At 37.9% G+C, this 127093-nt stretch overlaps 2 protein-coding genes across 2 annotated transcripts; one reads left to right on the top strand and one right to left on the bottom strand.

Annotated features, from left to right (window-relative positions):
* Positions 1-10471: 10471 nt before the first annotated feature.
* On the bottom strand, positions 10472-27296 carry LOC135479213 (H/ACA ribonucleoprotein complex subunit DKC1-like). The gene is made up of 13 exons (XM_064759005.1): positions 27260-27296; positions 25978-26033; positions 25602-25688; positions 24354-24445; positions 23027-23276; positions 19593-19719; positions 18311-18441; positions 16786-16929; positions 15706-15826; positions 15310-15428; positions 14173-14302; positions 13687-13721; positions 10472-11159 (listed from the first exon to the last, which is right to left on the bottom strand). The coding sequence occupies exons 1-13, from the start codon at positions 27273-27275 to the stop codon at positions 10977-10979; spliced, it is 1491 nt and encodes a 496-aa protein (XP_064615075.1). The 5' UTR covers positions 27276-27296; the 3' UTR covers positions 10472-10976.
* A 5661-nt stretch (positions 27297-32957) lies between these two features.
* Positions 32958-98347, top strand: LOC135478981 (probable Na(+)/H(+) antiporter nhx-9). The gene is made up of 25 exons (XM_064758671.1): positions 32958-33006; positions 43692-43937; positions 56045-56327; positions 58083-58128; positions 59010-59051; positions 60324-60395; positions 61520-61600; positions 63010-63038; positions 64719-64834; positions 67607-67682; positions 68526-68596; positions 70277-70388; positions 72146-72227; positions 73399-73494; positions 74746-74867; positions 76284-76366; positions 77727-77855; positions 78736-78825; positions 79376-79441; positions 80535-80641; positions 81343-81414; positions 86981-87037; positions 94073-94164; positions 95968-96083; positions 96602-98347. The coding sequence occupies exons 3-25, from the start codon at positions 56087-56089 to the stop codon at positions 97085-97087; spliced, it is 2484 nt and encodes an 827-aa protein (XP_064614741.1). The 5' UTR covers positions 32958-33006; positions 43692-43937; positions 56045-56086; the 3' UTR covers positions 97088-98347.
* Positions 98348-127093: the final 28746 nt, after the last annotated feature.

Below are 127093 nucleotides of genomic sequence, written 5' to 3'. Positions count from 1 at the left end.
CGTCGTTCTGCATAAAATCACATCGAATTTGACACCATCCAGAAATAGGATCACCCTTATCATGACTGAAAAAAGTTGTCTTGTTTGTCCATATAAGGAGTTTCATTGACGACTCACACCATACACTCAGTAGGTTCAAATTTGAATTTACCGGCCCGGATAGCACAGTTGGTAGAGCGTCCGCTTCGGGACCGGTAGATCCAGGATCAATCCTTGGTCGAGTCACACCTAAGACTTTAAAAGAGGAAGTTGTAACTTCCTCGCTTGGCCTTCGGCATGAAGGGGATAGTGCAACGACTGGTTGACCCGTATCAGTATAATGGCTCGGGCGGGGCGGCTTACTTGCCTTCGGTAAGTCGTCTCAGTGATGCAGCACTAAATAAAAGACCGGTGGAAATCCGTCCTGCAACAAGGAGGCACATTACACGTGCATGCACCCTAATGATTCCTTCGTCGTCATATGACGTCATATGTCGTACTCAAATTGTTGAGTACGACGTTAAACCCCAAGCACTCACTCACTCACTCAAATTTGAATTACGCGGGCCTAAGTTTATATGGGCTTGAAACCCTGGACCATCTCACCAATGCGGTCGCTGTGAGTTCAAGCCCAGCTCATGCTGGCTTCCTCTCCGGCCTTAGGTGGGAAGATCTGTCAACAACCTGCGGATGGTCATGAGTTTCCCCGGGCTCTACCCGGTTTCCTCCCACCATAATGCTGGCCGCCGTCGTATAAGTGAAATACTCTTTAGTACGGCGTAAAACACCAATCAAATAAAATAAATAAATAAAATATGGGCTTGAAAGTTCCTAAAAGTACCAAGAAAAAACATGTACCCCAGGTATTAAAATTGTAGTGATCAGATAACATTTGATTACTGAGCGGAGCAAATTTCCTCCCACCATTATGCTAGTCGTCGTCGTATAAGTGAAATATTCTTGAGTACGGCGTAAAGCAACAATCAAATGAATAAATAAATAATTACTCCTATGGAAGCTTGTCACGTATAGTACAGAATTTGTGTAACAATCAATATAATAGGCATCAGTCAACGTCGGCCTTGCAGAGAGAATTTGACATCACCGCTCTGCAGTTTTCGGTATAACTTACAGGCAATTACTAAATCTTTTTACACGATATTCACTTTCTGTTTGCTTATAAATGTACAAGTGTAATACGCCTATGACTGATACATTGTGTATATGTGGCTTTCGTGGTGTAGAAATGTACACTGGGAGTGTTGTGTGAAATCAATGCATGCTATACCAGGAAGGATATTTACATGTGCCTTTCCTTGTCCTTGCTATAGATATGGATAATCTGTTCATATTACATTGCATAATATCTAGTTGAACGTGACGCACGAATCAGAGGCTGAAATGTAAATATAGTGTATCCATTTATAATAGACGAAACTAATATCTATCTAATAGGCTAGATCGCTATTTTCAAATATGAAACATTTTGTGCTATTATAGAAATAACGTGAAGAAGAAAGATTATGTTAAACATCGGTACCCATGCCTCCAATAAAACCTTTAACACAAATAAGCCTTTTCCACCACTGGCATGTAAGTAAACGGTTTCTGAAGGTCATGTGTTCGAATCCATTTCTGAAAGGTTGCTCAGAAAGTTATCCCTATAGAACTTGAAATGAAAGACTTAGACCTACAGCACAGAGAATAAAATCAGAGCAGCGACGACAGTGAGATAGTCCACAAATGGTAACTCCTACGTAACCGGTGAAATACGACTTATTATCAGTCCACCTCAGTTAGGTTTTATTTTAACTGGTCATGTCAATGCTTAAAGGAGACCCCCAACGACTTCATGTTCACACTAAATGTTCCGGAGACACCATATTTATGGTATGTTAGTCTGTAAACTGCATTTTAAAACATGTTATGTCAGCAAGCTCAATTTAAAAAAAGACACATTAAAGTTGGACATTCTGACTATCTTGTTGACCGGGGAGCCCTGGCCGGGTGACGTCACACCACTAAGACCTGCCTGGATTATGTATTGAAAAACCCTGCAAAGCATTACCGAATCCATGCGTATTAGGCCTACCCAATGTGTACTTTTTCAGAAGCCGTCGAGTGACTTAATCTATAATTACCCCTACGTATGCACCTCTTGATTAGCACCCTGCAAATCATATAAGTAAAACAGTTTTATAACAAATATTTTGAAAGATAGACTACCGGAGTTGTAGGGCCTAATAGATCTTGGAATAGCGTGCACAACATAGCGACTGGGAGATACGATGACCGACTTTCGCTGGCATACTGACCATGTAGATGACACAATCGCGCTCCCGTCTAGTTTGTCTGGCACGAATTGGACATCCGTGGAAGTATGTTTGTATCTGTGTAGAATTTGGCACGGTTTCGTACTCCACAGACTATAAATTTTGATGGACAAGTCAAGCGAGACCGGCGAGTCAAGCACCCATCAGTCCGGCCTGCCGTTTGTGACAGTGGAAGTAACAATGGAGCGAGTCTTTTTATGTTTTAAAAAAGTATCACCGGCTTGAATTTTATTGAATAGAAACAGCGATTGGTAAGACATAGAAATGTCAGATTAAATTTTTGCCTAGGTTCAAGGTACGGCATGCTGCGGGATACCACACACGCACAGCGGCCTGGAGGCGAGGTGTGAATTGAGCTGGAGGGCCGCCCTGTAGCGTCGTGGCCGTTGTAGGACAAAGGCTAGCGCCTATACAGTCCATCATGTCACTGACTGCCTTTTCAATCAAGCAAGTAGTTGCGTTCCTGCATTCAGGAAGTGAAAATCTGTTCGTCTTTTCTTTTTCCTTTATCTTTTTGGGGGGATATTATAAGGCCCGTCCTTCGGCCTTTTCTTTTCGAAGGTAAGGCACATGTGACTCCGATTGAATCCCCCGTAAATGGATGGGCGTTTTTGATGCGATCTGGTGCATATTTTTTCAATCTGTGGCATTTTTGGGCCATGTATGTAACTTTACAGTATCCTGTCCTGTATTGTTGCAGTCTCAAAGTCACACTTGTGCATGGAATAATCTAGAAATTAGCTGTAAAAGTATAGCGATCGTCTTATGTTCTCTGTGTTGTACACATAGCGAACCCTCAGATGCCTTTAGCCAATGTACCGCTAGATTTTCGGATGTTTGATCACCAAATTCTGCAGATTTACGTTTTTTTTTATATAGTCTTTATTTTGTAATCTTTGGGGCTACAATAAACCGTGACTTATACTGTGACCCATTTGGCGGATACAGATGAATAACTGTATGTGTGTGTGTGTGTGTGTGTGTGTGTATATATATATATATATATATATATATATATATATATATATATATATATATATATGTAATCAGACTAGCGGATTACCACAGCACGTTCCCATATGCAAGAGAAAGTGCTTTTGGTGGGAACGTGCGGTGCTTCGACGTTTTAAGTAATAGGAATCGATTTAGGGGACATCAAAGCAAAGCGCAGCACTGTGGACCTACTTTAAATGGTAGCACAATACGCGCCCTCTAGCACCATAGCTTATTGGGTATTTGAATTAGGTAAGAATTGGGTAAGAACAGAATTCAGTTAAGTTAGTTGCAGTTCATTTGACGTTACTGATCTAGAATTAATCAAAATGCTGTGTCGACAACACATTTAACATTGACGCTGTCATCGACTGCTTAATTGTATTAGACCTATTCTTCAGGAGGCGACATGAGACATATTACCAGACCTACCGAGAAAAGACAACCTTAGACAACCGCACCTTTACTGACAGAGGCGACACGATACATATCACCGGGCCTACCGAGAAAAGGCAATTTAAGATATCCGGACCTATACTGACAAGAGGCGATAGGATACATATCAACGGGCCTACCTAGAAAGGGCAATCAGAGATAACCGGGTCAATACTGACAGGAGATGACATAAAACATAAACACATTCCTGTCGGGAAAAGGCAATTTAAGATAACCGGACCTACACTAACAAGAGGCGACCCGTTACATATCACCAGACCTACCGAGAAAGGCAATCTGAGATAACCGGGCCGATACTGACAAGAGGCGATAGGATACATATCAACGGGCCTACCGAGAAAGGCAATCTGAGATAACCGGACTATACTGATAGGAGGCAGACTGATTTCGTCCCAAGTGGACTTGCACAGCTTAGTACCATGTCGTGGGTCGTTTGACGACATATCTTTCACGCCGTTTAATGATGCTTGGGTCAGTTCCGGTAAAAGGATAGGGAATTCCCCTTCCCATTTACGTAAATTAATACGTGTGATGAAGCCCCTATAAAGCAAAGAAAACCTGTATTTCCCGTAATCGTCACCAGACAGACAATTAAAGCTGTGTAAGGAAATACTTTCATATTTTAAAACATACTTTTCTTAAAAAAACAACAAAGGAACAAAAAACCCCATAATAATTGAAAAGCTAAATGCACTCAAACACCCCGATCGTGGACCACGTTTGCAGATCAAGCGTCGTTGATGTCAAAGGTATTTTGTCAGCTTAAGTTGTGATTGAGTGAGTGAGTGCTTGGGGTTTAACGTCGTACTCAACAATTTTTCAGTAATATGACGACGAAGGAATCCTTAGGGTGCATGTAGTGTAATGTGCCTTCTTGTAGCAGGACGGATTTCCACCGCTCTTTTATCTAGTGCTGCTTCACTGAGACGACATACCGAAGGCAAGTAAGAAGCACCGCCCGAGCCATTATATTGATACGGGTCAACCAGTCGTTGCACTATCCCCTTCATGTTGAACGTCAAGCGAGGAAGTTACAACTTCCTCTTTTAAAGTCTTAGATGTGACTCGATCAAGGATTGATCCTGGATCTACCGGTCCCGAAGCGGGGCTTAAATTGTGCATGTGCATGCTGTATAATAGCTGTGTAACATCAATGGGAGACTAAAACTATGCCAAATTCTATTGAAAATGAAAACAAATGGAGGAAAAAAAGTTAATGTCATGCTATAGGCCATTATACCAGATCAATACGGCAGCAGAAGCAGCAATTTTGCAATTCACGCAACACACTGGTGCATGTTTTCCTCCACTCATAAAATTGACCGTCGACCATGTTTTCAAAAAGAGAAGTATTCTTACTTGTGCGAGGGTTAAAGACCTTATGGCGACGGACATACGATAGTGAGATGTTTATGTGGGTTAAATTGCATGTGGGCTTTGGATTTCACATCGCTTCACGGCGTTTGCTTATAACAGGCTTAATCCCTATGCCGACACATACGATGTCGAATGCGTTACTGAAATTCCATATGCATGTATATTTACGTTACATCACACCCACACTTCCAAGAAATCCTCACCCAATATGGCAACCCACGTAGTTACGGTAACCTAATGAAGTGCCAGTTATAGGACGTGACAGCCTTTCAGTGTTGGACCCAGGAGTCCTGTATGTCACATTTAGAAGATTTTATTTTTCAAAATGACAGTTGAAGAAAAAAAGAAAAGAAATTGTATTATTCACAGAAAATACGCCAACAAAATCTTAAATCACATTTCATGGGGTTCTTTCAGAATTAATCACTTTGAAAGTGCAATACCGGAACCTTCAATATTTTTTTTTTCAACATGCAGACTGAACATTATTATTAGATGTATGAAGTGTCATGTACCCTGAATATACAAATGTATTGGCAACCATAATTGGAGATTTTAAAGTCTAATGCATGACTAGACTTGCGTGGGATTGATGATAACCTTTGGGTGAAATTAACGACCCTGGCGTGAGACAATAAAGCCTATCTTTAGGAGTTTCCTTTCGGCGTTCACGACGCATCGTCTTGAATTTCAACCTCTCAATCTAGAGTCACGATCATATGCGGCAGACTTTGGTCGTACAGACCAATATAAATGGCGATATCTATGGGTGTGCACGTGTCCTAGGCCTATGATTGTCAATAGATTATGTTTCATGTTTATCAGCAATGTCCGGCGGAAACCTTCGCTCTGATCCGGCTGGTACTAGCGGTGTGCATGCAGAAAACGACATGAGTAATCTCACCATGTATATTAAATCCACAATGACTGAGTGAAAAGGAGGTAAAGTCCTTCGGTAAATAGAGTACGGATTACAGGCACGTGGGACGGCTTCGATCCCGGACGTGGCAGCGAGATGAGCGGGGGGCGATCCTGACGGCCTGCACCGTGCTAACCTTCCGTCTTGACGGCTTGGTCATCTGGGGGTTTTGAGGTGTTGCCATAATTAAGCATACATCACCAGATATTACACCATCCGCTTGCGTGGTGTCGTGCAAATGTATGGGCGATGACCAAACAAAAAGGCGACGATGTTGCAGCAAGCAGAAGTAAAATAACATCATTGTTTTTTCAGTTGTTAATTTTTAGTCCAATTCATAGGCTTACGGCTACGCCTCTCCTCTTTCGAATCGTCCCTTATAGAAGTTCTCCTTCGTCTTAACATAGCGAACTCATTCGCTTAGTACATGTCCGTATTTATGCGGATTTACCAACAAATCAGTTTATCCAAATTAGTTTTAGATGTGTACGTCCCACTCTATGGACATGCGCATAGCTTGATATTTTTATACAATATATATTGCAATACTCCAGTGAACGTGTATACAGTGTAGGCCTATACGCTCCCCTCACTTCTGCTCATTGGCCATGTCTGAAAAACTGCACGGCGTAAAATATGCTGTGCGTAAGGGAACAAGCAATATTTCTCATGTCGCGTGAGAAGGGGGGAGGACAACTAAGGTTTGGAAGTTCTTTCCCTTTCTTTCTGAACAAATAGTCAAAACATTCATTTTTTCGGACTTTTTATGTAGGCTATATAGGACAGCGATTCATTTACCGCCCCACAGGAGTGTTGATGAAATATTATTTCCAATATCTGAATCTCATAAGATGTCTTGTAGGCCCATCATTGTTTGAACAAAACAATTTAAATGACAAACTGAACAAACATCGTTCAAAACAAGATTTTTTCCGTTCAAAGCAAAAGTTGAAAGTTAAAAACAAACCTAAAATAAACACGAATTCTAATGATTATGAAAATGATAAGTGTAGAAAACGTGCAATGGAACTCTTGTAGTGAATTTCATGCCATATAGGTCCATGATTTTTTCCGGAAATATTCGTAGGAATGGATTCTGTTTTTGAGAAAAATATTGCTCGGTTCCTAAGTAACCGACTTACATGTATGTATGGACACTGTTAGCGCAAATTTTTGTCCAACTTTTAGCATTTATGTACAGTCCTTATAACAAAGCCTGGCTTCAAACGTGTAGAAACGTTTATATAATGATTACATAATTTAAAATACCTTCTTAATATTATTTTGGTCACTTTAAAAACATTACTGTTGAATTGTTAAAAATGATGTTTCTCCCATCTTTAGCCTCTTCATGCGTACAATAAATTTCGATCAATGTGAATTTGAATTCCTCAGCTGAGTTGATTCACAAAAGGTCGGTCTAAATGTGGATATTTTATTTACTCCACTTTCCTTCAAGCATTAACATGGTCACATATAAAAAATAATGTAAGCAACGGCCTCCAGCACCAACCAAATAAATATAGCAATTTATTCAATATCTGATTGTCCTTCAGTAACAAAATGCTCAAAAAGTTTTCGCAGATATATTGTTAGGTTTTAATATAGGCAGACTAATTTAATAACAGAATTTGCCCACAAAAGCTTGATGAGTCCGCTTTTTCTAGTTTTGATATGTCACCTGGCAAAGTCACTAAACGACACCTTGTACTGCAAGGATTCGGAAAAGCGACCTAGTTAATTTCTCAAAGGATTTTTTTTTCTCCACTCTGACTGAGAAGCGGACTTCAACAATCTAGGGTTTACACAGCGAGGGGTTCCAACCACACTGACCAAGCGGTGTACAATCATTATACCTTAGGTTAAACCAATCAGTGCGCTTGTTTGAATGTAGCTCACAGAAGCTCTCTCGGCTGCGGTTTCTGGGTAAGGTTTGTCACCTGTTGAAGTGGAATGACTTCCCCTTGGGCCATGCCACGTTTCCGCCACATGTAAACCTAACCGCTGTTTGCTAGAAAAGATTTTTAAAAAAATATCTAGACAATCTAGTTAACAATATACGGTATGTTACAGGCATCTCATTGGAGAGCCACTAGACTCTGCAGGGTTTGATGTGGGTGTTCCCCAATCCAGTGATTTAATTATAGGCCTAATTCTTACAGCGCATGCCCCGTGCTCTGCAATCGCTTTACATCACTGCCACCGCTAGAAATGCTTGACCTTTGGTGCCTGCGACGCACGTGGGCACGCGAGCTCGTGGGACGCTTCGCCTCACCACTGATGTCCTTGTGCGCACCTATAGTCAGCATTCATCAATAAAACTATTTCAGGTGTCATTTGGATAACGTCAAGCAATAAATTCTCCAATACACGATAAAGTATCGGTACCATTTGAATAACAAACGGAGAGACGTCAGTTCACATCGTACCATTCTATCAGGAATTCACAGAACTTTCTTTCTTATTACTGAATGCATTCAGTCTTACTGAGAAGCCATTTTGCTTGATTCCGGTACTCGCACGATTGCGTCATATTTACAGAACTGTTACAATCCGGCGAGGACGTAACCAAAGATGTTGACGAAGGAAGAACCAGCTAATGCACTTGTGCACATCAGTTGTAACAGTTTTGAGTCCAATAACATCCACCCAGATACCACAGGGCCAAACGTTCTATAGCTATACCTATAGATAAGCTATATCTATACCTACGGTTCCAACGTACGTAATATATACATTTTAGGTCAGCTGGCACCTTGCCAACCACAGTCATTTTTTTTTTAATAAGTTGCCAAGAAACTTGAAATTTTTTTCCCTGAGAATGTTTAGGGTGAAACCTTTCTTTGTTAGAAGTAGTAATTGTAAATACATGTTATTTTCTTACAAACTGACTATGATATATGCCACACTTTTCACAGAAAAAAAATCAAACCTTCAATTCTAAGATGGTTAGATTGAGCTATTCACGTAAAAACTCAGCAATGGTTGGGATCGGAATAGAACCCTCCACTTGGGCAGTGAAAGACTGCTTGGGAGTGAAATAGTTTTCAGGCTTTGGCGGCCACTCTGGTTTTCTCAATAAAAACAAGTCTGACAACAAATACTCTTACTATAGATGCCTGATCTTTATTTACATCTGTACATGATCAGCATCAGGGCTGATTTCACCAAGGGAATATCTTGCTTAAGTCAACTTTAGTTTATGGCCATGAATGTTTATGGCCCTGGAAAGTTATGGTCATGGAAAGTTATGGCCATGGAAAACAATGTTGTGATGCATTTGCCTGAAACTAAAACTCACACAATGTCACAAATTTAATTTCCACTGACCCCCATAAAAAATAGGCTTTTTACATTTCTCATTCCAAAAATGGTGAATGCTGAAACATGCCAAAGACAAGTTATTACCTGCGATTGGATTTATAGTTAAATCACAAATGTTTTCAAAAACCAAAACTTTGTGGTGCTATGCTGAATTGTTCTCCATGGGTAAGCACTGTGATGTATGAGTACTGTACACATTCCAGGATTGTGCACAAGCAGTTTTGGTTCATGTAAAATGCAAGCAACATGAATGAATGATTGATTTAATGTATGGATATTCATGGCTTTTCCAGCAGTTAATATTAACATATCATATATTAAAAATTCTCTACATGACAACTGCAGCTCTGGAGTTGAAAACCCCCGTTCTCCCAAAAACGGTTAATACGAAAGTTTCCAAAAATTAAGCAAAATAAATGAAATGTACGAAAAATGTTCACTTGGCACTAAGATCTTTAAACAAACTCAACATCAACTGTTTTTGTTTTGCCATTCCAACAAACTCGTGCAACAGTTTTACTCGCAAATATCTTTCAGCAAATAAAGCATGTTGTTTAAAGACTCTTGTTTCAGAATGTAAAAAATTTTCACGTCCTGTCAAAAACTAAACTAAAAGCATAACTTTGGTTTTAACCCAAACAAACATAGCTTGTCCTGAGACACTTAACATTTATGTAAAAACATGTAACAATATTAAGGATACAAAACAAGAAGATTAACTATCGTCTGGATTAATAAAATTCTATCCAGTGACGTAAAATATTTTGAATCCAGATAACAGGCATACCTTGTCAGTGCTTCAACCTATTCGTTTGAATCAGTCATTCACATTTTCCAACAAAAAATTTCATTTTGCAGCAAAATATCCACTTTCCAACATGTGCCTGACACGAAATGGAAATGATCACTGTAGAAATAAATGAAGAGCTTGTGATATTCTGATGCCTAAAAACTAAAATGTGGTATTTACATTGAAGTATGCAATGTTAAAAAATGGCGTTCGGGGTTGTCTCCCCTGAATTTCCCCCCCCTCTTCAGTCACTGTCTTCGTCTTGCGTCTTCTGTTTCTTGTGTTTCTTCTTCTTTTTCTTTTTTTCTGATGAAACCTTGAGACACAAACAAAAGAAATGAAATTTATGAGTAAAAGATCTGGTAAGCGACATTTGCCCCAATATTACTGTAATTCTTCAACCTTTTGCCATGTTTGTGACGTTTTTATTCAAACATATTCTAAAGGCATTATTCTGTGTTGACGGATAAAATCACACTTTTTGTGATGCCAGAGACCAGACAACCGACCCAGTGTAGTTTTGTCTCCAACATCAAATTAAAAATGTGCATAAATTGCACTGAAAGCTGCCCTTTCACAAACGAAAGGGTCAAGGAATTACGACAGTCTGGTTTTTAGGCATGAAATTCTACATGATTAATGTATACTTTTCATCGCTCAATTAATGTATATGCACACACTGCAGGAAAGGGGTTTTATTGGCTTTTGTACACGTGTATGTGATTGGTTAAATGACTAATATAATCAGAACTTGAACTATTCGACACAGTCAGGCCCCACGGACTCAAATCTTTCTGAGAAGACTTCAAGCAGCAAATTTGTTACAGCTCACCTCTGCCTCCTCTCCCTCAGACTGCTGCTCCTTTTTCTTCTTTTTCTTCTTCTTTTTCTCAGAAGTTGATGTATCAGGACCAGGATCGGGGGTGGGGGTGGCACTTGGGGCAGCATCGGCTTCATCACTGCTTGAGGATTCAGTGGCATGTTTCCTCTACAAATATATTTTTATTCACCTGGTATATTTATTGAAAGTCCTTATAAGTGAAGTATTTACTTAACACAATAACGGTTCAATTTAAGTATAAAAGAAAACTGGGCAGAGATTCTTGCTCTGAAGTGTGAACAGAGTGAAACAATGACTACTGATTTACTGGTTCTTCAAGACTCTATCCACAACAAACAGTAATGGTGTGAGAACACGTTAGTACTAGCCGCAAAGTCTAGCTGTTCACAGGCAATGGTACCAATGATTTCTCTTCTGTAAAACTTTCAGACCATTCCTAATACTTGCAGCGTTAAGTAGCAAGCGAATGGTACTGTGTGAGTGACCATGTGGTACTGTGTGGTGACCATGTGGTACTGTGTGAGTGACCATGTGGTACTGTGTGAGTGACCATGTGGTACTGTGTGAGTGACCATGTGGTACTGTGTGGTGACCATGTGGTACTGTGTGGTGATTTTCAGCACTATTTTATCTAGTGCTGTTTCGCTTAGACGCCTTACCGAAGGCAAGTAAGCCGCCCCGCCCGAGCCATTATACTGATACAGGTCAACCAGCCAATGAACTATCCCCTTCATGCTGAACGGCAAGCGAGGAAGTGACAACTTCCTCTTTTAAAGCCTTAGGTGTGACTCCACCAAGGATTGACCCTGGATCTACCATTCCCGAAGCGAACGCTCTACACACTGCGCTATCCGGGCTGGTTGTGATAAAGTGTGGTTATCGTATGGCCTGTGTGTTAACCATATATTACAGTGTGGTAATTGTACAGGACTGTGTGGTAACCATATGGTAGTGTGGTAATTGTACAGGACTGTGTGTTAACCATATGGTACAGTGTGGTAATTGTACAAGACTATGTTAACCATATGGTACAGTGTGGTAATTGTACAGGACTGTGTGTTAACCATATGGTACAGTGTGGTAATTGTACAGGACTGTGTGTTAACCATATGATACAGTGTGGTAATTGTACAGGACTGTGTGGTAACCGTATCGTACAGTGTGGTAATTGTACAAGACTATGTTAACCATATGGTACAGTGTGGTAATTGTACAGGACTGTGTGTTAACCATATGGTACAGTGTGGTAATTGTACAGGACTGTGTGTTAACCATATGGTACAGTGTAGTAATTGTACAGGACTGTGTGGTAACCATATGGTACAGTGTGGTAATTGTACAGGACTGTGTGTTAACCATATGGTAGTGTGGTAATTGTACAAGACTATGTTAACCATATGGTACAGTGTGGTAATTGTACAGGACCGTGTGGTAACCATATGGTACAGTTTGGTAATTGTACAGGACTGTGTGGTAACCATATGGTATACAGTGTGGTAATTGTACAAGACTATGTTAACCATATGGTACAGTGTGGTAATTGTACAGGACTGTGTGGTAACCGTGTGGTTATTGTACAGGACTGTGTGGTAACCATCTGGTACAGTGTGGTAATTGTACAGGACGGTGTGTTAACCATATTGTACAGTGTGGTAATTGTACAGGACGGTGTGGTAACCATATGGTACTTTGTAGTAACTGTATGGTACTGTGTGGTAACCATGTGAGTGAGTGAGTGAGTACTTGGGGTTTAACGTCATACTTAACTGGTAACCATGTGACAAACTGTGGTAATCGTACAGGACTGTGTTGTAGCCATATGGTATAGTGTGGTCATCGTATGGTAGTGTGTGGTAACCGTAGAGGACTGTGGTACATATATGGTACAGTGTGGTAACTGTAGAGGACTGTGGTAACTGCATGGTACTGTGTGGTAACAATGTGGTACTGTGTGGTAACAATGTGGTACTGTGTGGTAATCATACAGGGCTATGTGGTAACCATATGGTACAGTGTGGTCATCGTAAATGACTGTGTGGTAACATTATGATAACCATATAGTACTTGTAGTAATCCTACAGGAATGAATAGTAACCATGTGGTATAGTGTGGTAATTGTACAGGACTATGTGGTCCTCATATGGTGCAGTTGGTGATCGTATAAGACTGTGTGGTAACCATATGGCACTATATGGTAACCACACGGTTCACAATCGCAAAGATTTGAATAGCAGCCACACAGTTCATAATTGCATTCTACGATGTGCCGATCAAATGTGGTAATCGTATAGCACTGTGTGGTAACCGTATGGTACTATATGGTAACCACACGGTTCACAATCGCAAAGACCTGAATAGCAGCCACACAGTTCATAATTGCATTCTAAGATGTGCCGATCAAATGTGGTAATCGTATAGGTCTGTGTGGTAACCGTATGGTACAATATGGTAACCACATGGTTCACAATCGCAAATACCTGAATAGCAGCCACAAAGTTGAAAATTGCATTCTACGATGGAGCGATTAATGGTGCGGCACCGACATGAAACTAGTACATTTCTGAACCACGCAGCACTACTCATTCTTGTTGCCATTTTCTATTGCACTGCACAGAATACAGCCATACAATAAATACATACAAGTCACAAAATAAGGTCAAAGAGTAACACTGACCTTGGCAGCTGGGGTTGAAGGGGTGTCACCACTTGCTGATACCACGGATGTGTCTTCTTTCTTTCCACTGCAAAAAACAGCAAACAAACAACGTGTAGATGCTGTGTGAGGTGTTAACAAAAAACACATGTCTCCCACCCCCCCCCCCCCCCCAATATTTTAAAATTCAAACAAAAGGAAAACTGACAATGCAATACCATTAAAGGTGTAAAAAGTCAAAAAAGAAAAAATTCAGGCCAGACTAAGTTATCAAAACCGTGTTGACAAAATCTGTTCCAAATCGCACAATCGTACGATTAACGTCATTAAGACAAAGATATGTACATCTATAGATCTACCCAAAAAAAGTCAAGATATCATTCAAAATTCACTTGAGGTGGGGTGGGTGCGGGTGAAAGTATAATATATAATGTGTTAGAAAAGTTGCTCTGGGTGCATTTACCTGTAACTACACGCAGATAAAACACTTAAATTATTATATGCAACAAAACGGAAATATTTTTTTCACATACCTGTAATCTATGTATGAAGTGAGCCAGTCCTTAGGAGTTTTCTCGTTTGGTTTGCCATATTTATCTAATTTACCTTCTGCGATCATCTTCTTCTTGATTGATGCCTGCATAGAAGACAACACAAAATATTATTAAAAACACTGTCAGTGTTTTACTCCACTAACTCAAACGTATAATAAACATTTGGACAAAATGACGAATAATTTGTTGTAAACAGAAAGCTACAGGTCAATGTGAATGTTCGAAGAGGAAGGCATGGTTAAGACTGACTGATAACTATATGGACAGAGAAGCAAAACCCAGTATAATCTCAGTACAACAAATCAATATGGGTGTGTGGTTTGTCCTGCACTGAAAATTCACAAATGCAGTAAAGGTTATGTGTGGAGGGAATGAAAACAACACTAATACGCCAATGACAAATCACATCGATATGAAGAAAGTAGTTCCATTAGGCACTCTGGAGAGATGATGAAAACGCAACTCGAGCGTACAGAACATAGTAGGTAATGGCAAGCTCTACATGTCTCATCTTACTCATACAAATTGAAGTTACTGTTCATGACTATTGTAACACATTCTTTATTTTAGATTTCATGTGGAAAAGAAAATTTGCAGGTACTGGTAGACCTAATAGACAAACATGTATGAATTTACCTGTACAGGCTTATTTGAAGTTTTTAATGCACCTCAAAATCATGACATATGTGTCAAACTTTAAACCCCTTGTGGTGAAATAAACATCTTCTAGGTACTACACCACATGAAATGCCCACAGCACAGGGGCTACTGTATATGGGCCATTCTGACTTTTTCCATTGGCTAAGAATCCCAAGAGAACTGCAGGTACAATCAGCGTCTTGTGGCACAGGCAGTGGAGAAAATCACTTCACACATGAACCTGTGTTATGTGGTCAATTTATTACTGCTCAGGTAACACGTGCACCTGTCACAGCTTCGCCTGACATGAGGCACCTATCGTCAGAGTGCCTATCAAAACAATCATCAGGCCCTCATCTCACCAGCGACAATGTCACACCTGACAGTCACTTGGCTGATCTCTACGCACTGGGCTGATCCCTATACCCACTGGTTACGTGGGGAGACCTACCTTTGGTCCTAAGCCCCACTTCCTGGGATATGTATCTCTCTCCATGATCACTCGTTTAATCTTAGCAGCAATGCCATGATCACAGGTTGCCATGACAGCCGTTGTCATTTGAGCAATTCCTGGTAAAGAAATTACAAAGAAAGGAAGAAAAATAGAATGAGAAAAAACAGACAAGTTTTATTCCCCAGGAAATTAAAAGAGAAAACAACAAAAAAGTAAAAGTTTATTGATGAAATTTTCGCAAGGCTTAAACACTCGTTAAGAAACCTTGTAAAGCCAATCCTTGATAATTGATTTTCGAAAATACACGAAGGTGAGGAGATTTGGGAAAGAAGATACGATAAAACTGTATTTACTTTAGTCCTGCCAGCACAGGTGAAAATTCTCACGACTCACCTAAAGCTATGGCTTCCCCTTTCGTCGTAACTATGACGATTTCATCGTTGACCTCTATTCCGTCCTCGTACCTCAGGACTCCTGGCAACATGATTTTGGCACCATAACACACCGCATTCACCTGACAAAAGGGAGATAATTCTGTCATTCTAACCAAGAGCTACAAATCTTCCTAAAAAGTGAAGTTATTTTATTTTGCCCCTTTACATATAAATGTAATATTCCTGAGTACATCATAAAACACCAACCACATAAATAAATACCATACATCAAAATGTAAATCTAAATAATTTATGTCAGCCTGTTACAATTTATATGACACCCGCTGTAACAGTAATCAAATGTACACAGCTTCTGCAGTTCTCGGACATTATTTAATCCCTAAAAGTGCCCACTAAGTGTACACGTTTTCAATTCAGAGCACAAAGATAAAGTTTACACTCTATCATGAAGCATTCCTACAAATTTCAAAAGTTGTGAGTTGTGAAATGTGGACATACTGCTGTATCTTTCATGAGGAGATGTTTGTGGGAGGTAAGCAGAGCCTCCAGGGGTTTGTGTGTGTTGTGGTTGTGGTGGGAGGACAGAGAGTTGTAAAATGTGGACATACTGCTGTATCTTTGATGATGAGACGTTTGTGGGAGGTAAGCAGAGCCTTCAGGGATTTGTGTGTGTTGTGGTTTGGGGAGGGGTTGGGAGTGGAGGACAGAGAGTTGTAAAATGTGGACATACTGCTGTATCTTTGATGATAAGACGTTTGTGGGAGGTAAGCAGAGCCTCCAGGGGTTTGTGTGTTTGGGGGTAGGGTTCGGGGGTGGAGGACAGAAAGTTGTAAAATCTGGACATACTGCTGTATCTTTCATGATGAGACGATTGTGGGAGGTAAGCAGGGCCTCCACGTGTTTGTGTGTTGGGGGGTAGGGTTCGGGGGTGGAGGACAGAAAGTTGTAAAATCTGGACATACTGCTGTATCTTTCATGATGAGACGTTTGTGGGAGGTAAGCAGAGCCTCCACGTGTTTGTGTGTTGAGGGGTAGGGGTCAGGGGTGGAGGACAGAAAGTTGTAAAATGTTGACTTACTGCTGTATCTTTCATGATGAGACGTTTGTGGGAGGTAAGCAGAGCCTCCAGGGGTTTGATTGCCCGCCTCAGATACGACTCATCTTTGTGATTGTCGTATGTCCATTGGGCATCCAGTACATCATGCATTGTCACACAACCTTCCTGAAAACACACAAGGCAATGAACTTTGTGAAGAAGTAACCAATAAACTAGTTTTTCTTGTGTCTGGCTTGTCTTAATTTATAAGTTGGCAGTTTCAAATTCCAACATGGAGTGTTTCTTGACAAAACGTAAGTCAAACACTTCCTAAGTATCGATTGTTGCTTAGGTAAGCTTAAAATTGCTTAAGGAAAAGAAATTATGAAGTTTTGTGAAACCCTTATATTTAGCGTACTGAAGTAAAATAAGCCGGGAAGTAACTAGTAAGTTGGAGCGGGATATTTACAACTGGCAAACGTTAGTGTTGTTTACAGGACAGTTTTGTCCTGGAGAAAACAGAAGACAACTGTCAAAATGCTCCATGTTTTTGGTTCAGAACGTTGTCCTAGCACTGCTCCCTATTTCCAGTCTTTACAATACACAACTATATTTCTGTACTTCTCTAATTACAGAGATTATACCTGTTTTTTGCAATATTCAGTAGTTTTGAACAGGTGGATAATGGTAATGAGAGACTGTTTTGTGAATTTACCTAATCTAATTCATACTAAGTGGTCCTCTTTTATAAAAGCCTTACTGAACAGAAAACTGTTAACAGGTGGTTTGACTATATTAGCAATGTGACAACCTCAAAAGAACTAAGGTATTCATGCTAATCGAAATCTCAAAACCAACTTATAAGCTCTTTTAGGTTTATAAGCCTGCATTTACTAGTAAGTCTAATACTGAGGAGGTCATCATTCATCATCTCAGGATTGTGTTACAGTTGTGTCCAGATGGTTTACATAATATTTATCTTACTATTGGCCACTTTCACGAAACTTTGTTAATCAAATTTCTCCTTATGTCTTTCATAAATCATGTTGTCTGAACTTAAATTTATTTAAGTATTTATGACTGGTGTTTTATGCCGTACTCAACAATATTTCACTTGTACGACGGCGGCCAGCATTATGGTGGTTGGAAACCGGGCAGAGCCCGGGGGAAACCCACGACCATCCGCATGTTGCTGGAAGGCCTTCCCATTTACAGCCGGAGAGGAAGCCAGCATGAGCTGGACTTGAACTCACAGCGACCGCATTGGTGAGAGGCTTCTGGGTCATTACGCTGTGCTAACGCGCTCTCCACAGAGGCCCCATCTGAACTTAAAAGTGATTTACAAAAAAATATATGAAAACATGGTACCAGACTATAATCAAGGTTTTTGTGACTTTTCTTGTAATCAAGTCGCTTTTGGCACTATAACCTGTCTTTTATGGAAAAAAAAAAAAAAATCTTCTAAGTAATGTGAAAATGTCCCTGATTTGCTAAGGTTTGTGAAAGTGGCTCAGGTGTAATGAGCCTCTGAACGTTCCCTACACCCCTCAAGGCGAAGAAACCTTACCTTTTCTGACTGTATCCCTGAGCGTACCCGCCTTAGTTCCTGCATCTGTCCCCCGACCCCCAACAAGAGGCCCAGGTGGACACACATGGTACGGATGTATGTGCCCGCCTCGCAACTCACCCAGAATATACCTAGGTAAATCACAGAGTGCACAAGTTTAATGAGATACACGCCAGTCAGGCAGCCGAATGACGGGTGTTGGTGATGTTGACTGACAGGTGTAGGCACTGCCAATTTAACAACTGAGCATAACGCTGGTAGACATGTGTTCAAATAACAAGCTACTTGTAGAGGTACAGCTTGGGAACAGCAAGCACCTGGTGGTTAGTGGTTTCAGTGGGAAATGCGTGTTTGTTAATCTTCAGGGGCCGATTCCAGAAAGCTATTTCTGACTTATGTCAAAATGTAGAACTGGTTAGTTTTTGGCAATGAAAGTTAAGATTTTGACACACTTGTCTCATATTGACACTGATACGGATGCCCAAATTTTCATTTCTACAGCCTAAAAAATAAGATCGGAAATAGTATTTCAGATTTTTACTTAAGTCAGAAATAGTTTTGTGGATTCGGCCCCAGGTATTACTGTGACATACTGAACTTGTTTAACTCCCATATGTGTCAAGTACTTAACTCTTACGCAAGCACATTTACAACTGTCCTAAGTAGATATACAGGCATTGTGAACTGTAAAATGACCTTACATTTCTCAGGTACTTTTTAACACCAAAGCAGAGTCAACATTTATAAAATGTCCTTGGAGGGTGTGTTTGTAATCAAAACTGGAGGGAGTGTTTGTTCTGAAAAACCAGAGGGTGTGTTTGTGATGAAAATGGGAGGGTGTGTTTGTGATGAAAATGGGAGGGTGTGTTTGTGATGAAAACTGGAGGGTGTGTTTGTAATGAAAACTGGAGGGTTTGTTTGTAAACAAAGGTGGAGGATGTGTTTGTAATGAAAACTGGAGGGTTTGTTTGTAATCAAAACAGGAGGCTGTGTTTGCAATCAAAACTGGAGGGTGTGTTTGTAATTAAAACTGTAGGGTGTGTTTGTGATCAAAACTAAGGGGTTTATTTACAAATCTTCATAGACCTGTAAAATCACAAACAACCTTATAACCAAGTCATTAAACAGTAATTCATATATTTGACTTGTTTGTTCTACCAAGAGTACTCTAAGGGCAGCCAGTTTGGAGGCTGGGTAAGTGCACCATGCTTACAACTTGTGCCCTGGTGAATTTAAGCGTCTATTATCTATGCAGATCAGTCACTGGTCACCCTCAACTCACCCATGGTTTTCTCGGCGTCATACTCGATCAGCTTACACTCATACACAGTCCTAATACGGAGCTGTCGCTTCACTGCGGAGATCAGCGGAGGTCTTTGAAATAGTGCGCCGGTCAACGACTCCAGGCTCTGTCAAAGAAGAGTAAAGTGATGTTACATGTGACATGATTGTGATCTGCAGACGCCAACAACACCAGGCTCGGTCAGAGAAGAGTAAAGTGATGCTACATGTGACATGATTGTGATCTGCAGACGTGAAACAACACCAGGCTCTGTTAGAGAAGAGTAAAGTGATGCTACATGTGACATGATTGTGACCCACACAGACCAACAACTCCAGGCTCTGTCAGAGAAGAGTAAAGCAATGTTACATGTGACATGATTGTGACCCATAGAGGCCAACAACACCCGGCTCTGTCAGAGAAGAGTAAAGTGATGTTACATGTGACATAATTGTGACCCATAGAGGCCAACAACACCAGGCTCTGTCAGAGAAGAGTAAAGTGATGCTACATGTGACACGATTGTGACCCATAGAGGCCAAAAACACCAGGCTCTGTCAGAGAAGAGTAAAGTGATGTTACATGTGACATGATTGTGACCCATAGAGGCCAAAAACACCAGGCTCTGTCAGAGAAGAGAAAAGTGATGTTACATGTGACACGATTGTGACCCATAGAGGTCGACTCCAGGCTCTGTCAGAGAAGAGTAAAGTGATGTTACATGTGACATGATTGTGACCCATAGAGGCCAACGACACCAGACTTTGTCAGAGAAGAGTAAAGTGATGTTACATGTGACACGATTGTGACCCATAGAGGCCAAAAACACCAGGCTCTGTCAGAGAAGAGTAAAGTGATGTTACATGTGACACGATTGTGACCCATAGAGGCCAACAACACCAGGCTCTGTCAGAGAAGAGTAAAGTGATGCTACATGTGACACGATTGTGACCCATAGAGGCCAACAACACCAGGCTCTGTCAGAGAAGAGTAAAGTGATGCTACATGTGACATGATTGTGACCCATAGAGGCCAACGACTCCGGGCTCTGTCAGAGAAGAGTAAAGTGATGCTACATGTGACATGATTGTGACCCATAGAGGCCAACAACACCAGGCTCTGTCAGAGAAGAGTAAAGTGATGTTACATGTGACACGATTGTGACCCATAGAGGCCAACGACACCAGGCTCTGTCAGAGAAAAGTAAAGTGATGTTACATGTGACACGATTGTGACGTATAGAGGCCAACGACACCAGGCTCTGTCAGAGAAGAGTAAAGTGATGTTACATGTGACACGATTGTGACCCATAGAGGCCAACGACTCCAGGCTCTGTCAGAGAAGAGTAAAGTGATGTTACATGTGACACGATTGTGACCCATAGAGGCCAACGACTCCTGGCTCTGTCAGAGAAGAGTAAAGTGATGTTACATGTGACACGATTGTGACCCATAGAGGCCAACGACACCTGGCTCTGTCAGAGAAGAGTAAAGTGATGTTACATGTGACATGATTGTGACCCATAGAGACCAACAACACCTGGCTCTGTCAGAGAAGAGTAAAGTGATGTTACATGTGGTATGATTGTGACCCATGGAGGCCAACGACACCAGGCTCTGTCAGAGAAAAGTGATGTTACATGTGACACGATTGTGACCCATAGAGGCCAACGACTCCGGGCTTTGTCAGAGAAGAGTAAAGTGATGCTACATGTGACACGATTGTGACCCATAGAGGCCAACGACACCAGGCTCTGTCAGAGAAGAGTAAAGTGATGTTACATGTGACACGATTGTGACCCATAGAGGCCAACAACACCAGGCTCTGTCAGAGAAGAGTAAAGTGATGCTACATGTGACACGATTGTGACCCATAGAGGCCAACAACACCAGGCTCTGTCAGAGAAGAGTAAAGTGATGTTACATGTGACATGATTGTGAACCATAGAGGCCAACAACACCAGGCTCTGTCAGAGAAGAGTAAAGTGATGCTACATGTGACACGATTGTGACCCATAGAGGCCAACAAAACCAGGCTCTGTCAGAGAAGAGTAAAGTGATGCTACATGTGACACGATTGTGACCCATAGAGGTCAACAACCCCAGGCTCTGTCAGAGAAGAGTAAAGTGATGTTACATGTGACATGATTGTGACCCATAGAGGCCAACGACTCCAGGCTCTGTCAGAGAAGAGTAGTGATGTTACATGTGACATGATTGTGACCCATAGAGGCCAACGACTCCAGGCTCTGTCAGAGAAGAGTAAAGTGATGCTACATGTGACACGATTGTGACCCATAGAGGCCAACAACACCAGGCTCTGTTAGAGAAGAGTAAAGTGATGCTACATGTGACATGATTGTGACCCACACAGACCAAGGACACCAGGCTCTGTCAGAGAAGAGTAAAGTGATGTTACATGTGACATGATTGTGACCCATAGAGGCCAACGACACCAGGCTCTGTCAGAGAAGAGTAAAGTGATGTTACATGTGACATGATTGTGACCCACACAGACCAAGGACTCCAGGCTCTGTCAGAGAAGAGTAAAGTGATGTTACATGTGACATGATTGTGACCCATAGAGGCCAACGACTCCAGGCTCTGTCAGAGAAGAGTAAAGTGATGTTACATGTGACATGACTGTGACCCATAGAGGCCAACAACACCAGGCTCTGTCAGAGAAAAGTGATGCTACATGTGACCAGATTGTGACCCATAGAGGCCAACGACTCCTGGCTCTGTCAGAGAAGAGTAAAGTGATGCTACATGTGACATGATTGTGACCCATAGAGGCCAACGACTCCAGGCTCTGTCAGAGAAGAGTAAAGTGATGTTACATGTGACCAGATTGTGACCCACAGACGTAAACAATCTACAAACATCTCAAAAATCATGCCATCACAATGATCAGGGCATATTCCATTGTTACCTTACAGCGCAAACTCCTCTCGCTACGTTCGGTTTACATCAGTGCCACCTCTGGCAAAATTTGTCCAGAAATCTTGCACAACGACAAAGTCAATGGGGTCACGATGATGAGATAGGAAGTGATGTCAGAAGACAAAAATTTTCTCAACCATTTGTTTCTAATAATACTTCATTCACTTGCATTCCTCTTTTTATAAAGACTTCACAACATGATTCTAAGCAACACTTAACACAATTTCATTGCTGAATGCTCATTAAAAAGCTAATCTGTGCCACTAAACTTTGCATCAACTGACCAAGGAGGGCAATTCTTTGCGTTATGAAAGTTCTCATACTTCAGAGGCACACGGAATTTTCTCTCAAGTCACTTTCTCACAACTTCTGTGGCTGACTGCCTCCCTTTACGGAGATGAATATTTACAATAAAAAAAGCTATGGTACATTTGTTAAAAATAAAAAACACCACATTTCTTCATCGCACACTAACTAGTTCTTTTATCCTACCTGTCGAACTCTTCGTTCTTCTGGGACTTGACTGTGAAGTTTGAAAATGCAGACATATTCTTTGCCAGCCCCTTGCTGAGATTTGACCAATCGTGTGGCTCGTTCTATACAGACGATGAGACATCCTGTGACTTTGGGGTCAAGTGTTCCACTGTGACCTGTTTTCTCTACCCGTAATATCCTTTTAATCCATGCGACGACTTCATGTGAAGATGGATTAGCTGGCTTGTCTAGGTTAATAAATCCACTCCTGTAACAGAATATCAGAACAGCTTCTTTTGAAATATAAATGCAACTTTAATTATGAAAATCTTTTGCATTAAACTGCAAAAAAAAAAAAAAAAAAAAAAAAAAAAAAAAAAAAACACACACCTGTGACAATCTAGGTGTAGGTATTAAAGAGAAGAAATTTCTAGTAGCTTTGGAAAAAGTCCAGATATTAAAAGGTCAAGCATGACTACTACAACCCGAATTCTTCAATCTTTTCAACCGCCTCTGCAACCCATATTTTGAAACAGTCTGAGTGAACTATTGAGTGTACAGAAATAATTTGTATAGTTTTACCAAGCTTGCATCTTTAAAGACATAAATTATTTTCAGCATCATTTTCATAAAAATAATTTAATTTTATGTATAATAATTATTTATGCATAATGATTTATATGCATAAATTCCACTGTAAAAAAAGTGTTTCAGTGGTTGAAAACGTTGACAATTTACAGAAATTTAAAACTTGCAAAAGAAATAACCAGTAGAAAAGGCTATACTTATTTATTTGATTGGTTTGTCACATTTATAAATATTTCATTTATACGACAATGGCCAACATTATGGTGGGAGGAAACCAGGCAGATCCTGTTGGAAACACACAACCATTCGCAGGCTTCTGCAAACCTTCCCACGTAGGATTAGAGGGAGCAAAGGCTGTAGAAAAATTATCCAAAAATACCTTTAATAATTTCACTTCTTTCTCACTGAACAAAAAGGTGTAGAAATAGTTGTGTGTTGTCACTGGCGGCATGCATTGTCACCAATGTCAAAAAAATCTCATTAACAATTCAAACATTTGACTACATTTAATTCCTTGAATTTCACTAAGCCTTTTCCTTTAAATTTATTTAGTTGATTGGTGTTTTACGCCGTACTTAAGAGTATTTCACTTATACGATGGCGACCAGCATTATAGTGGGTGGAAACCGGGCAGAGCCCAGGGGAAATCCACGATCATCCGCAGGTTGCTGACAGACCTTTCCACGTATGACAGGAGAGGAAGCCAGAATGCCTTTTCCTTTAAAACTCCAGTAGACATATCAACTCCTGCTCTTACCGGACATACTCCTGAATGGGTCGTTTGAGCGGTGAGCAGCCTGACGGGATGGGTGTGTAATGGGTTGTGCGAATGTTTAACTTGTCAAAATTCTGAAATAGAGAGAAGAACCGGTATAACACATGTACACCAAGGGCAGATCCATTGTCTTTAGTTTATAGTGTATTTTTTAAAATGTGGCATCAACAGTGTAACATGCACTGGGGTTTAATGTCATACTCAACAATTTTTCAGTCATATGACGAAAATCAATGAAAGATAGTTGTACAAAAATATTCAAGTTTAGTATCTCAAACAGTCTGTTGAAACAAAAAAACCAAAACTGATTGAAAAACTCAATTTCGCCCACAAACTGGTGGTCGGTACAATGGAAAAATGAGCTCCTGCAGTCACAATTTACATAACCAGTTACAACTCCTCTTACAAGCAAAGAGTGAGTGTTAACGTCATACGTAACAATTTTTCAGTCCTGTGACAACAAAGGAATCCTTAGAGTGTATGTAATGTACCACCTTGGTGCAGGACGGATTTCCACCAGTTTTTTATCTAGTACTGCTTCAGCGAGACAACTTACCGAAGGCAAGTAAGCTACCCCGCCCAAGCCATTATACTGATAGGGGTCAACCAGTCTTTGCACCATTCCCTTAATGTACAACCCAAGATGTAGCAGAGATAAATTGCATTTTGAGCTAACAGATGACAAGTTGTACACAATATTGAGCCAGGCTATACATCAGTGTCATCATACTCAAGAATATTTCACTTACACAACAGTGCTCAGCATTAAGTTTTGTGGGAGAAAAATGGGAACAGCCCGGAGGAAAATGGCAACTATCTGCAGGTTGCTCGCAGACTTTCCCTTGAATGATCAGAGAGGAAGCGTTAAGCTAGACTCGAACTCACAGCGACGGCAATGGTGAGAGGCTCCTGGGTCCTTACAACTAGGCCACAGAGGCCCCTTTTCAAAAGTAAGATTTGTGAGAATGTATACATATTTAACAAAAGACAAGATGCGAGTTACATTTATTTGATTGGTGTTTTACACTGTACTCAAGACTATTTCACTTATTCGACGACAGCCAGCATTATTGTTGGAGGAAAACGTGCAAAGCCCAGGGGAAACCCACGAACATCTGCAGGTTGCTGGCAGACCTTACGGAGAGGAAGCCAGCATGATCTGGACTTGAACTCACAGCGACCACATTGGTGCAATGCGAGTTACAGAATTCCAATTTGAGGAAACCTCACCTTGAGTAACAGAGGCCATTGGCTGGTGTCCAATTGCTTCACTTTATCCGACGGCTGCACCTGAAAGTTCTCAGACTGTTGGATCTCCTAAAAATAGAAAAAAGTTTCATATTTTTGAACGGTTTGAAATGATAAAAAAAGACACATTCTTGAATCTCCAAAAATTTTCCAAAAAAAAAAGATTATTATTGTTAACACTATACTGGAAAACTTTTTCACTTCAACTTTATTGTAAAACTGAACTGATAGACATAAAAAATTTTCTTTCCCGCAGAACTCCAGGAATGGTGAAATTCCCTGTCTTGATGTCAATGTTCTTTGAACGGAATCTGATTATGAATGAACGGAAATATCATAAGAACAGACCAGCTCTTACCCCAACATCCAAACTCTCAGAACTCTTCCTCTTTTTTTTCTCCTTCTTTTTAGCTTCTAAAAAAAGACAGATTGTTCATTTTAATTTCTATAAAGCAAGTAATTGGTCTACAACACTACTTTGATATATTCAATTTGATAAATTACTAGATTCAGAGAGCTTTGAAAACTATCTAAGTAAAAGCTCTTGCACACAGGTGGCGACATCATTGTTTACGATCACCATGGCCACCAAAACAGAGAGGTTTCGTTTTAATGTGAGGCGATGATCTTTGTGACCGGCAGGCTGACAAGGCATGGAGGCAAGGTCACCAAAATTCAAGTTTGCAGACATGTACTGTAAATCTCTTTGTTTTTTTTTTACCTGTATAGCACTTTTTCCAGTGTAATTTATGCATACAAATTTTTGGAAAATGACACCAAAAACTGACATGCTTGTGGGTATGTATGTATGTATGTCAGTACGCATGCTTGGTATTTTATGTCGTACTTGGCAAATTTACAGTCATATGATGACATGGAGTCATTAGGTGTGTGCACTTACTGCCATCATGGTGCAGAAATGAAGTTCCATTCACTGTAACGTATGTGAAGGCAGCAAAGCAACATTTATTTATTTATTTGATTGGTGTTTTATGCCGTAATCAAGAATATTTCACTGGTACCATGGAGGAAACCAGGCACAGCCTGAGGGAACCAATGATTATCCGCAGGTTGCTTCCAGACCTTCCCACATACGGCCAGAGAGGAAGCCAGCAAGAGCTGGACTTCTACTTCTACAGTTGTAGCAAGGCTTGGCCAATATTGAAAGTCTGATGACTAACTTCCAGCTTTCACCCAGGTGACATCTGCGACAATGGTACATCAGCAGCCCAAGGTGGCTATTTCAACTTCTCCATTTAATTTTATACTGTGCTGGCAGGGTATTATAACCACAAGGGCAACCAACGGTAAACCATACACCGTTTCACAACCGAAAGAAGTCAATAGTTAAACTAAACTGTTATAATCCAAGCCAATCTGCACGGTTTCTTATTTCGCTCAACCTTTAATTAACGACATTGGTACGTATTTTGATCCGCAGTGCAGCGTGTGTTGTTGTTGTAGTTGGTGCACGTGGTCTTCATTCCTGTATGTTGCATCCAGATTTCGACCACCATACGATGTAACTACGTGCATCTAGCGCGTTATGGCAAGTATAACTGTCTAAAAACTTGTTCATACGCCAAGGCATCAACTTGATATCATTACCAAGTGAGAAATTAAATGCTACACATGCTTACCCGGAGAGAGCGCCATTTTTCCCACGTGGTTGACGCTGTTTTGAATACGTCATTACTTTCCGTGTGTCTCTTATGCATATTCAGTGTCACGGAAGGCCAAGCCTCCAGCGGAGAAATGACAATGCACATACGATAATCAAACCCGTGCACGTGTAAGCGCAATACAGGCATATTTACTCTATAAAATTTGCTATAATGAAAATCTGAAGCAAGAAGTTAGGAGAAAATTTGAGGTTTGCTTTAACGTACCATCTAGGACTAATATTATTATAATAGCCCCAGATCATTCACCACATACCTACTAATCATGATAGCGTTTTTTTTTGTGTTTTTTTATTTTCCGGCGGGACTTTTAATTTGTCCCCCAAAGTTTCACATCATTACACCCCGTTCCAAAAACCTATAACGGATGTGAATGTCATTATTCACTCAACCCTAAACCCGCTGTTCTGTATTCTTAATCTATTTTGCTATACGAGGTATGCTGATGACTGTGACTTGTAAAACATATTTTTCTTTTTAGTTCTTTGATATAGTTAGTGTGGAACATTGTTATGCTGCTGCGATTATTGATCCCGGACGTCCTTTATGATCGACAAACACAAATGTTTGTTGTATCGCCGCCTATAGATTCAATGTATTTTCATAAAAACAGCCTGGTTATATAGACGAGCAGGAGGCAATATATATGGATATGCCTGACTATATTTCGTTTTAATTTCATAAATCTTTTTTCCAATTAAATAATTGCGTTTTGAGGATAAAATGCGAAAGAGAGTGTGTGAATGCAATTCTGTAGACGGTTTAGATTTAACTGTACAGATGTGTTGACTACAAATATGTAGATGTGCGCCTTTTTGATAGCATTTCATCAATAGTTTTCCAAGTTAGAGTTGTTTGAAGATGGGCTCTTGGCTTAAAAGGGCTTGGTGCAAGGCTTCATACATTTTTAAAAGAATTTACATGAGGCTTTGATTTTATTTATTCATTTGTCTGATTGGTGTTTTACGCCGTGTATACACAAGACTATTTCACTTATATTACGGCGGCCAGGATTATGGTGGAATGTAACCGGGCAGAGGGCAAGGGACACCCACGACCATCCGCAAGTTGCTGGTAGACCTTCTCACGTACGGCCATATAGGATCTATGCATCGAAACATTCGTATACCAGCCGTCAACCAGTAAGGACGTTCCGGGTCAATGACCGGAAGGTCAACTCCCAAACGACGTTTAAAATAAACAACCAAAGAACTAAGAAAGTATATAAAGTACGAAAATAGGACGGAATCACACAAAGAGAAGCAGTCAACACTTTTCAGTGATGTTGGAAAAACACAAGGTATATTCTACGCGATTGAGTGAAATCAGTATTCACATCGTGTACCATACTATGCGATGTAAGTTGTCGATAACAAAATATGTATCTCAGCTGCGCTTTGATTCCAACTGTTCATATATCCAATTAACGTGGCGACCTAATTGAACACGGTGAATATACCGCCCCTTGCCCTGGGTTGAGCGGAATTACGACACAATCGTGAAGCAGAGCGCCACAGAGTCTGGACACTGTCTACACTTACTTACAAGAGAACTATACTCATTGTAAAACTTAAGAAACTTGGAGTGAACGCGTTTGATGAAATAACCTTGACACACTAGTTTTTGCAGTAACATGTTGTGACGTTGATTGAAATCGTCACACATCACGTAGGATCTAACAAATCCTACAAGGCGAGATATGTACACGCCAGGACCTTTCGGTATATTGCTGTCCAAGTAGGATAATATACAATGTATGTAATATGTACAACAACCAAAAAAAAACTGTACAAATATAGGTCCAGATAACATGTACCATCTGGAGAGTCTGTGGTTTCCTTTAAATGCAACAAAGGTGGGTAATTATCTTTCACAGCCATTGCTATTTATGGATTGTTTAAATCCAGCAGATCATCAATATGTCGTTTAGTGAATGAGAAAGATCGGGCCTGGAGAGGACTACTTCTTAATAGTTTCTGCATATAGTCATATTCATATGATAACAGGTATAGGTCAGCAAAAAGGGGTTGGATGGGGGTGGGAGTGAGGGGTGGGGGGTGCACAATTTGTACTCATCATGATACCCATGCAATGTTGATTTATGGTTTCCTCGAATTTCACATGGATGAGAAATTCAAGAAATTCAATGAAGATGGAAACATCCCATGAATGGTTACTTTCGTGTGTAGTGGAACTGAAGAAAGCTTTGTTGCCTCTGACGTTAGTATAGCGGTAACCTGATTTATTGAAGGATCAGTTTCCAGATTTAGCCACTGGTCCCAATTATAAAGATTATAACCTGTTTAATTTTTTAAACTACCCAACATTCTCTTTAAGAATTGTGATGCCATGTAAACAGAAGGTTGGGTGGGATAAAATTTTCGCAGCCCATCACCCTGCCCATAGACAGGAAAAAAGAATTCCAAACATGGTAGACGTTGATTTGAGTTGTCAGATTCGAAAGTTTAAACGGCTGGGTTACTGTACAAGGATGGTTTACCAATGCTCGCTTTGACATATTACATTTCGGGCGTTTTAGGGAATCGGTGGATAGCTAAAATAAGGTAAGGTTCGAGCCGGCTTTTTTTAGTGAAATTCTCCGCGTGGAAGTGTATATGACCGAGTGAGTGCTAGGAGTTTATCGTCGTACTGAAAAGTTTTTCAAGTGTAATGTGCCTCCTTGTTGCAGGACGGATTTCCACCGCCCCTTTATGTAGTGCTGCTTCACTCAGACGACTTACCAAAGGCAAGTAAGGCGCTCCGCCCGAGTCATTTTAGTGATACGTGTGAAAGAGTTGTTGCACTGTCCCTTGATAATGCTGAACGCCAAGAGAGGGAGTTACAACTTGCTCGTTTAAAGTCTTAGGTGTGACCCGACCCAGGACTGACCCTGGATCTACTGCTCCCGAAACGGACGGCTCTACCAACTATGCTATCGGGTCGGTTATTGCGAATAGAGTTATGTGCAATATAAATACAGGTAGGATGTTGAAGTCGGCGTTAGAATGAACAGAGATTTATCACCTATCAGTTTCCAGTTCAATTAATAGTATTTTGTAAGTACGCCGTGTGCAGGTGCCGTTGTGGAAATTCAGCTAGATTCTTGTTACAGCTTGGATAAAAAGAGCGGTGGAAATCCGTCCTGCAACAAAGAGGCACATTACATACACCCTTCTTAGAGGATTTCTTCGTCGTCATATGACCCAAAAATTGTTAAGTACAACGTTAAACCTCAAGCACTCACTCACTCACTCTGTCTCAGCCTCGAGAGGGACACCCATAAGCATTCGGTCACCGAGGCGATGCCTTTAATTTTACACATAGCATGTAAGTTTTTGTAAACCAAGGCCGTGGTGTTTTATTTTATATATACGGTTTCCACTAACTTGGAGGATTAACTACCTGAAGAAATGCACGAAAAACGCCACTTCGCCAATATTTCAGCCGTATATGTTTTGGGGGGAAAATGTTCAGATTAGGTGTAAATATTATTAGCCCCTGTTAATGTTGTCTGTACAACAATTTTTGTTTGCTGGAGATCGCACAGTCCCTCCAGGCAAACTGGAGTAGCATGTTTTATAAGCCCAAGGCGAAATTTCGAATTGGAAATCCAAAAAATCGTTAGTTAACCATGCACTTACAAACACAAAGGAGAGTGGGTATACCAAAAAGTTGACTCATTTTTTTTTTCTCAATTCAGTACGACCAAGACTACTTAAAAGCCGATTGGTGAAGTAACAAACAATAAACAAGCTATGCTGAGGAATGTTTAGGGGAATATTTTGTGGAGATATCATAATTCCATCTATACTTTTATCCGATTTATATCTAATACGTAATAATTGTAGATATTCATTGATAAAATCTACAGTTTGTGATCATACTCCAAAACTGGGTAGTTCCTGCAACATGAACACTGGGCTACATACATATATACATATTGACATACATACATACATACAGACAGACAGACAGACACACATACACACACACGCACGCACACTCGCCCGCAGGCACACACTCATAGATAGGTTTCTGTTAGCGCCTCGAAGACAGGTAATGTAGCCCGAGAGTATTCCATCCGATACAACATAATAAATTATCTATAACGACTTTAGAGGACAAACTGCAAACACCAAAAAATTCTGTATATTATTTATTTATTAATTTAATTGGTGTTTTACGCCGTATTCTAAAGAATATTTCACTTATACGACGGTTCCAGTAATATTGTGGTATAAAACCGCGCACGGACCGGGGGAAACCCACGACCATCCGCAGGTTCCTGCCACCCTGAATACGGTTTAGACATTCATCAGTCAAAGTAGACAAAGGCATGACGGTATCCAATTAATAATGCGTGACAACTTTTTAATTTAAAAAGCCCAAATTAACAAAATGCATTTTGTTTGGTAGAGTGTTGTCCATAACCTGTATCTCATAAAGGGCTGTGGCAAATCTCTGCAAGAGCAGCATTAACCATATATACATAGGCCTACATGTATTAAACAAAGAACACAGAATTCCACCCTACCTCAAGGGGTGTTCTAAAGTCGACAATCGCAAGATTCATTTCTAAAAACAACCCTTAAAGCCAGTCAAGTCTTGATTGCAACTGTTCATAATATTTACATTCCAACCATTTTTGTTTTCAAAACTGTGATGACAAAACGCAGATTGATATACGCTTTTATGCAGTATAACACTTTTTTTTATTGTTTTATTTATTTTTTTTCAAAAATGTCAAGATAAAACGCCAATTGATTAAGGCTTTCATGTAGTATTACACTTTTTTTATTGTTTTATGAGTTTTTTTTTATTTCAGAACTGTCAAGATAAAACGCCGATTGATTTACGCTTTCATGCAGTATTACACTTTTTATAGTGTTTTATACAAATGGGTTGATCCATTCATATTTTGACCGAGGTGGAACACTTCTCATATAGGATTAATTTACAAAGGAATTATTAACGAAATTTGTCACACATGGTGGTAAAATCATAATTCGTCTTACATTTTGTTCATTTTCTCCCTGTCTGTTTGTGGACAGTCGTATATACTTTTGTTTCTGGCTTGTTTTTTGCAAACACAATACTTCGAAATTTTATACATTTGTAACTAAATATTTAAAATAATAATAATAATTAAAAAACCTTACAGAAATGTTCGATATGTTGTTTTTCGGTACCGGTACATGAAGGCCTATTAGTGCAGATAAAACGGCAAAATTTTTGGGTTTTTGGAAATCAAAGACGGATATTAAAATATGTTGGGCTGCTTTTTTACTTTAAATATTTGCCCTCAACTCTCAATAAGAATTTTAAGATGTTGATAATTTGCAAAACCATAGGATTGTGAAAATAATTACGTTTTCGGACATTTTTTCTCTTTCGTTGTTTTCACTAAAGTAAAAGTTATCGTATGTAAAATGTGAAAGTGGTTTTGAAATCAGCAGTCTTTAGATTTCACAACATATATCCATATCACTGTCCGATACAAATTTTTGGCCATCCAAGGCAAAATAAAGAATTTCGGAAGAGATGTTCTAAAAGGATGAAAAGAGCTCTTAATTTGCCTTACAATAGATCAGTAGCAGCCTCTGAACCTCAACAGAGCTCTTCGGTGCGCAGAGGTAAAAAAGTCAACAACATATGTTGACAAGTTAGGAACGTTGGTGTGGGAGCTTTCGGATCCAAAACGGCCTGTAAGTTTTGTTTTCTTAGTTTTATTGCGGATGTCAAGACTATGCATGCGGCCAACTGTCTTTTTGTTTCCATTTGTAGTGTCAGCGGTGGAGCAGCGACATTTGTTAGCTTCGTTTCTATGACCACCTGCTGGACTCGTTCACAGTTAAGCTTTAACCCGGTTACTCTATCACCGTTCTAACGGACACCCTCTACAGCCACGCCGACAGTCATGTACACTTAAACTTTCGGTCGGCAATGTTAAAGGGTGATCTGTAATTCTGCTGTAGACGTACTACCTGCCTTATTTACCTCCAATCTGTGAAAGCCTGCCAGTGTATGTCTAATTTTAATTATGTATTTATTTATTTCATTGGTGTTTTACGCTTTACTCAAGACTATTTCACTAATACAACTGCGCCCAGGGTGGATGGAAACCGGGTAGAGCCCAGGGGGAACCCATGACCATCTGGAGGTTGCTGGTAGACCTTCCCAGGTACAGCCAGAGAGGAAGCCAGCATGAGCTGGACTAGAACTCACAGCAACAGCATTGGTAAGAGGCTCCTTACCATTACGTTGCGCTAGCACGCTAATCAACTGAGCTGTCTAATTTTTAAGATGAAGGAAATCTTTGTAATGTACAGCTAGGAGTAATACAGCCCCAAAAGACTCCAACTCGGTTTCTTACATTGGCCTTGCATCATTGGAGTCTCGGCACTAACAGTGTTAATTCCGTACTCAACAAAGGTCCAGGCCGATTCTCTATGTTATCAAACAAGTCTTATGCAAATAAGAGACACCAACCTAAAGACCTGTGTTTTACACCCACCGCACTGCCACCATATGCCCCTTCTCACTTTAGAATAGATTTAGAATTTAGAATAGACAACTAAAGACCTGCTTTCCACCCCATCGCACCATAACCATATACCCCTACTCGCTTTAGAGTAGATTTATAATAGACGTGAAGGCTTGCACTACACATGCTCCATGGCCGTGGCCGCCACATTCCTATAGCTCCACTATGACGACATATAGCTGCTCAACATGGCAGCCACGGCCAAGGAGCATGTGCTATTTTGTTGTTGGCTCACCTTCTTAGAAAGAAAACCGAAGATATACATCAATTTACCAAGCATCAGCACCTTATTCTTTTATCCAAGCCAGTGTAGTTATGTTAAAAAATTGATTGCCTGGACACGAATGTGATGTCACAACTGGGATAAGACCTAATTGACATTTACTGTTATAACTAGGTTAACGGCTAGGTAATTAATGATCTTTTATTTTATGCTGTGCTCAAGAGGCTAGCCGACATTAAAAATAAAAATATATAATTGAAACAAACTTGCAAATTAACCTTTGTATTGTGGGATAAAATGTTAATGAGATGATTTTTCTGTTTGCTTTTTTTTAAGGCTTTCTGATCATGGAAATATGTCTTTAACTTGGCCCGTTCCTCGGACCGTCCACATTTTCCACAAATTAGATGATTTTTCACTTTTATTTTTATGCTGTCTTTGGGCATTCGAAGTAGATTCATTCAGCGTGTAAATGTTAATAAAAATTGATGTAGCCTTAGTCCTATATAAGATAATGCTGTGTGTAAAATTTTGACACTTTTGATTTGCTGTTAATACTACATGTGCAAACCTTATCATAAGTAACCGTTAGTTTTCTCAGCTGTACAAGGGACAGCATGTTTGGAATAGCCAGTTGAATGAGTTCAGACAGAAACTCTGGTCTGACTCTGGTATTGCACACTTGCGTATGTGCCACTGAGGTCAAGGGATTAAAGGGTTGAAATAGCTTACATGTCTTACTACCACTAAAGGCTAACTGTGGTTGCCCACCTGACACATACCACATTCCCTGAAGATTTATCAGGTGTGGTCAAAATGTGAAATTTACCGGGGATAGCTCCCACAGAGTAAGGGTAGTAGTGAGACAACTTTATCTCTGGGTTTGATACACATATACATGTAACATGGGAAGGTCTTCCAGCAACCTGCAGATGACAAGGGTTTCCCCCGCGCTCTGCCCGTTTTCCTGCCGACATAGTACGTGTATTCATCTGCGTGTTATAATTAACCCCATTGTATGATGGTGTCGGTTGGTTAAACAGCCTGGCGCCTAGCAGTGTATGATGGTGTCAGTTGGTTAAACAGCCTGGCGCCTAGCAGTGTATGATGGTGTCAGTTGGTTAAACAGGCTGGCGCCTAGCAGTGTATGATGGTGTCAGTTGGTTAAACAGCCAGGTGCCTAGCAGTGTATGATGGTGTCAGTTGGTTAAACAGCCTGGCGCCTAGCAGTGTATGATGGTGTCAGTTGGTTAAACAGCCAGGCGCCTAGCAGTGTATGATGGTGTCAGTTGATTAATCAACCTGGCGCCTAGCAGTGTATGATGGTGTCAGTTGATTAATCATCCTGGCGCCTAGCAGTGTATGATGGTGTCAGTTGGTTAAACAGCCTGGCGCCTAGCATTGTATGATGGTGTCAATTGATTAATCAGCCTGGCTCCTAGCAGTGTATGATGGTGTCAGTTGGTTAATCAGCCTGGTGCCTAGCATTGTATGATGGTGTCAATTGGTTAATCAGCCTGGCGCCTAGCAGTGTATGATGGTGTCAGTTGGTTAATCAACCTGGCGCCTAGCAGTGTATGATGGTGTCAGTTGATTAATCAGCCTGGCGCCTAGCAGTGTATGATGGTGTCAGTTGATTAATCAGCCTGGCGCCTAGCAGTGTATGATGGTGTCAGTTGGTTAATCAGCCTGGCGCCTAGCAGTGTATGATGGTGTCAGTTGGTTAATCAGCCTGGCGCCTAGCATTGTATGATGGTGTCAGTTGATTAATCAGCCTGGCGCCTAGCAGTGTATGATGGTGTCAGTTGGTTAATCAACCTGGTGCCTAGCAGTGTATGATGGTGTCAGTTGGTTAATCAACCTGGCGCCTAGCAGTGTATGATGGTGTCAGTTGATTAATCAGCCTGGCGCCTAGCAGTGTATGATGGTGTCAGTTGATTAATCATCCTGGCGCCTAGCAGTGTATGATGGTGTCAGTTGATTAATCAGCCTGGCGCCTAGCAGTGTATGATGGTGTCAGTTGGTTAATCAGCCTGGCGCCTAGCAGTGTATGATGGTGTCAATTGATTAATCAACCTGGTGCCTAGCAGTGTATGATGGTGTCAGTTGATTAATCAGCCTGGCGCCTAGCAGTGTATGATGGTGTCAGTTGATTAATCAGCCTGGCGCCTAGCAGTGTATGATGGTGTCAGTTGGTTAATCAACCTGGTGCCTAGCAGTGTATGATGGTGTCAGTTGATTAATCAGCCTGGCGCCTAGCAGTGTATGATGGTGTCAGTTGGTTAAACAGCCTGGCGCCTAGCAGTGTATGATGGTGTCAGTTGGTTAATCAGCCTGGTGCCTAGCATTGTATGATGGTGTCAATTGGTTAATCAGCCTGGCGCCTAGCAGTGTATGATGGTGTCAGTTGGTTAATCAACCTGGTGCCTAGCAGTGTATGATGGTGTCAGTTGGTTAATCAACCTGGCGCCTAGCAGTGTATGATGGTGTCAGTTGATTAATCAGCCTGGCGCCTAGCAGTGTATGATGGTGTCAGTTGATTAATCAACCTGGTGCCTAGCAGTGTATGATGGTGTCAGTTGATTAATCAGCCTGGCGCCTAGCATTGTATGATGGTGTCAATTGATTAATCAGCCTGGCGCCTAGCAGTGTATGATGGTGTCAGTTGATTAATCAACCTGGTGCCTAGCAGTGTATGATGGTGTCAGTTGATTAATCAGCCTGGCGCCTAGCAGTGTATGATGGTGTCAGTTGATTAATCAGCCTGGCGCCTAGCAGTGTATGATGGTGTCAGTTGATTAATCAGCCTGGCGCCTAAGCCTGCCTTAATCTCTGTAAATCTTCACTTGTATGTGATACAGAATAATGTGATATGCGTGCAGTTGGAATCTCTCTTGAGCAGGTTGTGTGTGTTTTTGTTACCTTTGGTCAAAGCACTGCGGTTTGAAAGTGTGTATTATGTAATATTGGATAGCTCTTTGTCAACTGATACTTGTAAGTTATGTACATATGATGTAGATTTTTACAATAGTCATTATAGTGTGTACATGGATGATCTGCTAAACAGTTGTTCACTAACACGGGACTGTCAAGGTATTATTGGGATTAAGTGACTTTAATGGTGCATTTTTGCAGGGATGTGGTTGGTGAATCATGAAGCAATGAACACAGGTACACATTATTGAAATCTTGACACATTACTGAAATCTTGACACATTGCTGAATTCTTGACACATTATTGAACTGGTGCATGGTTTTGTTCACGTCATACGGTTTATAATGACCATTCCCCCCCCCACATTAGTTGTGGGCCGTGTGCACAAATATACATATTAAATAGAGATAAGTGTTATTTCTCGCATTTTACATATATATACTTTTTGGGGAGAAAGAAACATTTTTTGGGGTAACTTTCCAATCTGAGCCCGGCAGTATGACATCATAGTACATGTACAGACAGAACAATAAACTTTTACATTCCTATGGTATAAAACTGGACGTCATACATTTACATATGCAGCTTTGAAATACATGTAGCTAGGTCAGATGAATGGCCTAAGCTTGCTGTTGATTGGTCTAAAATGTATGACCTCTGCGGAGGGAGTGAAAAAGAAATGCAGCATGAAATATCTCATTTTTTGCCCCATTTTCTTAAATTATTGGGGTAGAATAGCATTCACAGGATTTGACTAAGTGCGAAGCAAGGTTCGGAGGTATTATACCTTTGAGTGAATTAATGGATGAATGAAACCTTTATTTAAACAGGGTAGCTCTGTCAAATTTAACAATTGGCTCTCCCCAATTTTAACAATACATGAACATTGAACAAGTACAACAGTATACACACTTCCATTTTTTTAAAACATGAAAACAGTTAATAATACATCACTACATATATTGGCTTATAACAATTTACTGGTTGAAATAATTTTTCAAATGACATGACTTATAAGCTGAAAATATTGGTGCTGTTTTGATTAGAAAGACAGGATGATCACCTCTCCAAGCTTGACTCTTAACTTATACAGTTACTGCCTTAAATCAAATTTCCCTTGACTAATCAAGATTTACTGTAATTACTCCTGAATGAACATAGGAACGAAATGAGAAAACACAACTTCATTTTTGTACCAGTGGTATAGTAAAACAGACACTGAAAGTGACAGAATTAATGGAAGCTTTATTTTTCACTTTAATACAGTTTGCACCAATGCTGTCGCTGTGAGTTCAAGTCCAGATCCTGCTGGCTTCCTCTTCGGTCGTAAGTGGAAAGGTCTGCCAGCACCCTGCAGATGGCCATGGGTTTCCTCCAGACTCTGCCTGGTTTTCTCAAACCATAACGCTGGCCGCTGTCGTATAAGTGAAATATTTTTGACGTGAAACACCAATCAAATAAATAAATAAATAATATAGTTTGTTTTGATGAGGCCCTGTATTAAAGCAATAAAGAATATGATAGTATTGCCAGATATTCGGACAATGTATACATTAATCAAAATTTATACCTGATCACCTGTATATGACAAAAGAAATTAGGACATTTGAAAGTTCACAGCAACATGGCATAGAAGTATTATATGTTTTTCAGCACATGCTGTGAGATGAGATATCATATGACAAGGTTGTAAGCTGGATAGGAGCGACCTTTGCTGAACAAGTGCAGGGTACGAGAAGTACAGCATAACCTGATATCAGGTCCCTGAACACTTGGCGCATCAGACGTGCAAGAAGACTGCACAGAATACAGAATATAGAATGTTAATGTGGACAGACTGGATTCCTATGATTGTCTCCAGCCACAATGTGTTATAAGGCTTCAAGCCCTAGCTGCTTATAATATCTGGGATTAAGAGATGTCTTTCTTAATCCCAGCTTACATGTAAACATTTAAATGTGTCATTTTCTCATCGTCAGTTCAGTTATCATTTTGAAATCATTTGAACATTTACAAATGATAAACTGGGTTCATGGCAGGTTATGCCATTCTGTTAAATACTTCAGTTACGTTAGTTTTTAAGGCTTTCTTGTGAGTTTACAACCAGGTGGTAAAAGATGGATAGAAAGCTACAATGGTGTGATTGTGTTGTTTGTAGTGCATAGCTTGTACTTTGTGATGATCCTTTTCTAATGGCGATAGGCTTGGGTCTTACGACTACAGTAGTGGTATTGACTAAAGTCACATGTCGCAGTGAAAAGAGGGTTTATCTGCATGGTAGTGAGACAGAGAAATTCTTGATGTTGTGTTTTGTGATCATGGAAAGTTTTCTTTCAATATGAATTCTTTACATGTATTTGACGTTGAGACCATATTATGGTGGGCAGAGCCACTGTATGTTTAACTGTATACAGATTCTTTTGCGAGAGTTAGCGTAAGGTCAAAGTATTCTATTTATACACACATTGATAAAAACAGTAATTTTCTTTCATGCCTACATTCTTGTATACACTTACATACGCTCGCATGTTGCACTGTATTTATGTTTCTGTGTTCAGGTAAAAACATGCCATACAAATGCATTGGTACACCTACATGTGCAGTGATCAAAGCCTTGGTTTAATATTTGAGACACCTTGCCTGTCTCATTCTGATGAAATTATGAACACAGGACAGATAGAGAAAATATTAAAGGTGTAAAAGACACACGTTAACAGGCCACTGCTAAATGTTTGTATTTTTTCATAATACCATTTTCTCAGAATCACACATGGTTTTAGAGCTATAATGGTCAATTTCATACAAAAAGTATTATTCTTTTTGCAAAAACTTGAATGAAATCTAAGTAAATAAAAATGATAGTGTGTACTATTGATCTAAAATCTGTTTTACCTAAATGTTTATGGCAGCTTTATGATAAAGTTTTAATACCTTTAATATCTTGGGTATACCCTATTTCTTCTAATTGTCGGGACACCTAGTCAGCTCATTTTAGCCAGTATATATGTAATTGTAGCACGAATATTGAGTTTCTTTTTTTTCTCACGTGGTTTTCATGATTTTAACAACATACTCATATCATTACTTTTCCAAAAGGCTGGTAAAGAACTGTAATATTCTACTTTCAACACTACAAATATCTGTCCCAAAAAATTGGAAGAATTAGGGTACACTGTAAATAGCATACATGTTTTAATATTGGCGACAATAATATGTGTGAAGGCATGTCATGAGAAGTAAACAATTACATATCAGTGGCCTTATTTCCTTATTTCGGCATGACTAAATCCACATGTATGTTCTAGGAATTGAGCATGTGCAAGGTGTTTAATTTGTATCCTGCCAGACAGCTGTAATTGTTGTTGACGTTAGACTCTTTATCAGGGACATGTGGATTGACTATACGTACCAGAGATGCCAGGCAGAGCATACATGTACTGGTAAGTTGCCATTTAGTAATTCCCCAGGCTGCGCAGTATCTTTTCTAGATCAGCATGATCCGGAAGAGGCAGAGTTCTCTTATCAGTTGCTTTTTTTTAATGAAATTCTGTGGGCCATGTACATGTATATGCTACTGTAAACCATCACAAGGAAAGGTGCATGGAGAGCCTCTGTCTGAGGCCTTCCTTATCAAATTATTTGTTGCGTATAACGCAACCCTGTGATGAAAATATTGTAACTTGAAGTTGAATAAGGAAATAGAGATTTTAAAGAAATAAATTAACTGAGAAAAAAAGCTCTAAAAATATTCCATCAAAATCCTGGAAAAAATTTGGTTCGGTTTTTTTGGGGGTTATCCGGCAGCAAATGTTATTTTAACGATGGCCTGATATTTCAACAGTTTACACTGTGGTATTAGCAGGGGAGAGGGTAAATTCAGAAACTGTTGGTTGCCTTTTCGTCAGTGAAATGGGATACACACTTTTCCTAAAATCATTTGAAACCCATCAAGACAATGTCCTACACATACATGAAGTGTTGAATTGACATGAAATGGTTGGTTGTTAATTGTCTCCATCAAACATACATGAGGGGGCCTCTGTGGCTCAGTCGGTTAGCGCGCTAGCGCAGGGTAATGACCCAGGAGCCTCTCACCAATGCGGTCGCTGTGAGTTCAAGTCCAGCTCATGCTGGCTTCCTCTCCGCCTGTAACTGGGAAGGTCTGCTAGCAACCTGGGGATGGTCGTGGATTTCCCCCGGGCTCTGCCCGGTTTCCACCCACCATAATGCTGGCCGCCGTCGTGTAAGTGAAATATTCTTGAGTACAGCGTAAAACACCAATCAAAGAAATAAATAAATCAAACATACATGTTTTGTGATGCCGGTCACAATTTGTAATCAGGAACACTGAAGGCAGGATTTACTTATCTACTGAACACTTTATGAACGACAGGAAAACATGCACATATAGATTAGACAGATTCACACTAGCTGGTGTAACTTCAGCTATGGCACAATTGTATCGCAGACTCGGTGGTTTCGGGGCTCTGGGTTCACTTGACAAGTGACAGTACATTTTTATACAAAAACATACAGCATAGTAACAAACAAGTTTTAACAAGGTTTACAGACACACAATTCTAACAATAACGTACATGACTGGTCCTGATATGCAGCGTTGCGGTGGATTAAACAGTAGGTAGTCACCAAGCCTACAGTTCCACTGCAAGACCAGGTTAAAACAGATTATGTGTAAGGCCTGCTAACATTCACAATACAACACATGTACAGTGTGGTAATTAGAATGCTCTAAATTACACCCGCTTGTTTAATTATTTTGTGTTGTGGTGTAGCAATATAGTCTAAACATAATTAGCTTTGCTGTTGGAGTATTTTCCTGCATATTTTTGTTTGTACAGTCCAGGAGGCTGATCTGTTGTCCATCATAATGCAGTCACAAAGTAGTCATTAAAATACCATGATAAATATTATAAATTAATTAAACTTAAATTTAAAAATACCATTATAATCAAAATCATTTCATATTTCAATTTAATTTGCTCAAGAATATTTCACTTATACAACTGCGGCCAGCATTATGGTGGGAGGAAACCGGGCAGAGCCCGGGGGAAACCCACAACCATTTGCAGGTTGCTGGCAGACCTTCCCACGTACGGCCAGAGAGGAAACCAGCACGAGCTGGACTTGAACTCACAGCAATTGCATTGGTGAGAGGCTCCTGGGTCATTATGCTGTGCTAGCGTGCTAACCTAACTGAACCACGGAGGCCCCATCAGACAAATTTGTGACTGGTCTAAAATGCATACAAGATAATGGTTTAATATACACTGAATGTACAGTGTTGAATTGGTGGTCGTGGGTTTCCTTTGATCATAATGCTGGCTGTTGTGTTATATAAATTAAATGAAATAATTTTGAGTGCCGATACGAAGTCAAACACCAGTAAATAAATACATTAGCGCTGCAAAAGACTGCTGGGTTATCATATCTTGACCTGACATTTTCATAGACTTCCTTGATATTTTCGATACAAGATCTGATATTCTGGAGTGTCCTACCAATACAGGACGTGATATTGTGCAATATCCTAGCAATATTATGTTGGTAGCATCAGAGTGAAATAGCGTATGCATTGGGAACAGTGTTCCCTAGATAAATCTAGACCTACACAAACTGGCCCGGATAGCACAGTTGGTTCAGCGTCCGCTTCGGGAGCGGTAGATCGAGGATCAATCCTTGATCGAGTCACACCTAAGACTTCAAAAGAGGAAGTTGTAACTTCCTCGCTTGGCCTTCAGCATGAAGGGGATAGTGCAATGACTGTTTGACCCGTATCAGTATAATGGCTCGGGCAGGGCAGCTTACTTGCCTTCGGTAAGTTGTCTCAGTACTAAATAAAAGAGCGATGGAAATCCGTCCTGCAACAAGGGAGGCACATTACACGTACGTGCACCCTAATGATTCCTTCGTCGTCATATTACTGTAAAATTGTTGAGTACGACGTTAAACCCCAAACACTCACTCACTCACTAGATCTACACAAATATACATATGAATAATGACTGTACCACAATCATTGTGTAAAACAATGAAGTTAAAATACTAAAGTTAGGCAGTTGTGTACTTTACCAGCCTTTTCTTTGAAAAGGATATATACATGTATTTGTGTGTGTGTGTGTGCATGTGTGTGTGCGCATGGTGACTGTGTACTGTCAGATAAAACCTACAGTTAATTCATGTTTTTGTGTAGCAACCTTTGGCTCTTGGGTCATTTACGGCTTAGCTTCATTACAGGTGAACTTTGCACAGTTGAACTTTGTGTACAGACAACATATAAGATGTATTATGAGAATAGTGAAGCATGTTGTAACATCTGTAGCCTTCAGCATAGTGATACATACCAGATACCCTCTGCTGATTCATGACCACTTGGTCCAGTTTATACCTAAAGCCATTGTCAAACAGCAGGTTATATGGAGGTAAAGGACTCCCTCATTTTGTGTAATAGGGGGGGTCAGGTGTGACCCTTATCCCTCACTACTACATGGTTGAGTTATGTGTGTAAAGCTATGCTTAATGTGAATCTTAAGTATGTTCCTTTAAGTTAACAAACTTTACAGTTATTCCAGGCTGTATATACTGTAGGAAGGCTCTTGTTGAAGATATAAACTTCCTGATTGTTCATTGAAGTCATATATTTACTTTATGTTTTGATTGCAATTTGCAGCTCTTTAGCCTAACCAGGATGCTGAATGAGGCCCTGGTTGTTGCTGGCCAGGATTATTAAGCCTGCCTGTGGCAGGGCAGGACATCCCACTGTGTTCCCACCTCCTCTATCAGGATTGTGTAGTGAGTGGGGGAATTATTGGCATGAGGACAAGCTGCATTTTCCTGAGGAGAGCTACAGCTACTGGGGGGTAGACTGAAATGTTTAAGGTCTCTGTCATTTAAAACCACGCACAAGTACATATAGGTAAGTCATTTACACTTTCTCACATGCTATGGGTGTGTGTTTTAATGGTATAAGCTGCATGGACTTTAATGCCTTTTCTAATAGGTCGTGTATTTACTGTGAATAAAACAACAAGTTTTTTTTTTACCTATCAAGCTGCCCTCCTAATATACTGTATTTCACCCAAGGTTTATCATTTGACAAGTGACACACTTTTGTTGATTTTAAATAATTCACTTTACAGGTAGGCTTAGAGAGTTTTTCGTGAAGACAGAATTATATCATGTCAGAAAAACTTAAATGTTTGCCTCATAAGTGTTGCTCTACAACCATTATGTGTTTCTGAAAGTGCGTTTTTACATACCAAACTTACCAAAATTGAAATGCAGTAAACGTGGATGGATACATGCAGCCCATTTTCCTATGTGTTCATGACTTAGTGTTTGCCAAAAAACAAATAGCTCAGGTTTTAATATTTCGTCACTCCACCTATTCAGAAGCCAGATTATGCCGTAAAAAACATACTTATGCGCAAGATGAGTTGAGCGCTCTTCATCTAAATATTCCCATAATTAATAAATTGTTATTCCAATAATAAATCCGTGGCTCAGTTGGTTAGCGCGCTAGCGCAGCATAATGGCCCAGGAGTCTCTCACCAATGCAGTCTCTGTTAGTTCAAGTCCAGCTCGTGCTGGCTTCCTCTCCGGCCGTACATGGGAAGGTCTGCCAGTAACCTGTGGTTTCCCCCGGGCACTGCCTGGTTTCCACCCACCATAATAATGGATGCCGTCGTATAAGTGAAATATTGTTGAGTACGGCGTAAAACACCAATCAAATAAATAAATAAATAAATCCAATAATTGCACTAGTAAATAAGTTTGCCTAGTTACAATTTTTTTTATTTTTATCATAGGTGTTTATAATTAAAATGGAATTATATCTATTATTCCGACTAATCAGGGCAGACTTTGTTGTATGTCTGCCCTGATATTTATGCTTTGTTTTTTGGGGGTTTTTTTTGTCTTTTGTCAGTATGTCATTTTAATAATTCTCACTCATTATGCATGTCAGCAAATAAATATTGTCAATGACGTAAAATTTCACCCGTGACTGGGTTGAACATTTTGCCTGAGAGTTTTGGCAATCTTGGAAAAGTGTTTTGAGGCTTATTGGGGAGGTAGGACAATAGTGTTTTGGTAAAATGTAAGTTTCAACACAAAAAGTAGTATTAATGTCTTTTTTTAGGCGAAATTTTAGTTTTAATATTTAATATAGGAATACAGGTCTGTACCAAAAATAAAAATTATCATATGTTGAACAAAGTGATCAATGTTTAAGTAAAATGTCTGGTACATGTATTACGGGTCCATACCAAAAATAAAAATTACCATATGTTGAACAAAGTGATCAATGTTTAAGTAAAATGTCTGGTACACGTATTACGGGTCCATACCAAAAATAAAAATTACCATATGTTGTACAAAGTGATCAATGTTTAAGTAAAATGTCTGGTACACGTATTACGGGTCCATACCAAAAATAAAAATTACCATATGTTGAACAAAGTGATCAGTGTTTAAGTAAAATGTCTGGTACATGTATTACGGGTCCATACCAAAAATAAAAATTACCATATGTTGAACAAAGTGATCAATGTTTAAGTAAAATGTCTGGTACATGTATTACGGGTCCATACCAAAAATAAAAATTACCATGTGTTGAACAAAGTGATCAGTGTTTAAGTAAAATGTCTGGTCAATGTATTACGGGTCCATACCAAAAATAAAAATTACCATGTGTTGTACAAAGTGATCAATGTTTAAGTAAAATGTCTGGTCAATGTATTACGGGTCCATACCAAAAATAAAAATTACCATGTGTTGTACAAAGTGATCAATGTTTAAGTAAAATGTCTGGTACATGTATTACGGGTCCATACCAAAAATAAAAATTACCATGTGTTGTACAAAGTGATCAACGTTCAAGTAAAATGTCTGTATAAATACTCTATAAATATAGGCGAACACTAATATATAGAATGATGAGTTTTGGTCATGCAAGGAAGATGAAACATAGAATCCCACTCCCGGCCCCTCAGGCGTGTCGGCAGGCCCGCATCATCAGGTTAACGACCTTATATTCCTTATTAGAAAAATATTTAATATCCAGGTCAGATGTATGATCCACCTTACAGCTGTGTCAGCACGGTGAACAGGTGTTCATACTCATTTTGGTAACTATGGATTTTACCTGGGAACTGACTGTCATCATACGCCCATTACAGGTGAAAAGTTATTGAGTATGACATAAACAACAATCAGATGTGCTATTTGACCTAAACCTTAGCTAGGTTGTGAGAGTTCTATCCTGTCTGTGGATCCTATAAAAGCCTTTTGAGGCTGGGGATGACATCCTAGTGGAGAAAAGTTAACTGCAGTTTCCAAAATAGATAGCGGTATTTTATTAACTTTATTTACCTGTGTTGCAGAATTAAAGAACAAATTCAGTAATTAAAACAAAAAATTATCATTTAGGTTGTTCTGCAGCCTTACTTGGCCTGTTAATTGGGTCAGTTACAGTTTGTAGGCCAGGGACTATATGTTAATACATGGACTATATTAATTTTACCAGTTTCCGGATCATTAGGGATTTTATTTAATCTAATAAATAGTGTATACATGTATTAAATGGAATAAATTTTTCAGTGCAAGTGTCAACAAGATACATGTACCAGATAGTTATGGCGGAAAGCATGGCCTGATAAAATACACCCACTTTAAACTGTTCTGTAGAAAGTTGTTCCGTTGTGAAAGAGGCTAGTTCCTGACCCCCTTCGAAGTGAACAACGCTTTAAGAGGTTTAATACCCTGCTGTAAATATATTAAAACAATCAGGACTGTTTTGTACAGACTGACTTCACAAGGATGATAAAGTGGATGTTGAAGTGTAGGGCTTAGTTTGGCTGGGCATAGAAGATTATACACTATTTCCTGTTTTGGATGATACTTCATTTACTGTAAATGAGCTAAGCTTTAACCCCCAAAATGGCATTTTTAGAAGGAAATAAATGTCTTTAAATACTACTTTTAGTGCTGAAATTTACTGTAAATGAGCTAAATTTTAACCCCCAAAAATGGCATTTTTAGAAGGAAACAAATGTCATTAAATATTACTTTTAGTGCTCAAATTTACTGTAAATGAGCTAAACTTTAACCCCCCAAAATGGCATTTTTAGAAGGAAATAAATGTCAATAAATATTACTTTTAGTGCTGAAATTTACTGTAAATGAGCTAAACTTTAACCCCCAAAATGTCATTTTTAGAAGGAAATAAATGTCATTAAATACTACTTTTAGTGCTGAAATTTACTGTAAATGAGCTAAATTTTAACCCCCAAAAATGGCATTTTTAGAAGGAAATAAATGTCATTAAATATTACTTTTAGTGCTGAAATTTACTGTAAATGAGCTAAACTTTAACCCCCCAAAATGGCATTTTTAGAAGGAAATAAATGTCATTAAATATTACTTTTAGTGCTGAAATTTACTGTAAATGAGCTAAACTTTAACCCCTAAAAATGGCATTTTTAGAAGGAAATAAATGTCATTAAATATTACTTTTAGTGCTGAAATTTACTGTAAATGAGCTAAACTTTAACCCCTAAAAATTGCATCTTTAGAAGGAAATAAATGTCATTAAATAATACTTTTAGTGCTGAAATGTTTCTCCTGTAGCTTCAATATTTGATCCTTGAAGCAAACCTCACAACACCTGTTAAGACCAAAAGAGACTCTCATAATCTGGGAAAATGTGCGGCTTACTGTAATTCTTCTAAAATTTTGGACAATGTAGGAATTTGGAGACTCTTGATTATCAACATCCCAGCACCCAGGTATTTAAACTTTTGGGATCACCTCTGAAGTGGGTGACTGATTGGTATTTTCCCCATTTCGCACACCCAATGCTCATAGGGACACCCCTCTGTGATAAAGCCTCAAATCCTGAAGAAGTCTAGAATTACATGTAGGCAGAATTTTGGCTGATTTACTGTAATCAAGACATTACAGTAAGATAATGTATGACAACATGAGGCCAGCATGAAGGGGATAGTGCAACGACTGGTTGACGCGTATCAGTATAATGGCTCGGGCGGGGTCGCTTACTTGCCTTAGGTAAGGCGTCTCAGTGAAGCAGATAAAAGAGCGGTGGAAATCCATCCTGCAACAAGGAGGCACATTACATGCACTCTAAGGATTCCTTCGTCGTCATATTACTGAAAAATTGTTAAGTACGACGTTAAACCCCAAGCAATCACTCACTCACAACATGAAGCCATTTCATTACAAGAGACCGTGAAACCGTTAGCTCTGCACTTAAGGCTAATACATGGAGGTTGAGTCAGTTGTTGTTGTCTGTCTCCCTTTAAGGTACTTACTCTAATTCTTCAACCTTTTCGCGTGTTTGCCTGATGTTTATTTAAGCATATTCCAAGGGTACTATTCTGTGCAGACTGACAAAATTATACTTTTTGTGAAGCCCTCAAATTGACTTATAAAACCAGTGTAGTTTTGTCTCCAAAATCAAAGAAAAAAAAAGGGTACGTTACATACTGTAAATCACATTGAAAGTTGCTCTTTCACATGCCAAGAGGTTGAGGAATTAGGGTATGTCATCGCCTTGTATCTTTTATTGGAGTTGCCACAATGCTCTACTTTGCATTTCTACATTCAGACATTTTGAGAAAATCAATGTACAGCAACTTTTGCATTTCTCTGTTCATCTTTGTTTACTGAGCACAGAATCTGTCAGTTCTGGTCTGAATGGATTCTTCTACCATTGCTTTCATGGTCTTGGTGGAAATAAGCAGTCAAAGAATGTAATGCATGTACTGTAAATCTCCAACCTTTTCGACCTCTAAAGCACTTTTTCAGTGGAAGTTAAGCATACATTTATTATGAAACTGATATTAAAATTAATTGTTTGTGTCGCTAAACTTGAAAGCTTCATAAAACTGTGCAAATGATTTCTCCACCTCCCGTAGTTCTCTCAGAATCTTTAAGAATATTGGTTGCAGAGATGGTTGAAAAGGTTGAAGAATTAGGGTATGGGGTAGTTTGATCACCCTATCACCTACATGTACATGTATTATGCCTATGGACTTTGTACCTCGTGGGTACCCTTCAGGGCAGAGGATTTACCATGGGTTACTCAACTCTCTGCCCAACAGCTGTAGAACACAGAACCTGCGATCAAAAGGGATTTCCCAGAAGAGGAAATTAGATCCTGACCACTTTTGTATAGACACTTGTGATTGGTCAAACTCCAACAACCACTTTTGTATACACACATGTGATTGGTCAAACTCCAACAACCACTTTTGTATACACACATGTGATTGGTCAAACTCCAACAACCACTTTTGTATACACACATGTGATTGGTCAAACTCCAACAACCACTTTTGTATACACACATGTGATTGGTCAAACTCCAACAACCACTGAGCAAAGACTGCTCTAAATTACGTAACAAAAACACATACATGTACCCTAATTTTTCAGCTTTTTCAACCGCCTCTGCAAGCAAAATTTTTCAAACATTCTCAGAGAAGTACAGAATGTAGAGAACTAATTTGCAAAATTTGCATGAAGCTTGCATCTTTATTGACACAAACAAATCATTCTTACATCATTTTGATTGTAGTTGTATGCTTAAATTCCAGTGAAAGAAAGTGCTGTAGTGGTTGAAAAAGTTGAAGATTTACAGTATTTATTTATTTGATTGTTGTTTTATGCCATACTCAAAAATATTTCACTTATACGATGGTGGCTAGTAATGTGGTGGAAGGAATCTGGGCAGAGCCCCGGGGAAGTCCTCGACGATCCGCAGGTTGCCGCCTGGTGTCTTCAACATGATATTTCATTGGCTGCAGCACTTTGGCAACATGACCAGTAGAAGACACAGAATTTGTACAAATATCGATGACTCCTTCTTGTCCTAGAAAGGGGGCCTTTGTGGATCATTTGGTTAGAGCAACGTAATGACCCATGAGACCAATGCGGTCACTGTGAGTTCAAGTCCAGCTCATGTTGGCTTCCACTCCGGCCATACGTGGGAAGGTCCTCAGCAACCTGCAGATGATCGTGGGTTTCCCCTGGGCTGTTCCCAGTTTCCTCCCACCATAATGCTGGCCGCCGTCGTATAAGTGAAATATTGGCGTAAAAGACCAATTAAATAAATAAATAAATTCTATGAGAAAAATTGTTAAGTATGGCATAAAACCTCACTAATACATGTACATACTCAGATACCAGGTACATATCTTATATAAGTGTTTTATTAGCACATTAGGATTTTGTTTCAGGGCCCAGTTGTCCAAAAGTGTATTAACTCTTTAAATTTAAGCTTTCAGACTTTAAACTCAGTATTAACTTTAGTCCAGACTAAAGTGTCATTTACTGTATATTGGGATGACACTGGTTTTAAGATTTAAGATTAAGATTATGATTAAGATTAAGATTAAGATTTAAGATTATGGAAGATTACGGTAATTTCTGTTACGGTATGGAAGCGTATTGTAATCATTGTTAGTGTTTAAATTTGAAAGATTACGGTAATTTCTGTGACTATGAAAGTATAATGTAATCATTGTTAGTGTTTAAATTTGGAAGATTACGGTAATTTCTGTGACAGTATGGAAGTACAATGTAATCATTGTTACTGTTTAAATTTGGAAGATTACAGTAATTTCTATGACGGTATGGAAGTACAATGTAATCATTGTTAGTGTTTAAATTGGGAAGATTACAGTAATTTCTGTGACAGTATGGAAGTACAATGTAATCATTGTTAGTGTTTAAATTTGGAAGATTACAGTAATTTCTGTGACAGTATGGAAGTACAATGTAATCATTGTTAGTGTTTAAATTTGGAAGATTACAGTAATTTCTGTGACAGTATGGAAGTACAATGTAATCATTGTTAGTGTTTAAATTTGAAAGATTACGGTAATTTCTGTGAGGGTATGGAAGTACAATGTAATCATTGTTAGTGTTTAAATTTGGAAGATTACAGTAATTTCTGTTACGGTATGGAAGCGTATTGTAATCATTGTTAGTGTTTGAATTTGAAAGATTAGGGTACTTTCTGTGACTGTATGAAAGTATAATGTAATCATTGTGTGTTTATTTTTTCGTTTCGGCTAGGAACTTAGGCTTTCTGAAGTAAGAATTAAGTCTATATACAAAGCGTGGCCGTGAGCCTGCTCCAATTAGGCATGGCTCTTAAATTCACATTAAGGTTGGAAGCATAGATGACTTCTTTTTTTTTTCATTTGAAACATGTTTTGAATCTTTGTGTTTAGATACCTTGACTTACAATTGTGAGCACTAAAACAGGTTTCTTACAATTCCGTGATGAGGTAAGACTTGACAGCTGCGACTATCCGTGTACTTGTAGATGTTAAAAGCTTGATAAGAAAAACTTGGTAAGAAAAGCGTGGTAAGAAAAGGAGCATAGGTTGAGATTGGGAGCGTTTTCTTGCAAAATACAGAGAAAAGGAATGAAAGGTGTAAAAGATAAATATTAAAATAAAAATAAAATTTGGTTGTCTACCTGTACATGTTGTTGAAATGTTAATTGACCCTCGTATATGTTATAATAGTAGGTTAATGCCCTGAAATGATCCTGAAACCGATCACTGATCTTTATTGCATATACGAGTATGTAAAACTAGGATTTTGAGTATATGTATATATTTAAGTTGTGCATATGTATAATACTTATTTATTTATTTGATCAGTGTTTTACGTCGTACTCAAGAATATTTCACTTATACGACGGCAGCCAGCATTATGGTGTGTGGAAACCGGGCAGAGCCCGGGGGAAACCCACAACCATCCGCAGGTTGCTGGCAGACCTACCCACATACGGCCGGAGAGGAAGCCAGCATGAGCTATATGTATAATAAAGTATACAGTATCCAAACACCATGACATTATAAAATAGACATTCCTGAATTCTTGATTTCATAGTAAATTTAATAAGGAAGAAATTCTATTGATTGTTCACATTGGCAAATCATCCGTGCTATTAGAAGTTTTAGGATTCATGTCAGCAAGGGAAGTTACTCTGTAACCCTGTTTTGTAGGAGTAGAGCTGCTGACATGCTTGTGTTGGAAATCTTCATTTGTTCACTGGTCATTATCCGTATCTTATAGACTTTAAGACATTGCATTAACATAGATCCACAGCGTTCTGTTAAGATTTTTATTCATTGAAGTTTGTCAGAACTAAAAATCCATCTGTATACCACAATTTTCGTTCTCACCACACTATATAATTACTGGCACACATATTTCATCTTTATTAACGATTGCGTAATAGACCAATTTTGGCTAGTTGCTTTCAAGGTTCGTTACAGCCAATGGTAAAAAAAAAAAGTTCATGCGTGTGTAGTGGATGTCAATAGGTATGAAATGAAGTTTGTAGCGTCCCCCAAAAATTGGCTCTATGGAATGGATCTTTAATATAACACACACATGTTTGTATCTTTCATATTTGGCATTCTTCTTAAAGTTGCCTTTAAGCATGCCAATTAAATCTAGAGTCTATAAGTTCATCTATTTTTAAGTTTAAAAAAATACAGTATTTTTGTCGTTTGATCCAGATTACTGTATATAGCAACTGCAGCTTTTGTGGTCAAGAGTATCTGGAGACTGGTCAAGAAAGAAAACCAGGAATTTCGGTTTTACTTTTTCTGTTTTTTTTTTCTCTTAAATTGATTCTAAAGTATAAATAAGCCATAATCTTGATGTTTCATGGACATATTTAGTGTATGACAAATCTATCATCCCTATTAAACATGTTAAAGTTGGCAGCCTTCCAGCTAGCTTAATCCACCTGTAAGCCTGTGGCTGTAGGTATGAGCATGTCTCTGACCTCGATGAGGTAATGCCTGTGATGTTGACTGAGAAGATGTCAGGTGTGCTTTCTCAGGTGTACACTTCACATCTAAGACAGTGATCAAAGTTGATACACACCTTGTTACCTGTCCTGCTAGGCCATGGTGGAAGCAGATGTGACATGTCACTCCTGAGCTCCCCCCCTCAAGCATGCGGATAACTCAGATTTTCTTCTCTGAATTCATTGAATTTTTTTACCTTGATGTCTTTTGCAACATGGTTAGCATGAGCGTAAATCTTTTGAAAGTCATTCTTCATGCTGTGCTGTTGGCTGCAGGTGTGTGTCTGTGTTCATTAACGTAACTCTAATTTATGTATTCATTTGATAAACCTTTTATTCCGAACTAAAAACATATTTCACTGGTACGACGGCGGTGACCATTATGGTGAGAGGAAACTGGGCAGAGCCCGGGGGAAACTATGACCATCCGTAGGTTGCTGGCAGACCTTTCCAAGTATGATCCAAAAGGAAGCCAGCATGAGCTGGACTTGAATTCACAGCATCCGCATTAGTGAGAGGCATATTACTTTTTCTGGAAGGTAGGATGATATTTCACTGGAGAAATGTTAAGTTTCATCACCGAAAGTAATATATATTTTTTTTTTATACCTTTATTGTCCTTTAGAAATGCATTTTTACAGGCAAATGTTTAGAGTAAATACAGCATTGAACTGGAGTTTGTGTTAAATATAGCATATCGCATCATTCATTTACAATGGCCACATGTATTGTGATATGACTGGGAAATTGTCAATGTTGTTATTTGCTCTGATTATGTCTATTGAAATACATGTACATTACAACAGTATAACAATAGTTAGCAACCCAGGACATGAAGACACTAGTTACCAGTACTCTATAATCATGATAGTTAAATAATGCAAGCTCAGGGTAATCACATTAAAATTGTTGGTGTTTGATGAAAACTGCCTGCAACAAGGAAATGGGCATTCATATAGTGATCAGGTAATGCTCAAACGCCTTGAGCTTTTAATATGTTAATATGTTGACATAAATTTGTCAGAGCTGCAGGCGATGCCCACAAAAGGTATGTGAAATTTAAACCCTGTGCAGCTCAGTGCAGGCTGATGTCTTTTTTTTTTTTTGTGAAGCTTATTATATACTCTTTGCAACTAAATTACTGCGCAGACTGGTGTCAGTTTTCATTGTGATGCTACACTCCATTGTGTATCAGTGTGACGTTACGCCACTATACCAGCGCTGTCTGCAGTCAACAGGGCTAACTCAACTATTACTATGTATACGCTAGACTGGCTTTCTGTTATTATAATATAATAACAGAAATAAAATATTGTAGGGCCGAAATCGTTATCTGTGTGTTGAGAAGGGTAATGGGAGACTCGCGGGCGAGTTACACAGAAGGTCCAAACGACAGTAGAATGCAACGTTTGCCTCTGTGACGTTGCAGTGCATGTGTACTTCATATATGCTTCATGAGTGCGTATTGTGACGTAGTAAAGCAAAGAACACATCAGTTAACAGCTTTGTACCGTCTTGATACAGGCGAGAGGAGTTTTACGAGTTCTCCATGATGAGTATTTAAACCACCCTATACCCTTCTCACCATGCTGATAACTTATAAAGTTATGTAATATAAGTATATATAAGTTTTTGCATGTGTTGAAAATATTGGTATTATGCTCTTGGTTTTCTTGCACGTTTTTTATGCAATGACCACTTCATTGTTCTGTCCTGCGCACATGTTATTGTGTTTACTGTTGTGTCGTACGCACATGGTATTGTGTTTACTGTTGTGTCGTACTTACATGGTATTGTGTTTACTGCTGTGTCCTATGCACATGGTATTATGTTTACTGCTGTGTCCTACGCACATGGTATTGTGTTTACTGCTGTGTCCTACTCACAAGGTATTGTGTTTACTGCTGTGTCCTATGCACATGGTATTGTGTTTACTGTTGTGTCCTACGCACATGGTATTGTGTTTGCTGGTGTGTCGTACGCACATGGTATTGTGTTTACTGCTGTGTCCTATGCACATGGTATTGTGTTTACTGTTGTGTCCTACGCACATGGTATTGTGTTTACTGCTGTGTCGTAATCACATGGTATTGTGTTTACTGCTGTGTCCTACTCGCATGGTATTGTGTTTACTGCTGTGTCCTACGCACATGGTATTGTGTTTACTGCTGTGTCCTACTCACAAGGTATTGTGTTTACTGCTGTGTCCTACTCACAAGGTATTGTGTTTACTGCTGTGTCCTATGCACATGGTATTGTGTTTACTGTTGTGTCCTACGCACATGGTATTGTGTTTGCTGGTGTGTCGTACGCACATGGTATTGTGTTTACTGCTGTGTCCTACTCACATGGTATTGTGTTTACTGCTGTGTCATACACACATGGTATTGTGTTTACTGCTGTGTCCTATGCACATGGTAGTGTGTTTACTGTTGTGTCTTACGCACAAGGTATTGTGTTTACTGCTGTGTCCTACGCACATGGTATTGTGTTTACTGTTGTGTCCTACGCACAAGGTATTGTGTTTACTGCTGTGTCCTACGCACATGGTATTGTGTTTACTGTTGTGTCCTACGCACATGGTATTGTGTTTACTGCTGTGTCCTACTCGCATGGTATTGTGTTTACTGTTGTGTCATACGCACATGGTATTGTGTTTACTGCTGTGTCCTACGCACATGGTATTGTGTTTACTGTTGTGTCCTACGCACATGGTATTGTGTTTGCTGGTGTGTCGTACGCACATGGTATTGTGTTTACTGCTGTGTCCTACTCACATGGTATTGTGTTTACTGCTGTGACCTACTCATATGGTATTTTGTTTACTGTTGTGTCTTACTCACATGGTATTGTGTTTGCAGGTGTGTCCTACTCGCATGGTATTGTGTGTACTGTTGTGTCCTACGCACATGGTATTTTGTTTACTGTTGTGTCCTACTCACATGGTATTGTGTTTGTGGGTTTGTCCAACGTACACAGTATGATGTTTATAATGTAGTATGACATCATTGTACACATCACCGTATATGTCATTCTGTGATGCACCCATGTGTAGTGGAAAAAGCTTTGCCTAGAGCTGGATGTAACTATACACGTTCCGGAAACCAATATAGACTGCTACATTGAGTTACTCTTCTACAAAACTGCTATTTTCATGATTTCAGATTTTAGCATCAGCTCTCGTTGGAATTGGGAAACCAGCAAACATGATGTTGTCGGGCAAGCTTGGGCTCCTCTTGACAGCTGTAATTATTGTGTCCGTATCGCGAGAGTCCGTGGTGAGGGCTGAAGCTTTCCACAAAGGAAATGAGACAGAGGTGTTCAGTGAGCATGGAAATGCCACAAAGCATCACTCAGGTGTTACATTGGCAGGACTCAATTTCGAGGAAGTGAAAACCCCGCTAGTGATCTCATTGGTTATTATTTTTGCTGCTGTTGGAAAAATAGGTAATGGTCTTTGTTAACATATTCAAACATTAAAAGAAAAGACAAGACTATGTAGACCAAGTGTGCATATGTATTGATAAAATATCACACCCAAGTTTAAAATGCATACCGGTACATTTTATTTTTGTGATTTTGAATAACCAAGATAACGCAATTTAAATTTGAAGAAAAAAAAAACAGCTGCATTTATAAATCGGAAACTCTGCCATGTTTTTAACTTTAATGATAGCCTTACGAAATTCTGACTTTTAACCAATCAGGAGCAAGCTATTTCTGTAACCAGTGAACAGGCCTTATCAACTGTGACATCATGCAGTCTTTTTCATGACACAGAGGGTAGCTAGTGTATTAGTGACTTAAACTTATGTTTCCATTTTCTCTATGAAAATGACATATTACAAGGCCTTGTACGATTACCAGGTTAAAAGTTGATGTGTGTAGTTACCAAATATCTCAGAAAATATGGCTGTTGCCAGGCCCATTTCCTCGTGTCTCCCAGAATCACAGTGGTTATGTTTTCTTTTCTTCTAAGAATACATGTACAGCACTTGTGAGAATACCTTGAAGGTAAAGTCGTATAAAGTCCTTTATTAGTGACCCTCAGCCTTTGATTTAAGGAAATGTTTTCAAATCCAGCTTGTAGTGGGCATGTATCACAGCACTGAACTGCTCTTATGAAAAACTCGATTGGACAGATAATATTAGTGAATGGAGCATGTGTAAAAGAGGCCCCAAGATCACGAAATGATTTTAAGACTTTAAGTCAAAATTTCAATCATTAAACTGGGGGCCTCCATGGCTCAGTTGGTTAGCACGCTTATGAAGCGTAATGACCCAGGAGTCTCTCACCAATGCAGTCGCTGTGAGTTCAAGTCCAGCTCATGCTGGCCTCCTCTCCAGCTGTACGTAAGAAGGTCTGCCTTCAACCTGCGGATGGTCGTGGATTTCTCCTGGGCTCTGCCCGGTTTCCTCCCACCATAATGCTGGCTGCCGTCGTATAAGTGAAATATTCTTGAGTACGGCATAAAACACCAATCAAATAAATAAATCAATCAATCATTAAACCTGCTATGTTCATTTCCGTTATTTTTCCTGAAATTTGTTTTACAGTAGCTTACTCAGGAGTTACTTTGTCAAGCAGTGTTTTGATATGTAAGAAATAACAGTTTTAAAGTGGTTCAAACTTTTGACTTTAAGCGTATTAAAGATCGTTTCATGATCCAGGAGGCCTGATTTCTTTTTCATCCTGAGAATGCCTTGACATTCATATTGTTATGTATTCTAATGTCTTGTGCTAAGTGATTGTTTGATTGCTTGATTGATCAAGAATCATTATTTTTGAGCATTGCTTTGATACTCAAAGTGTGGGTTCAATTCCAGCCTTGAACTGTGAATTTTTGCTTGATTCCCCTCTTTCCCTATTGCTCCTGGGACCTTGGTGACAGTAAATCGTGATTTAAATTTTTGGTGGGGCCATTTGAACATTGTTGGATACCATTTTTTCTATCACCAGAATGCTGTCTGAATGTATGCTTCACACGATGAGATGTTTATAACAATGTGTGTAATTTTTGTCAGATGAATGATGTTCACCAACCACAGAGTTTAGATTGTTCACCAATTATTTAATATCTAATTATATAATATATAATAAATATAATATAATTATATTTAATATATAATTATGTCTCCAGTTTCTATAAATAACAAGTATAAAAAAATCTTCTCATAATCTTTTTTTTTTTTTTTTTCCAGCTTTCCATCATGCGCATTGGCTATCCTCAAAAGTCCCAGAATCATGGTAGGGTTAATTTTATTAGAAAGCTGATTTGAACTCATGCTGCATTAACTTTTGAAATAAATTAACATTATTACTTTACATTTTATACCTCTTGGATAGTCTGATGGTTAGAGCACCTGCCTTGAGGTCAGGAGACCTGGGATCAAACCCTGGTTGGGACATACTAAAGACTTTAAAAATGGTACTTGTTGCTGCCTGGCTTGGTGTCAGTATACTGTGACCAGGTGAGGTGTCATGCCGGGTGTATTTGGCATGATACTTCCGTGGTGGCAGCACTTTGGGCACATGAACCCATTCTCTCAGTAGATATTACTTAACAGAACATACATGTATGACGTATGATATTCAGGCTGATATTCAGGCTGATATTCAGATTGATATTCAGACTGATTATTCAGGCTGATATTCAGGCTGATATTTAGACTGATTATTCGGGCTGATATTCAGGCTGATATTCAGACTGATATTCAGACTGATATTCAGGTGGACTAGGCTCTTGTTCAATTTCTGGTTTCTACTGACTGAAAAGTTCAGTGGTGCAATTTTCAACTAACTACCAACCCATATTCGAAATGAAAAATTAAACTGTCTATACAGATATCTGCTACTGGTAGTTTCACATGCATATCATGCCTATAGTCCATGTGCACCTGATAAGAACATGTATAAGTACATGTATGTATAACTCCATGTCAGGTCAGGTTCCAAAACAATCCAGATGCATACATGAGTTTGGCTTTTGAAAGATTTCCCGATCCTGATTAATCACGCTGCAGTAATATATATATAAAGGTGTAAACTATATCATTTTGTGAATGGTGTTAACTTTAAATAGCGATTGGTTGTCTTGTTTTTGAAGAACACTACGTTTAATTTTGCAGCCTACTGATTGTGGTTGGGGTGATATTAGGTGCTATATTACAGTAAGTACTTAGAATGTTCATTGTTTCCTTTTGCTGTCTGTCAACCTCTAGAATATCTTAAAGGAGACATGATAATTTTGTCCCTGATGTTAGAACTACATTCATGTGACGGGTACATATACTTACATTATACTAGCCTTAAAGCAATATTATGGTGACCATTATTTTAGAAATAATAATTGTTCAAATAATTACCTTCAAAAATATCAGCCTTACCTCTGTACATATTAACTGATTACCGCTCAGAACCACTTGAAAGTTTTTCAAATTTGTAAAGCGAGCAACATTATACTTTTTCCAAATTTCAGAATCATTTTTTTATGTTATACATAGCATAGGTACGAGTCTGATATTTACTTAACAGCAATGATTTGAGGTTACTAATATTGTTGATAAATTCAGAAAATTTGATTTGATTAGCGAACGTGGATTGTATGGCAAAAATCTCTGGTATAGCCGTGTTATTAAGTATGGGGAGAAAGCCGTGGGCTAGTGGTTAGAAGTGCTTGTTATTCAATGGCCAGGACAAAACAGGTTCAGATTCAAACTTGGCTATGCAATTTGCAGATGTAGGTTTCCTTATTTTCACTGTGTCCTTGTGCTCTCATTCACATGGGGGAAAGTTTGCAAGGTTGACGGGATATTTCCGTACACCTGTTTCCTAGGCTTGACCGTCATCTACAGTCTGTATGTACCAGTCCAGTCCAAGGCATTTATCCCTTATCCCTCGATATTTGATTCTCACCCTTGTTTTTTATTATATTGCTGTAATGGGTAGAAGTTGTACGGGTAGAGCCCAAAAGTTTGGTGATTCCACATCCGAACGGAGCTGCCCTGTCACAATAAAGCATTTGGTTGTCATCACTCTATATCTATCCTAATTCCTCAATCTATTCGCAGATCAAAGAATGACATTCGATGCAATTTATGCCCATTTTTAATTTGATTTTGGAGACAAAACTGCATTCGTCTAGATTGACAAATTTCAGGGTTTTGCAAAAAGTATAATTTTATCAGTCTATACTCAATAGAATCTGGTTGAATAAACACCTTGCGAACACGGGAAAAATGATGAATTACAGTACCGGGTTAGCGTTGAATTTGTGGACATATGGAAAGGTAATAACTGTGCATACTATATTGTCATTGGCACACTTTTAATTTCCTAGGGAAAATATTAAGATGCATTTCCCACCTAAAATGCCAGTTAATTGCAGTAAGTTTTCCTGCTTACATTTAATGTTTGTTGATACTCAATTTTTCTCATTTCAGCTTTTCTGGTGCAGCCGATCATTTGCCAGACTTTTTTGAGCCACATGAATTCTTCCTGTACTTGTTGCCACCGTGAGTTCAATAGCCTCTTAGTTTTCTGCAAATTGTCGACATTTCTCTCTGATTCACTCGTATATAGACGTCAGGTGTCTGAGTTTTGAACGCGTGTACACGTGTGTAGTTGGTAGAATTGATGTGCATGTTGTACGTGTGATCATTTACAAAATACATTTGTTATCAGACTATAGTGCTGTTTACACTACATCTGTTGTTGTCACTGGGGGCCTCTGTGGCTCAGTTGGTTAGCGTGCTAGCACAGCGTAATGACCCAGGAGTCTCTTCTCAACTTCACAAACATTTAGAATTTCAATTTTCTCCATCACTTTTCTACTCTAAATTGCTTTTGTGAAGTTTGTTTTTCAGACACCCATGTTATAGTAAATGTGATCAGAAATATTTGCCAAACATTTTGGACAGGCCACATGATACAGTTGGCTGGTTCCCTGCCCCTGATGTCACATGGCACTAATCACTTCAGCCAAAGACTCAGGCACAGTATAAATTCACCACACCACACCTCATCTGATGCGGTGACATTATCACTAACTTGGGGTCATTGTTTCTGATATGTAACAGTTACTGTTCTATTTGTGGCGTGTCTGTGTGATAACAACTCTTTCATACACCATACTCTGTTGATAGGCTTCCCCCAGCAGCGACCATGTTAATTACCATATGTAAGTGACCAATTGTAGGGCAGATAGCTTTGTAGTGTACCTGACCCCTGCAAGATACGCAGAATACGTCAGGGAACCAGACTAATGATGCAGTTAGACTATTTTTACCTTTATCGATGAAAGAGTTCAAAGTTGAAACTGCCCTATTGGAAGCCAAGAATCGTACAAAATATGAAAGGCATCGTATCTGGTATGTTAGGCTAGTCTCTAACATGGCGTGTCCCGTGGCCTTGTAAGAATTCTTGATTAAAAGTTGATTTATAGAATTACATTTATCAGTCTTGTCAGAGAGAAATGCCCGCTGTGGCCGTTAAGGTCTGTTTACAAAATAACAAAGGTTGTATTATTTGTCGCATTATTTTTTTTTTAAAGCTGTAGTACACAGTGGCATTCTTTAGTAGTTGATTCTCTTCTTACAAAAAACAAGACTAATGTTTGTTTTCTGTGTATTTCTTTCAGCATTATTTTAGAAGCCTCTTACAGTTTACACGATCGTGCTTTCTACAACAATCTGGGAGGCATCTTATGTTCGCTGTCGTTGTAAGTATGATTACAGCACAAACCTCATTTTAAAAGGTTGATTATTAAGTTTTTAAGTATTATTTTTAAATACTGAAACCCTCTTGTAATAACCATTGTTATCATCCAGGAGATATGCCATTGTGAAGTCAGTGCTGCTTGCCAATGGGCATCCTGTAAGACGGCCGGAAAGTTAGAGATCACATGATCGCCCTAGCGCGAGTGAAAACAAAATGGCCACCCATGTTGAACTGTAGGGAATGAGGAACATGTCTGTCATTTCATCAGTGATCAGTAAGCCCTGGTTTACACTGACGGTACACAAAAAACACCACGTTATTTTCAGAGATGTACTCAGACTACCGTATCTGGAAAGCTGAAAATAAAGCAAATTCAACAAATACACTATCGCTGGCAACGAATGAAAAATAGCTATTTTCATATGATATTACATTTTTTTTTTAACTCACCCTGTCTGTCACTAAGGAAATCACATGATCCAGCTTCCGGGCCATCTTACAGAAGAATTTCACAACATAACCTGCCTACACAAACCATTTTTAAGCTGTGAAAAAACACAGTACTTGTGACCTACCTCTTTGCTTAACAACAACAGCTATAGAGGAACAGTGACATACATGTAAATGATTCTACAGAAAAGAACATAAGACTGCACAGCTTCGGTCTACTTTTTATGGGCAAGGAACACCCAATTATTGACATTAATTTAAAAGGGGTTGTCATATAACTGGGGGCCTCCGTGGCTCAGTCGGTTAAAGCGCTAGCGCAGCGTAATGACCCAGGAGTCTCTCACCAATGCGGTCGCTGTGAGTTCAAGTCCAGCTCATACGTGAGAAGGTCTGGCAGCAACCTGCGGATTGGTCGTCGGTTTCCCCCGGGCTCTGCCCGGTTTCCACCCACCATAATGCTGGCCGCCGTCGTATAAGTGAAATATTCTTGAGTACGGCATAAAACACCAATCAAAAAAAAAAATCTCATATAACTAGGTGTCGAAAGCAGTGTTATCTCCATGTCTGTGGTATTTTTATTTTGCACCTGTATTGATATAAAAGGCCATGAGCTTTAGGGTATTTCTCACATATTTTTGTGATGTGAAAATTACTGTCAGTCAACTGTTTAGCAACGTCTACATCAGTTTTCCCATTTGTGTTTGAACTGGCTGAAAGCCTTTGGTAGAGCACTGTGTATTAGCCCAGTCATTAGGAACCTCTTGTCCTTCTTGGATTATGCCTTTTCACATGTCATACCTCCTGGATTTTTACTCTCCAGCCCTGTTAATGCAGTGTTACAGTGTTTTTAATTTATTTTTAATGTGCTTTATGTGAGTTTCCAAAGTTTGATTGAACTGTTTCATGTAGGTGTATCATTTTGAAGCATGATTTTTTGTTGTTTTTTTTACTAATCTCTAGGGCAACAGTGATTGCTTGTTTTACTGTAGGTAAGTGCGTTTGTTCTGTTCACTTAAATGGTAAAGAAAACAAAATTTATGAGGGAAAAGTAGTTAATAATAAGTGGCCAACAGCAATCATAGTGCTGTGTCAGGATATGAAGGACTTAAAGGATTCACTGTATGTATATGTAGGAGTCTCTGTGGCTCGGTTGGTAATGACCCGGATGCCTCTTACCAATGCGGTTGATGTGAGTTCAAGTCCTGCTCATGCTGGCTTCCTCTCCCGGCTGTAAGTGGGAAGGTCTGCTAGCAACCTGCGGATGGTTGTCGGTTTGCCCGGGCTCTGCCCGGTTTCCACCCACCATAATGCTGGCCGTCATCATATAAGTGAAATATTCTTGAGTATGGGGTAAAACACCAATCAACTAAATAAATAAATAGTATGTATATGTAGTGTAAATCATGGGAATGTCTACTAGCAACCTGCAGATTGGTTGTGGGTTTCCCCCGGGCTCTGCCCGGTTTCCTCTCAGCATAATGCTGGCCGTCATCATATAAGTGAAATATTCTTGAGTATGGGGTAAAACACCAATCAAATAAATAAATAAATAGTATGTTTATGTAGTGTAAATCGTGGGAATGTCTGCTAGCAGCCTGCAGATGGTTGTGGGTTTCCCCCGGGCTCTGCCCGGTTTCCTCTCAGCATAATGCTGGCCGCCGTCGTATAAGTGAAATATTCTTGAGAACGGCTTAAAACACCAACTACATAAATAAATGGAAATACTTAGTACTCAAAAATTTAATAAACTTTCAAAACTTGCTAATGGTTCCATCTATATGTATTGGTACCTTGTACAGGCCAAGCCTTAGACTTCATTCTATCTTCATAATAGCACAATTTTCTCTGTCTTTGTATTGGTGATGAGCCAGGTCATTGAGTGAAAATCATATGACGTTATTAAAATGGTTACTCCCTTGCTATAATGTTGGGGCTTGCCGGCGGTGGGGGGGTGGTGGAAACTGGGCAGATCCCGGGAGAAAACCACCACCATCCACAGGTTGCTGGTAGATCTTCCCCTGGTGTAGATTTTATAAGCAGATTTAAATGTCCATGGTTGACCACATATGGGTACATGTACATATTCATCTCTGAGGGTGACAGGTTTCTCCATATACACTGGCCACTGGTCAGCTGGTCAGCTGGTCAGCTGGTCAGCCACCAGAACATGATCTTTGACTTAATACTTTCTCTTTTCTGAGAGGACGTAGAATATATAACTTGTTAAAGTAAGAGAAAGCTAAAATATGAAGTAAGGGTTCCTCATACATACAACTGAAAACTATGTGTAAAAGTACTCTGATTTATTTTTTCCGATTTTTTTAAGGCTGTGAAAGGCAAAAATATTTGAATACTACTATGGTGGGCTTTATGTGCCATACTGACGGTATCTAGGCAGTCTAACCTTTTTTTCCTGATGTTCACCAGAAGGAAGGAATTTTTGGGAATCTTTTATCAGTAATCTAAAGGGTAAAAAAACTTATTTCAACATTCAATGTCATGATTAGAGCTGAAAAAACTTCCTATGGTGTCAAAGTTCCTTAACTCTGATAATATGGTCCATAAAGCCCACCTTAGAATTCAGATGTTTGATTTTCATCCTTAAGTGGCCAATAATGTGCATTTTTGGTAAAATATAGTATTCTTCTTTAATCTTTCTCTGGGAACAGGTTTCACATTGATTGGACTGGCCCGAGGGGGTGCTCTGGGTCATCTCGACCTGGAGCTGAGTGGCACTGAAGTGCTCATCTTTGCCGCTCTCATTGTGGCAGTTGACCCAGTGGCTGTAAGTATTATGTTTCACTCTTGTATGTATTTATGGTATCTGTTATAAGTACACATGTATAAAGAGAACAGTAGATGACATTGTACTGAGGAGTAAAAGTTTAGAAATTATTTTATTTTGATGGGAGGCTTGAGGCTCAGCCCTTGAGTGTAGTGGCGGAGTGTTTCAACATTGAGAGAAGTGGGGTGTGGTGTAGCTCTGATATCAGTTAGCCATGTTTCCAGCTTAGCTTCCACATTAACCGCTCTGAAGCCTTACATTTACTAACCTGAATTGGAGCCTGTCATCTGTGCTGTCTCCCAAGTACCAACTCTGTACTGCACAAAAAGAGGTGTCCTGTGATCTTGAAGTAATTCTGAATTCATCTCACCTCATTATGTGGGAATAATAAAGGCCATAACATCGCAGATAACACAAATGTAACCAACGCATCCAAGCGTACAGCGTCAGAACTTAGCAAGCTGCCATTTTCAAAAATAAGTGACTCAGTTGCAAGGGTGGACTTTGCTGCTCTTCCCAAAATTAAGACCATCTTTTCTTCACAATAGAATCAATTATACATCATTCCTGTTCATTATTAACGCATAAATTAAAGTTAAGGCTCCCAAACAATTTGTCAATCACCCTTCAGATGGTGTACATCTCATAGGTTTCAATGAAATCATTCCATGAGTTTATCATTTTCTGGACGATGCCGAGTGCCACAAAGTGTAATTGAAAATGGCGGTTAGCGAAGTTTGGCTTGCCGCCGATGTAACAGATACATTTGTACTGATTGTGACATTATGGTCTTTATTATTCATGAATAACTAGGTGATATGAAGTAAGAATTACTGAAAGATTACAGGAAATGTGGTTTTGTAGCGTACAGCTTTGACATGTTGAGGACAGCACAAGCGGAAGGACCAGGTTCTAAGCTAGTAAATGGAAGAGTACAGACCTGTATTTCTGAAAGTTAAACTTGGGAGAATGAAACAGACCTTAGATCTAGAAGTTGTTGTGGTGGGGAGAGAGAAGATTGAGGGCTGCGAGGCGAGTTTGAGTGTCCAAGCTAGGATGCTAAGAGGCCAGGTGCCACCTAGGCGCCAAAAGTTCTTGAATTCCATCTGGCCTGAGAGGCATTCTAAGCATATTCCATGGGGTAAAATGAATTACATTTCTCTCCAGTTTTTTTGAAAGAAAAGATGTAAACATATTGTTCAGTAGATGGGCTTAACATGTGGGGAAAAAAACGTCCTAATATTTCTGCTACAATGACATTTTTAGGACAGATATTAGTTGTGCTGAAAGCAAAGAAGTACATTTTTCTCCCAGTTTTTTTTGAAACTAAAGATATGAATATGTTGTTTGTTAGATAGACTAACTAAATTTTCCTGCTACATTTAGTTATATCTAGGCTGAAGAAAGCGTGTGTGTGTATCTGAGGGGAGGGAGAGGGAGGGGGGGGGGGTTGTGGGGCATTATAGCAATCAGCTGCATCTATGTAAATATTCTGATGTTTTTAGATTGAGTCTATGATTTATTCTCCGAGTAGATTTAGTGAATTTTTCTGTCCACATATAGTATAAGTTTCATCTCTCTGACAGGTTTCTTCAGATAGCCTAATTCCATTTCACCTGTTTGCAAGGTGTTTATTCAAGCATATTCCGAAGGCATTATTCTGTTTTGACCGATAAAGTCATACTTTTTGTGAAGCCCTGAAACTGACCAATCGAATCAATGTAGTTTTGTCTCCAAAATCAAATTGAAAATATGCATAAATTGCGCTGAAAGTTACACTTTCATGTGCACAAAGATTGAGGAGTTAGTTTAGGCACAAGTGTTAGAACGATATGAAGGATACCCTACGGAATATAGCTTACACTACGATATAAAACAATTTACGATAAATAACACTATTTAACCCTAAAAAGTGAAGCGTCTTCAGTAACAAAAACCTGGCCAGTTTCCGTAAAATTTCCCGAAGTGAGGTGATATTTTTTCCTTATGTGATGATGAGTCAGGCAGATATGACTTCGAGTCAGGCAGTTATGCTGGAATGATGTCATTCACATTTGAAAGTATGATGTCATTTGTGGTTGTACGTCTGTGATGGGTGATGTCAAGTGTTCTTGCATGACGTCACACAAGGGAAAATTGGAAACAACAGGAAACCTTTGTTACCGTGTTGTCCTCCCAAACTAACAACAGTGACTTTTTTTTAACAAGTTAAGAACAAGTTCTGACTGTCTTGATCCTCATGTTTTAAAATTCTAACTTATATTTTTTCGGTTACAGGCCATTAAAATTACGTAACTAAAATCTGGTGTTTCTTTTTTACTTTATCTCAGAAACTTATAAACATAGCAGTCGGTGAAAAAAAAAAAATAAAGAAAGGCAGATTTGCAATCACTGGCCCAAAGTACATCAGAATTCATATAAGTGTTGTCAAACTTCGAAAAATAAATTCATACATTTGACAAATGATGAGCTTCCACCCTTTAACTGGAAACAAATGATTTTTGCAGATGTAGCAGTAGTGGGATGTTTATCAAATTTTAGAAATGGTTTCCTTGAACGTTCTGCTGAAATTAAGTGTGGCCACTGAACCACAGGAGCTAGGTCAAAGAAAATTGCCTGTGCACCAGTCCAGCATTAGCACATTACACCAGCAAATTTTCAAGCCAGTAAGTTAAACAGTTTTAGCTGTAGGCTGCGCACAACATTTTTTTTTAGCAAAAATAATATTCTCAACAATTTTGATCGAACCCTAATGAGTTCACTTTGTTTCAGGTTCTTGCAGTCTTTGATGAAGTGGGAGTGAACAGTGTGCTGTATTTCATGGTCTTTGGAGAATCACTTCTGAATGGTCTGTAATCCTTTACAGTTGTCTAAAAGAGAAACCTAAAATAAGTGTGCTGTAATTCTTAAACATTTTGCATATTTGCTAAGTGTTTATTCAAGCGATTATTCTGAAGGTATTGTTATAGATTAACTAGGCTGATAGAATTATACTTTTTGTGAAGCCAAGCAATTGGCTAATCCATTACGTATAATGCAGTTTTGTTTCAAAATTCAAATTACAAATGTACATAAATTGCCCCGAAAGCTGCTCTTTTATATACCAAAAGGTTGAGGAATTAGGGTACTCCGGAACAAAAATGATATATTGTATCCACATATGCATAAAAAAGTAACACATAAATTAATGAGGTGTTTGTTTGGATTAACCCACTGAAAAACCTTCTTACCCAAACAGTTTTTATACACTTAAGTCAACATTTTAACTTTTGAAATGGTTCCTTGTGCATTTTTCTAAATTGTTAATATAGGATATCATTACACAAATATGAACTGTAAATCTGTATTTTATTACTGATTACTGTTTTACAAATGATGTATACCTGGATATCTACAAACTTTTTGCTGTTTTACAAATGGTGTTACCAGGATATTTACAAACTTTTTACAGTCTTACAAATAATGTTTACTAGGGTATTTACAAACTTTTTGCTGTCTTACAAATGGTGTTACCAGGAAATTTACAAACTGTTTACTGTTTTACAAATAGTGTTTATTATGATATTTACAAACTTTTTGCTCTTTTACTTTTTGCTGTTTAACAAATGGTATTATCGAGATATTTACAAACTATATAGTCTTTTACAGATGGTGTTACCAGAACATTTACAAACTTTTAACTGTTTTACAGATGGTGTTACTGTGGTTATTTATAAAGTCATGCAAGAATTCAATGAAATGGAAACTATTGAGGGTCTCCAGGTACAGTCTGCAAAGTTTTTGAATATGAAAATCAGCAAATTGTTGTTCTAACATATACATATGGTATCCCCACCATTATGCAAAAAATTCAGCTGTATTACCAAAAAACATGTCAGTTACAGTACATACATGTACATATATACAAGAAGCTGTGTGACTTTCTCCTCCTTTACATGTATGTGTCATGTATGAAAAAAGAAAGCAGTTCACTAGAATTGAGCCCAGATCATCACAGAAATGGCCTTAAGTCCCGTGTAAATATGTTCATGATTGCATGGCATAATTTCCAACATTTCAATCAGTGTTTGTTTTATTTTACCCAGTTTAATGTTATTTAACAATGATATGCCATACATGGAACGTAATACATTCCACAGTGGTATTAGAATTGTATTGGATGATCTAAAACAGAGTTTCATTCAAAGTGCATCTCTTTGAAGGTTAAGGCATATGAAGGGTTTAGTTTAGCCTTGGACTGGTACTGTGCGAAATTTGTACCTGTACCTTTGCTTGTCTCGGAGCATTGTTGTCAACGAGCAATTATCAGTGCTTGTGTGGTCGTTCAGATTGTCTTAGATGAAACATGGAGATCACTTGGCTGCATTCAGTATGGCATGGGGGTGAAAATCTCTCTGTCATGTCTGATGCAGCACATCACTTATTTGCCAGAGGCCAGGGGTTTTTCTGCGAGCATTTCCTCCACATATGAAACTATTAAGAAAATCTCTCAAGAACGGCATTAAACACGATTGAAATAAATAAATAAATAACACACATGCCAGGTACTAATTGAAATGAAATGACTGATGATTCGACTCGTGTTTCACCCGCCATAATGCTGGCCGCAACTGCCGATGGTCGTGGGTTTCCCCCTTGGCTCTGCCAGGTTTTTACCCGCCATAATGATGGCCGCAACTGCTGATGGTCGTGGGTTTCCCCCCGGCTCTGCCCGGTTTCCACCCACCATAATGCTGGCCGCAACTGCCGATGGTCGTGGGTTTCCCCCCGGCTCTGTCCGGTTTCCACCCGCCATAATGCTGGCCGCAACTGCCGATGGTCGTGGGTTTCCCCCCGGCTCTGTCCGGTTTCCACCCGCCATAATGCTGGCCGCAACTGCCGATGGTCGTGGTTTTCACCCCAGCTCTGTCTGGTTTCCACCCGCCATAATGCTGGCCGCAACTGCCGATGGTCGTGGGTTTCCCCCCGGCTCTGTCCGGTTTCCACCCGCCATAATGCTGGCCGCAACTGCCGATGGTCGTGGGTTTCCCCCCGGCTCTGCCCGGTTTCCACCCGCCATAATGCTGGCCGCAACTGATGATGGCCGTGGGTTTCCCCCGGGCTCTGCCAGGTTTCAACCCGCCATAATGCTGGCAGCCATTGTATAAGTGAAGTGTTCTTCATTATGGCGTCAAAAGCAGTGTCCTCAACTAAACAGAGTGAAAGTTTTCAAGTTTTCATTGTTAATTCAAGGTGACTTTGAGTCGCCCCAACCCTCATCCCGTTTATTTGAGTGTTAGCTCTAGTTATGTAGTATAGATTTACTCTTGCTGTTAAGCGTGGCGTGCATCATCCCTTTTCAGGTCTTGGAAAACTTCAAATTTATAATTTCACTCACGGTGTAAAACAACAATCACATAAATTTTTAAGTGTGTCCTGTATCATTGTGCTGATTTTGTTCAGATTTTCCTCGGAATCCTGGCCTTCTTTGTTGTGGCTGGTGGAGGCCTGCTGGTGGGAATCATCTTTGGAGTCTTATCGGCTCTCCTTACCAAATACACCAACACTGTCAGAGGTAAACTTTGCAATAAGTATTTACCTGTTCATGTAGCTTTCTTCTACACCTGTGTGCTACACAGTTGACTGTATATTTGATTTTATATTGCTGACAATGTTGTCATTAAACATTTGAGGACCATTAGCCGGTATCATAAAATATAGTTTTCCAGCTAATGCTGGCTTCCTCTCTGGCCGTTAGTGGGAAGGCCTGCCAGCAACCTGCGGATGGTTGTCAGTTTCCCCCCGGGCTCTGCCCAGGTTTCCTCTCGCCATATAATGCTGGTTGCCATCATATAAGTGAAATATTCTTGAGTACACCATGAAACACCAATCAGATAAATAAATAAATAAAATATAGTTTTTTGTATTGCATATACATACATATATACAGCCCTGGATTGTATATTATGAAAATATTGAGAATTTTCGAGTTTATTAACTATTCTTTGGCTTTTTAAACTGCTTTTCAACTTGAGTCAATTTTTGGTTTATTTTGAATGTTCTCATACTCATATCAAATACCAATCACTACCTCCTGTTTTGAAAATGTTCTTGTCATGATATGGCTGAAATATTGCCCATGTGGTGTTGAGTCCTAACCATGCATTTATTCATTCTATACTTACGTGCAATTTTCATTCTGTCTATTTTTGTAATTCAGTCACACACATAGGTCAGGTTAAATCTGCACAATTTACCGCCTATACTCGTGAGTCATGTGACTAATGTGTGAGTTACAAATGGGGTAATTCTTCATTAACATACCAGAGCTCAGTGGTTTACCAGCGTGTTGGGGTTTCTACCACTGACTGCCATATTATGTGAAAAAATCGTGAGTGTGGCATGAACCAACGATTAAATCAATAAATAAACTTCATAATTCTTTGGCTTACATTATGATAATAGTCGAGTTTCCTTCCTCTGAGTTCTTCTAAGGTTTCCTCAAAGTTTCCTCACAGTTTCCTCCACCTACAAACATGACAGACATATGACTGTATTAAAGGCATCATCTGTAAGACTGATATGTTCATTATTTTTATAACATTTTTAAACAGTGAAAGCAGCGTCTATATGTATGTAAAATATAAGTAAGAAGAGAGACTCGGATACAGGGCATTTTCATTTGTATTGAAATGAGCTACGTGTACAATTCCTCAGCTGTTTTCACCTTTACTCTGTCATTTTGTGATGTTGAAATACACGTACCTTCAATAAACATCACTTAACTCATGCTTAAAGGCAAAGAACACACTAGCATGAAGTACATGTCAAATGACAGACCGTAACATATTGTCCGGGAAAAAAGTTTGATTTATTTTTTTAGAATATTTTTCGACCTAGCAAATTGCACTCAAACCTTCGGATTCTACTGTGGCCTTTTCTGCCCGTATTGGGACCAGTGTGTTGTGTGTCAATTCAGCGTGTTGTCAGTTGACACACACATAGATTTCCATATTACATCATTCAGAATGCATCTTCATTTAGAGCTATGAATTCATTCTATAAATTGACCTTGAAACTAACTATTTGGAGCTAAAAAAATATTGTTATGACATCACTGATACCCTCTGGCTCCCAACAGACCACCATATGATCCTATGTTTTAAAGGCATTTTAGTCCGTTAAAAAAATTTCTGAGAAAATAAATCAAACTAATTTCCTGGACACTGTTTAATGGCGTTTAATCTGATAAATACTCTCTTTTAGTGTTTTCTTTGCCTTTAATTACTCAAGTTCAGAAAGTAAGATGTCTTACCATATCTTCTTTTCCAGTTGTTGAGCCCATTGCTGTCTTTGGATTTGCTTATCTGGCATACATCACTGCGGAGTTGTTTGAATTTTCAGGAATTATCTGGTATGAGTTTTGAGATTTCAAAATTTCAAATTCTAATTCAGTGATAGTTGCAAGACATCAGATTTGTGCCCCTTTCAACAAAGTATTCCAAAGTTGGTTGCAGTTACCTTGGAGACATGTTAAAGACATGGGTTGCCATAGTTACAGTCAACTTAGGCTATGATCGCTTGGCAAATCGGACCCTATAGCCACTAGCCAAGGATAAATCTTGATCATCATTGTTCAAGACGAACATTTTCATTTACTGTTCAAACCAAGGGAAAAATCTCCTACACTCAAACCAAACCAGTAGTTTTAGCCAGTAGTCCGTCTGTGGTTTTCTTGTGATGTAATATGATACATGTCTGAGTACAACAACAACATACATAAGCCGTCAGGGAAATCTGATTGGTTTGTGCTGGCACGGCATTGAATGTCCAAATGTTGTTGTTGCATTTGAAGTTTGTTTAAAGTTTCTGCTACCAGGCTGGAACAAGGGTTGCCCTAACAATGTTAATTTCTGCAAATTGATGGGAAGAACACGCTAACAAATCTTGATCTAAAGCAGACTGGTAAAAGTGACCTAAAAAATTTCTCCCATGACTACCTTAATTCCTCAACCTTTTGACATATGAAAGAGCAACTTTTCAGTGCAATTTATGAACATTTTTAATTTGATTTTGGAACCAAAACTACATTGGTATAGTCACTTTCAGGGTTTCACAAAAAGTATAATTTTGTCAGTTTACACAGAGTAATGCCTTCAGAATGTACTAGAATAAACATATTGCAAACATGTGAAAAGGCTGAAGATTTACAGTAAGTTGCAAATTTTGTGTGCTTCTGGGAGTTATGCGGAATAAGGTGTCTTGAAGCTAATGGACGATTTGGATAGAAGATGTCCAACTGGAAAAATGTATTTCAGCAGCAAAAGGAAGAGTTTATAACAATATTTTCTTTAAAAATGCACCTTTCTGGACCAAATTTGAGGTGATTTACTAATTATTGTATTTCACTGACCAAATTTATGGAGAATTTAGGATCTATCTTTTGTGAGTCCTCTGTTTATGAATAGTGACCCCCCCCCCCCCCTTTTACCTGCAGGTGAAGTGATACTTATGTCAAATTTCAATAGACAGCTGGAAGAAAAACACTTTAAAATACAAATCTGATATGCGTTCCCTTGTTACAGTATGATAGCCTGTGGACTCGTCCAGATGCAGTACACATTCCATAACATCACGGACAAATCAAGGACAACGATTAAGTACTTCACCAAGGTCATCAGGTAATACAAGTCACCAGGGCTATGGACACTTAGAAGTTTGGAAGGTCGTAAAACATTAAGACAATTCTTGTGGATATTAACTCCTGGGTTTATTGTGCATGATGTTGATACAACAATGTTGATACTCAGAATTAATCATCTTTATGATAATGCATTACACCCTTGCTGCCATACATAGGCGTATGCATGTACAGCTGTTATATATATTTAGCTGTTAACCCCCCCACCCACCCCAAGTAATTCCAAGATTTTCTTGCTATTTTTTGGTCCAGGACATTTACCCCAGTTAACAGGTCCCCATGTGGACAAGAATTTATTATGATCTCCCTGTAGACATTTTCCCCTATGCACAATTCCCCCTGTGCACATTTTCCCCTATGCACAATTCCCCCTGTGCACATTTCCCCCAATGCTCTGTTCCCCCTGTGCACATTTTCCCCTATGCACAATTCCCCCTGTGCACATTTTCCCCCATTCACAATTCCCCCTGTGGACATCTTCCCCTATGCACAATTTCCCATGTGGAAATTTTCCCCAATGCTCAATTCCCCCTATGCACATTTCCCCCACTGCACAATTCCCCCTGTGGACATTTTCCCCTGTGCACAATCCTCCCCGAGGACATTTTCTCTTGTGGACATTTTCCCCTATGCACAATTCTCCGTGAACATTTTCCTCTTTGTACATAACAAATTTATTTGATAAAATATGTTAGTTTGTAAAGTGTAGTTTACATTTATTGCTGTTACACCATATAGTGCATTCAGTTGTCTGCATCACATTATTGGGTCTTCATCAGATTATTGGGTCTTTACCACATTATTGGGTCTTCATCACATTATTGGGTCTTCACATTATTAGGTCTTCATCACATTATTGGGTCTTCATCACATTATTGGGTCTTACAGCACATTTTGCCACATTAATCCATGAAACTGTGAAATTGAAAAGATCACGAAAAAATGCAGAGAGCACCCAGAGGAAAGGCCATTGAAACTTTTATTTGAAATTACTTCTGCTTGTTTTTTTGTTGGCTAAATGCGGCGAAATGTCTGGAGCTGGACTTCATGGATCATATTTATAGTGTACAGTGTGTAACAAGTTTGGGTACATGTACATGGTTGATAGCATGGTTTTGTCAAGTATATGCATGAGGTGTGGAAAACAAGGATAAGTTTTTGTGGAAGATAAGGGGAGCTATGTTCCCGTGTGAAGATATTAATGTTCACAATGTCTTGTCTCGTGTTTCAGCACGACTAGTGAGATCGTCATCTTCCTGTTCCTTGGACTGGCTCTGGTACGGCCAGATCACGACTTCCATGTCGGGTTCACTCTCTGGACCATATTCCTCACACTGGTTTACAGAGTTATTAGTAAGTACATGTCCTCACTCCTCAGTAATTACATACATGTCCTCACTCCTCAGTAATTACATACATGTCCTCACTCCTCAGTAATTACATACATGTCCTCACTCCTCAGTAATTACATACATGTCCTCACTCCTCAGTAATTACATACATGTTCTCACTCCTCAGTAATTACATACATGTTCTCACTCCTCAGTAATTACATACATGTCCTCACTCCTCAGTAATTACATTAATGTTCTCACTCCTCAGTAATTACATTCATGTCCTCACTCCTCAGTAATTACATTCATGTCCTCACTCCTCAGTAATTACATTCATGTCCTCACTCCTCAGTAATTACATTCATGTCCTCACTCCTCAGTAATTACATTAATGTTCTCATTTCTCAGTAATTACACATTCCTCTGCAAAGTTCTGAGTTACTACACATCACCCCATTGTTGGTAAGTACATACTGCTCCACAAAGTTTTAAGTGACTTCACAAAGCTCTAAACTGTTCATAGTAGTCATTAATGAGACATTGTTCTCAGCTCTCAGTCATTACACATAACTCGACAAAGTTCTCAGTACCTACACACAGCTGTACACTGTCCTCCATTGTTGGTGAGCACAGTTTTAAGTAACTTCACAAAGCTCTATACTGTCCCTAGCAGTCATTTATTTCACATTATTTCACAAGTTCTCATTAATTACACATCGCTGTACAAAATTTTAAGTAACTTCACAAAGCTCTACGCTATTCAGATTTGTTTTTAATGTCCTCATTTCTCAGTAATTACACATTGCTGTACAAAGTTCTCAGTAACTATGCACAGCTCCATACTGTCCTCCATTGTTGGTGAGCACGTAGTTTTATGTGACTTCACAAAGCTCTGCATTGCCCTCAGTTTTCAGTAATAAGACATTGTTTTACAAGTTTTCAGTAATTACATGACTCACAAAGCTCTACGCTGTCCACAGTTGTCATTAATAACACATTACAAAGTTTTACAAAGTTCTCTGTAATTACACATTGTTTGACAAACGTCACAAAGCTCTACAGGTATCTTCAGTTGAGTCTACTCAGTGAGTTTACAGTGTCATGCAAAGTTCATAGTAAGTCTTTTCACATGTAAAAGCATAACTTTCAGTGCAATTTATTCACATTTTTAATTTAATTTTGGAGACAAAAAACTTCATTTGTTGGATTGGCCAGTTTCAGGGCTTCACTAAAAGTATAATTTTAACAGTCAACAGTCAATCCCTTCAGAATAAGCTTTCAAGAAACGCCTCACAAACATGTGAAAAGATTGAAGAATTATCGTGCTCATAAAACTCTTCACAGTCCTTTGTACAAGTACATCTGTGCTTAAATGATTTTTTTTTTAGAATGTCTGATAAATTGATTTATTGACTTTTTTATATATTCTTTCCAGTAACTTTTGGGCTGAGCTTCCTGTTAAATCGATTTGACCGGTATCGGGTGCAACAGCTTTCATTTGAGGAACAGTTTGTGATAGTAAGTGGCTGACAATGATGGATACATCACTGGTTGGGAATGGATGTTTTGTTAGTTTTGTGTTGTTCTGGAAGAGTTCTAGCTGGGATCTGCTCCTTGTCTGTATTCATGCATGTCTGTCAGTAACTTTACCGAAAAAGTTGTTCACAGATTTGGATGAAATTTTAGGTTTAAGTCAGACCATGGGCTGACTGCCAATCCAGTAAATTTTGGTGGAGATTCTTGTATTTGTTTTCTGGATAATCGGTCTTGGAACCTTGACTTTATTTAGTTTATACTTGAGTGATGTTTTTAGAATGGAATGTATACACTTTTGTCGAATAGAATCATGTTATATGTAGATAGTGAAAGGAATTAGTGAGGGAGAATAGCAGTACTATATTTTAAACCATGAATATGTCCCTTTAAATCCTTGAAAATATTTTGACTTCGTTGAAAGGTTTGAAAGTTATTAAAAACAGTTTAAGGGACTTTAATTTTCAGTGTTAAATATTATAAATATATTATGTTTGAAATGAGCAGATAAATACGGTACTAAAATTGTATCCGGTAATCTCCATATGGAGGCTGGTACATAAACTGAATGGCTCTCAAAAGTACTGGACAACATCAGATGTTGAAAAAATTTCCTCTGGTGTGACCATGTATTACCCCATTTCCTGAACCTTTTTGACCGACCCCGATGGCTCAGTTGGTAGAGCGTCCGCTTCAGGGGCAGTAGATCCCGGGTCAATCCTGGGTTGGGTTACACCTGAGACCTTCAAAGAGTGAAGTTGTAACTTCCTCGCTTTGCGTGCAGCATTAAAGGGATACTGCAACAACTGGTCAACCAGTATCATTATAATAGTTTTGGTGGGGCAGCTTACTTGCCTTCGTTAAATGAAACAGAATTAGATGAAAGAGCGGTGGAGATCCGTCCTGTAACAGGGAGGTACATTACATGTACATGCACTCCAAGGACCCCCTCCTTGTCATGTGACTGAAAAATTGTTAAGTACGATGTTAAATCCTTAGCACTCACTCACACAGTCACTCAATCCTCAACCTTTTTGCATATGAAAAAGCAACTTTAAGTCCAATTTATACATATTTTTAAGTTGATTGTGAAGAGAAAATTACATCATTTGAATTGGTCAATTTCAGGGCTTCACATAAAAGTTTAATTTTACGATTCAACACAGAATAATGCCTTCAGAATAAGCTTAAATGCGAAAAGGTGGAAGAATAACAGTAATGGTGGCTTCCTGTACTTCTCTTATTAAATTTGACTTGGGATATGATCATATTGTATCCCAGATTTTATGGAGAACTGCTAACTGTGTATATGATGGTTGAAGATCTCTGTCTTGTCTTCCGGCAGAGTTACGGTGGTTTGCGTGGAGCAGTTTGCTTTTCCCTGGTGGCTATGCTCAACATTGATGCCGTCCCTCACAAGAAGATGTTTGTCACCACTACCCTGGCTGTTGTCATCTTCACTGTCTTTGTTCAGGTTAGTCACATTAACATATTACCTGAAATAGGTGAATCACAACAGTCTGTATTATGACATATAGTTTATAGTTACACTGCAGTCGTGGCAATCTGCTACATAGAAATAGGCCAGTCACAGCAGTCTGTATTATGACATATAGTTTATAGTTACACTGCAGTCATGGCAATCTGCTACATAGAAATAGGCCAGCCACAACAGTCTGTATTATGACATATAGTTTATAGTTACACTGCAGTCATGGCAATCTGCTACATAGAAAAGGCCAGCCACAACAGTCTGTATTATGACATATAGTTTATAGTTACACTGCAGTCATGCCGAGCTGCTACATAGAAATAGGCCAGCCACAACAGTCTGTATTATGACATATAGTTTATAGTTACACTGCAGTCATGGCAATCTGCTACATAGAAATAGGCCAGCCACAACAGTCTGTATTATGACATATAGTTTATAGTTACACTGCAGTCATGGCAATCTGCTACATAGAAAAGGCCAGCCACAACAGTCTGTATTAGGACATATAGTATAATATTGTCTATTATACTAAATTTGGACACGATATAATTATTTTCAAATCCGTGTATAAACCCCGGTCGCTGTGAGCTCAAGTCCAGCTCATGCAGGCTTCCTCTCCGGTTGTACGTGGGAAGGTCTGTCAGCAACCTGCAGATGGCCGTGGGTTTTCCCTGGGCTCTGCCTGGTTTTCCCCCACCATAATGCTGGCTGTTATAAGATTGTTGTTTACCTCAACATCCAAGTCTTCATCTATATAGAGGGTGAATGTGCAAATTCCATGTCCAACTCGTACAAAAACCTGCATGAGAAAGTATTGTTGATCTGCTGATGTATAGTCCTTTTGTTTTTGTTGTTTTAGGGGATTTCAATAAAACCTTTCGTCAAACTGCTGCAGATCAAACTGGCGCCTAAGGATGAGCCGACACTTTACAGTGAGCTGAATTCTCAGGTAAATATGGGTTTCAAAAAGTTTACCATTTTATTTTTTTGGTAACTCTACCACTTGTCTTGAAAGGTCTACATTTTCTTCTCCGGCCGTACGTGGGAAGATCTGCCAGCAACCTGCGGATGGTCATGGGTCTCCCCTGGGCTCTGTCTGGCTTCCTCCCACCATACACGTTCCTGCAATAATGCTGGCCACCATGGTATAAGTGAAATATTCTTGAGTGGGTCGTAAAACACAATCAAATAAATACACCGTTTTGAACATTGTGTGAAACTGTTTTAACTCCTCTGTTGAGTAGACCTTTCTGAACTGTCAATCAAGAATACACAATTGACCAATCATAAGCAGTATTGTTGCAAATAGGTCAACCGGATGTCCCACTCATTGGTTACAAATGCTCAATCTTTCTGTGACATCGTGATGTCACAATTGCCTTCACTGGGAATGAAATGGAAAGTAACATTGTCACCAGAAGGGGTGGTGGGATATCGGATGGGTTGGAGCCATTTATATCTCCAGTCCAGTGTATAATGTCTGGTTGCTATGTTTACAGGTTACTGACCATCTGATGGCTGGTGTAGAGGATATCATTGGTTTCAAGGGTAAATATTATTTTAAGGTAAGACATAACATTTAATAAACCATATTAAAAAATAAAAAACTAAATGTGTTTTATGATGTTTGCCTGTATATATAGTCCAGAACTGCATTTCTTAGTTTGCCAAAAAAAGGTCAACATCAGTATATTCATGAAGTTCATTGTAAGGTCAGGTACCGGTGTATTGTAGACGTCTGTGTAGGAATTTTAGGCTGCGCGTAGATCGACCTTGCTACTGGAATCAAGTGGCCTTTTCATCAAGTGGCCTTTTCATCAAGTGGCCTTTTCATCAGGTGGCCTTTTCATCAGGTGGCCTTTTCATCAAGTGGCCTTTTTATCAAGTGGCCATTTCTGTGTGATGTCTGTGTAGGAATTTTAGGCTGGGCGTAGATCGACCTTGCTACTGGAATCAAGTGGCCTTTTCATCAAGTGGCCTTTTCATCAAGTGGTCTTCTTATCAGGTGGCCTTTTCATCAAGTGGCCTTTCAGCAACTGGGAACAAGAGGGAGCATACCATTGGGTGATGGTTTTAGTCGATCTATGCAGGCTAATAATCACAATGATCTAATTCCGACTCATCAGCAGTTGCTCAGTGTTGATCATGTTCTATTTTTGTATGACCCGAAGCTCCCAGTTGCGTTAATCTCCAAGTTTTTGGGCACGGTGGATCACTGTTGTATCACATACAACCGGCCATTTGACATCACATTTCAGATTTGGCAGTTGTCACCAGTTGCCGTCGACCTACATGCTCTGAAAGTGAACCTGGTCAGACGCCACTACATGTAGATGATCACAATGTATACCATGTATAGGTTACCCTTTGTTGTTTTTGACTGTCCCTCATTCCCCAAATGATAGTGCAACGACTGGTTGACCTGTATCAGTATAGTGGCTCGAGCGGGGTGGCGTACTTGCCTTCATTAAGGCGTCTCAGTGAAGCAGCACTAGATAAAAGAGCGGTTGAAATCCGTCCTGCAACAAGGAGGCATATAACATGCACTCAAAGGATTCCTTCATCGTCATATAACTGAAAAATTGTTAAGTACGACGTTAGACCCCAAGCTCTCACTCACTCATTCCCCAAATTAATCCCCCAATCATGTCACTACAGGAGGTGCTGGAGTTCTACGATGACAAATACCTGAAGAAGGTGTTACAGCGAAACCCTGGTCTGGCTGACGGAGATATTTTGAGGATATATGGCAAGATAGCCCTCAGGTGAGCTCCCTGTACAGTATGAGACCTACAAATCCATTCGAAAAAAGTGAATTTTTAGAGGCAAATGAAGCTTTACTTTTGTGTTGAAACTTACCTTTTTTTCCCCAGTAGGTTATCATATGCCTTCCAAAAAATGTATGAAATGTATTTCAAAACTTGATGCATCCGCTTAAGGGACAGTAGATCCAGGGTCAATCCAGGGTCGAGTCACACATAAATCTTTAAAAGAGGAAGTTTCAGCTTCCTGGCTTGGCGTTCAACATGAAGGGGATAGTGCAACAACTGGTTGACCTGTATTAGTATAATGGCCAGGGTAGGGTGGCTTTTAATATTTGCCTTCGGTAAGTCGTCTCAGTAAAGCAGCACTAGATAAAAGGGCAGTGGAAATCTGTCCTGCAACAAGGAGGCACCTTACATGCACTCTAAGGATTCTTTCGTCGTCAAATGACTGAAAAATTGTTAAGTACAACGTTAAACCCCAAGCACTCACTCACTCACTCTAAACTTAATAGAACTGTCTGGAAAGATGAGTAACTTAGTCATGGATGAAATTTGATGTTATTTCAGTCATTTTGCTGTTTCCTTTAAACCACTGAAACGAATGACCAGTGTTATCATCTTCCTCTGATCACGCCAGCTAAGGGAGGAAATTACATGTGGTTACCTCCCTTAAATTTTCTCTTTGTTATTTTTCTCCGAAGAGATCACGTGGAGAACCTGTATGCTTGTAATGCTGCCAAGATTCCCAACACTCCAGCCATCAAGAACGCTCTGTATGTATACTTTCACTTTTGCTTTCAGTGATGTAAAATGAGATATAGTGCTGTAGTTTTACATGTAGGACAGATCAGCAGTAATAATGCACAATTATATACAGTTACATCTTCCTGTGCCTACTGGCCCAGATAGCACAGTTGGTAGAGCGTCTGCTTCGGGACCGGTAGATCCAGGGTCAATCCTTGATCGAGTCACACCTAAGACTTTAAAAGAGGAAGTTGTAACTTCCTCGCTTGGCATTCATTGTGAAGGGGATAGTGCAACGACTGGTTGACCCGTATCAGTATAATGGCTCGGGCGGGGGGGGGGGGGAGCTTACTTGCCTTGGTTAAGTCATCTCAGTGAAGCAGCACTAAATAAAAGAGCAGTGGAAATCCGTCCTGCAACAAGGAGGCACATTACACGTACATGCACCCTAAGGATTCCTTCGTCGTCATATGACTGAAAAATTGAGTACGACGTTAAACCCCAAGCACTCACTCACTCTTCCTGTGCCTTGAATATTTTAGTGCACAACTTCTGCACAACGTAGTAGATTCAACAAAAACTGGGTTTTTTTTATTTTATTGATTTTATTTTCTGTTCTTTGTTAAACACCACAAGATTTCAATGAGGATGTCTGTTTCTTGGCCCTAAAATACTTTAGAATTTTTCTGCTGTTAAACACTTGGAAATCCATTATTTTCCAGACACATCTTTTTAACTCTCACCATTTTCTAGTCATTTAAAGCCACAAGCATTTGAGATATGAGGAAGAGATGTGTAGAATATCTTATGCAAATTATATGAGTTAGCATCTGTAACTGCAAATACATGTAGTGCTACCGTGTTGTAAAGAGGCAATGTCATTTAGCATGTTAGTTTTTTGTCGTATTGGCAAAACTCATGTACTTAGTATTGAGATTTAATATGTACTTGAATTTTTTTTTTTTTTTTAGTTGATTGCTTGCCTGTTACATGTACATGTGTGTGAATGATTGTTGGTTAAATGAATATGAATGATGTTTACATGAATGTTCCAGATGTTTACATTAATGTTCCAGATGTCATTAAGTAAATACTTTAAGTAATGGCTGTCTATGCTTATCCAAATTAATAATGGTCAAGAAGTTTTATTACAGAACAGCCTGGTGAAACTGTTGTGTGAAAAATCTGAGAGGTCCAACTAACTGTATCTGCTTATGTAACAGCCTTGCCCCTCATGTACGCTGTGTTTGATTTCAGTTCTAATTCTGGTCAATTGGAGGTTGAGTTTTTAAAAAGACTCAGCGGCTGTAGCTTTGATAGCAGTGAGAGGTAAACGGCCCCTGTCCAGTGACTCTGACCCTTTGTCATGTCCTCGTCGTCGTCATTGGTCTCCCCAGTTGTCTCCCTTTGTTTGCATACATGTATCACTTTCAGTTTCACTTTCTGACCTGCCCTTGCCTTTACTAGCTTTTTCCCTGTTTTCTATGTCTTTTCTTCGAAAAAAAAATTACTGTTGTTTCTCTGTCACTCGTCTCTACATGCTTTCAGCTGTGACAACTAATTTCATTAAAGTTCAACTTACATAAAAGGTTTTCAGTAACTTTGATGATTATGTCAGCAAATACGTAAGCATTCTCCTGCAGATCAACTTTTCAATTTTCATTTTCATCCACCTTTAATTATATCTGTATTTGGACGAACATTGCTTCCTGGAATTGTTGGAGGCCATTTCCCAGTTCGTACTGTACGTGTGTAAAGCATGACATCACTTGTATATTAGTGTACTATACTCTGATATTGCATATCATCGATTTTTGCAAATAATCTTCCTTTAGTAAAGTTATATGCTTCGTATCGACTATAACAGTTAGCAGGATAGTGTTGGGAAACCACCTAACAAAAACAGAACCCGAAAGTCAGCAGTTTTATAAATTAATGAATGAATGAGTATGGCTTGATGCCACTGTAGCCATTTCGAGGAGAGTCTTTAAGCAGAGGAAAGACTTGAAAATAAGACTAGGCTGGATTATGTGTACATGACATACCGAGGTGTTAAGCGTCCTACCTATCTGCCAGAGCGTTTATAGATCTCGTTCTCTACCTAACATTCTCAGGCTTAGATTGTCTTAAAAACATTGATCTACACTTATGAGATATGTGACATTAATATGCACATTTTAAAAATGCAGCCCACAAAAAAAAAAAAAAAAAAAAAAAAAAAACAAGAACAAAAATTAAAGCTGTTAGGTTCCTTACAGAGATACCGTTGCCAAGCATCAAGGCCCAATTGAATGTCAAATAAGAAAATATTGTGAAATAATGCACAGAAATAATTTACCATGATGGAAAATTCAGCACATTCAACCTGCATGTACAAACTGTAACAGTGTTTACAAAAGAGACAACATGGAGGCAAAACACCACAAAAATGAAAAATAATCAACTGGGTTTGAACCCCCACACTACCAGATATCATATACACATGGGATGCAATCACCCGTCTCTAGTGTCCCATCTGGTTTGCCTGGACTCGGTTCAGTCTTGAGAGTGGGCAAGGACAGAGTGCATGCCACTGACAAGAAATGCTAGAAGACAATAAAGATATGAAATTTTGGTCTAAATAGCTAGAACAGTTTTCTTCAAAAAGGATCCCCAGTCCAAATCCATGGCGTACGAGTTTGTAGTTACTATTCTGTGCGGCATCCTAAAGCCTGTCTCTTCCTTATGGGCATGTAAGGTCTAGACGTGAAAAGAAACTGGAACGCGCAATATTCCTTTAACGGTTGAATATGGCCTGATAAGAGTTACATTTTTGGTGCATTTGGTGAGTTATATTGGTGATTGCATGGGTAGAGGGAATGCCATCAGGATTGTTGAGAATTACCCATGATGCATTGCAAACAGGGCTGGCTTACGCGCGAACATTCAAAATAGTCCTTTGACAGCTTTGGATAGGAGGGAGAGCTGTTCATTTCTCGGTTTGAGTGACAGGTGGCTGACCTATGGGGCTAGTTACCTACAGTACGTGTATAGTAATACACGGGTCCCCCCAAAGCCTATGTTACATGCACACAAAGTGATGGGCCACCTAATTACGAAAATGTCTTTTCTCGCACAGAGCTGTTTGTCTTTGCTACAAAGAACAAGTTTGCGTGTGGTTCAAATGATGTTAGGGTTTGTAAAGTGTAGTATTGCTACATATCTTTTGGGCAGTGTGCCTTTGTGGTTGTACGTTGTACCTTTATAGCATTGGTTGGTGGATCTTTCTTCGTACTTGTGCGGGGAATTTTTTCTCCTAAACGACGGATCATGTTGTTCAGGCTATAGACTAATGCATACTGTAAATCTTCCACCTTTTCGACCTCTAAAGCACCTTTTTTCGGTATAATTTATACATGCAGTTATTATGAAAATGCTGCTAAAATGATTTGTTTGTATCACAAAAGAGGCAAGCGTCATAAAACTGAGTAAATTATTTCTCTACATCCCCTACTCGTAGTTCTTTCAGAATGTTTCAAAGTATTGGTTACAGAGATGATTGAAAAGGTTGATAAATTAGGGTTAGGCTAAATTCCAGTTGAGTTGCTGACATCATGTTGGGCAAACACTCATGTGATGCTGTCAGCCAGTGTAGTGCTGAATTGTAAAATATTGGAAGACAGAAATCATGTTCCCCAGTTCCGTATAAATGTGTATGATTATTAGAATATGGTTTTGTTGCGCGTGTTTTTAAAATAATGAGGTGCCGCACGGTGTACAGTGGAAATTGTTATACATAACAAGTCGTGTTCTGTTGTATTGGGCAGCATGTTGCGGCGCATTATTTTAAGAAGAACTGCAGCACTGGAAATTGGGTTTTACTGCTGTTTTTTTTCAGTTTAACTTGATATTGCTGAAGAACTCCAGAAGGGGAGCTAATTTTCAGGAATATTTCAATTGGTGTATACATATGTATGACAGGATATGTAATGTTTGTAAAAAAAAAAAAAGAAAAATGTGACTAGTAAGGGCCTCTGCGACTTAAAACTTAACCATTATCCATGTTCAGGCCCCTAATGTACTTCAGTGTGATACTCGGATCATACAACTGTGGAGATGAGATGTTACAACATGACTGCAGTAAATTTTTGGCTCTGAATTTGTATGAAGTGGAGAATATTATTTTGGCTCAGTTCTCTTCTCTGCACAGCAGGATTGTTTTTTTTGTTATATCATGTTTGCCAACCCTATGGTGCTTTCCGCGTGAACACTCAGACATGCGACAGTTGAGCAAGAAACTTGTACCGGCACTTCTTTTTCTCAAACGGGCTGAAGAGACTTTAAGTGAGAATTGGATGAATAATAGTATCTGCAAGTATTTGAGTTGACTTTAACAGGGTGAGGTTTGGGCCTAGTGTGGCATTTAAAACATTCAAGATTTCTTTGATCAGTCTGTTTTTTTTTGTTTGTTTTTTTTTTGCTGAATTAACTTGTCCACTATTTTGTGTGCACTATTTACGATGAAGCTAACCGAGACAAATTTCGATATGGTGTGCCACTCACAAGATGGTACAGGAAATTAACTAAGGGTATTGAACAGGGGTAAATTCACAACTGAAGGAAAAAGGTTAAAAACATCAAGTTTAGACCCAAATTGTAACCTGTTCACATTGAAAAGGTCCTACCTCACAGTTACTTTTGTTTTGTAGTTCGCTGTTATGAAGTAAGGCTAAGTATTGTGATTGGGTGAGGGGGGGGGGGGGGGCGAGAGTGGTGTCGGTGTCAGAGGGTGCATTTTTCTGATTGGGTCAGTTGAGTAAGGTTTTATGTTCGGGTCTGCGAGTCTCACAGTTTTCACATCGCTGCTATGAAACTTGGTGGGAATGATGAACATGATTTGGACATTTACTCATTTTAATGATAGATTAGACATGTTTACATTTTTATTCAAATTATCAGGTTTTGGACATTTGTAACCAGTACTATTGCGGGCCAGGGTAAGGTTTTTTGTTTGGGCCGACTGTTGCCACAGTTTTTACACCACTTTCTGAAACTTGGCGAGGATGATAGGTGTGCTTTGAAGACTAAACAATTAGGGATATTTATATTCTTATTCAAATTATCGGCTTTTGGACTTAGCCATTCGTCTTGGTAAGTAGCACCAGGTAAAAAAGCGTTGAAAATCCGCGCTGAATAAATGGAGGTACTACGTTTTATCACACACCACAAGGACCCCTCATCGTCATATGATGAAAAATTGTTAAGTACGATGTTAAACCCCGAGCACGCACTCACTCATTCTAACCATCATGTGCTCACCAACGTTTACACTGTGTGCACACCATGAAGACTCTACGTCCTCAATATGAATTTAAATGGCCTGTCAACTTAGGGTTCCATTTGTACTGAAGCCATTAACAGCAAGTCGTTGGGTTTCTTGTGAACCCATGCTAATAAACTCTAATTGCGCTGGAGTGGGACGTACAACAAGGGATCTGAGTGCAAGACGTCACAAATCCCTATACAGGGGATGTCACTGCTTTACATGTTTTACATAAAAATATTGTATTGTCGTCCATAATGTTTTCATTGCCTGTATATCCTGGGACGTTTCAGCTCCGATGTACCGTGGGCGCTAGGTGCTGATTTCTGGGATTCCGGCCCGGTAAAGAGGTACCCGTTCTGTGAGATAGATCTGCTAGTAAAGGCTTCTGTGGGTGGTGTGATATCACAAAGTGGTACTGTTGTGGAGGATATTTGTAGATCATGATCTGTTAGAGGAGATCCCAAACAGTTCTTTTTGTCTTGTAAAGAAAAAGAAAAAGCAACAAACTTTGAAGAAAACTTCAGTATGTATTAAACATTTTCACAAGTCTTATTAGACCTACATCTGTATGTATGTATGCAAATGAATGATGGCATCACAGGGTAATTTTTAAAAAACTTTTTGGTTTGATAGTCTTTTTTTTATGCTACGATTAAATTCGTCTTAATCTGGCCATGGTACAACTTTGGAAATTTACTGCTATTAAATATTCCACCCGCTTCAAAATTTTTCTTGGGAGACATTTTCGTAGTTCAGTATGCATGTAAATGTTGTTTCTAGAGGCATATTTGAAAGGCTTAAATCACGCGCTTCCCTATTGTACATCTATATGTCCTGAGTGCACGTATTTGTTTACTGCTTGTCTTTGTAAAATAACAGGGAATTAATTGTAAAATTGTAAGTATTTGAATCAATAAGAAAGTGTCTTTCAATGTTTTTTTAAGGTAGTTTAAATTACAGGTACTGCATTTTTCCTGTACCTGATTTTTTTCTACCTTACAGGGACAATATAGAGTTTGATAAATTTCTTATCCTAAAAACTTAGGTCTGGGCGTCAGAAGTATCATTTTTGGAACATTGTATGCTTCTGAAAGTGCAGTTTTGCCCCCAGAAATTTAAGCAAAATACAGCATCAAAAAATGTTTCTAAGGTGTATTTCATAGGAGAGAAGATATATCTTCATTCATCTGAGTGATATCATCATACATCATTTGCATACATCTTCCATTTATTAAGAAAAAATTTTGGATATATCATATGAAATCAGTGAATTTTATCAATCACACTAAGAAAAGAATCACATTTTGTTCAGTATTAAAACTGTGATTTTTGTTTTGTTTGGCGATCTCCTTTTAGTTTTAATCAGAATATTAGATGAAATCAGCAACAGTGCTCAAAGGAGAAATGTTGTGAATGTTCAATTCTAAAACAGGAGCAGTGGTATTAAAGAAAAATTTTAGAAGAATTCTTGCTTTCTTTCGATTACTCCCCTAATTCCTCAACCTTGCCTCATATGAAAGAGCAACTTTCATTGCAATTTATGCATATTTTTAATTTGATTCTAGAGACGAAACTACATTAGTTTAATTTTCCAGTTTCAGGGTGTCACAAAAAGTATAATTGTATCAATCTACACAGAATAATGCCTTCAGAATATGCTTGAATGAACACCTTGTAAACATGCGGAAAGATTGAAAAATTACAGTAGTATTTAAATAATCAGTTTTAATAGATTAAGGGAGTGTGAGATTACTCTGATCACATTAGGCCTTCTCCTTTGATGTACCAGTTTCTGAGTTGTTTCGCACATGCTAAAATTTCCACTTGTCTTCAGCTTAAATCACGCTGCGGGCAGCTTATCATTGGAGGGCTCGGTGGGCTTTGGCTTGAGGTGTAAGCTGGACACAGTACATAGTAATTATAATAAAAGCAGGGTTTATTATTAGCTTCTTTGATGTACATGAACCTGTATGTTTTTAACAATTTCATGTACAGAAGTGTTCTGTTTTCTTTAACTGAAATCCTGCTTTCTGTGAGTGGCTTTGATGATGGTATTGGCCAGACTCGATCATCTTCAGCTTTCATTTTTTCTGAGATTTATTCTGTGAGTGGCATGTGATTGGTGCTGTGCTGGCTGGCTGGGTTCAGCTACGTGTAGATGTGTTAGCAAAGTGATGTCCATTGCCTTAATATTAGCTTGAATTATTTATTTATTTATTTATTTGATTGGTGTTTTACGCCGTACTCACTTATACGACGGCGGCCAGCATTATGGTGGGAGGAAACCGAGCAGAGCCCGGGGGAAACCCACAACCATCCGCAGGTTGCTGGCAGACCTTGACTTATCTACTCTGCAAATGGCTCAATATTTAGTATAAGTAGTGTTGTGGAAGCAATTTGCTCTAAGTGTGAGCTGATGGAAACTGGTCTGTTATCTTCTGCAATCTGCCTGTACATTTGTAGTGAAGAATTCATACATTGTTAAGACCTGTTTGTCATAAAAGCAGGGTTAAATGACAAGGATCGAGGTCTTGTACAAGCCTAAATTATAAACAAATTGCAATGCATTAAAACCGCTGTTAATAGTTCCAGGGGATGTAATACAGAAACAAAAGTTTTCTGTGGTTTCCAATTTGGCCTGGTGTGACATCATGCAAGAAGGCTTGACATCACCCATCGCTCACGTATATCAACAGATGACACGGACTTTCAAGGTCCCATGATGTCATTGTAGAGAGGAATTAGTAGCTGCTTGTTAAGGGAAGAAAAATTCAAATTTAAAAATGAAAAAGCAATTTTCAGTGCAGTGTATGAACATTTTTGATTTGGTGTCAGAGACGAAACAACATTGGTTGGTTTGGTCAGTTCTCACGCTTCACAATAAGTATAATGTTATTAGTCTACACAGAATAAGGCTTTCGGAATATACCTGAACACACACCTTGTAAACATGCGAAAAGGTTGAAAAATTACAGTAATACTTTCTGATATGAAATACTGCTAACGTCTGACAGTTCTTACTTCAATCTAGTGGTTTTCAACCTGTGTTTGAATTCTCTGGGTGGCAGTGTTTCAGTTCAAGTTTGCTGCCAGACTATATGTAGGCGTTATATAGCTAAACATACCTTACATCATCTTCAGTCTATAGTAGAGCAAATGTACAGTGTATGTGTATACTCGAGCTTATTGACTAGTTTTTGGCATCCAAAGGCATCTGTTTTTTGTGCCATGGTGTGTCATGTATACACAGATGCTCAAAATAAAACATTTGTAAGTGTTTCAAGTTATGACATTTAGAGCGTTTATTGTTTAAACACATGCTTAAAAGTGCTTCTCAGCAGGCTGGAATGCTGGTGCCGGGGCTGTAAATATTAAGCACGCTCTGGCACTGGATGGTTTACACCAACATTACCTGACTTATGTAGCATAATAACAATGACAAAAATCCCCAAATCGGCTTGCATTCTGGGTTTGTAGCAGATGAATTCAGCAATTTTTGTTAACTTTGGTGAAATGTCCGTTTACTTCTATTTTGTGCTCACCATATCTATGAACATATACACAAGAAATACGTGAACTTTTGCTGTCATGATCATGTGTCTTTTTGGGCTTTTCACCTCTATACATGCATTAATTTGCATATTAATCAACATGATTTGCATAACTACCAACATTTTATGAATGGCCTATCTCTGAACCTACTGACAGGAAATTCATAAAATTTTGGTGACTTTTGGTGTCATACAATTGACCTTCTGACCTTTTCAGTTCCATCTGTGCATTAATTTCCATATTAATCAGCTTCATTGGCATTACTGCTGTAACCACAATAGCTCAGAACCTGTTATAAGACAGAGACAAACCTCATCTTCATATAGCCCAGTATCTTGCAGACAAACCTCATCTTCATTTAGCCCAGTATCTTGCAGACAAACCTGATCTTTACACAGCTTAACATCTTCCATACAAATCTCATCTTCATGAAGCCCAATACCTTGCAGAGACAAACCTCATCTTCATGTACCCCAACATCTTGCAGACAAACCACATCTTCACATAGCCCAATGTCTTGCAGACAAACATCATCTTCACAAAACCCAACGTGTTGCAGACAAACCTCATTTTCACTCAGCCCAACGTCTTCCCTATAAATCTCATCTTCATCCAGCCCAATATCTTGCAGAGACAAACCTCATATCCACCTAGCCCAACATATTGCAGATAAACCTCATCTTCATGTATCCCAACGTCTGGCAGACAACGGTAGGTCCAGAGTCAATCCTGGGTCAGGTCACACCTAAGACCTGAAGAGAGGAAGTTTTAGCTTCCTAGCTTGGCATTCAGCATGAAGGGGAGAGTGTAACGACTGGTCGACCTGTATCAGTATAATGGTTCGGGCGGGACGGCTTACTTGCCTTGTAAGTCGTCTCAGTGAAGCAGCACTAGATCATAGAGCAGCGAAAGTGTGTCCTGCAACAAGGAAAATTACATGCACCCTAAGGACTCTGTCGTCATATAACTGAAAAATTGTTAAGTGTGACACTAAACCCCAAGCACTCACTCTCTCACTCCTGCAGACAAACCTCATCTTCATGTAGTCCCAACATTTCGCAGATCAGCCTCATCTTTACGTAACCCGTCTTGCAGAGACAAACCTCATCTTCACGTAGGCCACCATTTTGCAAACAGACCTCATCTTCACATAGCCCAGTTTGTTGTGTAGAAAAACCTCATTTTCCTTATACACTCGCCTTTTCAGAGGTAAACGTCATCTTACGTGTACTTTATAGACTATCTTACAAAGACCAACCATAGTTCAACCACATTTTCAAGTAATCCCACAGTATTCCCATTGCGGTGGAGAGCTCAACCCTGTGTAGAACCAAACCCTTGTAGATATCAAGCCAAGCCCCAAATGTTCAGCCAAACCAGAACCCTTGCATGCTGGATGAGCACTAATACCATACGTTCTATATGTACGTGCACACAAGCCTATTTATACGGCTTGTATGCATGTCTTCTAGAGTTTCAGTTGGTTTGTGTGAAGTGAAAACAAATAGTGAAAATAACAGCAGTTTGAAAGCATGATTTTAAGTTAATATTAAGGTTCAGTAACAGTTTAATATCACAGAGCATGAGTGTGTGTACTGGATGTACTAACTATTACGTAGTTTTAGGCAGGATGTTGTGCACCTGGTTAATATGCTCTGAAGCATGAAGTTGAGTTAGGCTCAGCACAAAGAGAAGTTTAAACTTCAGAACTGTTGTCTTTGGTAATGTTTTGACTGACCTTTTTCGACATTTTTGTTTTAACCAAAAATAAAAGTAAGTAATCAGCTGTCATGACAAAGATGAAAAAAAGTGCTTAGTGGGCAAAACAAAGATCAGAAAGTTTATAAGGACTAAGTTTGTGCTGAGCCAAAGATTTTGTGGTCCTGGAACCAGCTGTATATATACATGTGTACCCTAGTTTGTAGTACTGTGTGTTTAGCTAGTGCCTTATGTCTGCCAAGTGTATAAACCTCCTGGTCCTTCTTCTATTTAATGCAATAGAATGAAGCTTTTTTCATATTCATTCCATGTTCTTGTTTGATTTTGTGAGATTCTTTGAAACTTTTTTTTAAGTTTGGCAGTTTCGTTTAAAGGTAAAAACCTCTGAAAATCAAGATTGGCATCACTAAATAGATCACTGAAGACTATGCATAAATATGCTTTCATGTTTTTTTTTTAGATTTTTGTGAAGAGAGTTAAAGGCGTTCAAACATTTGAATTAGGAGGTGGGCTTTATAGACCGTACTATAAGATTTTAGGAACTCTGACCTTACAGGGAGTTTTTCCAACTCTCATCACGACACTAAATGGAATAACACTTTTTGGTTACACGCAGAGTGACCAGCTCCTGAAAATAGGGAATGATTAAATAGAAATTTCACAACATAGGTTTTCAAAAAAAAAAATAAATAAAAGCTTCCACCTACAAATTATGGCACGATCGACAAGAATTTACAAACGAACATACATATGCTGTAAATTTATTGTCAGAATCTGCTTGTATTAATCATACTTTGTGTTAACAGCACCACATTTCAAAATCAATATATCAACATATATAGATAACTGATAAAAGATTCCCAAAAATTCCTTCCTTCTGGTAATTAAACATCAGGGAAAAAAGTGATGTGACATCAGAGTTCTTAGATTCTGCCAATATGGCTCATAAAGCCCACCTTACTATTCCAATATCTGAATGCCTCTCAACACTCTCAAAAAAATCTGAAAAATAAGTGAAAGTATTTTTACGCAGTGTTTTCAGTTGTCTGTATGATGAACCTCACTTCACATTGTAGCTTTCCTTTACTTTAAGTTAGAAACTCCACAGGGAGGATGGCCGCTTGGCAGCAAAAGGTGCTGTCTTTCTTTGGTCTTTTATCCCTTTTTGTGTGTAAAGTAGATTTCGGCTAACCATTCTGTTGTGTGTTTCTGTGATTAAGATTATGAATCAAAATCACACAATCAGTGACTACAGAGATGATTACAAGCTGTATTTCATGTAGTATACTGCTATATAGTAGAAGTGCCTTTTAGTTTATTCACAAATATTTCTTCTGTTTGTTAAAGTGAAATTCATGGAATCCTTTTTGATTCTGTGTACTGGTATACAAAATCCCAACTGACTTTATTTTACTGTTGTCAATTTTGCCATTGTTCAGGCATGGATTAATGTGATGCTGCACAACTAAAACATGGAGACAATTGAGGTTTTGTGGATCAGTGTCATTGTCATCTATAGTAGCCAATGTATCTTGTAATGATGATGACACTTTTGATACAATTTTTGATGTTCTTGTTTCAATGAATGAATCTGTGTTACCATTGTGTCTAAAATTGGTTATTTTACATGTTCAGTTAAATAAGCTATAAATTTAGTGTCAATTAAAATTTTGACTGATACTTTAAAAAACAAACTTTTGGCGTGTATTATATATTTGTTTGCTGTGTAAAGTAATTTCCTGCTTAGTGTCACGTCATGGCAGTAATGTTAAAATATAATGGTGTCCAATATTATATGTGTAGCTTAATATTTTCTAAAAGGCCAAAGTCCCATTATGAAAGCAGTGATTCATAGAATAAATAAATAAAAAAAATTTCATAAGTGAAAAAAAAAATAATGTCAAGACATTTATAAATGGCTGGTGCATAGAAATGTGCTAGTTTAGTCACATTTTGTTTGTTCCTTTGATTGATATTGTATCTGTGTGTTATGATTGTTCCTTTGATTGATATTGTATCTGTGTGTTATGATTGTTCCTTTGATTGATATTGTATCTGTGTGGTATGATTGTTCCTTTGATTGATATTGTATCTGTGTGGTATGATTGCAGTCAAACTTTGCGTGAATCTGGCATCATGGCCAGACAGCCTGGCATGCCTGGAGATGAGAGCGGAGAAGCATTACTGGACACCCCACAAGTTGGTAGGGAACAGGACACTTTAATTTTCTTTCAAGCCAGCATGGTATTTTAGAAATATTTTGGAATTCGTGTATATTCTGTGCCCAGTTTTATACCTCCTGCAATAAAATTGGGGAAAGCGTGCAGTATTTACAGGTATGCTGTGTATACCTGTTCATCTGTTATGTGGGGGGCCTCCGTGGCTCAGTCGGTTAGCGCACTAGCGCAGCGTAATGACCCAGGAGCCTCTCACCAATGCGGTTGCTGTGAGTTCAAGCTGGCTTCCTCTCCGTCCGTAAGTGGGAAGGTCTGCCAGCAACCTGCAGATTGTCGTGGGTTTCCCCCCGAGCTGTGCCCGGTTTCCACCCACCATAATGCTGGCCGCCGTCGTATAAGTGAAATATTCTTGAGTACGGCCTAAAACACCAAGCAAATGAATAAATAAATATCATCTGTCATGTCTGTGTATCTGTCATGTCTGTGCATCTGTCATGTCTGTGTATCTGTGGTGTCTGTTTATTTGTCATGTCTGTGTATCTGTTGTGTCTGTGTATCTGTCAAGTCTGTGTATCTGAAATGTCTGTGTATCTGATGTGCCTGTGCATCTGTTGTGTCTGTGTATCTGCCATGTCTGTGCATTTGTCGTGTCTGTGTATCTGTCATGTCTGTGCATCTGTTGTGTCTGTGTATCTGTCGTGTGTGTATCTGTCGCGTTGTGTCTGTGTATCTGTCGTGTCTGTATATCTGTCGTGTCATGTCTGTGCATCTGTCGTGTCTGTGTATCTGTCATGTCTGTGTATCTGTCATGTCTGTGCATCTGTCGTGTCTGTGTATCTGTCGTGTGTGTATGTGTCTTGTTGTGTCTGTGTATCTATCATGTCTGTGTATCTGTCATGTCTGTGCATCTGTCGTGTCTGTGTATCTGTCGTGTGTGTATCTGTTGTGTAGTGTCTGTGTATCTGTCGTGTCTGTGTATCTTTTGTGTTGTGTCTGTTTATCTTTCATGCCGTGTCTATGTACCTGTTGTGTCTGTGTATCTGATGTGTCTGTGTATCTGTCGTGTCTGTGTATCTGTCATGTCTGTGTATCTACATACAGCATATTTTCCACATAGCTCCTCATAAAGGGCTTTACCCATTTCCATGAAAAATTGCACACATCTTTCTCATGATGTAATCGTGCGCCTGAATAATGGCCATTCAGTTTGAAGTTACCACTGTTGAGGCGCTTAGAGCACAGGTTCACACCTCCTGATGTCCTGTACATATTTCAATAAAATTTGTCTATACATCTTCGCAGATCACTGACTTAGATCAACATGTACATGTGTATGCAATATTAACATTCTACTCAAGTTCCATGTGAATATGACGTGATAATATACAATTACTGATTTTCCATCCTGTTGATACATGAATTTGTGAACCTGAGAAAGACAAAATGCATCCTCGGTTGATATTGTTGATAGAGGGCAATAGCATATCCATGTATCAACACAATGGAAGGTCAGTAATTGTTTTATCATAAACATATCATTAACCACAACAATTTCATCTGAAATGGAATGCCATGAACGTGATCAGTGTTGAAAAAAATGCATAATATCAATCCTTTCTGTAAATCTCGGTGTGATCTGTCTTGATTGTTATGTCATGTCACAGTCATCATTTTTGAAATTCCAGGGTGATGCCATTTTTAGCGGAGGTGTAATGCTGCTGGTAGATGTAACTCATCCCTGAATGGCGTCAACATTTTCAGCCAGAATAATCGTAATATGATCGAGAAATGCCACAGAGCATATAAACTTCCTCATTTGTGCCTTTCAGAGATCAAAATGAGTGACCCTGCCATGAAGAGGTCAAAAAGAGGTCGAAAGGGCAACCCAGATGTTTTGACATATAAAGAACTGAGGAAGTATCTAGTGAAAAACCCTTCAAGATCGGTAAGTGGGGGGAATACATTTTATGACCACACCAGGGAAATCAGTGTTCAGCAAAGTTTGCTTCTTAAATTTTAAAAGAATATGTTCGAAATATATGCGTGTAGCCAAATATTAAACATTGTCGGTGTTTTAGAGTGTAGAACTAAGAAATATATCCATGGCTCTGTGAAATGGCTTGATTGAATGATTATACGTTATACATGTCACTATTTCATCCATATTGTGGCAACTAAATGCCTTGATTTAGTACATAATATAGTATTTCACCTAAAGATCACTTTTCCTTGATTCTGATTGATTTATTCACCTCATAGGGCCCCTTAGGAAGGTTTGGGTGGGGGGTGGGAGTGGGGGACGGAATTTTGATTAAGAGAAAGTAAGTATTATTTTACGGGCTCTATGTGCGTCTGAAAGTGGACCTTGACAGAAGCTGTAAATTATAAATACCTGTACATACAGCAATTGGGTGTGTTTATCCTCTATATACATTAAATCTTCGCTGTTTGTTTGTTGTTAAGTACATGCATCTGAAGTACGACCCATACCTTTCCCGGGAAGACAAGACAGACATGTTGGAGCATATTCGCCAGAAACACCTTCGCAACCGGCGTCTGCAGGAGTACGCACTGACAAGGCGCCCAGAGCTGGAGCGCTGCATGTCGTGGGCAGGGGGAAGCCGTCCACCAAAAAGCACTGATGATGCAGCAGCAGGTGCACGACCTAACAAAGCTATGTCTGTGGATCTTTCTGGGCTTGACGGTCATGCTGGGAAGAAAATTGCGGATCGTCTCCTAGGTGGTGCTGATGTGTCAACGTTTAGTACAATGCCAGATATTCCTGAACAAAAGCAGTCTTCGAAAACAGAACAGGAAGAAGGTGAAGAGACTAAGAATGGGAGACCTTCTTCTGATCGTCGGAGAAGTCTGTTTACACGTTCAGATGCGATGACTGAAGACAGTTTGCCTGGAGAGGAAATCAGAATGAGAAATCTGCAGGATAAATAGATCCAGTTGATTACTTTTATGATTATGAAGGTATGAATCAGTATCGAGATTCAACTTACTAAAAGCCCTCTTAGCCCTCCCAACATAACACCGACAATGCTGGTTGCCATGGTAGTCACACACAGATAAACCATACGCCCGTATCGCAAAGAGGATCAACTTTGTTAATCCTGTGGTTCAACTGTTTGAGTACATTCATATACACGTTTTACAAGTCTATTCCAAGCTGGTATGATGATTATGGCATTTTAGTTTTCAACAAAAAACCATAGGATTTTTTTTGGTGCATTTTCAAGCCCTTATTTTTGAAATAACACTGTGAAATCATTCTCTTTACAGTACTCTGTGAATGAATGACCTCAGACAAGTGAAAAATTTGAAAGGTACATGTATACAGGAATGAGCTAAATTGATCAATGAGCAGATCATATCTAACCATACCCACACGAAAGTTAGCCACACCCACATGTCTGTTAGCCACGCCCAATGTAACAGTTTAATATAACCAAGCCCACAGAATAAAATTCGGTACTCATGTACCAGACTCCTGACTATGTTATTTTTGTACCAGTTTTCACGATGTTTTCATACATAAAGAATGTGTACAAGGCAGAGGAGTGTGTCGCGATTCCTTATTGGCTAAAGACACATAAGAGGCGTGTCCATTGTTTTGTCAGTTTACAGTTGCTATGTTACCATATGATCATATGATAAATTTATTACATATGTACAAGACACAAGGCCTGTGCCCTAAAGAAATGATAAACCTTGCTCATTGGAGACAGTATTTTTTACTATTCCTTTAAAGATAATCATGATTATAGTGCTAGAAGTAATATACCTTATAGATAGGTGCATATTGCAAGCAGTGCCGAAAGTTTTACTGAAAAATAGCATAGTGGCTTAGTAGCCAGTAGCTTACTATTAACCTGCCAGTGGTTTGCACGTGGCTAGCTTGTGAAATGGTAGGGAGCTGGCTGTAGAAAGATGCATTTGCTTTGGTCATCATATCCACCTGGTAGCTGTGCCATTAGTATATTAAAGCTAGTGGAAGCCTGTCAGAGGCGAGCTTGTTGACTGATGGACTAGCCTTACATGTTTACTCAAAGTGGTAGATTGCAGCTAGTGGTGAGCTAGTGTGTTTACTCTTGTTTTTGTTGTATCTAGGGACACTAACATAATTAAAGTGCAGTGAGTAAATACAATGAATGGCGCCTGTAGATAGATGCAAATATTGATGATAATGCTAGATGCGTAATATTGATGGTATATTGCATGAAATGTGTAATTATGCTCAATTTACCTGTACATCTGTGTGTAAAATGTGAGTGTAGTTTAGGTTTTGATGTTCTACCTTTTTTGTTCCATCATTCATGTATACTTTTTTCTCCACATGTACATGACTGAGTATGGTTTAAAATGAGGACGAAAAAGTGCCAAGTAGTATTTTAGTGTAAGAAAATTTATGTCGAATATACAGGTGATGAAAGCGTGGTATTTTCCTGCACTTTTTTTTTTGTAGCCTTATATGGGGTTAACTTAAGACAGTGTCAGGCTAGTGGCTAGCGTGATAGAACAGTACATTAACCCAGGAGCCTTTCACTAATGTGTTTGTTGTGAGTTCAAGTCCAGCTCATGCATCTGGCCTCCTCTGCGGATGACCATTGGTTTCCTCCATGTTCTGTCCAGTTTCCTCCCACTTTAATGGTCGTCTGACGTTTCCAGCCAGTGGAAAACATGTTGCTTAATTGCAGTTTTTTCAGAATGTGAGTTAAATTATAGATCTTTGTAATATTCGGCACTTTACAGTTCTATCATTTAATTTACTTTCCTTACTTAGCTATAATCATTCCACAACTCTTACCTCTTTCTCAGGTTTTGTCTTTTTGAATGTGTGTCAGAATAAATAATTTGAAGAAAATTATGGTTAAAGAGAGCAAATTTTTGTAACCTTGTTATTCTGTGTGTTAGATTGTATTCCCACACGTGTGAAGAAGGGCATTTTTGCCATTACTACTAAGTGATAAATATACATGGATCAGTTGTTGAGCATTTTTTTCTTGATTGTTACTCCTGAATTCCTCAAAAAGGACAAGCCTGAAAATAGGTGTGTGGCAATTCTCAAAACACCCCACTGGAGAAAGTGGTAAGACTCGTTTAGTCCATGTTGCGTAATATTGGACCTGGGTCACTTGGGTCATACCACTTTGAAAAATGTTAGGAACCTGTTTTGAGCGATGAAAGAAGTTTTGACCCCATTTGCAGGTAAATGTTCATTCAGCATGTTGAATGTATGTGTTTTAGGGGTACTAGGGTTATCTCCCTCTAAGGAGAGAATCTTCAGTGTCATCACAAGCACGTTGACAAACATTCCGTGTATTCTGTTATGATTCCTGAAAAAATATGCTTTTAGTTGCAATAATACTGTTTCTCTTCTTATTATCATAGAAACAAATAAATGGTTAATAGATCTTGGTCATGAGTTTTTTTTATTGATAGGCATTGAGAAATTGCGTTGTATGAAAATGTAATTATTCATGTATTAAAAAAATATTTGTCCTTCTGTGAAATTGTGACTTTACTATTTTAATACCTGTTTTTTTTTTGTTTTTTTTTTTTTGTATCCATTGATGTTAGTAAGGTTTTATATTAAAACAAATACTATTTTTACACTTTACCTCTCACCTCAGACAGCATTCTATTCCATTATGTTGCAACTTAAATTTTTGTCATTCTATCCATCAGTAGACTTACTTGCTAATGTGTATATACTTTACAAGGTACACATGATCTTTGCGAGATAAATTTTATTTTTTAGGTGCTGGTAAATATATATTTACATATTAATATACAATGTGATAGATTGTGTTTACATTGAGATAGTATTTAATCAACTAACCTTTGTTGTAGGCATCATTTTTACCCTTGGCAGGAATTCACACAGTAAGTGGTCAGGTTATTAAAGAAATCAAGGTTTGTGAACGTTATTGCAAATAGAAATCAAGGTTTGTGAACGTTATTGCAGATAAATTTACTTGGATATGCGCATTTTTTATCATACTGCATTGTTTCATAGGTTTTCACCATGATGTGACAGCAGGAAACTGAATTAAAATAAGAACATGTGTAGTTGACAGTTATTCTCATTATAAATTGCACTATGTTTACCCTTGATGATTTCAATTATTATGCGGCGATCAGAAAATGTACTGTGTGACATGTTACTAAAATTTTAGCATTGGTATGATATTGTGTTACTTTATGAATTGTATTATATAAATTCATTGTGGGTTCTGTCATCAGAAATACCGCTTAAGAGCTCAACCACTTCATTCTGACTTTGTTTTAATAAACGTAGGACACTTTTTTGTGAATTTTTCCCGGAAAGAACTGTCTACTACCTGCAGAGAACAATGTGGGTTTGCACCACTGTGACTTAACTGTCAATGGACTCCTTTCAGTATACCCCAATTATTTGCATATGAAAGAGCAATTTTCTGTGCAATTTATGCACATTTATAATTTGATTTAGGAGACGAAACTACATTGGTTAGATTAACCAATTTCAGGTTCTTATAAAAAGTCTGCTTTTATCAGTCTACACAGAATAATGCCTCCAGAATATATCTAAAGAAACACCTTGTCTGCGAAAAAGGTTAAATAAGGTTACCGTAGAGACCTTCATTGGATGCATCGTTCATGTATGTTTAGAAATATGCAAATAGGTCGTAGAGATTTAGTGATGTAATGTAGAGGGTGATTTTGTGTAGCTGTGATCTCAGAAACACCTCTTATGTGAACCATGTTAACTGTTTCATAGACTCTTGAGTTTATTAAGCCTGATTATTGGAGCTGGGCATTTTTTTAGAAAACACCCTTGAAGGAAATGGGAAGAACCATATTGTTGCATGTTATATGATATAGAGCCAAGGTTGCTTGGGTCATACAACTTTATCCAAAGGGCAGAGAAATGTGACTGGCACCTATTTTCAGGCATTGTTCATGTTTTGTTTTTTTTGATGTTATAGTGACTTCACTTCTGTGATGCATTGCTTGTATGTTTCAAGTTCTATTTTTGCAAACATAGCAGCCTGTTTAGAAATTTTAACCATTCTGGTTAGGCCATTGTACAAACGCAGGTTGAAATTCCATTATTAACACCACATTTAAAGCATTTTTTAGTGAAATAACTCCTATATATTACAGTAAGTTAAAATAATTTTTGTCAAGTGGTGTTGCTGGAAGAAATATAAGTGAATGTTATTACCGATACATCTATCAAGTAGGTGTCTTCTGTTGTTCTTAGGAAATTAAATGTTCCTTGGCCGTTGTTGTTACCAAGAAAATAAATTAAATATACCGCTAATTATAAGACTGGAGCTGTACATTCTCTATGAAATAAACACAATGGGACAAATTGGTCATGTGAAAAAGGTGTTCGTTATAATTTAGTATTTTCGGGAGCAAAGTCTTGTTATGATTCTGATACCACGCAGATGTGAGTTCAATAACATTGTTGGTAATGGAGCTATCTAATGCTGCCTTATACACCTCTATGAAGTTTGCTGGATACCACCATCCTTCCACCAATAGGATATTCCCAGAAATACACAAGTAGTGTAACTTCACGAAAGCTTTACCTTGACGCAATATTTCAACATTTTCACCTGATAATGGTAAGAAAATGCAGAAATACGAAATCAAAATGAAGCATTTTGTTTGAGAGCTGCAATACTTGTATTTTACATGATAATAGTCACATATTAAAAAGATACCCAGTGTTAATTGCCAATTGTCAGCGGTTAACTCCGTGCACATAGGTTTTCTCCACCCATGAAAAGGGGTAAGTTAAAATCACCCAAGAGCAAAATCGATTAGCCTAGCAGACGTCACCTCCAGTGGTAGACCTCCAGCGAACTCAAAGAACATCGCCTTTGTTTCTGAAATATAATCCAGATTAATTTCAAGTAACTTTAGGCCTATATCTGGTTTAATTTACAGTCTTGATGACATTATGTACATGTACGGGCAAGCAACTGCCATGGCTACCTAAGTATACTGATTGGCCCTTTGTTTCGGGTGACTTCTGCCCACTCCGCCTATTATTAATGGGTTTAATCCACACCTGCAACTCTAAGCAACCAAAGAATTAAACATTCAATGACCCTGAGTATATATACTGCATGTTCTCAGTTGTAACTAGGCTATTGGACGATTCCACTCCTATAACGTGGACGAAATCAGCAACATAGCAGTTTTGGACGATTTGAACCGAATCCACGGAGCCATCGACAGTTGAGTACAGCGTTAAATTCATGTAGCAATCTAAAAAGAAAAATAAATACCAGGATTCAGTAGAGTTACGAGTTCAATTTCGTAAAATTGTGTAAAAACGTTGTGAATATTTTTTCCCTAAAATGAGTATATAGATAGGCTATACATTAGACCCATGAACTTAGTAATATTGGCAATGTGGCGTTAAGTCCTGATTAAGTCATTCTCACCCCTTTCTATAAATAAGCGATTAGCGCCATCTGACGTCAGGGCGAGGGAACCAGCCAAATGAAGTATATGATATCGTATGACGTAGACACAATCGTTCTCAGCTTTACATGACGTCATAAACAAGTCGTCATTCCACTTGGGGATGCTGGTACTGGCGCTTGCACAGAGGTCATCAAGTGTAATGTTAACGCTGTAGCGGTAAGTGAAATTAGGGTAAAATGTGTAAAGCTCAATTGACATTGTTACAGATGACTAGTTCAATATTTTAGTTTAATAAGACAACCCTTTTTTGTTAAAGAAAATGGGTGGTTTCTGGCTTGTGGCACGAATGTTTAAACCAGTAGGCCCGAATTTAGTAGCAACTGTATCAAAACATTAAACCTAAGCTGAAGTTGAACAGACGACAACTTTTAATCCATGTGTATAATGTCTAAGTAGATGTATTTGTAAAGTCATGTGGATTGATGCAGTTTTCCCCATAAACAGGAAACGATATTTCCTGTTGGTGTATGTAACAGATATTGTCAAGAAAACCTATATCTGAACTAGCGAAATACGTTTACATATGAAGGGGGAGTAAACAGTTTAATTCTTTCATTATTTCCAGTTATTAACTTTGTCCGTGAGTGGAAATGTTTATGCCCCAAATTTGGCATATTTCTAAAGATATTTACCTGTAATAGTCTGTCGATTATTTGTGAAGTGTGAAAACTTTTGCATTGCAAAAGTTAAAGGTTTATTTGTGACGTCATTGCTTTGACGTCATGATGATGACGTCAGCGGTGTTGTATCCAAGGTAGCATGAAGTATCAACAGAGAGTTTTATGGTCAGCAAGCTGAGCTGAAACGACCTCGTGGTCCTTTTATTTCAAATTCTTAAAAAACCCTCAGTGGAATACCCGACAAGCTGATGTACACACATTTCAGAGTGATGTGGGTAAGCGAATATTTGGTAATCGTTCTTGTGTCAGGCCCCATTCGCCTGAATGGTGTCGGGACACAAAGTTGCCCGACCGCGAAATGTGTAGGCTCACTGATGGAAAAGAAGGGAGCCTTGAGTCTTTTTTGTTTTCAGTATTAACTTCAACACTCAGTCATTAAATTGGTGTACAAAAGTATACCCCATATGTAGATTACAGGGTTTTGGTTATTAGGGGTTCAGTGTTCAATTAGGATCAATGCTGAAGCCTGTAAAAGGCTGTAGTAGGATTTGCTTTCCTTCTTTTCATAGCGCCATTTTGCCTGCTCTTTTTTTAAACTTTTTATTAATTTCATATGGGTCTACATCTAGTTTACTGCCTCTGTATATGTTCATTTAATAATTTTAATTAGTTAATTTAATTCACTGTAATAAAATGATGGTGCTGTATATCAGAGCTGCAGTCCTAAATAGATTTTACTACTTTACCAAAGAAGTAAAATGTACTAGATTTTTTTTAATTAAAAATTTTCTTCCACGTTAAAATATTCTTTAGCATTACCAGCCTTCAGCAAATATTTTCTTTCCGGTTTTTCTCTTGTAGATTATTTTTTGGTTAAGATTTGCAAGATTTATACACACAGCCTCGTGCTTTATTTATGTATACAAACATGTGCACGTAAATACACCCATAGGTGCATTGTGCCCACCTGTAGATGTTACTATCGCGGTGCATTATCCAATAAATTATAGCAATTATATATAGTTTGTATCTTGTAAACTTGGAACGCTACATTCAGCTGATTATTTTATCGTTGTTTATCCTGTAAATCGTGTATGTACATGTATGTCAGTGTGTTCAATACTTTTCTAAATACTTTACAATTATATGTAATCATTTTTGAGTCAAGTACTATGAACTGTTCAGAGTTTGAAGAATATTTTTCGAAAAGCTTAATTAATCGTAGAAGATATTTGCTTTTGCCTTTGGTGTAAAAAAGAAATTTTTTTTTCACTTTGATTAGAAGGATTATTGATTCAGATAATTAATGAAGGATGTCCATGAGTGCTAATGTGTGTACTCAAAATGTAGCATATTTCTAAATCTACTTGGGTTGTTCCCTCGTTTATTTGTGAAATGTGAAAAACCCTGTAGACATATCTTGCATTGTATTGTCAACAGTGCAGTGTATATTTGTGACGTCATCGATATGACGTCAGGATAATGACGTCACTGTCGTCAACGGTGTATCCAAGGCCGGATGAAATTTCAACAGACAGTTTTGTGGTCAGCTCGCTGTGAGCTGAAATGACCTCGTGGTCCTTGTACTTCAAATTCTAAAAAAATCCTGAGTGAAACACCCGACAAGCTAGCGTACACAGGTAAGCTAATTCTTGTTAATCGTTCTTGTGTCAGGCCCCCTTTGTCGGAATGCGGTCGGGATACAAAGTTTTCTGACCGCGAAATGTGTAGCCTAGGCTTGCTGGTGACAAAAAAGGGAGCCACGAGACACAGGTGTATGTTGTGCCTATAAAACCGCTGTTTGTTTTCAATATTAACTTAAAATACACAAAAGACATTAAATTGATGTTACAAAGGTAGATCTCATACAGAATAGAGGGTTTTGGTCACATTCAGTGATCAATTAGAAACAATACTGTAGCCTGTGGTACGATTTGTTCTCCTTCCTTTCATAGCGCCATTTTATCCTTGTTTTGTTTTGTTTTTTTTCAAAAAACTCTTAATTTTATGTGTGTTTACATGTAGTTTACTGCCCGTGTGTGTTCATGTAATAAATCAGTTCATCTAATATACTCTGATAAAATGAAGGTACTGTATCTCAGGGGTGCACTCTTAATCAGTCCGAGTCAGATTTCACATTGATCTTATTTGTTGAGCAAAAAAGTAAAATCTATAAGCTTTTATGAATCAAAATATTTCTTCTATCTTGAAATACTCTTGACTTTAGCTTTACCAGCGTTCAGAGGGTATTTTAATTCTGCTTTTCTTTTGTAAATCAGCATTTTGGTTCAGTTTCTGGAGATTTATCTAAGAAACCTCGTACTTTATTTACAGATACAGAAATAGACTGACAGATGTATTGTAATTTATTTGTACCCACCTGTAGATATTACCACCATGGTGTATTATCCCTTCAATTAAACTAATTATAGTTTATAGCCTGCAAACTTGAAACGCTAGATTCCTCTGATTATTTTATTGTTTGTATACTTTAAATTATCCATGTATGCCAATGTTTTCCACACTTTTCTAAATGTTTTATAGTTATGCTTAATCATTTTAAGTCAAGTACTATGAAAGGTATCAAGTTTGAAAAATACTATAGTTTTAAATACTTTGTACTTTTACTCAGAGGTTGAAGTAGATTTGTTTATTCATCTCCTGTTGGGAATTACAGTAATATATAAAGAACATTTATATAAATAGGAATTAATTAATTCATCGTACAAGATTACTGATTTGCAGGCAGTTTGTATTTATTTGATTTTTTGATAGAACGTTTGGTATTTTGTATTCAAGTTGTATTAGAGCCCTATATATTGACCTGAAGGCAGGAAAATCAATGTTTAGGTCAGTAATTTCTTTTCTAAGATTAAAGTAGACAACAAATGCAATTTTGATCTTTTATTTTTAACTTTACCACACTAAAAAAATTAGCTATGTGGTTTCATTATCTTTCTTCAAAACAAACAATGCTAGAGATTTTCAAGTATTTGATTTGTCTTTGGTATTAGCTCTTGTCTTGTAAAAAAAAAAAGCACCAAAATTACCATTTTAGCTAGTCGTGGATGATTTGTTGCTTGTTATTTCTTTCATGAGTAACGGAATGAAACAATACCGAAATAATGAAATATACATGTAAGTTGTACTAGAGCCGTACTGATTAAAAGGCAGAAGAATCAATGTCTATAGGTCATCATTTTATTTCTTGGATTTAGAAAGTTAATAAGTGCCATTTTGATCTGTAAGTTTTTACTTTAGTAGATTTAAATCAGTTAGTTGGTGTCTGTCTTAAAACAGAGAGCTTGTCAGGTTTTCATTTCGTCTTTGGTATTAGTTGATGCCTTGTAATAAAAAGCAAACACAAAAATTACCATTTTAGCCAGGGGTGGATGATTTGTTGCTTGCTTTTTCTTTCATGAAGAACAGTTTCTAATTGGTGTTTAATTCAAAATTCAGAGTATATGTCATTCTTCGATAATGAGTATAAAATGAAAAAAAATTGATTATAAGATGTTTAGTTTAGACTTGTTGATCCACAACACTTTTGAATATGTTTTAATTAAGCTTTTGGAGACACAGTGCATGGAAAACGAAAATGTTCTGCTGTTTATCTTAGAGATTATTGATTTATAAACACTTCATTGATTGTTTGATAGAAAGAACATTTGGTATTTTGTAATAAAACAAAATCCTGAGTAGATGGAAGAAAGTGCTTGCATGATATTCATTTTGCATTTTATTGTTGCAAACTACTTTTGAGCATAATTTGATTAGCCTTAGGAATTTTTCTAAGATTTAGATAGTCAATAAGTGCTATTTTAGTCTTTTATTTACAGCTTTGGTACACTTAAATGAGTTAGTTGGTGTCAGTATATATGGGAGCCCTAGTGGTCTAATGACAGGAGAATCAGTGTCCATAGCTCAAGAATTTTTCTATGATTTAGATAGTCAATATGTGTCATTTTAGTCTTTTATTTACAGTTTTGGTACACTTAAATGAGTTAGTTGGAGTCAGTATATATGTGTTTTGAGAAACAGAAAGCTGTAGATTTTCAAGTTTTGATTTGGTCCTTAAAATTAGATGTTGCCTTGTAAGGAAAAGCAAGCACCAAAATTACCATTTTAGCCAGGGGTGGATGATTTGTTGCTTGCTATTTCTTTCATGAGTAACAGTTTCTAATTTGTGTTTGATTGAAAATTCAGAGTATATTTTATTTTTGTATTATGAGTATAAATAGAAGAAATTGCTTGTCAGACATTTAGTTTAGATTTGTTAATTCACAGTAGTTTTGAAAATGTTTTAATTAGGCTTTTGGAGACCCAGTACATGGAAAACGAAGATTTTCTGCTGTTTATCATAGAGAAAATTGATTTGTAAGCACTTTATTTATTTTTTGATAGAAAAAACATTTGGTATTTTGTAATGAAACATCCATGTAAGTTGGACTAGGGCTCATGAAAAGGCAGGAGAATCAATGTCTGTAGGTCACCATTTTTCTTCTGATATTTAGAAAGTTAATAAGTACCATTATGATTTTTAAGTTTTAACTTTAACAGACTTAAATGAGTTATTTGGAGTCAGTATATATGTGTCTTGAGAAGGAGAAAGCAGTAGATTTTGAAGTTTTGATTTGGTCCTTAAAATTAGATGTTGCCTTGCAAGGAAAAACAGGCACCAAAATTACCATTTTAGCCAGGGGTGGATGATTTGTTGCTTGCTATTTCTTTCATGAGTAACGGTTTGTAATTCGTTTTTGATTAAAAATTCAGAGTATATTTTATTTTTGGATTATGAGTATAAATAGAAGAAAGTGCTTGTAAGATATTTAGTTCAGATTAATTTACAGTACTTTTGAATATGTTTTAACTAGGCTTTTGGAGACAAAGTACATGGAAAACGATGATTTTCTGCTGTTTATCACAGAAAAAATTTATTCGTAAGCACTTAATTTTTTTTTTGATTGAAAGAACATTTGGTAGTTTGTAATGAAACATACATGTAAGTTGGACTAGAGCTCATAACAAGGCAGGAGAATCAATGTGTATAGGTTCAGCATTTTTCTTCTGAGATTTAGAAAGTTAATAAGTACCATTATGATCTGTAAGTTTTGACTTTAGGAGACTTAAATGAGTTAGTTGGTGTCAGTATGTGTCTTAAAACAAAGAGCTAGAAGTTTTTAGATTTTAAGTTGGTCTGTGGTAATAGCTGTTGCCTTGTAAGGAAAAGCAAACACCAAAATTACCATTTTAGCCAGGGGTGGATGATTTGTTGCTTGCTATTTCTTTCATGAGGAACAGTTTCTACTTTTTCTATGATATACAGTTTGGAGTATATTTTGGGGGATTGGGAGGAGTGGGGAAGGATCCTGAGTAGATGGGTGAAAGTGCTTGTACGCATAATATTCATTTTGCATTTTTTTGTTGCACACTACGTTTTAGCATAATTTGACTAGCCTTAAAAATTTTTCTATGATTTAGACAGTCAATATGTGCCATTTTAGTCTTTTTTTTACAGCTTTGGTACACTTAAATAAGTTAATTAGAGTCAGTATATATGTGTCTTGAGATAGAGAAAGCTGTAGATTTTGAAGTTTTTATTTGGTCCTTAAAATTAGATGTTGCCTTGTAAGGAAAAGCAAGCACCAAAATTACCATTTTAGCCAGGGGTGGATGATTTGTTGCTTGCTATTTCTTTCATGAAGAACAGTTTCTACTTTTTCTATGATATACAGTTTGGAGTATATTTTGGGGGATTGGGTGAAGGGGGAAAGGATCCTGTGTAGATGGGAGAAAGTGCTTGCATGATATTCATTTTGCATTTTTTTGTTGCAAACTACTTTTGAGCATAATTTGATTAGCCTTATAAAAACGGTAAATTTAAAACGAAGCTTTTCTTCAGTTTTTCACAGAAATAGTCAATAATTGCCATTTTAGTCTTTTGTTTACAGCTTTGGTACACTTAAATGAGTTATTTGAAGTCAGTATATATGTGTCTTGAGAAACAGAAAGCTGTAGATTTTTAAGTTTTGATTTGGTCCTTAAAATTAAATGTTGCCTTGTGAGGAAAGGCAAGCACCAAAATTACCATTTTAGCCAGGGGTGGATGATTTGTTGCTTGCTATTTCTTTCATGAGTAACAGTTTTTAATTCGAGTTTAATTTCATATTCAGAGTATATGTCATTGCTGGATAATGAGTACAAAATGAAAAAAAATTGATTATAAGATGATATTTAGTTTAGACTTGTTGATCCACAATACTTTTGAATATGTTTTAATTAGGCTTTTGGAGACACAGTGCATGGAAAATGAAGATGTTTTGCTGTTTATGATAGAGATTATTGATTTACAAATATTTCATTTATTGTTTGATAGAAAGAACATTTGGTATTTTGTAATAAAACATATATGTAAGTTGGACTAGAGCCCTGCTCATTAAAAGGCAGAAGAATCAATGTCTATAGGTCAGCATTTTTTTTCTTGAATTTAGAAAGTTAATAAGTGCCATTTTGATCTTTAAGTTTTCACTTTAGTAGACTTAAATGAGTTAGTTGGTGTCAGTATGTGTCTTAAAATAGAGACCTTGTCAGGGTTTGATTTGGTCTTTGGTATTAGTTGTTGCCTTGTACGGAAAAGCAAACACCAAAATTTTAGCCACTGGTGGATGATTTGTTGCTTGCTATTTTTTTCATGAAGAACAGTTTCTACTTTTTCTATGATATACAGTTTGGAGTGTATTTGGGGGGATTGGGGGGAGGGGGGAAGGATCCTGAGTAGATGGGAGAAAGTGCTTGCATGATATTCATTTTGCATTTTTTTGTTGCAAACTACTTTTGAGCATAATTTGATGAGCCTTAGGAATTTTTCTAAGATTTAGATAGTCAATAAGTTCCATTTCAGTCTTTTTATTTACAGCTTTTGTACACTTAAATGAGTTGGATGGATTCAGTATATATGGGAGCCCTGGTGATCTAATGGCAGGAGAATCAGTGTCCATAGCTTAGGAATTTTTCTCTGATTTAGATAGTCAATATGTGTCATTTTAGTCTTTTATTTACAGCTTTGGTACACTTAAATAAGCTAGTTGGAGTCAGTATATATGTGTCTTGAGAAACAGAATGCTGCAGATTTTCAAGTTTTTATTTGGTCCTTAAAATTAGATGTTGCCTTGTAAGGAAAAGCAAGCACCAAAATTAGCATTTTAGCCAGGGGTGGATGATTTGTTGCTTGCTATTTCTTTTATGAGTAACGATTTCTAATTCGTGTTTTATTCAAAATTCAGAGTATATTTTATTTTTGGATTATGAGTATAAATAGTAGAAATTGCTTGTCAGATATTTAGTTTAGGTTTGTTAATTCACAGTACTTTTGAATATGTTTTAATTAGGCTTTTGGAGACACAGTGCATGGAAAATGAAGATTTTCTGCTGTTTATCATAGAGATTATTGATTTGTAAGCACTTTATTTATTTTTTTAAAGAAAGTACATCTGGTAGTTTGTAATGAAACATACATGTAAGTTGGACTAGAGCTCATAAAAAGGGAGGAGAATCAATGTCTGTAGGTCAGCTTTAACTTTGGCTTTAAGTTTTAACTTTAGCAGACTTAAATGAGTTAGTTGGTGTCAGTATGTGTCTTAAAACAAAGAGCTAGAGGTTTTTAGATTTTGAATTTGTCTTTGATACTAGCTATTGCCTCGTAAGGAAAAGCAAACACCAAAATTACCATTTTAGCCAGGGGTGGATGATTTGTTGCTTGCTATTTCTTTCATGAGGAACATTTTCTACTTTTTCCTCGATGTAGAGTGTGGAGTATTTTGGGGAGGGGGGGGGAGGGGGAGGGGGAGGGGGGGAGGATCCTGTGTAGATGGGTGAAAGTGCTTGCATGATATTCATTTTGCATTTTTTTGTTGCACACTACGTTTTAGCATAATTTGACTAGCCTTGGGAATTTTTCTATAATTTAGACAGTCAATATGTGCCATTTTGGTCTTTTTTTTACAGCTTTGGTACACTTAAATGAGTTAGTTGGAGTCAGTATATATGTGTCTTGAGAAAGAGAAAGCTGTAGATTTTGAAGTTTTTATTTGGTCCTTAAAATTAGATGTTGCCTTGTAAGGAAAAGCAAGCACCAAAATTACCATTTTAGCCAGGAGTGGATGATGTGTTGCTTGCTATTTCTTTCATGAGTAACTGTTTCTAATTCATGTTTGATTCAAAATTCAGAGTATATTTTATTTTTGGATTTTGAGTATAAATAGAAGAAATTGCTTGTCAGATATTTAGTTTAGATTTGTTAATTTAAAGTACTTTTGAATATGTTTTAATTACGCTTTTGGAGACACAGTACATGGAAAACGAAGATTTTCTGCTGTTTATCAGAGAGATAATTGATTTGTAGGCACTTTATTTATTTTTTGATAGAAAGAACATTTGGTAGTTTGTAATGAAACATACATGTAAGTTGGGACTAGAGCTCATAACAAGGCAGGAGAATCAATGTCTGTAGGTCACCATTTTTCTTCTGAGATTTAGGAAGTTAATAAGTACCATTATGATCTGTAAGTTTTAACTTTAGCAGACTTAAATGAGTTAGTTGGTGTCAGTATGTGTCTTAAAACAAAGAGCTAGAGGTTTTTAGATTTTGAATTGGTGTTTGATATTAGCTATTGCCTTGTAAGGAAAAGCAAACACCAAAATTACCATTTTAGCCAGGGATGGATGATTTGTTGCTTGCTATTTCTTTCATGATGAACCGTTTCTAGTTTTTCTTCCATATAGAGTGTGAAGTATTTTTGGGGGGGCGGGGAGGGGAGGGGGGAGGATCATGTGTAGATGGGTGAAAGTGTTTGCTTAATATTCATTTTGTATTTTTTTTGTTGCACACTACTTTTGAGCATAATTTGATTCTCCTTATGAAAACAGTACATGGAAAACAAAGCTTTTCTACAGTTTTTCACAGAAATAGTCCATAATTGCCATTTTAGTCTTTTGTTTACAGCTTTGGTACACTTAAATGAGTTAGTTGAAGTCAGTATATATGTGTCTTGAAAAACAGAAAGCTATAGATTTTTAAGTTTTTATTTGGTGTTTAAAATTAGATGTTACCTTGCAAGGAAAAGCAAGCACAAAAATTACCATTTTAGCCAGGGGTGGATGATGCTTGCTATTTCTTTCATGAGTAACAGTTTCTAATTCGTGTTTGATTAAATATTCAGAATATATGTCATTGCTGGATAATGAGTATAAAATGAAAAAAAAAATTGATTATAAGATATTTAGTTTAGACTTGTTGATCCACAATAGTTTTGAATATGTTTTAATTAGGCTTTTGGAGATACAGTGCATGGAAAATGAAGATGTTCTGCTGTTTATGATAGAGATTATTGATTTATAAAAACTTCATTTATTGTTTGATAGAAAGAACATTTGGTATTTTGTAATAAAACATATATGTAAGTTGGGACTAGAGCCCTACTCATTAAAAAGCAGGAGAACCAATGTCTATAGGTCAGCATTTTTTTTCTTGGATTTAGAAGGTTAATAAGTGCATTTTGATCTTTAAGTTTTTTACTTTAGTAGACTTAAATGAGTTAGTTGGTGTCAGTATGTGTCTTTAAAACAGAGAGCTTGTCAGGTTTTGATTTGGTCTTTGGTATTAGTTGTTGCCTGGTACGAAAAAGGAAACACCAAAATTACCAGTTTAGCCACTGGTGGATGATTTGTTGCTTGCTATTTTTTTTTCATGAGGGACAGTTTCTACTCTTTTTTTTAAAGAGAGTTTGGAGTATTTTTGGGGAGAGGGGGAGGGGGAAGGGGGAGGATCTTGAGTAGATGGGAGAAAGTGCTTACATGATATTCATTTTGCATTTTTTTGTTGCAAACTACTTTTAAGAATAATTTGATTAGCCTTCTAAAAACGTTACATGGAAAATAAAGCTTTTCTACAGTTTTTCCCAGAAATAGTGAATAATTGCCATTTTAGTCTGTTGTTTACAGCTTTGGTACACTTAAATGAGTTATTTGGAGTCAGATATACATGTATGTGTCTTGAGAAAGAGAAAGCTGTAGATTTTCAAGTTTTGATTTAGTCCTTAAAATTAGATGTTGCCTTGTTACCAAAATTACCATTTTAGCCAGGGGTGGATGATTTGTTGCTTGCTATTTCTTTCATGAGTAGCGGTTTTGAATGAGTTAGTTGGTGTCAGTATGTGTCTTAAAACAAAGAGCTAGAGATTTTTAGATTTCGAATTGATTTTTGGTATTAGCTATTGCCTTGTAAGGAAAAGCAACACCAAAATTACCATTTTAGCCAGGGGTGGATGATTTGTTGCTTTCTATTTCTGTCATGAGAAAGAGTTTCTAGTTTTTTCTTCGATATACAGTTTTGGAGTATTTCGGCGGGGGGGGGGGGGGGGGGGGAGGGGGGAGGATCCTGAGTAGATGAGAGAAAGGGCTTGCATGATATCATTTTGCATTTTTTTGTTGCAAACTACTTTTTACCATAATTTGATTAGCCTTATGAAAACGGTACATGGAAAACGAAGCTTTTCTACAGTTTTTACAGAGTTGATTGATTTATACGCAGTTTTAAAATTTTTTTTTTTGTTTTTTTTTTTAAAAGAAAGAACATTTTTTATTTTGTATTAAAACCTTAGTTGTACTGGAGCCCTAGTGGTCTAACGGGAGTAGAATCAGTGTCCATAGCTGAGGAATTTTTCTATAATTCAAATAGTATATTTGTGCCATTTTGGTCTTGTATTTACAGCTTTGGTACACTTAATTGAGTAAGTTAGAGTCAGTATATATGTGTCTTGAGAAAGAGAAAGCGGTAGATTTTGAAGTTTTTGTTTGGTCTGTAAAATTGGATGTTTCCTTGTAAGGAAAAGCAAGCACCAAAATTACCATTTTAGCCAGGGGTGGATGATTTGTTGCTTGCTATTTCTTTCATGAGGAACAGTTTGTCATTTGTGTTTGATTGAAAATTCAGATTATATTTTATTGTTGGACAATGAGTATAAATGTAAGAAATTGCTTGTAAGATATTTAGTTTGGGTTTGTTGATTCGCAATACTTTTGAATATGTTTTTAACTAGGCTTTTGGAGACACAGTGCATGGAAAACGAAGATGTTCTGCTGTTTATCATAAGAGATTATTGATTTATAAACACTTTATTTTTTGATGGAAAGAACATTTGGTATTTTGTAACAAAACATACATTTAAGTTGGACTAGAGCCCTACTCATTAAAAGGCAGGAGAACCAATGTCTATAGGTCAGCATTTTTTTTTGTTGAATTTAGAAAGTTAATAAGTGCCATTTTGATCTTTAAATTTTTACTTTAGTACACTTAAATGCAGTTAGTTGGTGTCAGTATGTGTCTTAAAACAGAGAGTTTGTTAGGTTTTGATTTGGTCTTTTGGTATAAGTTGATGCCTTGTAAGAAAAAGCAAACACCAAAATTACCATTTTAGCCAGGGGTGGATGATTTGTTGCTTGCTATTTCTTTCATGAAGAACAGTTTCTAGTTTTTCTATGATATACAGTTTGGAGCATATTTTGGGGAGGGGGGAAGGACCCTGAGTAGATGTGAGAAAGTGCTTCCATGATATTCATTTTGCATTTTTTTTGTTGCAAACCACTTTTGAGCACAATCTGATTAGCCTTAGGAATTTTTTCTGAGATTTAGATAGTCAATAAGTGCCATTTTTAGTCTTTTACTTACAGCTTTGGTACACTTAAATAAGTCAATTGGAGTCAGTATATATGTGTCTTGAGAAACAGAAAGGTTTAGATTTTTAAGTTTTTATTTGGTCCTTAAAATTAGATGTTACCTTGTAAGGAAAAGCAAGCACCAAAATTACCATTTTAGCCAGGGGTGGATGATTTGTTGCTTGCTATTTCTTTTATGAGGAACAGTTTGTAATTTGTGTTTGATTTAAAATTCAGAGTATATTTTATTGTTGGATAATGAGTATAAATAGAAGAAATTGCTTGTAAGATATGTAATTTAGATTTGTTGATTCGCAGTATTTTTGAATATGTTTTAATTAGGATTTTGGAGACAGTGCATGGGAAACGAATATGTTCTGTTTATCCTACAGATTATTGATTTATAAACACTTCATTTATTGTTTGATAGAAAGAACATTTGGTATTTTGTAATGAAACATATATGTAAGTTGGACTAGAGCCCTACTTATTAAAAGGCAGGTGAATCAATGTCTATAGGTCAGCATTTTTTTTTCTTGGATTTAGAAAGTGAATAAGTGCCATTTTGATCTTTAAGTTTTAACTTTAGCAGACCTAAATGAGTTAGTTGGTGTCAATATGTGTCCTAAAACAAAGAGCTAGAGATTTTTAGAGTTTGATTTGGTCTTTGGTATTAGCTGTTTGCCTTGTAAGGAAAAGCAAACACAAAAATTACCATTTTAGCCAAGGGTGGATGATTTGTTGCTTGCTATTTCTGTCATCAGAAACAGTTTCTACTTTTTCTTTGATATAGAGTTTGGAGTATTTTGGGGGGAGAGGGAGAGGGGGGAGGATTCTGAGTAGATGGGAGAAAGGGGTTGAATGATATTCATTTGACATTTTTTTGTTGCAAAGTGCTTTTTTCCATAATTTGATTAGCCTTATGAAAACGGTACATGGAAAACGAAGCTTTTCTATAGTTTTTACAGAGTTGATTGATTTATACGCAGTTTTAAATTTTTTTTTTGTTTTTTTTTTTTAAAAGAAAGAACATTTTTTATTTTGTATTAAAACCTTAGTTGTACCAGAGCCCTAGTGGTCTAACGGGAGTAGAATCAGTGTCCACATCTGAGGAATTTTTCTAAGATTTAAATAGTCTATTTGTGCCATTTTGGTCTTGTTTTTACAGCTTTGGTACATTTAAATGAGTTAGTTGGAGTCAGTATATATGTGTCTTGAAAAAGACAAAGCAGTAGATTTTGAAATTTTTATTTGGTCTGTAAAATTAGATGTTGCCTTGTAAGGAAAAGCAAGCACCAAAATTACCATTTTAGCCAGGGGTGGATGATTTGTTGCTTGCTATTTCTTTCATGAGGAACAGTTTGTAATTTGTGTTTGATTGAAAATTCAGATTATATTTTATTGTTGGATGATGAGTATAAATGGAAGAAATTGCCTGTAAGATATTTAGTTTGGATTTGGTGATTCACAATACTTTTGAATATGTTTTAACTAGGCTTTTGTAGACACAGTGAATGGAAAACGAAGATGTTCTGCTGTTTATCATACAGATTATTGATTTATAAACACTTTATTTTTTGATAGAAAGAACATTTGGTATTTTGTAATAAAACATATATGTAAGTTGGACTAGAGCCATACTGATTAAAAGGCAGGAGGATCAATGTCTGTAGGTCAGCATTTTATTTCTTGGAGTTAGAAAGTGAATAAGTGCCATTTTGATCTTTAAGTTTTAACTTTAGCAGACCTAAATGAGTTAGTTGGTGTCAGTATGTGTCCTAAAACAAAGAGCTAGAGATTTTTAGAGTTTGATTTGGTCTTTGGTATTAGCTATTGCCTTGTACGGAAAAGCAAACACCAAAATTACCATTTTAGCCAGGGGTGGATGATTTGTTGCTTGCTATTTCTGTCATCAGAAACAGTTTCTAGTTTTTCTTCGATATAGAGTTTGGAGTATTTTGGGGGGGAGGGAGAAGGGGAAGGATCCTGAGTAGATGGGAGAAAGTGCTTGCATGATATTCATTTTGCATTTTTTTGTTGCAAACTACTTTTTACCATAATTTGATTAGCCTTATGAAAACGGTACATGGAAAATGAAGCTTTTCTACAGTTTTTATAGAGTTGATTGATTTATACGCATTTTTAAATTTTTTTTTTTTTTTTTTTTTTTTAAAGAAAGAACATTTTTTATTTTGTATTGAAACCTTAGTTGTACCGGAGCCCTAGTGGTCTAACGGGAGTAAAATCAGTGTCCATAGCTGAGGAATTTTTCTATGATTTAAATAGTCTATTTGTGCCATTTTGGTCTTGTTTTTACAGCTTTGGTACACTTAAATGACTTAGTTGGAGTCAGTACATATGTGTCTTGAGAAAGAGAAAGCGGCAGATTTTGAAGTTTTTATTTGGTTCTTAAAATTAGATGTTGCCTTGTAAGGAAAAGCAAACACCAAAATTACCATTTTAGCCAGGGGTGGATGATTTGTTGCTTGCTATTTCTTTCATGAGGATCGGTTTTTACTTTTTCTATGATATACAGTTTGGAGCATATTTTGGGGAGGGGGGAAGGATCCTGAGTAGATGGGAGAAAGTGCTTGCATGATATTCATTTTGCATTTTTTTTTTTTTTGTTGCAAACTACTTTTGAGCACAATTTGATGACGCTTTGGAATTTTTCTGAGATTTAGATAGTCAATAAGTGCCATTTAAGTCTTTTACGTGTACTTACAGCTTTGGTACACTTAAATCAGTTAATTGGAGTTAGTATATATGTCTTGAGAAAGCTATAGATTTTTAAGTTTTTATTTGGTCCTTAAAATTAGATGTTACCTTGTAAGGAAAAGCAAACACCAAAATTACCATTTTAGCCAGGGGTGGATGATTTCTTGCTTGGTATTTCTTTCATGAGGAATGGTTTCTAATTTGTGTTTGATTGAAAATTCAGAGTATATTTTATTGTTGGATAATGAGTATAAATAGAAGAAATTGCTTGTAAGATATTTAGTTTGGGTTTGTTGATTCGCAATACTCTTTGAATATGTTTTAATTAGGCTTTTGGAGACAGTGCATGGAAAATGAAGATGTTCTGCTTTTTATAATAGAGATTATTGATTTATAAGGACTTTATTGATTTTTTGATTGAAAGAACATTTGGTATTTTGTAACAAATCATACATGTAAGTTAGACTAGAGCCCTACTGATTAAAAGGCAGGAGAATCAATGTCTGTAGGTCAGCATTTTTTTTCTTGGATTTAGAAAGTTTGTAAGTACCATTTTCATCGTTAAATTTTCACTTTAGTAGACTTAAATGATTTAGTTGGTGGCTGTATGTGTTTTAAAAAAACAGAGAGCTTGTCAGGTTTTGATTTGGCCTTTGGTATAAGTTGTTGCCTTGTTAGAAAAAGGAAACACCAAAATTACCATTTTAGCCAGGAGTGGATTATTTGTTGCTTACTATTTCTTTCATGAAGAACAGTTTCCACTTTTTCTATGATATACAGTTTGGAGCATATTTTGGGGAGGTGGGAGGTGGGGAGGGGGAAGATCCTGGGTAGATGGGAGAAAGTGCTTGCATGATATTCATTTTGCACTTTTTTTTTGGTGCAAACTACTTTTGAGCACAAATTGATTAGCTTTAGGAGTTTTTCTAAGATTTAGATAGTCAATAAGTGCCATTTTAGTCTTTTACTTACAGCTTTGGTACACTTAAATAAGTTAATTAGAGTCAGTATATATGTGTCTTGAGAAACAGAAAGGTTTAGATTTTTAAGTTTTTATTTGGTCCTTAAAATTAGATGTTGCCTTGTAAGGAAAAGCAAGCACCAAAATTACCATTTTAGCCAGGGGTGGATGATTTGTTGCTTGCTATTTCTTTCATGAGTAACAATTTCTAATTTGTGTTTGATTCAAAATTCAGAGTATATGTTATTGTTGGATAATGAATATAAATGGAAGAAATTGCTTGTAAGATATTTAGTTTAGATTTGTTGATTCGCAGCACTTTTGAATATGTTTCTACATGTATTAGTCTTTAGGAGACAGTGCATGAAAAACGAAGATGTTCTGCTGTTTATCATACAGATTATTGATTTATAAACATTTTATTTTTTGTTTGATAGAAAGAAAATTTGGTATTTTGTAATAAAACATATATGTAAGTTGGACTAGAGCGCTACTCATTAAAAGGCAGGAGAATCAATGTCTATAGGTCAGCATTTTATTTCTTTGATTTAGAAAGTTAATAAATGCCATTTTGAACTTTAAGTTTTTACTTTAGTAAATCTTAAATGTGTAAGTTATTGTCAGTATGTGTCTTAAAACAGAGGGCTTGTGAGGTTTTGATTTCGTCTTTGGTATAAGTTGTTGCCTTGTAAGAAAAAGCATACACCAAAATTACCATTTTAGGCAGGGGTGGATGATTTGTTGCTTGCTATTTCTTTCATGAGGAACAGTTTCTACGTTTTCTATGATATACAGTTTGGAGCATATTTTGGGGAGGGATGAAGGACCCTGAGTAGATGGGAGAAAGTGCTTGCATGATATTCATAAACTACTTTTGAGCACAATCTGATTAGCCTTAGGAATTTTTCTAAGATTTAGATAGTCAATAAGTGCCATTTTAGTCTTTTACTTACAGCTTTGGTACACTTAAATAAGTCAGTTGGAGTCAGTATTTATGTGTCTTGAGAAACAGAAAGGTTTAGATTTTTAAGTTTTTATTTGGTGTTTAAAATTAGATGTTACCTTGTAAGGAAAAGCAAGCACCAAAATTACCGAAGGGAGCAAATTTTTGTAACCTTGTTATTCTGTGTGTTAGATTGTATTCCCACACGTGTGGAGAAGGGCATTTTTGCCATTATTACTAAGTGAAAAATATACATGGATCAGTTGTTGAGCATTTTTTTCTTGATTGTTACTCCTGAATTCCTCTAAAAGGACAAGCCTGAAAATAGGTGTGTGGCAATTCTCAAAACACCCCACTGGAGAAAGTGGTAAGACTCGTATAGTCCATATTGCGTAATATTGGACCTGGGTCACTTGGGTCACTTGGGTCATACCACTTTGAAAAATGTTAGGAACCTGTTTTGAGCCGTGAAAGAAGTTTTGACCACATTTGCAGGTACATGCTCATTCAGCATGTTGAATGGATTTGTTTTAGGGGTACTAGGGTTATCTCCCTCTAAGGAGAGAATCTTCAGTGTCGTCACAAGCACACTGACAAACATCCCGTGTATTCTGTTATGATTCCTGAAAAGAAATGCATTTGGTTGCAATAATGCTGTTTCTCTTGTTATTATCATAGAAACAAATAAATGGTGAATTGATCTTGGTCATGAGTTTTTTTTATTGATAGGAATTGAGAAATTGCGTTGTATGAAAATGTAATTATTCATGTATTAAAAAAAATATTTGTCCTTCATGAAATTGTGGCTTTACTATTTTAATACCTGTTTTTTTTTTTTTGTATCCATTGATGTGTTAGTAAGGTTTTATATTAAAACAAATATTATTTTTACACTTTACCTCTCACCTCAGACAGCATTCTATTCCATTATGTTACAACTTAAAATTTTGTCATTCTATCCATAAGTAGACTTACTTGCTAACGTGTATATACTTTACAAGGTACACATTATCTTTGCGAGATAAATTTTATTTTTTAGGTGCTGGTAAATATATATTTACATGTTAATATACAATGTGATAGATTGTGTTTACATTGAAATAGTATTTAATCAACTAACCTTTGTTATAGGCATCATTTTTACCCTTGGCAAGAATTCACACATTAAGTGGTCAGGTTATTACAGAAATTAAGGTTTGTGAACGTTGTAGCAAATATATTTACTTGGATGTGCGCATTTGTTATCATACTGCATTGTTTCATAGGTTTTCACCATGATGTGACAGCAGGAAACTGAATTAAAATAAGAACATGTGTAGTTGACAGTTATTCTCATTATCAATTGCACTATGTTTACCCTTGATGATTTCAATTATTATGCGGCGATCAGTAAATGTACTGTGTGACATGTTACTAAAATTTTAGCATTGGTATGATATTGTGTTACTTTATGAATTGTATTATATAAATTCATTGTGGGTTCTGTCATCAGAAATACCGCTTAAGAGCTCAACCACTTCATTCTGACTTTGTTTTAATAAACGTGGGACACTTTTTTGTGAATTTTTCCTGGAAAGAACTGTCTACTACCTGCAGAAAACAATGTGGGTTTCCACCACTGTGACTTAACTGTCAATGGACTCCTTTCAATATACCCCAATTTTTTGCATATGAAAGAGCAATTTTCCGTGCAATTTATGCACATTTATAATTTGATTTAGGAGACGAAACTACATTGGTTAGATTGACCAATTTCAGGGCCTTATAAAAAGTCTACTTTTATCAGTCTACACAGAATAATGCCTCCAGAATATATCTAAAGAAACACCTTGTCTGCGAAAAAGGTTAAATAAGGTTACCGTAGAGACCTTCATTGGATGCTTCGTTCATGTATGTTTAGAAATATGCAAATAGGTCGTAAAGATTTAGTGATGTAATGTAGAGGGTGATATTGTGTAGCTGTGATCTCAAAAACACCTCTTATGTGAACCATGTTAACTGTTTCACAGACTCTTGAGTTTATTAAGCCTGATTATTGGAGCTGGGCATTTTTTAGAAAACACCCTTGGAAGAAATGGGAAGAACCATATTGTTGCATGTTATATGATATAGAGCCAAGGTTACTTGGGTCATACAACTTTATCCAAAGGGCACAGAAATGTGACTGGCACCTCTTTTCAGGCATTGTTCATGTTTTGTTTTTTTCCTGTTTTTTTTTTTTTTTTTTTTTGATGTTATAGTGATTTCACTTCTGTGATGCATTGCTTGTATGTTTCAAGTTCTTTTTTTGCAAACATAGCAGTCTGTTTAGAAATTTTAATCATTCTAGTTACGCCATTGTACAAACGCAGGTTGAAATTCCATTATTAACACCACATTTAAAGCATTTTTTAGTGAAATAACTCCTATATATTACAGTAAGTTAAAATAATTTTTGTCAAGTGGTGTTGCTGGAAGAAATATAAGTGAATGTTATTACCGATACATCTATCATGTAGGTGTCGTCTGTTGTTCTTAGGAAATTAAATGTTCCTTGGCCGTTGTTGTTACCAAGAAAATAAATTAAATATACCGCTAATTATAAGACTGTCCATGGAGCTGTACATTCTCTATGAAATAAACACAATGGGACAAATTGGTCATGTAAAAAAGTGTTCGTTATAATTTAGTATTTTCGGGAGCAAAGTCTTGTTATGATTCTGATACCACGGAGATGTGCATTCAATAACATTGTTGGTAATGGAGCTATCTAATGCTGCCTTATACACCTCTATGAAGTTTGCTGGATACCACCATCCTTCCACCAATAGGATATTCCCAGAAATACACAAGTAGTGTAACTTCACGAAAGCTTTACTTTGACGCAATATTTCAACATTTTCACCTGATAATGGTAAGAAAATGCAGAAATACGGAATCAAAATGAAGCATTTTGTTTGAGAGCTGCTATACTTGTATTTTACATGATAATAGTCACATATTAAAAAGATACCCAGTGTTAATTGCCAATTGTCAGCGGTTAACTCCGTGCACATAGGTTTTCTCCACCCATGAAAAGGGGTAGCCTAAGTTAAAATCACCCAAGAGCAAAATCGATTGCTCTTGGGTGATTGTTGCATGATCAAAACATCCAAATTGTATAAGAGTAAAGCTCTTCGTGAAAGCATCATGGTCTGGCAAAAGCTCTTCGTGAAAGCATCATGGTCTGGCAAAAGCATAAATTAAAGCTTTGAACCAATAGCGTTTCGGGGGTCAGCACTATTAACCGGCTACGACTTGGTACAGGTTTCGTCATTCTAACGTTTATAGGTTTCGTTCTACAGAACTTAGTCTGATTTCTTCAAATAGCGGGTTTCAGGAAATAAGACGCAAGACCTGCACGAGTGAACTTGGTATATGAAATACATATAAAGGGTCGTCTGTCTGTGAGTTTTCGAAACAACAACAACAAAAGCTCGCCAATTTTCTGTGTTTTTTCTCACTTCAGTAAAGTCTTGACACTTTTGATAAAAATTTTTGGCATATTTGGATTCAGCGCACAAAGAGATTAGCTGAAAAACAGAGTAAAGCTGAAAAACCAAGTAATGTGACGTATTAAAATGGCCATACGGAAGCCTAATTTGCATTCGTAAACCAAAGTTTCTTACGACCAAAGCTGGTTTACTCACTGAGTAACAACATATCAAATTTCAGCTTGATAAGATTTGCGCTTTTTTTTTAAATAAAATTTTCAAAACTTCTTCATAAAATTCGTAATTGCCGATAAATCATGTGAGCATTTAAAAATCGTGCGAAAAGTTTTCCCATATATTCAACATAATCGAGTATCAATACTTTTTTTTTTTTTTTTTTTTTTTGCATGTAATTATTTTACAGACATAGGAACACAGAATCCCAACAATTCCACTCTCCCACAAAGACATAAGGTGCAGACCCCTAAAACCACAAGCTATCTGTGTAGGGCCAGTTGTGTGATCACAGTCATTATGTGTAATGTGAGGGACCACCGCGCAGAGAGAGAGTAAAATCGGAGCATCGAAGATAGTGTGATAGCTGGCAAATCGTCACACGTAACTGGTGAAATATGGCCTCTTGTCATTTTACCTCATTTCATTCTAACTGTTCGTGTAAATGCATAAATAGAAGCAAATTACACGCCCCCTATAGCACCATGACAAATTTAGCTAAAAAAAAACAACAAAATGCACTGATGTTGATTACAGTATAGCCTAGTAGACGTCACCCCAAGTGCTAGACCTCCAGCGAACTCAAAGAGCATCGCCTTTGTTTCTGAAATATAATCCAGATTAATTTCAAGTAACTTTAGGCCTATATCTGGTTTAATTTACAGAGTCTTGATGACACTATGCACATGTACGGGCAAGCAACTGCCATGGCTACCTACCTAAGTATACTGATTGGCCCTTTGTTTCGGTTGACTTCTGCCCACCCCGCCTATTATTAATGGGTTAATCCACACCTGCAACTCTAAGCAACCGAAGAATTAAACATTCAATGACCCCGAGTATATATACTGCATGTTCTCAGTTGTAACTAGGCTATTGGACGATTCCACTCCTATAACTTGGACGAAATCAGCAACATAGCAGTTTTGGACGATTTGAACCGAATCCACGGAGCCATCGACAGTTGAGTACAGCGTTAAATTCATGTAGCAATCTAAAACGAAAAATAAACACCAGGATTCAGTAGAGTTACGAGTTCAATTTCGTAAAATTATGTAAAAATATTGTGAATATTTTTTTCCTAAAATGAGTATATAGATAGGCTATACATTAGACCCACGAACTTAGTAATATTGGCAATGTGGCGTTAAGTCCTGATTAAGTCATTCTCACTCCTTTCTATAAATAAGCGATTAGCGCCATCTGACGTCAGGGCGAGGGAACCAGCCAAATGAAGTATATGAGATCGTATGACGTAGACACAATCGTTCTCAGCTTTACATGACGTCATAAACAAGTCGTCATTCCACTTGGGGATGCTGGTACTGGCGCTTGCACAGAGGTCATCAAGTGTAATGTTAACGCTGTAGCGGTAAGTGAAATTAGGGTAAAATGTGTAAAGCTGAACTGACATTGTTACAGATGACTAGTTCAATATTTTAGTTTAATAAGAGAACCCTTTTTTGTTGAAGAAAATGGGCGGTTCCTGGCTTGTGGCACGAATGTTTAAACCAGTAGGCCCGAATTTAGTAGCAACTGTATCAAAACATTAAACCCAAGCTGAAGTTGAACAGTCGACAACTTTTAATCCATGTGTATAATGTCTGAGTAGATGTATTTGTAAAGTCATGTTGATTGATGCAATTTTCCCCATAAACAGGAAACGATATTTCCTGTTGGTGTATGTAACAGATATTGTCAAGACAAACCTATATCTGAACTAGCGAAATACGTTTACATATGAAGGAGTAAACACTTTAATTCTTTCATTATTTCCAGTTATTGACTTTGTCCGTGAGTGGAAATGTTTATGCCCCAAATTTGGCATATTTCTAAAGATATTTACCTGTAATAGTCTGTCGATTATTTGTGAAGTGTGAAAACTTTTGCATTGCAAAAGTTAAAGGTTTATTTGTGACGTCATTGCTTTGACGTCATGATGATGACGTCAACGGTGTTGTATCCAAGGTAGCATGAAGTATCAACAGAGAGTTTTATGGTCAGCAAGCTGAGCTGAAACGACCTCGTGGTCCTTTTACTTCAAATTCTTAAAAAAACCCTGAGTGGAATACCCGACAAGCTGATGTACACACATTTCAGAGTGATGTAGGTAAGCGAATCTTTGGTAATCGTTCTTGTGTCAGGCCCCATTCGCCTGAATGCTGTCGGGACACAAAGTTGTCCGACCGCGAAATGTGTAGGCCCACTGATGGAAAAGAAGGGAGCCTTGAGTCTTTTTTGTTTTCAGTATTAACTTCAACACTCAGTCATTAAATTGGTGTACAAAAGTATACCCCATATGTAGATTACAGGGTTTTGGTTATTAGGGGTTCAGTGTTAAATTAGGAACAATGCTGAAGCCTGTAAAAGGCTGTAGTAGGATTTGCTTTCCTTCTTTTCATAGCGCCATTTTACCTGCTCTTTTTTAAACTTTTTATTAATTTCATATGGGTCTACATCTAGTTTACTGCCTCTGTTTATGTTCATTTAATAAATCAGTTAATTTAATTCACGGTAATAAAATGAAGGTGCTGTATATCAGAGCTGCAGTCCTAAATAGGTCAGCGTCAGGTTTTACGTAGATTTTACTACCTGACCAAAGAAGTAAAATGTACTAGATTTTTTTTAATTAAAATTTTTCTTCCACTTTGAAATATTATTTAGCATTACCAGCCTTCAGCAAATATTTTCTTTCCGGTTTTTCTCTTGTAGATTATTTTTTGGTTCAGATTTGCAAGATTTATACACACAGCCTCGTGCTTTATTTATGCATACAAACATGTGCACGTAAATACACCCATAGATGCATTGTGCCCACCTGTAGATGTTACTATCGCGGTGCATTATCCGATAAATTATAGCAATTATATATAGTTTGTATCTTCCAAACTTGGAACGCTAGATTCAGCTGATTATTTTATCGTTGTTTATCCTGTAAATCGTGTATGTACATGTATGTCAGTGTGTTCAATACTTTTCTAAATACTTTACGATTATATATAATCATTTTTGAGTCAAGTACTATGACCTGTTCAGAGTTTGAAGAATATTTTTCGAAAAGCTTAATTAATCGTAGGAGATATTTGCTTTTGCCTTTGGTGTAAAAAAAGAAATGTTTTTTTTCATTTTGATTAGAAGGATTATTGATACAGATAATTGATGAAGGATGTGCATGTGGGCTAATGTGTGTACTCAAAATGTAGCATATTTCTAAATCTACTTGTGTTGCTCCCTCGTTTATTTGTGAAATGTGAAAAACCCTGTAGACATATCTTGCATTGTATTGTCAAAAGTGCAGTGTATATTTGTGACGTCATCGATCTGACGTCGTGATAATGACGTCACCGTCGTCAACGGTGTATCCAAGGCCGAATGAAATATCAACAGACAGTTTTGTGGTCAGCTCGCTGTGAGCTGAAATGACCTCGTGGTCCTTTTACTTCAAATTCTACAAAAATCCTGAGTGAAACACCCGACAAGCTAGCGTACACAGGTAAGCTAATTCTTGTTAATCGTTGTTGTGTCAGGGCCCCCTTTGTCGGAATGCGGTCGGGATACAAAGTTTTCGGACCGCGAAATGTGTAGCCTAGGCTTGCTGGTGAAAGACAAGGGAGCCACGAGACACAGGTGTATGTTGTGCCTATAAAACCGCTGTTTGTTTTCAATATTAACTTAAAAATACACAAAAGACATTAAATTGATGTTACAAAGGTAGATCTCATACAGATTAGAGGGTTTTGGTCACATTCAGTGATAAATTAGAAACAATACTGTAGCCTGTGGTACGATTTGTTCTCCTTCCTTTCATAGCGCCATTTT

This window comes from Liolophura sinensis, chromosome 12 (assembly GCF_032854445.1).
Source record: "Liolophura sinensis isolate JHLJ2023 chromosome 12, CUHK_Ljap_v2, whole genome shotgun sequence".
Lineage (NCBI taxonomy): Eukaryota > Metazoa > Mollusca > Polyplacophora > Chitonida > Chitonidae > Liolophura > Liolophura sinensis.
The sequence above is the reverse complement of the archived record's forward strand: the minus strand, read 5'-3'. Positions and strand labels throughout refer to the sequence as shown.

Excerpts from the sequence above, each read along its gene's own strand:
- LOC135479213 (XM_064759005.1), bottom strand. Across the intron at positions 13,722-14,172 it reads GAAAAAAATATTTCCGTTTT|CAAGTGGTGACACCCCTTCA; the intron begins GTTGCATATAAT and ends CCGTGGTATCAG. Across the intron at positions 11,160-13,686 it reads CTTCAACCCCAGCTGCCAAG|AGGAAACATGCCACTGAATC; the intron begins GTCAGTGTTACT and ends ATATATTTGTAG.
- LOC135478981 (XM_064758671.1), top strand. The coding sequence starts at position 56,087 with ATGATGTTGTCGGGCAAGCTTGGGCTCCTCTTGACAGCTGTAATTATT. Across the intron at positions 60,396-61,519 it reads TTCCTGTACTTGTTGCCACC|CATTATTTTAGAAGCCTCTT; the intron begins GTGAGTTCAATA and ends TATTTCTTTCAG. Across the intron at positions 74,868-76,283 it reads ACTGGTTTACAGAGTTATTA|TAACTTTTGGGCTGAGCTTC; the intron begins GTAAGTACATGT and ends TATTCTTTCCAG.